Source organism: Otolemur garnettii, unplaced genomic scaffold (genome assembly GCF_000181295.1).
Source record: "Otolemur garnettii isolate 467f Iridium unplaced genomic scaffold, OtoGar3 scaffold00007, whole genome shotgun sequence".
Classification (NCBI taxonomy): domain Eukaryota; kingdom Metazoa; phylum Chordata; class Mammalia; order Primates; family Galagidae; genus Otolemur; species Otolemur garnettii.
This window is the reverse complement of record NW_003852402.1, coordinates 18,622,024-18,766,202: the sequence shown is the minus strand read 5'-3', so window position 1 is coordinate 18,766,202 and position 144,179 is coordinate 18,622,024. Positions and strand designations below refer to the sequence as shown.

The window sequence follows — 144,179 nt, the reverse complement described above, 5'->3', positions numbered from 1 at the left end:
CTCCTGAACTCAAGCAATCCAGCTGTCTTAGCCTCCTGGAGTGCTAGGATTATAGACGTGAACCACCGTGCCTGGCCTACAAATGAAATTATTGTTTACCCTTGAGCTTAATCAAAGCCAACTTTAAATTTAGTTGGTATGTGACTCACTTATTCTTTTCTTTGTCCAAAAAGAGACTATCTGTTTAGTTTGTGGTTTAAAGCATGAAAGCATAGTAGATACTTCTCAAGTAATTCCTTAAGACCTGGGGCTTCTGTGTTTGAAGGGATCTTGAGGCCGATACAGGGGTGACAGTGTAGGCAGTATCCCTGTACCATTTTAAAACTCTTCTTACATAGTAAGAGATGTTTTCTGAGATGGACAAGCTAAATGGATTTTATGTAATAAAAATGAATATAAAATTCTATTTAGCCTATGGGAAGAGTTTGGAGAGACTCCTCTTCCCAATGAAAGGTGTAACATAAACTTAAAACATAATATAATATTGAATGAAATAAGAATATACACATTATGGCTCAATTTCTAAAGTATTTTTTAAAACAAAATGCGACTACTGTTTAGGAACTCTTGGTTGGTAAAACTATGATGAAAAATGCATGGAAAGGAACACAAAATACAGACTAGAGCTTACTCTGGGGAAGGGAAAGAAGGCCTCAAAGAGGACATGTGTATGGAGGCTTCTAAGCCACTTTAAAATTCAGTGGTGAATACAGAGATGGTCATTTTTACTCTAGTTCTTTAAGCTGTATATATGTTTTCTATACTCTTTTGGAATTATACACTATTTTATATATAAAGAGGACATGTGTATGGAGGCTTCTAAGCCACTTTAAAATTTAGTGGTGAATACAGAGATGTTCATTTTTACTCTAGTTCTTTAAGCTGTATATATGTTTTCTATACTCTTTTGGAATTATACACTATTTTATATATAATTTAGTAGGTGATAGTAAGTTAAATATAAATTGGTGATGTTATATGGCTCACTCAAAGGAGTTATTTCCTCCTGTACGTGATATTATAAGAAGTTTGTACTTAAGAAATACACTTTTGTCTTGTTCCAAACATGGAGCTAGACCTATTCTAGAACTTCTCATGAATGGTCTGAGTATTGTGCCATCTCTGTAGGAGATAAATACAAGGCAGAGATAGAGAGGTTGTTGGGTCTGAGGTGCTGGGGAGATAGCATCAGTCTCTTTATCAAGGTTTTCTGGGTGTGGAATAACCTAGTATATTAGTCAGGATAGGTCTGGGTGATGCCTCTATGAGAAAGGACCCCCAAACCTTGGAGGCTTACATCCTCAGATGTTTATTTTTCCTTATACCACATACTTCCCCTGTCTCTTTTTCTCCCATTCCCCAAGAGGCTTTACTTTCTTGTATTGTTGATAATTTCTCTGAGTCATAACCTTCTTCTTGCTAAAGGGGGAATTTCTGAAGTGTTAAAAATCAGTGAATAAGGACATTGGTTTAATATTTTCAAAACATTGGCCCCATTAAATATGTAATAAAGCTGAAATGTCATATAAGTATGAAAACTATTAGAAAAGTGTTGATGAATTGGATATAGAAAGAGAAATAAAGCCTGACTGCTGCGTTGTGGCCTAACTTAATTGGTGGATGATAATGCCATTCAATAAGATGGGTATGGCTGGAAGTGAGGAGAAGGTTTTGAGGGAGAAAGTCAAAAGTTTTGTGAATTTCTGCTAGCTTAGGAAGGTATAATTATGAGTGATTTTTTTTTCTTTTTCTCTCCTCCTTTTTTTTTTGGTCCTACATTTTTCTTAAAAGATGCTTTGATAATAAAAATAATTTAATGACCAAAGAAAAAATTCCAAAGTCTGGTTCTGGGATATTCTAGTCTGGGTTGGGCCTGCTCTGAGAATGAGGAATGTTGCTGAAGGAGCCTGGGATGAGCTTCCCATGCTTTCTTAGATGATTCTTCCTGGGCAGACAGAGCACAGCATAGGGCCCAGCTTGCCAAGGTGGTGCTAAATGCCTCCATTTGGTGCAGAGTGGTTTGATGGATACTTTTGATTTTTTTAAAAATACTTTTCAGCTTGAAAACACTTCCAATTTCCATCTTTTTCATGCGAATTTATTGAACATAAGTAAGTCAAATGTCAAATGTTTTTCTCATTAACTAGAAGACTCAATCATGTAGCATGACAAAGGAAAGAAAGACAAAAAATTCAGAATTCCCAAGAATGGGCAGTTCCTTCCTTAAAGGGGTGGATCCTTCAGTGAAACTGTTCGTTGGTCCTGGGTTTTCTCTAAGTTTACTGTCCTCACTTTGGCCCAGTTCAGACTCTGAGTGTCTCTGATTACTTTCCTCAACCCCATCACTCTTTCTAAGGCTTGTGGTCTGAATACACGACTACCCAAGGGTCTTGTGAGGCCTTAGGCAAATAAGTACCCTTTACTTTCAACTCTCTTTCAGAAAGGCAAAAATGAAGTCTTGTACATGGCAACCTATGTGCAATGTAGGATAATCCAGTTAACCCAGGTTATGGTGATTCATGCTTTTTCTTTTAACTATTGCTGTTGAGAGCTCTTACAGAAGAATTTAATTATTTCTTACTTTATTTTATTTACTTATTTATTTAAGTAGATTTACTTATTCTATGGCAAATGAGAATGTAGCAGTACTTCAGAATCATAGGACATAGACAAGATATGTTTTGAATTGTTTCTTCCATTATAATATATAAATGTAAGCTGTTTATTCCTTAGTGCATGTTATATATTGGTTTTCTAGTGGGTGCTCAGAATTAGTGAAGTGCCTGTGCACTGCATGATCTAGAAGACTTCTTAGAAGAAAAAGAATTGGAGTTGGCATCTGAAATCTAGATTAGCAGAGGGGGCAGTGGGCAGGGCATTTTCGGGAAGGAAAGAAACAAAGGCAAAGAGATAAAAAAGTGAAGTACATGTTTGGGTGGGGCAAGGCAGTGATAGCAATGAGTAGATTATTTTGTTTGGCATAGAAACTTTCTTATCTGCACTATTAATCCTGTTAACTGAGGTTTCATTTAGTTGTTACGGTAAAGCCTCAGTCCCTTTCTTAACCTTTTGAGGTTTTCTTATTTATAAAATAAGATGAAACAGTAAAGCCTCAATCCCTTTCTTAACCTTTTGAACTTTTCTTATTTATAAAATAAGATTAAAAATATATATCAGCCATAGATTAAGTTATTAATTGATTAAATGAGGTATGATGCTAAAAGAAAGGTATTGAGCAGTTTGCCAACTTTATCATCTCTCTTCACTCATTTCCTTGTATTCAGTTTAATTCTGGAGGCTGAGCAGTCTGAGGTTGAGGAGCCACATCTGGTGAGAGCCTTCTTGCTGTTGGGGACTCTAAAGAGTCCCAAGGCAGTGTGGAGTAGCACATAGCAAGGATGCTGAGCAGACTAACACTGAACTCTGGTTTCTGTTCCTCTTCTTATAAAGCCAGCAGTTCTCCTCCCATTATATCCCATTAATCCACTGATCTATTATTAATCCTTGAATGGATTAGAGGGCAGACCCATCATGACCCAGCCACCTCCTAATGGCCCCCCACCTTAATACTGCAACCCTGGAGATTAAATTTCAAGGTAAATTTTAGAGGGGACAAATATTAAAACTATAAAAAAAGGGTACTTTTCTTTTTGTAATTATGTCAACATCTTTCATGACATAAATTTCACTGTAAACAATAGCCAAAATGAGTGACATTGCTCCAAGGGATGCAATCAAGAACTAACTGCTATTGCATCTAATCTACAGAAGAAGGTGACTCAGGTCTGGGAAGGAGTACTGCATTATGTCTAACTCCCATGCCAGGTTAGAATATTTATGTCAGCTTGAATTGTTGTGATGGGGTCGTCTGCACCATTTGGTTCTTGTCCTTGTGACTCACTGCTTCTGCTGCAGAGTTAAACTCCCTGCAGTGGGAAAGGGAGGAGTTACTTGCCAGACCATATGGAGTAGAAAACAGCAGATTGACGTAGGTTTTGTGGAAGCTGAAAGCACATAAACTTAAGCCTCCCAGAGCATAATCTTGGAAAATTCTTTTAAATCGCATCGTCATAGAGGTATTTACTTTTCAGGGTCTATCTTGAAACCTTAAGATTTCAAAATTAATTTGTGGGAAATGGGTGAGAGAGGACAGATTGTACAAGGTATGCAATTTCACTGCCTCTGCTTACGTTTCCAGGATGAAGAAGGTGGAGAAAAGAATGCCTTCCTTTCTTTTGCTGTAATTCTGCCTAGGCTAGGGAGTATGACTACGTCTACGGGTGTGTAGGAGAGTCTTGCACTTTAATTTCGTAAACTGCGTTTCTATAATCCTATGCTGGGCAGAGAATTCACTTAAGGTAATGTCAAGGAGTATGGATGAGCCAAAAAACCCAGGAAAGCTGAAAATACACGTGTGTGTTTATAAGTAATATTGGAAAAGGCCTCTCCTGGCACATAAAACTAAAAATTCATAGATTTATAGATTAATAGTGGCTTTATCTCTATAGTATACCTGTGTAACTACTGTGTACCAGGCATGTGTTCATGCCAAAGGTATAAAGATGTACAGGACATAATCCTGTGGGAATTATAGTCTAACAGAGAGAGGAGTGTGTAAACCAGTGGTTCTCAACCTTCCTAATGCTACAACCCTTTAATACACTTCCTGTGGGTCATGACCCACAGGTTGGGAACTGCTGGTATAAACAGTCTCAGAACAATGTGATAAGTGTTATAATCAAGGAATCTGTAATATGCTGTGATAGCAAAGAGGCCAAAGCATTCAAATTTATTTACGAGTGGAAGGACAAGTCAGAGGCGGCTCTGTAGAAAAGCTGACAGGTCTGGTAGGATGGGTAGGAGAAGGCAAGCACTATAGACACGGAAGAAGCATAGCCTTTTGGGGAAGGGCTGGGGAGGGAAACTATACAAGTTAGATTATTAAATAGATTAGCTTTCACTTCTTTTAATTCCTGTGGAATAAATGACCCAATAAAGCAGAAATACCATTAGATTATCATCAAATAAAGCTCTTAATTAATTATCTGAGAGAGAAAGAAGATAAAAGGAATGGGAAAGTAGAAATAGACTTTAATTTAGAACAAGGGAAGAGGGATGCTGTCAAGAAACGTGGCAAACTTAGAAGAACTGATTTGTGAAGAGGCTATATCAGGGACATGCTAAGGAAACCAATAAAGGATGGTGAGGAACCCAGGGGTTAACAACAGCATGAAGCTATTGGTATTCTTGGTCCTGAAGGGACAAGGGCAGGAAATGCTACTATTAAGCCCAGGGAGTGCTAGAGTCAGGAGGAGGGGAAATAGTTGATTAGAAGCTATGACTGTAGCAGAACACAGCTTGTGTCAGAACTATAAACAAGCAGAAAAGAAGCAGGGAACAGAAGTCCTAAATTCATCTTGTTCTACCCTCTGATATTGGACAAATCCATTGAAACCAGAAGACAAAGGAGCTCAGATAATGAATTCTGTAGAGATTAGCCCTTAGATTGCTTTCCAGCCTCCAATACCATTTTTTTTAAATTTCACAATATTATGGGAGTACAAATGTTTTTGCTTACATGTATTGTTTTTTTTTTTTTATGCTTAAGTCAGGGTATAAGTGTGCCCATCACCCAGATAATATTCACTGTATCCATTAGGTAGGTTTTCACCCATCCCCTCCTCACCCTTCTCCTGCTTGATTTCCACTGAGGTTTATTTCTCTCTATGCACTTGTGTCTTCATCAGTTAGTTCCAGTTTTAATAGTGAGTACATGTTTGTTTTTCCATTCCTTAGATATTTTGCTGAGGATAATGGTTCCCACTTCCATACAAATTGTTGCAAAAGGATTTAATTCATCCTTATTTGTGGCTGAGCAGTATTCCATAGTATACATATACCATATTTTATTAATCCACTCATGAATTGATGGGCACTTGGTTTGGTTACACATCTTTACATTTGTGAATTGTGCTGCAATAAACATTTGAGTGCAGGTGTCTTTTTGATAAAATGACTCCTTTTCCTTTGGGTAAATATACAGTAGTTGGATTGCTAGATCAAATGGTCTACTTTTAGTTCTTTGAGGAATTTCCATACTGTTTTCTACAGAGGTTGTACTAATTTGCAGTTGAAACAATCGTGTTTAAGTATCCCTTTCTCTCTGCATGCATGCCAGCATCTATTATTTCTGGACCTTTTAAGAAAAATCATTCTTACTGGGGTAAGATAATATCTCATTGTGGTTTCTAATTTGCATTTCCCTGATGATTAGTGATCTTGAGAATTTTCTCATAAATTCATGGCCATTTATCATCTTCTTTTGAAAAGCTTCTGTTCATGTCTTTTGCCTACTTTTTAATGCTTATGGATTTGCTTGAGTTCTTATAGATTGTATTTATTAGTCCTTAATCAGATGTATAGCTTGTGAGTATTTTCCACCATTTTGTAGGTTGTCTATTTGCTCTGTCGGTCATTTCCTTGGTTGTGTAAATTTTTAATTTATTCAAGTCCCACTTATTTCTTTTAGTTGTTGCTGTGATTGCCTTTGGAGTCTTTTTCATAAATGCTTTGCTTAGGCTGATATCTGGAAGAGTTTTTCCAACATTTTCTTCCAGAATTCTTATGGTTTTGTGTCTTTATTTAAGTCTTTTATCCATCTTGAATTAATGTTTGTGAGTGGCCAATTTTCCCAGTACCATTTATTGAATAGGCCACATTTCCCCCAGTGTATATTGTTGTCTGCTTTGTCAAAGGTCAAGTTGGCTGTATATAGAAGGTTTTATATCTGGATTCTCTATTCTGTTCCATTGATCTCTATTTTGTGCCAATATCATGCTGTTTTGTTTATTGTAGCCTTGTAGTATAATTTGAAGTCTGGTAAAGTGATGCCTCCAGATTTGTTTCTTTTACTTAAGATTGCTTTGGCTATTTAGGCTATTTTCTGGTTCTAAACAAAGAGTAGAATTATTTTTGCTAGAGCTGTGACATATGATGTTGGTATTTTGATAGGGATTGCATTGAAACTGTAAATCACTTTGGGTAGTAACAATGTTGATTCTACTGATCCATAAGCATGATGTGTTTTCCTATTTGTGTATGTCATCTCTGACTTCTTTCCTCAGTGTTTTGTAGTTCTCTTTCTAGAGATCTTTCACCTTGGTGTTAAGTATATTCCTAGGTATTTTATTTTCTTTGTTGCTATTGTGAATGATACTGAGTCTATGCTTTGACTCTCAGCTTGACTTTTATTAGTGTATAGGAATGATACTGATTTGTGTACATTGATTTTGTGACCTGAGACTTTGCTGAATTTAATTCTAGGAGTCACTTAGTGGAGTCTCTGGCATTTTCTAGATATAAGATCATATTATTGGCAAACAGTGATAGTTGACTTCCTCTTTCCCAATTTGGATATCCTTTATTTCTTTCCCTTGTCTGATATCATTGGCTGGGACTTTGGGCATTATGTTCAATAGACATGGTGGCAGTGGGCACTCTTGTCTTGTTACAATTCTTAGTGGGAATGTTTTCAACTGTCTCACATTTGAGTATAATGTTAGCTGTGGATTTGTTATATATGGCTTTTATTATCTTGAGATGATATGTGACTTCTATACTTAGTTTGTTGATGGTTTTAATCATGAAAGACTGCTAAATTTTGTTGAATGCTTTTTCTGTATCTATTGAGATGATCATTTGGCCTTTATTTTTGTTTTTGTTAATGTAGTGAATCACATTTATTGATGTCCATATGCTGAACCATTCTTTCATCCCTAGAATGAAGCCCACTTGATCATGTTGCATTATTTTTTGATGTGATGTTGAATTAGATTGGCTAGTATTTTATTGAGGCTTTTTGCATCTACAATAATAAGGGATATTGTCCTACAGTTTTCTTTTCCTGTTGGGTCCTTTTCTGGCTTTGATATCAAGCTGATACTGGCTTCATAGAATGAGTTGGTGATGATTCTCTCCTTGAAGTTATAGAATAATTTCTGAACTATTGGGATAAGCCCTTCTTTGTAGATCTGGTAAAATTTGGCTGTGAATTCATTTGTTCCAGGGCTATTTTGCTAGAAGATTTTTTGTTATTGGTTCAATCTCATTGCTTGTTATTAGTCTGTATAGGAGTTCTATTTCTTCCTGATTGAGTTGTGGTAAGTTGTGTGTTTCTAGGAATTTATCCATTTCCTCTACATTTTCAAGTTGTTGTGCATAGAGAATTTTATAGTACCATAGATAATATTTTGTATTCCTATGATTATTTCCTTTTTCATTTCTGATTGAGCTTATTTGAGTCCTTTCTATTCTATTTCTCATTAGTCTAGCAAGAGGTCTATTAATTTTATCTATCTTTTCAAAGAACCAACTTATTGTTTCATCGATCCTTTGTATTGTTTTTGTTTGTTTTCCATTGTGTTTAGTTCTCCTCTGACCTTAGTTATTTCTTTTCTGCTGCTGGTTTTATGTTTGGTTTGTGTTTCTAATTCTCGTCTGGAGACATGCTATTAAATTGTTAATTTGTGATCTTTCTGTCTTTTTTGAGACAGAGCCTCAAGCTGCCTCCCAAGTAGCTGGGACTACAGGTACCTGTCACAATGCCCTGCTATTTTTTGGTTTCAGCCATCATTGTTGTTTGGCAGGCCCAGGCTGGATTTGAACCCACCAGCTCAGGTGTATGTGGCTGGTGCCCTAACCACTTAAGCCATAGGTGCTAAACCAATCTTTCTGTCTTTTTGATGTAGGCATAATTTAAGGCTATGAATTTTCTCATAGGACTGCTTTTGCTGAATTCCATAGATTTTGGTAGCATATGTCTCCCCTACTTGTCAATTCAAGGAATGTTTTGATTTCCATCTTAATTTTCTTAATAATTATTTTATTTAATTGTTATTTATTTAATTGTTAATTTTATTAATAATAATTGTTCAGCAAGATGTTTAATTTCTGGCACGGCACCTGTGCCTCAAGTGGCTAAGGCGCCAGCCACATACACCTAAGGTGGCGGGTTCAAATCCAGCCCGGGGCCCGCCAAACAACAATGATGGCTGCAACCAAAAAATAGCCAGGCGTTGTGGCAGGCACCTGTGGTCCCAGCTACTTGGGAGGTGGAGGCAGGAGACTCGCTTGAGCCCAGGCATTGGAGGTTGCTGTGAGCTGTGATGCCACAGCACTCTACCCAGGGGGACAGCTTGAAGCTCTGTCTCAAGAAAAAAAAAAAAGATGTTTAATTTCTATGACTTTGTGTAGAATTGAGTGTTTCTCTTGGAGTTGATTACTAGTTTTGTTCCACTGTGGTCTGAGAAGATACATGGTATGATTGCTATTTTTTTTAATTTGTTGAGACATGTTTTTTGGCTTAAAAGATGATCAATCTTAAAGAATGTTCCGTATGCTTATGCAAAGAATGTTTATTCAATAGTTTTTTGGTAAAATGTTCTGCAAATGTCTGGTAGGTCCATTTGTTCTAGAGTCAGTGTTTCTGTCTTTATTTTCTACTTGAATGATCTATCCATTTCTCTTGGGGGTGGGGAGTGTTTAACCCTTGATAATTACGATGTTACTGTCTATCTCTTTGTTCATTTGTAATAACATTTGCTTTATTAATACAGATGCTGTTGTGTTCAGAGCATAAATATTTAGAATTTTTATTTCTTTTTGCTGAATTGTTCCCTTTACTACTATATAATAATCATCTTTATCTTTTTTACTATTGTTGATTTAAAGTCAGTTTTATTTGATATGAGAATGACTACACCTGCTTTCTTTTGGCTTCCATTTACATAAATATATTTTTCCATACTGTCACTTTGAGTTGGCATGAGTCCTTGTGGGTTTGATGTGTTTCCTAGAGACAACAGATGTTTGGCTTGTATTTTTTCATTCATTAATCTAGGCTATGTCCCTTGAGTGGGACATTTACACTGTTCAGAATGATTGATAGAACTGATATGTGAAATGTTCTGTTTATCCTGTTGGGCAGTAACTTTTTCTTTGTTTTATCTATTGTACGGTTGTTTAGTGTGAGTTCTGAAGTTTAGCTTTTGGATGTTTTACACTGGTGGATGTATACTGTAATGATCCATGGATAATGTAGTTCTAAGTATTTCCGTGGAGCAGGTCTGGTCTTGACAAATTCTCTCAGTGTTTGCTTGTCTGAAAAAGTATTATTTCTCCTTCATATATGAAAGTTAGTTTTGCAGGATACAAAATTCTAGGTTGGCAGTTATTCTGTTTCGTAAGATTAAAGATGGGACCTCAATCCCTTCTGGCTTATGAGGTCTCAGTTGAGAAGTCTGTAGTTAACTTGATGGATATTCTTTTGTAAATTTATGTTTTTACTTCACAGATGGCAAGAGTTCCTCCTTCTTTTTGACTTTTGGCCAGTCTGATGACTATGTGTCTTGGTGTTTGCCTCTTTGCAATTAATCTTCCTTGTGTTCATTGAGCTTCTTGTAAGTGGATATCTAAATCTCTAGCAAGACCAGGGATATTTTCCCCAAAGAGGTTTTCCACCCCTTATAAATTTTCTTCATCATCCCCAGTGGGTACCTGTGAGTCTTATATTTGGATGTTTTACATAAGTTCATATTTCTTGTAGGCTTTGTTCATTCTCTGTTCATTCTCTTAATTCTCTGTTTTTTATTTTGGACTGATTGAGTTAATTTGAAAGAGATGTCTTCAAACTCTGAAATTCTTTCTTCTGTCTAGTCTAGTCTATTTTTAAAACTTTCCACTGTGTTTTGTATTTCCTTAAATGAATTTTTCATCTCCAGGAGTTCCACTTGGGTTTTTAAAAAAAAAATATGTTGATCTCTTTAGTGAATTTTTTATTCATTTCCTGAATTTTTTTTCTGGTTTCTTTGAGTTGGTTTTACATTTTCTTTTGGATTTCATTAAGCCTCCTGATGGTCCATATTTAGAATTCTTTATCTATCATTTAAATATTTTCATTTTGGTTGCTATCCATTATGAGAAAGCCAGTGTTTCCATTTAGGTATGAACCCTGATTTTTTATACTTCCAGAATTCTTTTGCTGGTTCCTTCTCATCTTAGGCAGCTGTCACTTTTTATTTTTGGATCCTTAGTGTGGTGGCTTTCTCAGTTGCTAGTTGTTTGTAGGCTATAGCAGTGGTGAGCTATATCCTCAAATACCACTTTGTGTGTTAATTTATATAATGATATATAATAATAAAGTTTTCCCCAGTGAAAACTCCAGTGGGTCCCCTTCTTCATTGATAGAACTAAGATAGACTATATTCTGGATCATAAAAGAAGAAAGTTAAAGGATTGAATCAGAGAAAGTATGTTCTCTGGGTTACAGAAAATTAAAATAATAAAAGATCTAAAAATTCTCTAGTTCACTGGGGAAACTCTGAAAACATAGACTGGTGATAGGCAGTGAGTTGCTTCACCTAAACTCATTCTGAAGGCAGTGAGCCTCAGACAGGGCATCCTGTGTACACCTGTGCCAAAGTGTGTGTACTTGATGACAGTGTTGTGATCAGGCTTTGTTTGCAATCCCAAAGAACCCAGAAAAGTTAATTTTAATAGTCTTGATTTGGACAGAAAAATCATCTTCGAAATATATAATTGTTTTCTTTATTATTATTTCTCATTAAGGAAAGAAGAATCATGCATTCCTAGCCTAATCTGAGCATGTTAGAATCTACTTCTTTATGAGATACTTTCCTAATAATCACCAATATTTTTCAGTATAGTGCAAGTTGCAAATGCTTTCACATGGATTATCTCATTTTTATCACCTCCAGATGTGGAAACTAAGCTCAGAAATGACTTATCTGAGGACATACAGCTACTGTATATCAAAGTTGAGACTCAAACTCTGGTCTTTTTTTTTTTCATCATACATGTGTAAAATTATGGACCATTCTTCAGAATAGGGGATAAGAATTTGCAATGAAAGCAATATTAAAATTGGATTAATATGTCATTCTATCTTTTATCACTCTTAAGCATGATTGGATAATCTTGTTAAAGGTCTTATATTCTCATCTGATTCAGTCCTACTGATCAAATGCTGTTTTACTTAGTTTTTATATCCTATTCAATATAACACCAAAAACATCATGGAAATATAATGAACTGGTATGATTAGACGATCCTTCACTCAGTCCATGCATGTATACACACACACAAGTACAACCCTAGGTATTTGTTTAGAACTGTATACAATAATTGATTCAAGAAACAAATATTTACTTATTGTATTATAAGTAAATTACTTTTGAATACTCCAGTAAAAATTGTACACTATAAATTATCCTTAATCCAAACTGTAGGGGTGGTTAGTTACAGTAATATGCTTAAAAATTTTTAACAACCAGCTCTGGGGAGGAGTGAAGTCCTGATTTGTAGCATTTCCTGATTTCTATTGTATTAATATTCTCCCTATTCTCACTGCAGCTGCTTTCTTTTTTTTACTTTCTTCTTTTTTAATTTAATCATAGTTGTGTACATTAATGCAATTGTGGGATACAATTTGCTGGTTTTATATATAATTTGAAATACTTTCATCAAACTGGTTAATATAGCCTTCACCGCATTTTCTTAGTTATTGTGTTAAGATATTTATATTCTACCCTTAGTAGATTTAACAACTGCAGCTGCTTTTAAGCAGCCAGTGTGAAGTCACCTAATGCAGAGTTTGAAAGACATGTGCATGATTGACTCACAAGCCAGCACAAGCCAGCTATAGCATACCCACCCCTGTGACCCCCGTAACATTCGACTTAGGGATCCAGACTCCAGAGCACTTCACATGGTGCTATTTAAATATGTTCTAGAGGGTTCATTGATGAGTGTAAGGGATATTTGGGATAATTTGGGAGAGCAAATAAAGGGTGTGCAAGATACATATCTGGCTGAAAAAAAGATTATACAAAGATTACATCTTTGTCCTTGGAGGAAAAAAGTTGAAGGACATGACAAGCCCAGAAGCCTAATATCTTCAGAGTATCCCTTATGTCTGGAACTTTGGTTCTACACTTCCCTTTTTAATCGAGACTTTCATCCAATGAGAAGCTTTGCTGATTCTTCTATTAGAGTATCATAAAGTTTGTGGAAGTTCCTGAAAGAGAGCAAGGACTTCCTCAAGCCATGGGAATAGCTTGTATGACTATTTTGGAGCTTGCATGCTAATAAGAATTTCTGTGTGGCAGAACATGGTCTGAGATTTCCTTTCACTACACTTACCACCTAATAACAAGGTAGGGAGAACAGACACATTGTCCACTTATCTTTTACATTATTACCAAACATTGAGGTGATGAATATTTACCAAAAAATTCTGACAATTATCTAGGGCCAACTTGGTTTATTATATCATTTTGTAGTATCACTAAATGCCTACTAAGGTTGGGGCATAATAACATAAAACTTTCCGGTCTATGGAGAGCTTTTAGGTTGATCTCAAAATGCAATGTTTCTGTTTCTATTTATAAAGTATGAAAACAAATTAGATGCCAAATTACCTGTGCCAGCAGAGAATGGTTTTGTTTACAACTCGGGTTGTAGTCAAGGTGAATATGATATTCTTTACTTTCTAGTCAGAGAGCAAGGGCTTAAAGAGAAACAACAAAAGCATTCAGTTAATTTTGAACTGAAGTGATTGTGTGACATCCTTGTATAATGACTTCAAAATATGACCTCAAATTTAAAACTTCTTCTTTCTAGAGGCGGTAGTGGGGTAGTCTATTTCCCTTCCCTTTAAATCTGGATCTCCTTATATCTAATTGACCAATAGTACATGGCAGAAGTGTTGTTGTGCCAGTTTCTTAAGCTATGGATCTGGAAACTGGTACTGGTTCTGGTAAGATCCAGAACCACATCTCAAGAAACCAGCTATTTCTACTTTTCATTCCTTAGAATTCTGGCTCTTATAACCCATGCTCCACACAGTAAGAAAGCCCACGTTATCCCTCAGAGAGGCCCATATTGAGAAGTAGTAGGTGGCATCAGTTTACCAGCTATGTAAGAAAGCTATCTTGGAGGTGGATCATTCAACCCTAGGTGGGGTACCTGGAATAGAGATGAACTATTTCTGCTGAGACATGCTCAAGTTGTAGATTCTTAGGCCAAGAAAATTATTGTTAACAACAAGTTTTGGGATAGCTTGTTATGCAGGAATAGAAACCTGGAACATCTGGTAATCTATCTATGAGGAGAGGCTATTAGGTATTTCTCAGAACTATTTTTCCTGTTATTTGGTAAATTGTTCCTTTGCAAAGTATATAGATTGGTATTTGCTCTCCCCTGGGAAAATTCCTTGCCCAGTGCCTAACTCCTATTGGCAGAAATTTGTACCAGACAAAACCCAAGCTAAAGCAGGAGTTGGGTGCAAGCAAGTTTAACCCATGGACATTTGCACACCCTGACAGAAAGGTATCAACAGGGGTGTGTTTGGTAAGTGAGATGCAAATATGTTGTATTGCATAATTCTTTTTTTTTCCTGTTTCGGCATCAGTGAGTCTTCTGACTGCTAATTCTTTATGCCTGGACTTCTCTTCCAGCTCTATGAATCTCCCTTAAGGGCTATAGTCCTGAAATGAGAATATGGAGACACAAATTTTTACTCTGCCACCAACTATGTGAGCTCAATCAAACTATTGACATTTCTGGGAGCACAGCAGGATTCAGATACTGAGCAGAGATAAGCTTTGAACATAATAAAAGTAAATATAACAAAATTCTGATATCCACTGAGATGACTAGTTGATGCTTTTAAAAAAATTACCAAATGTCAAATTTGTTAATTTTTGTTCTTTTGGTGTTCCTAATTTGTCTACTTGTTAAGTAATCATTTTCTAGCCCTTAATTGCCTCATCCATAAAATATGTAAGTAGAAGGGTTGATCTCCTTAAATTCTTTTAGATCTAAATTTTGATCCTACAACTGATTATATTTTCTTTCCTTTGTTTGCTATTTTTTTCTCTAGCTATAACTTCATTGAGGTATAATTGACAAAGAATAAATCAAACAAATTTTGACATACTTATATACCCATGACCATTGCCATAATCAAAATTCTGAATATATTCATAGTCCCTACAAATTTCCTTATGTTCTTTGCTAAACCTTTCTTCACCCTTTCCTACCCCAGCCACCCAGCTGCTTTCTGTCATTATATATTAGTTTGCATTTTTCTAGAAGTTTACATAAATGGAATACATAAAATACATATACATAAAAAATGTATTTTTTTTTTAATCTGGTATCTTTCACTTGACACAGTTATTTTGAGATGCAGGCATGTTACATGTATTAATAGTTTATTTTATTTTATTTTTTTAGTTGCCAAGCAGTATTCTGTTGGATAGTTGTACCACAATTCATTTAACCATTCACCTGTCAATAGATATTTATTTCTAGTTTTGGGCTATGATGGAAAAAGCAAAATTCATGTGTGAATACTTGGGTAGGTATATGATGTCATTTTTCTTGAGTAAAGACCTAGAAGTAGAATGGCTGGATCACATGGTATATATATGGTTAGTTTTTCAAAAATCTATTAAATTGTTTCCCAAAATGGTTGAACCATTTTATTCTCCCACTGATAATCTGTGAGAATTCTAGTTCCTCTATATACTCACCAATATTTTTGAATGGTCATTTTAAAAATTTTAGCCATTCTTGTAAACACATAGTGGTACATAGTATCTAGTGTTTTAAATTTGCATTTTTTTCTAATCTTTAAATGTTAAAGATTTTAAAATGTTAAAATGCTAAAAATGTTAAAAATCTTTTCATGTGCTTATTTGCCATCTGTATATCTTCTTTGTTGAAATATCTGTTCAAATCTTTTGTCTCTTTTTTAAAATATTGAGTTTTGAGAGTTTTAAAATATATATATTCTGAATAGAAATTTTTATAAGATTTTCTTACAAAGTATGACTACTTCTTTTATTCTGTTAATATTTTCTATGTTCTTAAAGGGAAAGAACGTTTTAACATGTTAATTTTTTTTTTTGAGAGAGAGAGAGAGTCTCACTTTGTTAACCTGTGTAGAGTGCTGTGGCAACTCAGCTCACAGCAACCTCAAACTTTTGGACTTAAGTGATCATCTTGCCTCAGCCTCTCAAATAGCTGGGACTACTGGTGCCTGCCACAATGCCCAGTTAGTTTTAGAGATGGGGTCTCACTCTTCTTCCTCAGTTTGGTCTCAAATTCGTGAGCTCAGGAAATACACCCACCTAAGCCTCCCAAAGTGCTAGGATTACAGGTGTGAACCACTGTGCCCGGCCCTACATGTGAAATATTTTACAAATTCTTTTAAGTTCAAAGAAGAGCATCAGTGGACATGGGAAGAAAAAAGTATTAGCAAACCATTCAATGGATTGACATTGAATGCCTTTTTTTGTAATATTTTTTAATTGAGTCATTTATTGAGTAACTTTTATGTATAAGGAGTTGTACTATAATTAAGGTTTGTGTTAAATAAACCATGAAGTAAAGTTGAATTTTGAACTTTAAGCAAACATTTTAGAACAGCCACCACTTTGGAGACTCATGGTTCCTCACATTATAATGCCTGGTATATAAATAGTCTAAGCTAAACTACTCATGTATCGTATTTCTGTATCTATACCTATATATGAGAATCATCATTTACATCAATCTATTTCTGTTTCAATATAGGTATGTATAACTTGCAAATAATATCAAACTTGCATTCATATTCAACTGCATCTTTGGTCAAATATAACCAGTGGGAAGACAGTTGAGAACTCAGGTAAACTAAATGATAATATGAAAATACATATCACAAAACCCATGCATTTTACTCCACAGAAGAAACAAGGCTCTGTCCTCAGTCACTTATCCAGACAATTATTTATAAAGCAAGATACATTATAAGCAGTGAGGCCACACTGATAGCATGTGGAATAACAGTTTACAATGGCGAGAGGAGAGAGAGAAAATACAGATCCCCAATCTACAGTGTATAAAAGTCTGGATTTAGTTTATATCACTATAGAAAGCCTTATAAGCATGAATTCCCCAAAGGGCATTGAGTCATCAAGAAGTTTATAATAATTTATCTTAGAAATGGTTAGAATAAATTATAAGTTCTTAAAGGGAATAAGGTTTAGAGGAATGTATAATTAACTCCTTAATAATATAAGAGAATTTATACCATGATCTGAGGCCATAAAAAGTAAAAGACTTGCAAAAGAAGGAAGTCATAGTGCTGAATGGAGTTAAGGTTGAGAGTTTATCTTGACAATGCTTCTGCATTTCTGAATATAGAATAGAAAGATACAGTTTATGGTCAGTGAGAGAGAAAGAAATGGGTATTGAACGGATTTCTGTACTATGAAAGTAATTGAAAAGGAAATTCCCAAACAACCAATTGTTAAATCTCCTAATGTTAAAAATCATCTAAAATGATCTACATTATTTCCTCTCATAGTGCTTATGAGTATGGAACTCAGAAACAGCCCAACCTGGATTTGAGTTCCAACACTATCAATGGAGTAGATTCCATAAACTCCAGTTTTCTTTTCTGCAGAATGGAGCTAAAAATCCCCATCTCATGGCTTAGTAGGGAGGGATACATGAGATTCAGGTAAAGTACTTCATACAAGACCTGACTTGAAGTTTTAAATGCTCAATAAATACTAACTGTTATAATTATCATTATTATTTCTTCTAGGCAAAAATCTGAAGGAGAAGTATTGAAAAATTCAAGTAAGAACATCAGCTGTCATTATACCATAATTTGGGATTGAGGATTGAAATCAGGTTTTATTTTCATCTGTTTTTGTTTCTCTGATTTTGATTAAAAAATAAAAAGTTGAGGGAGCCTACAGAAATAACTGACAGCTTAGGAGGGTATCTCTTGGTGCTTTGCGTGCTCCATCTGGGTCGCAGACATTATTCTACCTACACGACAGATGGCGAGGTCATGGAAGCTAAGTGTTCTTTACTGTGGCACCCAGGTTGAAGACAGATTTAAAGTACATCCCAGGTCATATAACTCATTCTCTGTTCAAGAATCTTCCCTAATTCCTGGTGCCATTTGGGAACTGTTTCAAAGGCATTCCAACTGCAGAATCATGCCAATGCCCTGGTTATCAATTATTTTGTTGATCCTTTAGCAAATACCCAAACTGATTTTTCTGCTCTCCTGAAACACAAATCACAAAGCTGGTCTTAGCCGCTTTGGCATTCCGTCCAGTCCGAAGGCACACAGAAGAGCAGGGCAGGACTGGTGATGGATTGTTTTCCCACACAGGTCACGCTTGAGCCCAGGCAGATAGAGAAGATCTGTCTTTAATGAGAGAAATGCACCATTACTTGGTCATAAATTCAACTTAATGGTAATTTTAGTACGGCAGCTTGCCCAGGACTTGTAGAAACACAAATCAAAAAATCCAACATTCCAGGCATATCCTCTTAGAAACTCTTTTGGCAATTCCATTCCATTTTCTTTATAAGGAAATCACTTTTCCTAGATATGGTCTTTAGTTGTTCCGGGTAGATTTGCACAGAGTCTAGAGTCACTGTGGCAGCAGAGAAGGGAGTGGGTGGCATGCTGCTCAAATTATTTTGCCAAGCAGTAGGCCTGGACTTCAGTTGTCAAGGAGGCACAAGTGAACTGACACACAGATTCGGTATACAGCCCAGCAAAAGCAGTTCGTGGTGAGAATATTCAGATGATTCTGTCTATGGAAAAGTTTTATTTTTTCAGATCTTCATGTCCTCGGCCAATTCCAACTGATGAACATAACACAAGTTCTTAATCCTCCAAGAGTTGACTTAGTTTAAGTTGGGTTAGAAGTATGTATATAGTGTATTCAGACACAGTGCTACCAGATACCCTCTTCCTACCCCATACTCTTAAAAGTAGACTAGAATGCATTATCTTGTATGTGTCCATATCCTGTGCTCATTTCAGTCATAGAAACTAGCAAACCGTATTGTGCTTAATTATTCACATGTGCCTTGTCTTCTAATAGTTATGGTCTTCTACCTAGTGTCTACCTTCTACCTTCTGCTCTGTGTGCTCCCCAGTATTATGTCCTAATCTGTTGTTCCAGCTTCTAGTTCAGTGACTGGCATGTGACAGATGCAGAGTTAACGTTGTTGACTGAACAGAAGTGTGAATGAAGAAAGTTTATGCCTCTCTAGTAAGGTCTAGTAATTTTAAGTCGGGGAGCCTGGTAAGTAGCCATTACTTTCTGTTTTGGGGATGATATACCTGACCAGGTGAAGACAATGGAGAGAAACAGAACTGAAGATAACTGCCTCCCATATGTATGGTAACTTAAGTCTATTAAAAATATTGCTTCATTTATTTGAGCAAATATGTACAGAGTGCCAATACACTCAGAGCATAGTGCCAGGTACTGAAGAACGTTCAACTAGATCTAAGATCCAATGTATAATGCTGCTCTAAATTCTCTTTTTCAATATCATAGCTCTAGCTAGAGAAGAGACATGAAAAATTTTTGCTCTCCTCTGTTTTGTAGATGGGTCTACCTATAATCCTCCCCTCATATGTAGAGTGGGGTTTGGCTGGCAGTTTATTTCTGTTTCTATTCACACATTTGGTGTATGGAAAGGCTGCAATTAGAGCCAAAAACGGAGGCCTAGAATACCCAGGTGATGGCATGTTTGGACTCTTAACAATTCTCTTATATCAAGAGTGATATAATTCTCTATATTCAAAGCAGTGGCTTTCCATCTTGGGTGAGCATCAGAATTTCCTGGAGGACTTATTAAAACACAGGTTGCTAGTTCCTACCTGCAGAGTTCCTGAGTCAGTAGGTCTGGGGTGGGATTTTAGAAGTTTATTTCTAAGAACTTCCCTCAGATGCAGATACTGCTGGACTAGGACCACCAGAAGCCCTAATACTTACTTTTCAAATCTAATTCTCCCTTTCGCTGGTGTAACCCTACAGAGTGACTCCATTTGTATGGTTTTTGTCAGAGTAGCCTTGGACTGGAGGGAAAGAATCAGTTTGAATTATTTACTTTGTAGCCATTTCTTAGTGATCTGGGGCAATTTTTTTTTTTTATGCCTTTTGTTCTTTAATCCATACTCTTCCTTTTGTTGTTTAACCTATGGGCTGCCTCTCTTCCTATAGTTGGGAATGAAAACAATGATAGTGTTAGTGGAAACAACCTGGTTTTAACCATCATTAACATAAGGATGCATTGGCCTTGTGTGGATAACTGTGTAAAACCATGCATTTAATGTTAGCCTTTGGCTCGGCGCCTGTCAGTGGCTAGGGTGCCAGCCACATGCACTGGAGCTGGTTCAAATCTAGCCCAGGCCTGCCAGACAACAATGACAACTACAACCAAAAAATAGCTGGGCGTTGTGGCAGGCGCCTGTTGTCTCAGCTACTTGGGAGGCTGAGGCAAGAGACTTGCTTAAGCCCAAGAGTTTGAGGTTGCTGTAAGCTGTGATGCCACAGTACTCTACTGAGGGCAACATAGTGAGACTCTGTCTCAAAAAAAAAATAATAATGATGTTAGCCTTTGGATTCTTTATTCCTCATCTGCTCTGACTAGGAAATTGTAGTGTCAGTCTAAATGGGAAAATATCAGCCAGGTCTTTCTGTCTTCTAGATATCTCCTATAGTCCAGCCAAGCTATCTAGCTTTCTGATTAGACCACATTTATAAAGAGAAAAAAAAAATTTTTTTTTCTCAAGAACGATTTTTAGTTATTTTCCCCTCTCATGATTAAAGGCTATTCTAAGTAGCCCAAGATTCATTCAGGATTCTTCCCCATTCCTTGTTGCCACCCATCCTTCCCTGACCCCACTCACCCTCAGACAGTCAGGGAATTAAAAATATGCTGGAAGACTGTAATGGTGTCTGCAGAACAGAATTACATTCCTCTGCGTAGCATTTGGCCACCAAGCAGACAGATAGCACAGTCTGTCTAGCTCTTTGGTAATTGGTTTCATGATATTTTCATTGTGGCATGGCTTAATCACTGGCTGCGCACAGATTAGGACACATAGTTAAAATAATTGTAGGGATTTGATAAAATAATGCTGTGAATTCATATAATGCTTCTTTTCTAATGGCTCCACAACTCTTCAGAGAAGAGAGAGCAAAGCAGGACAGCCAACTGATGCCAGCATTAGTCATTTTCTGCATCTCGTTAGGGCTGGCCAGTGTATTATACATATATTCTTTTATTTTAGGTCATTTTCCACCTGCCAAAGAAGGTATTTTATCCAGTACTCACTGATTCTGATGATAGTGTGAAATGAAACACTCCCCGTTTAGATCCCTTTGCCAGCTAATACTTAATATAGGCTTCACAACTGGTAACCCAGGCAGGCCTGCGTGGACACATCAACTCTAAATCTGGTGGTTCATCTATATAGCCAATTGCTACCATCTCCACTAGCAGCTCTTTAGTTTTAGAAGAGTGTCATCTGATCATAAATATTTTTTTCACACACTTATAAAAAATGTTAATCTTACCTTAATCTATTTTACATTTTTTAAAGGCCAATATGATGTGGTCTTTACCTAAAACATAAATCTTTGTTAGAATGATGGTGATGACTAATTTCATGTTTCAATTTCACTGCCCTAAGGATGCCCAGATAGCCAGTAAAATATTATTTCTGGGTGTGTCTATGAAGGTGTTTCTGGAAGAAATTAGCATTTGAGTCAGTACACCAGTGCAAATGGACATCATCCAATCCTGTCGGGGGCAAATAAAAAGGCCAGGGAAAGGTAGATTCAATCTTTCTTCCTGAGTTGGGACATCTATCTTCTCCTGCCCTCAGATATCAGAGGCCCTGGTTCTTCAGCCTTTGGACTAAGAGTCTTAACACCAGTGCTCTTACTTCCCACAAGACTCTCAGGCCTGTGGCCTCAGACTGGAAGTTATACTGCTATCTTCCCTTGTCCTCAAGCTTATGAACTTGGACTGACCTGTACTCCCAGCTCCTGTGGGTCTCCAGCTTACAGATGGCATGTTGTGAGACTCCTCAGCCTCGCAATTGCATGAGGCAATTCCTGTAATAAATCTCCTATATCTGTATCTAGATCTCCTATTGGTTCTGCTTTTCTGAAGAACCCTCACCACACAATTTATATGGTTTATTGAATACTCATTCATTCAGCAAATATTTTTCTTGTGCCTACTTGTGCCAAGTGCTGTTTTAAAGTCTAGCAGCAAACAAAGCAAAATTCCCACTCTTATGGTACTAACATTCTAGATAAATTGGAGATTGGCGATAAACAAACAATGAAATAATGATTTCAAATATGGTAAGTCTTGCAAGTAAAATAAAACAGCATTAAGGAATAGAGAATTACTTGTGTGGGGAAATTTTAGGTCACAAAATGTCTTTTTAAGAAGACGACATGTGAACAAAATCCTGATAATGAGAAGGAATCAGACGTGAAGATTTGGGGGAAGGGAATTCTAGAAAGGAAGAGAAAGTGTAAAAGGCTGGGTCTGTGATAAACTTAGTGGTTCTGGCCACAGTGGAAGGGAAGTGGGGATTAGAGCACAGCAGGTAAGAACTAGAGTTGTTGGAGCTGAAGAGGGGGCAGAGGCCAGGGCAGATTACATTTTAAAGTGTGGGAGCTTTCGGTTTTGGAGGAGGCCCTGGTGCAACTTTCTTTAGTCATTCCGAATCCAGGTTCATCTGACACCAGCTGCCTCCACCATGCTGCCTAAGTTTGACCCCAGTGAGATCAAAGTCATGTACCTAAGATGCACCAGTGACAGTGTCATGTCTGCCCTGGCCCACAAGATCAGCGCCCTGGGTTTTCCAAAAAAGGTTGGTGATGACATTGCCAAGGCAACTGGTAACTGGAAGGGTCTGAGTATTATGGTGAAACTGACTATCCAGAACAGACAGGCCCAGATTGAAATGGTACCTTCTGCCTCTGCCCTCAAGAAACCACCGAGAGACATAAAGAAACAGAAAAACATTAAACACAACGGAAATATCACTTTTGATGAGATTGTCAACATTGCCAGACAGATGCAGCACTGATCTTTAGCCAGATAACTCTCTGGAACCATTAAAGAGGTTCTGGGGATGGCCCAGTCCTTGGGCTGCAATATTGATAGCCACCATCATGACATAGATGACATCAATAATGGTGCTTGTGGAATGCCCTGCTAGTTAAAAAGTACAAGGGAAAATGTTTCAATAAAGGATCATTTGGCCTCCCCAAAATAAAAAAGTTCTGGGATGTCTTAGAGAGTTAACATTGCCTGATTGACATTTTCAAGAGATCAGTCTGGTTGATGATATTTGTATAGGCAAGAATGGAAGCAGGAAAGCCAGTGAGGAAGCTATTGTGCTGGCCCAAGTATTCTCAACTTGGATTAGGATGAGAATAGCAGAGAGATAGGAGTAGTAGAAGATTAAAAAATATTTTGGAACTGGTCTACAGGACTTGCTGATAAATAGGGTCTGGGGATTAAAGGAATGAATGGAATCAAAGCTGATGCCTAGATTTCTGGCTTAAGCAACTGGTGGATGATGGAACCATTAACTAAGATGGAGAAGACTAGGGAATTCAAGGCATTTTTTCTTTCTTTTTTTTTTTTTTTTTAGGTATTTTGAGTTTGAGATATGTATTACACATTTAAAAATCCAGAGCTCAGAGGATAGGCCAGAGTTGGAGAAGTATATGTGGGAATCCTTACTGTACAAATGTGGTATTTTTTTTTTTTTTTTTTGCCTAAATATATTTATTGCCTCTGCTAGATCTCAGGGAGTGAATTGAAGTGATGAAGTATGTATGACTGTCCTCTCCAACTGGAGCGTATACTTTTAAGATGTTATGTTTTTTATGATGATCTTAATGAATGATAAAAGGTAAAATAGTATGATTTTAATGTAAGTTTTTGTTCATTCATTTGTTTAATGGCATATAAACCCAAAATTTAGATATTCAAATAAGTCCTCTTTCAAAGTAGCCAATTGGCCCAAGAATTGTTTAGAACTTTCGTGGAGTGGGTGGGATTCCTTTTTAGATTTGCTCATGCCACAGAAGCAAGATAGTCTAACTTTTTCATAACATTAAATCTCATTTTTGATTAGAAAATAGGACAATCTCAGGGGCAGAGTCTGTGGTTCAAGGAGTAGGGTGTTGGCCCCATATATCAGAGGTGGTGGGTTCAAACCCAGCCCCAGCTAAAAACTGCAAAAAAAAAGGACAATCTTGAAAATTTACCTGCTATTGGACTTGTAACAATAGCAGCAGCAGCAACAACAATAACACAGCAAGACAAAACTAAATACATCACTATGAGGAGATAACTTGGCACCACTGATGATTTTAAATTGACTTTGTCACTTTAGAAGTTCTCAGAATAATGCCTGGATACGTTTTGAGCAATAAGGGTACAACTGGAGTTAAGTACACAGTCTCTCCTATGGTAAGTTTAAAGGAAATGTTGTTTATTTAGTTTTGGAGCTTCGGTTTTATTTATTCATTTATTTATTGATTCATGAAAAAATATTTATTACCTCCCATGAGTCTGGTTGCTTTTCAGGCAGTTACAATAGGTGAGAAGAATAAGATGTGCCAGGCCTGGTGGCACACTCTGTAATCCTAGCACTCTGAGAAGCCAAATGGGAGTCTCCTTTGAGCTCAGAAGTTTGAGACCAACCTGAGCAAAAGCAAGACATGGTCTTCTCCTAAAAATAGAAAAAGTTAGCCGGGCATTATGGCTGGCACTGTAAGTCCTAGCTACTCAAAAGTTAAAGGCAGGAAAATAGCTTGAACCCAGGAGTTTGAGGTTACGAGCCACGGCAATCTAGCCCAGGCAACAGAGGGATACTCTATCTCAAAAATAAATAAATAAATAAGACAGAAAAAAGAATAAGATAAGACAATGCTAATTTTCTTCATCTTTGGCCTGAAATGTTAGTGTCTCTTAGCCTTAAAAAACTCCATTTATTTGCAAATGACTCAATAAATTTACTGAGACAAACAAAACATTCAAATGAAGGAATAATTTTTTTTACCTTTTCTTCCCCATCTGTTTTCCTTTTTCTATTACATTCATGGAAACCTAACTCCCAACCTCTGATTTTTATGTCTCCTCTGTTCCTTCATTCTGTAAAATCTGCCTTAGACATGAAACACCCTTTTATTTTTCTTTCTTCCCCATTTTGCTACTAGGAGGTGTTGACACATCTCTCGAATAGGATTCTAATGTACTAATTAATTCATAGTAAGGTATAAAAATGATTTGATGCTGATTTACCATGGCCTGAGTTTTTATTTTAACAACAGAATAAGACTTAGATCAAAGAGATACATCCCTAATGAAGGAAATGAAGGCATTTGCAAGTAGTAAAATGATACATTTCTTGGCTGAGAGCCTCCTCCATGTCTCTGAAATCACAGCCTATACAATTTACTTAAATTGCCAATCATAATCTCGAGGAACAGACAACTTTCAGTTTCTCCTTAATGGTCCTATTTCTTTTTCTGTTTAGGAGATGTTCTGCAGTGCTCCCATGCCATGTAACATATTAGTAAGTGATCTTTCTAGTTGTGCTGGAGCAATGGGCCAAATTTTGCCTTGGCTTTGCTTAGTAGGGTGGTACCTATACACTGTACTGGGGCTCTCCACCACTATAGCTCCTTTAGTCTTGTGCAACATATTATTACAATCAGCTTCACTTGTTTCCCGTTCTTTCAGCATCTGTAGTGGCAGCTGGTGCATCTCCCACTTCATCAGGAAGTGCATTCAAGGGTATCCGGCTAGAAAGTTCCTCCAGCAAGCATTTCTTCATGTTGAAAAATGTTAGGAGCAAGGTTTCAGTTGGAGGTATTCATATCTGGGGTCAAGTAAGGTAGAGTAAAGTCAGGGGGAATCTTCTATCATCAAATGTCTTCAGCATGGGTAAGGCCAGTAAAATATCCCCATTCTTTTTTCTAGTAGACCGGCATTCCTTTGATCCTGGTTTTAATCAGAAAAGGAATGAGTAGAATTATGCGATTGGCACTGCCCTTGTTTGTTTTCTAAATTCTCAAAGGGAATTGCTCTCATACCATGGGTTTCCCTCAAGATCTACAATTCTGATTACCAAGGTTCACTTTTATGTGGGGTTTCCTGCATTTTGCCTTGGGACAGCCATGCTTGTCTTTCTGGCAGTTACTAGGAAAATTCCATTGTGCCAATTGTGATTTTGCTTTTTCTTCCTGAGGAAACAACCTCTATTGTCTTCTATCCACCTTTCCCTCCAGAATTCTGTACAAATGTGTAATTGCATGACAAAGAGGGTGGTGATGATGACCGGCACATGTTAAAAGTTTTTGAAAACTGTCCTAGTTAATTAGAAAGAGCCATGCTTTAGGAAGTTCTGCTTGTGTAAAAATAACTATGGTCCAGAGAATTAATTTCTCTTCAACATTTTCTCTCTAGGGAAGAGCTTTGGGACATCCCCCAGGGTCATTCATTTTTGTCTTTATAATTCATAATATGTCACGTGTCTGGTAATCAGTATTACAGACAGAAGGGTTCCTAGACTTCAGCAATTTTTGGCTACTATTGAGATGTATGTGTTTCTCGTAGAAAGGTGAATTGGAATTAATTAGAATTAACCTGAAATGTCTGAGAAAGCTAACAATTATTGAGTGCTTATTTTATGCCAGAAAATATGCTAGGAATTTCTACATATGTGATCTTATGTCAAAGTCTCAATTTTTTCACTTGGTATTTGGAACATAAAATCTTGCTTTTATTAATGTGGTCTGAAATGTCACCTAGGTAGTTTTGTACTTGGAGGAGGTATAGTTAGTGTTCTAAAAGAGTCACAGAGGTAGGAAATAATTTGAAATTAGATTTATTCATGAAGTTCACAAACATGAACAAATTCCTACTACAGAGGTCATCCACATGACCAGAGTCAAGTTGAGTTCACAAGAAAATTTTATGAATTTGGCATTGAGGTAGGCATTAGAACTATTCAGGTATTTCCAGACTTCCTCTTCCTGCAGCATTCTGTGACATATAACATATTAGCAAGTGATCCTCATAGTTAGATTGCATTTTCCCATGTCTTTGAAATTAGATATGGCCCCATAACTTGCTTTGACCAATGAAATGTGGGCAGAATCAATAAGCATCATCTTTAGGTGGAAGCCTTTAGGTCTAGTACGTGAGTCACCATCTTCCCTTCCACTAGTCATGGTGACCAAGAGCATTCCAGAGGGTGGAAGTCTGCCAGCCTGAGTCCTGAGTGAGGCTAATGTGAAGCCAAACTCATTACCAATCCAATATGACATAAGTGAGAATAAACCTTAGTGACTGTGTGTCATAGAGATTTGGGGAGTGTTTGTTAAGGTGCCACAACCTAAATTATTCCAACTAATATAAGCACCATTCATCCAGAAAGCAGAAACTCAAAAGTCCTTACTAAATGTATCTGTTTTTTTTATCTGAGCAGTTTAACCAGAAGTTTGAATCGATCAGGCTCTTGTGATGGTTAGTTTGCTGGTTGAGAGGTCTTGAGAGCTCTTGCAAAGTCAGGCTGCTTCCATATGAAACTCTAGCTAGCTCTGCTGCTTTCCACCTGAAACTCTAATGAGTTACTTAATTTATCAGAGTCTCTGTTTCCTCATCTGGAAAATGGGGATGATAGTAATACCTACTATAGAGCTATTATGAGATGAAATAAAATGATGTACAAAAAAGCACTTAGCCTGGAGGATGTCACCTTGTAAATTTTCTACAATACACAGCTGTCACTGTAATATCCAGTACAGATACTGTTTTTATGCAGCCCATCTTACTGCAGTCTGTTTGTATAACTGATCTTTAAAATTCCTTCCTGCTCTAAAACTCTGTTTCCCTGAAATATTTTATTCTCTAGTAGCTCAATTTCCTGAGAGTCACTTTAGGTTATGGTTTAAATTTTACAGTGCACGTGGGAACTGATTCTAGCTGAGTTTCTCTGACTTAACAAGAAACCCATTTACAAAAGTCAGTTTACCCTGCCTCCACTTTCTCTCACTTGGCCCACTACATCATTCCTTGAAGTTTTCCAGAACTCTGCATGACTTTGTAGTTACTTGCTTCTTTCTCATTCTGAAAAACATTTTTTCATTTTGGCTTTTGACACTGATTAACATAAATTTTTCTTTTAATGGACTTGCCCGTGTATGTACCAGTAAAATTTTCCCAAGCGATTGTGCAGGTTTGTGGTAGTGTTTTAAGATCTGGAGACACCAAAGAGGAGAGGCAAGAAACGTGTTCTTGGGTATATACTAGCTAAGATGACACCAAAACATTTTATATGCATGTATTTTCTGGAATAGTTCTGATTTCCTGTGGGTATTTGCCAGTGTTCTCTTTAGGAAAGAATGCATGGAGCCCTGAAAAAGCAGTGATTGGCTAAAAATGTTTTGTTGAAATATAGAAGTGTCATCAAGTACTTTACTAGTGTGGTAGGAATCAATAACTGTTGTTTTCACATGCAGACGAGTACTGTAAAGCTAGGAACAGGATTGTTAAGGAAAATGGCTTTGTCTAGGTAGGGGGAGGAGGTCAGGACCCACAGCTGTGTCATGTGTGAGCAGTGAATGCCAAGTTTCTTTGTATAAAATACAGCCAGTGATGAGTTGAATTCCTGGGTCAATAACCTGAGAGAGGAGGGAACAGGAGTGAATAGAGAGCAGGAAAAGCAAGCCTAGGGGCTGAGGGGAGGGGAGAAAACCTGAGGCAGGAAGAAGGACAAGATCAGAGAGGATGCAGAATACAGCAGGATCACAGTCAAATCCCTGAGGACGAAAAGTCAGAGACAATCCCAGTTTATTTAGTCCAGAGACAGGAAAAAGGACATCCTCTAAAAGGACCTAGGTTATAGGCTGGAGGGAGAAGATAGATAACAGGAAAGAACCCAAAGTGCAAGGCCTCTCCCTGCCGCCCCCCCCCCCCCATTATCTTTGCCCTAACCCTTCTCAGATAACAATAGTTTAGCCTGGGGCCAGAAGGTAGAAATGGAACAAATTAAAAAGAGATAAAACCTCAGTGTCCCCAAGCCAGGGGACTAACACTCAAGGCCTTGCTGGAAGGCCAGCAGACTGAGGGGACCAGCAGTGACAAGCCATGCCAGGAAGGGATTGTCTCATGCTTTGCAAATGTTATTTTATCTAGAAAGTGAGGATGTGCTGAGCTTACCTGCAGTGTAGCAGTCCACTCAACTCTGGAAAGCTGGACCCTGAAATGTCCTCACAGGAGCCTTGCCCAGAGTTAGTGTCTAGTGACACTGTGTGAGAGAGACCACTCTAGAGGAAGCTGAGTCAAGTGTCAGTGGGGTGGGAGAAGGGGCAGGAGAAATATACTGTGCTGGAAAGCAACTTGGGAGTGGGAACGATTCCCTCCTCTCCTTCCTCCAACCCTCAGATGAGGTGAGTCATAGGAAACACTAATTGGTAAATCCATCATCCTAAGTAGGCTGCTTTCATGTGATGGCATTGTGTAATTTGCCATAATGTTTCCATTGTTTAGGCTACATCGAAGGGTCACTGATAATCCAGAGCATATACAGGAAAAGTTTGGAAGACAAAAAAGGCTACACGAGGCTCCATAAGCCTCTGTCAACTCAGTGTCATGAATCCCTATCTATTTTTCCCTTGCAATCTTTATGAATCCCATAGAATCAGATCAGATTCAGCCTTCAGGTACTTTGATTCTCCCAATTTAGATCACTAGACCCCAAGACTTCCTTGACTTGCCTCTTACCTTCTACTGAAGGAGGCTTCCCAAATGTTTTCTAGGAGATGGTCTTGGGTGATGTTACCTCAAACTTGGGTTCTCCATTTACCTAACATCTTTTTTGTGCTGTCATAAAAGAATACCAAAGATGAGGTGATTTATAATAAACAGAAATTTATTTGGCTCATGGTTCTGGAAGCTGGGAAGTCCAAGACTGAGAGGCTGCATCTGGTGAGGACCTTCTTGCTGTGCCATAACATGACAGAAGGCATCATGTAGGAAAGGTGAAGGGAGTGATGCCAAACTCATCTCTTCTTAAGGAATCTACTACCTTTATATGGCATTAATCCATTCCTGAGGGCAGAGCCTTCATGACCTAACCATCTCTTAGAAGTTCCATGTCTCAACACTGTTGTACTGGGAGATAAGTTTCCAACACATAAATTTTGGGGAAAAAATTCAAACCAAAGAACCACTCGTTACTTATATATCCTTAGGAAATTGCCTTAGTTATCTGATGTTCATCTGTAATGGGGTACCACCCTCTACCTCAGAGAGAAGTGGTATAAACTGATGACAAAGTATATTTGAGAAGTGACAAGGCTACATCTTGCATAGGAAAGCCCTCCAATAAATGTTTCCCTTCTCTCCGAATGCTGAGTGCTTAGGATGTCTTCTTTATCCACGTATTCCTTGGGGAGATTCCCCTAGAAGAAAGCAAACCAGTTGCATGCGAGAATCTGAAGGACCCTGCTCCAGAGACAGGGTTTCTTCTAAAAAGCCAACTAGCATGTGCAATGGATTGTTCATTGTTTCTTTCATCTCCTAGCTTCAGACATCTTCTTAGAACTCTGGCTGCCTGAAGGGTTAAGCCACTAACACTGCATTTGTCCAGCAGAAGACTGGGTATGAGAATTGATGAAGTTATACCCTACTAAGGTCAACTTTAAGGAAACAAGTCTCACTAAAGGCTAGGGGTGATATAAAATAGGGGGCGTTTGCTGAGTGTGCATTCTTAGGACCCATAATTCCTACCGGAAGACACACTTAGGTGCCTCTGTGATCCTATACCTTAATACCCCAGGACCCAATGTGGTAACTTCATGATTATAGCAGCATCCATTGATGTTTTAGCCACAGTTTATAAAATAACCACTAGTCACACATGTGTGACTCTATAATGATGACTCATATTCCAGCCACAAGGCCCGGGAGAGAATGCATACTTCCAGCCTGGTACTGGTGCTGAAGCCTGCTGTGAATCAGAAGGTCAAGCTCAACAGTTTCTATTATGTGGACTCTGTGTCTTCTGCTAGACCCTTTGAAGAGCTCATGCCAGCTGTATTGCAGGGACCGAATTTCCCATGTTCCATTGCCAACTGGTTTTCAAGTCAGTTTGGTTAACAGGAGGCCCTGGAGAGCAGGATGAACTAGAGTATTCCTCCTTTTTGCCTCAAGTGAGGATTCTAGCAATGGCTACTTTTTGTTTGTTCATGCAATTTCAGCTCCTATTGGGCAACACAATCCTTTGTGTTTTAACTCCTGTAAAGTGGCTCTTGCTATGGTTGTAACTCTGAACAAACTGCTTTAGTTTTAGGTCGTGGCAATGCAATATTCTTTCCATGTCCCTTCAGCCCTAGGATTGGTGGCAGATTTCTGGTCTTGCTAATGTTTGAGTTGCTTTGCCATCTTTTGTTTGGCCTTTTAGCTGTTTTATCTTCTCTGTAAACAATTCCCTGTATTAAATTGTTTCTGTTTGAAATGCCTCAGATGCTGTCTGCTTTTATGACTAGACTCTCATTACTACATGTCCTTCAGTTGTTGCTAGATTATCTTCATGCTGGACCTACATTTTCCATGCAAAATATCCCCTCAAGCTACACACTTGGGAAACCAGGTAATAGTTAGGTTTCCCTGACTATACCATGAGTTGCTTTCTCTGGCTTCTTTGGGGTTTTGGCCCTATGAGGGATACAGTGTACTTACCCTCTCTCAGTGACCTCTACCTTTTATAAATACCAGTCAAGATTCTTGAGATTCTCCCATGCACTGGTAATTTTGGAATACCAGTTCATCATTTGTTTTCCTCTTTTCTTTGGTTTATGCGCAGGGGTCCTCAAACTTTTTAAACAGGGGGCCAGTTCACTGTCCCTCAGACTGTTGGAGGGCCAGACTGCAGCCCTGGGACAAGTCGGCTGCTAAGCAGGACAGGCAGCGATGGCAAAAACACCCGGCGGGCTGGATAAATGTCCTAGGCGGGCCACATTTGGCCTGCGGGCTGTAGTTTGAGGACTCCTGGTTTATGGTATGAGCTCTATGTTATATTTCTGACTTTGCTATTAGAAAAAAAAGTCTTTTCATAAAACAAATAAACACAATAGCAAACTAGGGATAGATGCAGAACATCAAATGTCAACTCGTCAATGATGAGTGGCAGCAATAGCAGATACCTTTGATTGCAAGGGACAACAGTGGCTGCATGTCTATCTGCAATTCCCGGAGCTGGAGTGTGGCTCCTTTAGAGTTAGTGTCGTCACCAGTGGGGCTTCTATAGCATGGTTTTGAGCACGATTCCTTAATGTGTAGGATCTGAATCTGGTCTACTGACTTTCCTAGAGATTTTTGAGCTACCCAATTTGATTTTTTGCTAAATTGTTAAAAATCTTTCTGATATCTAAAACTAAACAATAATTACAAAAATTAAAATTCTGAACAGGTTTTTCTGACATATAAAACCAGACAATCAGATATGCCCAGGTTTATTTCAATCTGATATGTTTCTCGTAATGGGTATACAATATTTGAGTTCTGTGTCATCCTAGTATTTACCAAAAGGCCTCCCATGGCTCTTAGGTGATTAGTATGATCTGCCCCTTGAGTGTCACTCAGTAAACCTCTGTCCTCAGCTATGCCAGTGGTGGTCAGTGGACTTATCAGTTAAATGGCCATGGTGGCAGTAACTGACACACTTGCTTAATTATATGAATGGCCTTTAGCCTAGGCTTTCTTGGCATGACCAGTCTGCCAGCTCTTGTGGCCAATTCTGACACTCCTATCTAATATCATTCCAAGAAGTCTGGCCATTTACATGGTGACAGGTTAACCACATTTGACTCCTTCCTTTGGGGAAGGGCAAGGAGTATGTCCTCACTAAGATGGACACTGTGGATTTGGATTTACTTCCTTCACCTCCCATCCATGCTTTTGCAAATTCTGTCATCTGTAAATATTCTAGACATTTTATTTACTATCACAGTATCCCATCCAATGTTGCTTTGCAAGAAACTCACTTTCTTAGGAGAGAAAGCTAAGTTAACACTTATCAAAATTCAAGGTCTCATCTATCTTTACAAAACAGTGGAATGGCTGAGGTAAGACTTAGGGTACCAAGTTGAAGTCAAAATCTTGAAATGTTGGAGCCATCTTAGAGGTAAGGCATAGGTTTACCTGCGTTTGATATATGGTTCAGGCTCTGGCAGAAAATATGAATGTATGTACAAAGGTGAGGAAATAGGAGTCTCATTTGTTATAATTACACTTAATATTGTACCCATGATCGTGGGCAACACTTGTGTAGACGTTTTAATATTCGGAGAAGAAATGCTTTCACCAGAGGGAATACCAGCAATTGGCACCCTGCTATTTCAGGGTTCTTTTATCACCTGGCAGAGAAAATATGGGCCACAGTCTTGGGTGGGGTGAATATGTTATCAAACATTCTGATACATATTTTAATAAATAGTGGGATCAGAGAACAATATGAATGAAATCCATAGGAACCTCCTAGAATATCCCTGACCAATATCAAGTTAAAGGAATAGTATAGATATTCTCTACAGCCATGAACCACTGAAAACTCAGATCCTTCAGGAGTAAAGTTTTGTATCACTTCACCCTAGCAACCCTGGCCATCTGAAGAGACAGTTAAAGGAATGTAGATAGGATGAGTAGTGGAGGGTGGAAATAATAAATATTCACTCTAATCCCTTTACCAGGGAAGTGATGGTTTGAGATCAGACATGGAAAGAGTAGGAAATATTTACATTTAACCAGTTCTGACCACATAAGGTCATAAAGGAAATCCTCCAAAAGATTTTCTTCTGTACCCATAATAAAATCAAAACTATTCTGGTGCATGAAAGACCACGTAAACTGGCATGTGCCCACCTTTATTACTTTATTTCATTCCACTCATTCCATTGCCTGTCATTTTTAAACATATAGGTAAGACTGATTCTGGCCTTAAGGATTTGTACCAGCTGTTCCTCTAGCCTGGAATCTTCCTCCACCCACCACATAGTCACATGGTTCAATCTCTCACTTCATTTGGATCTCTGCTCAAATGTACCCTGTTAGTGAAACTTCCATGCCCACCAGTATAAGCAGTATCACCCCATTCTCTATCTCTCCCCTTATCAATGCTTTAGTTTCCATCACAGAACTGGCAACTATATTACATAGTAGATACTCGACGTATATGTGTTTCTCTTCTGTTCCTTACCAGTAGAATATAATCTTCATGGAGAGAGAATCTTTTTATTTGGTGAATCTTCTAAGACAAGAATAGTGGAGGAGGTCAAACATTTGTTGAGTAAACGATTTTAAATATTGATTAGTGGCAGGGGAAGGATTTGTTAACAGATCATGAAAAGCTTTGGAAATCAGACTAAGATGTTTGAATCCTTCAAAATTCAAATAGCTGTATAAGGGTAGGTGTTTTAGGGAGTTTGAAATTGTTTAGGGACCTTTGCCATCTTCCAAGTCCTGCAGTCATTCAGAATTGTGCCAATGGCTTGTTCTGCTCCTAGAATGCTTTTATGGTGATACCTCCTCTCAGGAAGTGCCCCTAAACCTCTCTTCTGATCACTTTTCTTTCTTTTTCCAGCTAACAGCTGTCTCTCTCTCTCATCTCTATCTCTATTTCATGTAACATATTCTTCTCCACGTGATATATTTTGATTATCCAGCAACTGCTTCATAAAGATGGTAGGAAAAGGCCTAATATCTTTGTTATTGCCCGGCATCCCAGCATCCTGATGAATGAATGTGTCATTTGCCTCAACATATCAGTTTCTGAATGCCATCCTAAAGCTTTGGCTTGGTACTTTTCTTTCTTTTTTTGGAAACAGAGTCTCACTTTGTCACCCTGGGTAGAGTTCCATGGTGTCACAGCTCACAGCAACCTCCAGCTCTTGGACTTAAGCAATTCTCTTGCATCAACTTCCCAAGTAGCTGGGACTATAGGCACCTGCCATGATGCTCAGCTATTTTTAGAGATGGGGTCTTACTCTTGCTCTGCTGGTCTCAAACTCCTGAGCTCAGGCGATTTACCTGCCTCGGCCTTCCAGAGTGCTAGGATTGCAGATGTGAGCCACTGTGTCTGGCCCTGGTGCTTTCATTATCAGGATGTACACACTATTGCTCAGATGGCTGGTTCTAGATACAGCATTAATACTTTACTGTCCAGAAGGATAGTTGAGGTGGCCTGTTTTTCCTACTGTTCTGTCCAAATACCCTGCTTCAAATCATTGCTACTTTATGATTTCTCCAGAAACTCTTCATGTTTTCTCAGGCTTTACTGGTCTTCCCTTTCAGCACATTTCACTTGTGTAGTTTGTATCTCACTTTTAAGCCCTTAATTATATACTGCTAGGCACGTTATTCCAGCAGGGTTCCAAACTCTTTTCTGCTTCCACATAGTTCTAAGTTTACACATACTCATCCCCCACGTCTCTCTTCATGGGTCATTATCCTTATTAGTGAGTTTGACATGCTCTGTTATATTTCATTGGAAAATTGCCTATTTCATCTATCTGAATTATTTTCCACAATTAGATTATAATTTCTGGGATCTTTGACTGTATTTCATGTTTCTGTAGTATTCCCACAGATAGTGGCTTAATCCCTGGAATAGTACTGGTGCTCTTTTCAACCCAAAAGCAATTGATTGATAGATTTTTTAAAACATTGAGTCCTAATTGAGTTATTTACTAAAATATAGGTGAGTCATGTTATATGTATTTGAATGTCTTTATTTCCATCCCAAACTCTCAGTAAGGCTATATTAGTTTACTCTGTTCTCCAACTGACCCTGTAACTATACAGTATGGGTGAAGGCCCTATTGTGCCATGGAAAACCCAGTGGTGATTCTGTAAGCATTAAAAGCATTAACTCTATTCAAAGGGTGGCAAAGGTTAGGCATATCTGCCCTGTTCTCCCTCAAGCCTCCTCCAGCCCAACCTCCAACCTTCAAGAAAGAGGAAATGCAGCTGGAGCGGGAATTCAATCATGACAGCAATTAATAAAGCAATTAGCCTATGTAATAAAGCCTCAATAAGAACTCTGAATGCTGAGTCCCTTATTGGTAATACTCCGTATTGTTATACCTTAATACTGGAAGTGTAATGCATCCTGAGGACAACCGAACCTTTCTTTACATTTCCTTCTAAACTGTTCTGTGTGTTTTTCCCGTTGGCTAATTCTAATCCTTTCCTTGTAATAGCTGTGACTGTGAATATAATAGCTTTTAGTGGGTTCTGTGGATTTTTCTAGTGAATTGTCAAATGTGAGGGTGGTTTGGGGACTCCCCCCAAACTTGCAGGTAATGTCAGACGTGAGAGAAGTCTGGGGGATTGCACCCTAAGAATTTGCAGTTTGACTGACTCCAGGTAATAACACACATTCCCCTCCCTTCCTGGAGTTCAAAACTTTACTGGAACCACAGCTTTTATCTTGGTGTAGTTTGGGAGAGACAGGGTTGACTGTTGCTCATGTTCTGATTATTTTTCCACCCTGTTAGTGCTAGTTTCATTTCCTCAGCCTCTCAGCCTTTGCTCCCTCTCTCCCCAATGTTCCTCACCTTGTGCTCACCCCTGCCTCATCTCCAAGATGCATGGGGGTAGAATAGATAGAAAAGTGCAATCTGCTAACCCCAAGCTCACTATTGAGGTTCTCTAAAAGTCAGATGTAGTCTTTTGAGACTCAGAGAAAACATTGGCCACTATCCCACAAATGTAAAGCTTCTAATGAAAAGTGGGCTTTTGAATTTCCAGGGCAGGCCATCAGGGCCCAAGGATGATGGGTTTCCTCTCCATTTAAAACCTTTTCTACCCTCTCTAGGCACTTCTGAAGTTGGCTGAGCCCTGTACTCTGCAAACTTGACTGATCATAAGAATCACTTGGGACTCTTGTTCAATATTCAAATTCTCAGTGTATATCTCATGGAGATTTTGATTTTTGGTTTGGCTTTTGGCTCAGGAGTTTGGTTTAATTTAAATAACCAGGGCCCCATTTATTCTTATAATCATATACCACATCCATGTGTCTGGAGTTCTACTTCGTATGTATTTCTAAGTTTCAATTACCATCTTGCATATTTTTCTTGTTTCTGCTGGTGTTAGGAAACAAACCTGAGTCTGTTTTGTTAGAGGAGTGGTGCCCTAGCCCTGGTGCTAGGGCTGGCAGCTCTCCGACCCTCCTCTCTGGCACTACAATCTTTCCTGTGCCCCATCCCAGTGTCTGTACTCTTGCCACACACAGATGGATACCTGATACGATGACAGACTCCACAAACAACTTCATTTAATTCAATAAACATTTACCGACTTGAGTTACGTCCCAGGCACTGTGCTAGGTGCTGGCGAGATGAAAAAAGGAAAATAGAGTTTAAAGGGTGTGAGAGACACATAAAGAAACAACCATAATACTGTGTGATGAATGCTTTAGCAGAGGCATGTACAAAGTGCTATGGAAACTCAGACGGGAGAGTGATTAATTCCTCCAGGGAAGGGTCAGGAAAAGTCACAGAGGAGAGTTTACATTTGGAAGGTGATCAAAAGTTCTCTCAGAGGTCAGAGGAGAGGGGAGGGCATTCCAGGCGGAGAGCAAAGCCGAAACAAATCCAAGGAGAAGGAGAGCGTTCCATCTAATCCAGCACTTGGGCTGAGTAGCCTGGTGGGGCAAGAGCAGTGCTTCTACCAAGTGAGGTCCTCGGGCATCTGCATCAAAATTCCTCAGGGAGCCCACTGGAAATGTACATTTTAAGATCCCCACCTCATACTCACTGATTTGTAATCTCAGGGATGGGGCCTGGGAACCTTGATTCTTTACAAGCCCTCTCAGTAATTCTTAAACCAAAAATAAAGCAGTTCTTCTCTCCCTGGGTTCATTATAATCACCAAGGGCTTTAGGAAATACTGACGCTGGATTCCCACCCCCCAGAGATTCTCTTGTAGTGACTTTAAAGTGTAGCCTGGGCATCTGGGTTTTTAAAGCTTCCCTGGTCATTCTAGTGCCCAGAGCCATTCCACATAAAGTTGAGAACCACAGTACTAGAGCCTCAAGTTCAGGAACTCAAAGCAGACACACAGGGACCTGCTATGAATTATGATGCCACTCTCAGAAGTTCCTGAAGGGATTTCCATGCCACATTTGGGAGTTCGGTTTTGACTTTCAGGTGGTTGAGAGACAAAGGGGTAAAAGTTCAGATATCTATTTGGGTGTCATTAAATGGTGGTGTCAGGAAACAAGCCTGAATCTGGTTTGCACACTGTTTGAGCTGGGAGAGGAGATGCTTTGCTACATCTCCCTGAAATGGGCTCAGCTATGCCCTCAGAATATCTGCTTCCCTGGTAACTGGGTTCTGAATACTACCGTTGCTTCCTTCAGAGACACAGTTAAGAAATCCTCATCTGTATCCCAGGCAAATCCTGAGCTGGGCAAAGCTACAAGGAAGCCAGATTGAAGGGAATTGGTGGTGAGGGTTATACATTTACATAGTCTACATTAGGTTTAGGGATTGGGGGTATAGACTTTAACCAAGTCCTTGAGGTTCAGGAACAGAAGGAAATGTGTTATGTGGATTACAGTGCCTTCAGAACACAAAGGAGAACTTTTGAGATGAACACAATGGCATAGAAGAGAGAGAGGTGAGAGGTGACCGAGAACTCACAAACAGCCAGTCACCATCCCGGAGTGAGATCCTGGGACTTCAGTGGCTCAAGGTTAAAGCACATACGTGGTGGGAACAGATGTGAAGTAGAAGGAAATATATATTTTAGCATCTCTTTTTCAAAAAAATACCAGGAATTTGGACTTAGGAGAGACTTTGAAGGTCAGTTATCGCAACCACAACTTGCTCAAGGCAGAGCTTGATTATTAAAAAAAGTAGAGATTTGACAACTTCATGGTTTGTGTAATAGTGAAAGTCAGCCAAAAATAGTAATTCATGTTAAAAATCATTTGAGGGCCTGAATTATTCTCTTTTGATTACTATCTAGCGTGTTAATGAGGAATAGTTAAATCCCTATTTTGCTTTGATTTTCTTTCCTTCCTACTGGTGTATAATGTACATATGGTAAAACACACATCTTATATGTGCAGCTCGATGAATTTTTATATGTGTATCCACATGTGTAATCTCACAAATCAAGATATAGAATACTTCGACAACTAGCAAAAGTTCCCTCACACCTTTTCCTAGTCGCTAACCTCTCCTGAGGGATATATCTAATTACTGCCATTATATTGTACCTAGTTTTGAAGTTTACACGAATGGATCCACACAGTATATGTGTATACGCCTTGTGTGTATATGTGTTATACATATATATGTGTATGTGTTTGACATTTTCCCTCAACATTGTGTCTGAGATTTATCCATGCTGTTGCATCAGCCAGTAGGTTTTTTTTTCTTATTGCTATATGTGATTTGCAGAACTATTATAACAAGAATATCAGCCCAGAATATTAGCTATTCCTTTGGAGAAAAAGTCAGAAGATTGGGGTTCTAATCTTTATTTTATCATTAAGTAGCTATGTGAATTTTTCTCTTGGCTCATTTTACTCATCTGTGAAAGAGGAGGTTGGGTTAAAGAATCACTGGCAATTTTTCTAACTCTCAGGGCCAACAACTGGTATATGAATCACAGACCCCACAAGAAGCTGGAAGATAGTCACAAATCATATATCTGACAAAGAACTCATACCAATAATGACTAAGTGACCCTTACAAATCAATAAGCAAAAAAAAAAAGAAAAAATCAATTAAAAATGGGAAACATGCTTTGTGTGCATGTGGGTGTGTATTTGTTGCCGTTGTTAAAACGGAGAAGAAATTGTTGAGTGGGAAATCTTGGGGTCATTATTATGACCATGCAACAAATACTCAGAGATGTCTGAAAAAGCTTACATGCTGCAGAAGCTGATTTTTGTGAAAGGATCACTTTGTTTTATTTTCTGTAAGGGAGGTACCATGTTTAATTTTAATGAATGCATGAAATGCACATAAAAGGGCTTCATAAACTGTAAAGCTCTCTGCAAATGAAAAGCATTATTATTCTTCCAGATACAATATGAATGCAGCTGACATCAGCTACCATTCATCCCAGTTGCAGGTGTAGCAACCAGCAAGAGTATTTTCCTTTGTTCCTTTGCCATGGCTGTGGGAGAGCGTCTGAACCCAATACATAAATAACAGCTGTGATTTTAATTGAGACTTTTGAGTGGATAAGCAAGGTGTACACTGAACGCATAGCAACAGATAGGTTTTCATTTGGGCAGCCACATTATTTCCTTAGACTTTGAAAAGGGAAAGTTTTTACAGGCCTCTTGGAAGTGACCCTTGTTTTCCCCCCCACCTGTTCGCAGTTACTGTCACAGAATGCGTCATCTCTCTCCCACGCGCACAGTGGGAAAACAACTTTGCCATCCAGAGCAAAGGAAGTTTTGTGCTGTGTCAGGGATGCAAGAGTCTGCATATGGTTCATTGTCTCTTTCCGAATTAGGCTCCCTCCCTGGATGCTGGAGTTTCCTCCCCAGAGAGCCTGCCTGGGATCCTTATCATTTTGGCAGAAATAAGTTCAGCATGAGAAGCTGCTGCAAACCAGATTTTTGCCAGTATGCTGTGGTCTCTGCTTCACCCTTTTTTTTTGTTGAGATTTTGCAACTCTGGTCTTGTCTTAACAGGGTGAGGAATTGTACCATCAACATAATTAACTCTGATTGATGAACCCAAGGGAGTTTGCTTGTTCGCTCAGATTTATTTGCTTTGCGTATCTTCTTGAACAATGATATCCCCATAGTTCTGCTCTTTGACTGAGGTGACTAACTAGTGGGTGTTCCCTTTCCAGTTTTGTGCATAGATGTGTTTCAGGCTTTGTATTTGCCCTTTAAAGTTGCCCTTATAATAGATATAGCAGCTCTGCAGTAACACAGGCACATACACACACACACACACACACACACACACACGCAAAAAGTGATCTAAATACTATATAAGTGAAGAGTGGAAAGAGTTCTAAAACCCAGCAAATCTGAATTTATCACTACACCTTTGTGATAAGCCTTGGCTACTTTATCTGTAAAACAGAGACAAAAATGTTTCCTTTGCTCTGAGGATTGTCATAGGGTCAAGAGAGGCAATGCATATATACCTTCCCTGAGAGGGTCAGGCCTACAGCAATTGCCTCATAGATAGGGAATGGGATAATTGTTCCATAGGTTGCATGGCTGGGAAAGATCACTCAGTGTGGGGAAATGGCTAGCCGAAGTTTTGCAGCAAGTTAATGGCAGATGTAGGACAAGAGCTAAGGTCCAGACCTCTTTTTCTACTCTGGGGCAAAGGAGGTCATATCTAAGAATTGTTTCCATGGGTATGGAGACGGGGTAGCAAGACAAAACAAGAAAATGAAACAAAACACTCCAAGGTGAATGATAATGCTTTGGTGATTTCTTACAACGAGTGGCTTAGAGTTGTGTTAAAGGGAGGTTTTTGGATTTGTTTTAGAAATATTAATCTCTGCTTGTATTTATAGCATTTCTTTCTTCCCTGTTCAGCCAAGGGCATCTATATTGCCTTGAGGAAAGTTAGCATTGTTAGAGTAAGGCAGCAAAAAGATACCAACAAAATAGATTCTTCCACTCCATAGCAGAAGCATAGATTTGAAAACTAAAGCTTTGATTTGGAAGACCCAGGTTTTGTTGAGCGAGGGAAAAGCTCTTATGAATCCAAAGGGAAGGTCTTTAAGGAAGCAGGTTGTAGAGTCTATGACGTAAAGTTTGGACACAAAAAGAATAGGGGAAGGTCCAGATTATCTTGCCTCCCTGTTGGAGCTAGAGAGTAAGTGGTGGTCACCTGATTAAAGAGGGAGAAGAGAAGTGGTGGGTTGAGGGTTGAGAGAAGGAGGACAGACCTGAGGGCCCATGTGTAGGGGAGCAGGCAAGTGTAGAGGGATGGTGTGCCCTGCAGACCTTGCATTATCATTTAGGGGAGAACTGTGTTAACTGTTTCTCTCAGCCTTGTCTGTTGAGAACCTTTCATAAACATCTGCCTACATGTCAATCCATGGATTTTAAGAAGTGATACCCTACAATGTTCCTGTATTTTGTTAAGCAATTACACATTTGAATATCTCTTTTTCAGTGGTCAAGGACACTAATAAACACCATGAAATATAGGCATGGTTCCCAGAAGACAGTTAACGTAGACAGGGTAAGCTCTCCACATTTGTACTGGGTGCACCAGCCTTCCTCATTACTTACAGTTCATTATAGAAGTCAATACATCGTGATAGAGAGCGTGATCTCTGGAGCCAGGCTGACTGCTTCTATCCTGGTTCTCTCCCGGTATTGGCTGAGAAATTTTGAGGAAGTTTATGAAACTCTCAGAGTCTTGGCTTCTTTGTCTTCCAGATCGCACAATCATGACTTCTGCCACATAAGCTTCGCAGTGATTAAATGAATTCATACACATGACAGACTTAGAACAGTGCCTGGTCTGTGGTAGAGTTCAGTGATTATTAATTGTAGTTCTTCCTCTGCTCAGCCAATTCAGGACAAATGTGTGTGCGTGTGGGGGGTGGGGGGGGAGTACAGAGTGGACAAAATCGGACTCTGACAGTTTTTGTTTTTTTAGTAATAATTAAGAGTTAAGTTACCTTTTTACTATCTCCACTTTTTGGGGCTGTTCATTTGATTTTCTATTCATTCATTTGTATATACTTTTAAGCAATATTAACTTAGCCCTTTCTATGTGCCTCCCAGGTACTGAGCTAAGTGCTAAGATAAAATGGCATATAGGGTATGCATATCCCTGCTCTCACATAGTTTGTAACCCCAACTAGTCTATTTCAACAACTCCTTCCCCTTTATCTGACTTGGGGGCCTGGGCCAATCTCCTGAGCACATTTCCTAGTGCTGGCAATCTGGGGTGCTGCAGCAGTCCATAAAATGCATGGTATATGGGTTTAATAATGTCAAGGGAAATTTTCAGTTAATCCCTTGGACTGTGGGTACACCCAGGATTCAAAGGCCAGACCAAAATGGCACGAAGAGAAACAGAAAACTGGTAATTATCTGGTGAATTTGGGTCATGTGGAAAGCCAAACCAAATTACTTTCGCCAAGGAAAAAATGATTTTTTTTCTCTTCAAAAGAATTAGTTTTGGTAAGATTTTTCTGGGGTCTTCCTTTCCCTTCTTTGCTTTATTTGACTAGGTATTTCCTAGAAACCAGCACATCACATTAATCACAAGTAAGATTAATGACAAGAAGTTTGATGGAAGTGAAAACGGCCCATCCACGAGTATTTAGGAGGCCTAGTCTTATTTCCAGTATATAACACAGATAATATATGTGAAAAATTTAAAGCTAAATTGGTGAGGCTATCATAAATCCAATCAGCTCTTAGGTGTTCTAATTTGAACTAAATCTGACAGCTTCTGTTTGTGAAACAAATGTTTTGAGTTTAGTGTTTTCTTACATCTTTTTAGGTTGTAAATTTTAATATATTATGAATTCATATTTCTAAGGCAAAAGCAAATTAAGGGTACATGCTTAAATTTTGTGTTATGAGTCATTTATTATACTTTTAATAGAGGATTTCAATGTATTCCCCATCCCAAAAATGGTAATGGAAATTGCCTACTTCAACATGTAATCTATAAAATCTTGTTAAGTAGTGTAATGAGAATTTGTCACTTTGTCACCTAGCTGACCTTTTACAACCCTGAAACTCAAAGTGAAGTGACAACTCCCTCAATTCAGACGAAAAGGCTGCCTATTATACTGTGCTCTCACCAAGAAACTCCTTCAGCCAAAATTTCAGCTAGTCCAAGTCAATTTTTAAGCAAAGTGCATAACCAGAAATTGGCACAAACATTTGTGTATCATCCTTTCCATAGTCAAAAGCTGTCTGAGACTCATTTGATTAAGCATAAAAATAACTCTGCGAATGTCATTAGAAAGGCTGCTAAACATTCCATGTTTGGTCCCTTGAATCTGTATTCTGGGGCTGCCTTATTAAGTCACTGCTAAGTCGTTTCTCTTGTAGGAACCTGATCATGCTCTCTAGAGTCTGAAAATATTATTTTCATATTGAGTTTAGAAGGTTTAGTTTTTCTATTTCCATTCAACAGAAAGGAAACAGCTGGTAAGTTAGAAAAGGCCATTACAGTTTATTTGGCTACTGTAATCTACACTGGCCTCTTCGGTTAATAGATCATCTTTATTCCAACCAAGGCCCCCTCCCTGCCAAATCTCCTCATTAAACTATGTTGTGATTAGAAAAGAATAAATGCCACTTTATTTTATATGTGGTTCCTTCCAAGCTTCCATATCCTCCTTTAAGTTTTCCTCTTACACAACTTTTCCTTGGCCTGGGGCGTTTCTTCTCCTTGGCAGCCCTTCCACACAGGATGTGTAAAGTTCTCGACACGTCTTGTAGACTACTACTGAATGAAGCACCTCCTCACTCGTTCCTGTGGGCTCAGCTGTTCTCCATGTATTTATTCATTCCGCAAATAATTCTTATACACAAAATGGCCTGTGTGCTTTACGCTCAAGGGGTCGTCTCTGAGAATAACATAATGGTTAAAAAATAAAAACCCCCTTTCACTTCCTCCCCAGATTTGTTTTTCTGTTAAATGGGGAACTTCTTTCCAAAGTCAGGGAAGGCCAAAACTCATGCTGCACATGGTACAGTAATTTCCAGATGTGGACAGAGGTCGACTCAAAAGGTGCCAATGGGGAACTTCTTGAAGATGGACGTTTTAGGGTCTCCATTTCCAGAAGTTCTGAGCCAGTTTAGGTGGGGCTCAGAGTTGTCTTAAGTGTGTCTGGATGTGGTTCCACTGATGTGCAGGACTAGAGTGACAGCAGTGGATATAGGTACCTACAGCAGGTGGTGGGGAGAGAAGAGAAAAAGATAATTGGTGTATACATATTCTTTCTTAGTTCATTTCTAAGAACAAAAATATTACTGTTCATTTTAGTGATGGGGAAGTTCTTAGCATAGTTTTAATGAAGAAATACCAAAAACTATTCCTCAAGTAATCCTTTTGTTTCAAAAACTGAATGCCAAATAGAGGGTATACGTTTGATTGATTGTAAGGAGTTTACTGAAGGTTAAAAAAAAGTATAACTTCATGCCACATTTATCAAAGACTTTGACCTTTCTCCTTGGTACATTCAAGCTGTGGCCATAGTGACAAATGGTCACACTCATATCAGTATACATTTGTAATCCTCAACTTCAAAAGGACATTCTCTGTTCATCCATTTTTTCTATGAAGGTTGTACTACCCACTGCAATGAATGTTTTTTAAACTCCCATTTCAAACTTCTACATCCCCAGAACCCCTCCCGTTGTCCTTGTTTTTGTCCTTGAATCCTCCTTCACAGAGAATATATGCATTACCAGATAGGCACACCCCAATTTTCTGCCAAATCTATAGACCTACTTGCAGCCACATTTCTTCTTTTTCTTCTTCCTTTCTGTCATCATTGAGAAAGCAGGCCTTCTCCTATCAAAGACCAATTTTTTTTTCTTTAAGAGTCTGGGTCTTAAACCTTCTAATCTACTTTTATCAAGCTTTCTTTTTTCTCTCTTTTTCACTTTTAACCTCCACATTTTTCTCTAAATCATTTATTGTTAGTGTACACACCTTTCCTAGCATTTCCCATTAAAAACAAAATAAGTCTCTCACACCCATATTGCTGTTTCTCTGACTCCTTTTTTGATCAATATCTTTTAAAAAGGTTTTCTACCTTTTTTTTTTTTGCATTTCCTCACTTCTTACTCATTCTTTACTTTAGCCTCAATGCGATGTTAGTTCTCCCCAATCCACCAAAACTATTCAAGAATAGCACCCATGTCTTTTATGTTGAAAAAACACTTTACTGAATGGAACGTTTTATCACTTTATAATGTAGTAGAATGCTGACTGTCTCCCTATGACACTTGGTTATCCTAACATTAATTTGGGGAAATTCTCAAGTCTTTTTTATTGCCAATATTTCTTCTGTTTCTTTCTTTTCTTCTTCTACTTGTCCTATTATACATATGTTACATCTTTTGTAGTTGTCCTACAGTTTGGGGATATTCCATACTGGTTTTTTCCCTAGTCTTTGCTCTTCACTTTTTGCAAGTTTTTACTGGCATATCCTCAAACTCAGAGATTCTTTCCATAGCTATATCCAGTCTACTGATAAGCTGCATAAAAGGCATTCTTCATTTCTGTTACACTGTTTTTTAGCTCCAGCATTTGTTTTTGGTCCTTTCTTGGGACTTTCATTTCTCTGTTTACATTGCCCATCTGTTCTTGCATTGTGTCTTCTTTATCCGTTAGAGCCTTTGACATCTTAATCATAGTTGTTATCAATTCCTGATCTAATCATGCCAACATCCTTGCCATGTCAGGTTCTCATGATCTCTCTGTAACTTCAGATTGTATTTTTTGCCTTTTGTGATGCCTCGTAATTTTTTAATAGTTAGACATGATGCATCAGGTAAAAGGAACTGCTATAAGTAGGCTATTTAGTAGTGTGGTAGTAAGGTGTATGGTGTGGGGAGCAAGCTACAGTCCTGTGCTTGGGTCTCAGTCTTTTGGTGAGCTTATGCTTTTAAACAGTGAGCTTCACAGGTGTTTCTCATTTATTTCTCCCTGCTTAGATGACACAGAATGGCTAGAGAGGGCTGAAGTTGGGTATTTTCCCTTCCATCAGGTCAGTTAGGTTCTGATAATACCCCAGCAAGGTGAGGCTCTGGTTAACTAGTTTTTCCCAAGGGCAGACCTTATGAGGAAGAACAGAGTGATCTGGCATACTTCAGAATGGTTTCCTATACCCTCATCCTGCTGGAAGCATGAGGGGATCTTTCTCTGGATGTTTACTGTGGAAATCTAAGGGAGGGAATGTTTCTCCAGATGTTTGCTGTAGGCATCTGGTTGAGCTTCTGGAGGTAAATCTTACAATATTGTGGGAGTCTCCTATGACTGGGACTCATGAGTATTTAACTGTGTGACTTATCAGACCTGTGTCTCTAGTAATTCATCAATTACAGTACAGGTTTTCCTACCTGGCACTGGTTCCTTGGTGGTTTCTACTCATGAGTCTCTGTTTGGTGAGCCATGGTTCTATATTCACTTGTCTGTCTCTTCAATCTTGGGGGCAGCAATTTGCTTTGGGTCTTCTCCTTTCTAATAGATCTAAGAAGAAGTGTTGATTTTTCAGTCTTTTCAGTGTTTCACTTGTTGTTAGAATGGAATTTCAACTTCTAAACTCCTTACATGCAGAACTAAAACTGGAAGTTCCTGTGTTAAGAAGAAACTGTGGAAGGTGACAGGACAGTTTTAGTTTCCTGTCTATAACAGAAATCTATAACAAATTACCACAAAGTGTGTAGCTTAAAATAACAGAAATTTTTCTCCCTCGCAGTTTTGGAGGCCCTAAGTAGAGCATGAAGGTGTCAGTAGGGCCATTCTCTTTCTGAAGGCTATAGTGAAGAATCCTTTCTCATTTTTTCCAGCTCTGGTGGCTTCTGGCATTCCGTGGCATAACTCCATTCTCTTTATCCTCACATGGCCTTCTTCCCTGTGTCTGTTTCTTTGTGTCTGAATATCCCTCTTTTTGCTCTTGTAAAGATACCATTTGTTGGATCTAGGGCCCATCTTAGATCTAGGACAATTTAAGTGTAAGATTCTTTTTTTGTTTGTTTGTTTGTTTGTTTTTTGAGACATAGCCTCGAGCTATCCACCTGGGTAGAGTGCAGTGGCATCACAGCTTACAGCAACCTGCAGCTCCTGGGCTCAAGCGAGTCTTTTGCCTCTGCCTTCCAAGTAGCTTGGACCACAGACACCTGCCACAACGCCTGGCTATTTTTTCATTGCAGCTGTCATTGTTGTTTGGCGGGTCCGGGCTGGATTCGAACCCACCACCTTAGGTGTATGTGGCTGGCGCCTTAGCCACTTGAGCCACAGGCGCCCAGACAAGTGTAAGATTCTTAATCACATCTGCAAAGACTTTATTTCCAAATAAGGTCACATTCATGGGTAGGGGGGAGTGATTAGAACTTGAACATAGTTTTTGAAGGATAGACTTCAGCCTACTACAGCAGTAAGGAAACAAATTACATATTTAAGTGAGTAGTGGAAGGGCCTGCAATGAGGGTATATGTGTGAAGATTGTGGAAAGTTGGACTTGGAATATATTTTTGAGAGAGAAGTTATGGAAATTGATGATGGATTCAATTTGTAGTGTGACAGACATCTAAAGTGACTCAGAATTTTGACCTGCCACTTTGAATAGTGGTACTATTTACCAATCTAGAGATATGTAAGTTTTGGGGGGAGAAAATCATTAAGATTTTCCCCCTAATCACTTTACTTTAATGATATAGTATAGAATTTAAGAGGAAGTTTTCTTGAGTCAAATAGACCTGAGTTCACAAATAATGTTGTGCTTCGGGCATATTAATCTCATTTGGTTTTGGGATCCCTATTTGCAAAATTGGTATAATAATAATATCTCCTTTATAACACTGTTGGGATGATTAAATGTGATTATGCATGTGAGATACTTAATAGTCAGTGGCAAACAGGCAGTAGGAAAGGATCTTACAAGAATTCTCAAGATCTCTTCAATGTAGTATTCTTTCATTTTAGAATCAATGTGGTGGATTAAGAAGACTGATACAGCAGTAGAATATAGGTTAGACTAGAATGGGGAGAGAATGAGGAAGGAAGCCTGCTCAGTTGTCTCTTGAGAGATGTCAAAGTCAGTAGCATGAGAATAGAGGCAAGGGAGAAAATAGAGAGGATGCTATAGAGGAAACTGCAAAGAACTTGGCAAAAGAGGCACTGTAGAAAAAAATAAAGATGTCTGACTACCGAACTCTGGAAAGCTGGCATAGAGTCATTGATGGAAATGAGAAAGGGCACGTTCAGTTTGGATTTACCAAACTCAACTATTGGCAGTATGAAAAGTTAGGCACCAAGGAGAATCATGGCATGCAGTAAGCACTCAATATCTGAATGGTTGATAGATTTCCTCAGTCAGCATTACTCAGCAGAATAGAAATATGAGAGCCTCAAAAGTAAGCCATGTGTAATTTAATGTTTTCTGGTGACCACGTTAAAAAAAAAGTAAAAGGTGGGTGGTGCCTTTGGCTCAAAGGAGTAGGGCGCTGACCCCATATGCCTGAGGTGGCGGGTTCAAGCCCAGCCCCAGCCAAAAACTGCAACAAAAATAAAAATAAAAAAAATGAAACTAATTTTAATAACTTTAACCAAAATATTCTCATATGTAATTAAAGTAAGATATTGATTACATTATATTCTTTTTTCATGTGAAGTCTTTGAAATTCGATATTTTATTCCTGATGCACATCCTAATCTATACTTGCCGTATTTTGAATGCCCAATAGCTTTGTATTGGACCGTACAATTCTAGGTGGAGATTATTGTTAGGTAGGGAATTATAATAGCTGAATTTCAAACTGGAGATACCAGTCTAGCATCACCTGCACTGAAGAGGAAGCCAGAAAATAGGGTGAAATTCGTAAGAGGGAGAATGGTAGACGAGAGAGGAATCCAAGACAGAAGGAAAACAGTTCATTCTGAAAAGTTTGGCTTCACGGTTAGACTGCCCAACCCCAGAAAAGAGGTAATTTAGTAGTAGTGAGTCAATTCATGTTTTAACACAGTGACCTCTTGTTTTCTTCATTCTGCTATGTGCAAGTACCTTTTCATGTCCTTGCTTATTGTCTGTCTATTCATCACTATACTGTAAATCTGTTTTGCTCATGGCTGTATTCCCAGAATAATATCTCCCATGCATTAGAACTCAGTTAATGCCCATGAAATAAAAGCTAAATCCCTGCTTTCAGAGAATTTACAATATGATTGGTAGAGAAGTGTTACTCAAAGGAAAACAAACTAATGATAGATTAGCAGATAATTGGGTCCCTAATGACTAAATTGCTGATGCAGGATCTAGGAGTCCAATAGAGAGAAAGATCCATTACATTCAAAGTGGCTTTGAAATACAGAATTGGAACCTGATCTATGTTTTAAGTGATTATTAGCCTTTAAATATTTGGAGAAGAAGGAGATGCTTTCCAGGCAGTGTTAATGACTTATGTAAAAGTGGTATGCATGTGAATCGTTCAGTTGTTTTTAGAAATTTTTAAATTTTCTTCTTAATCACTTCATTGGCCTATTGGTCATTCAGGAGCATATTATTAAATTTCTATGTGTTCATATATTTTCCAATATTCCTTTTATTATTGATTTCTAGTTTTATTCCACTGTGCTCAGAGATAATACTTGGTATAATTTCAATTTTTTTGAAAATTTTAAAACATTTTTGTGGATTGGCATATGTTCTGTCCTTGAGAATGATCCATGAGATGAGGAGAATTTGAATTCTGCAGTTGTTAGATGGAACGTTCTGTAAATATCTATTAGGACCATTGGTCTATAGTACAGATTAAGTTCAATTGTTTCTTTGTTGATTTTCTGTCTGGACAATCTGTCCAATGTTGGAAGTGGAGTATGAGGTCTCCAACAATATTGTATTGGGGTCTATCTTTTTACATCTGATAATATTTGCTTTATAGTTCTGGGTAGTCCAGTATTAGGTGCTTATATATTTAGGACTGCAGTATTGAATTGACTCGTTTAACATTATATATTGACATTTTTTACCTCTTTTTGCAGTTTTTGTCTTGAAATATATTTTATCTAATAGCAGTATTGCAACTTCTGCTCTTTTTTGGTTTCCATTTGCATGGAATATCTTTTTCTATCCCTTTTAGTCTATGTCTTTATAGGTGAAGTGGGTTCTTACAGACAACATATAGTTAGCTCTTGTTCTTTTATCCATTCAGCCACTTTGTCTTTTGATTAGAGAGTTTAGACCATCCACATTCACTGTTATTACTGGTAGCAAAGGACTTACTCCTGCCATGTTGCTATTTGACTTCTGGTTGTTTTGTAGTCTTTTCTTTCTGTCTTACTTCCTGTCTTCCTTTGTTAAGAGTGATTTTGTCACAATGCAAGGGTATACAGCACGTCCCCTGGGTGAAAAGCTCAACTACAACTTGAATTTTACCTAACAAATGCAAACAGTGTAACCAAATCATGTGTACCTTCATATGAATATGAAATTTTTAAAGAGTTATTTTGCCTGATAGTATATTTTAATTTCTTGCTTTTTATTTTCTGTGCATATGTTGTAGGCTTCTTGATTTGAGCTTACCATAAAGCTTGCAAAAAACATTTTATAGCCAATTATTTTAAACATATGATGGCTCTGCTTATAAACAAACAAACAGAAATCTAACAGAAAGTCTATCTTCTAACTTCATCCTTCCCTACTTTTTAACTTTGTTAATTCTATTCATATCTTTTTATGCCATCTGTCTCTCAAAAAGTTGAAGTTATGTTTAATAGGTTTGTGTTTTAGTCTTCCTACTCAAGATTTAAGTGGTTTATGCACTGCAGTTATAGGAATAGAGTATTCTATATTTGTGTCCTTACTGTTATCAGTGATTTGTATACCTTTAGAGGATTTCTTATTTTTTGTTAATGTCCTTTTCTTAGGGATTGAATAATTCCTGTTAATATTTCTAATATATGTATCAGCTTTTGTTCATCTGTAGAAATCTTAACTTTTTCGTGTTTGTAGGGTATTTTTGCAAGATTTAATATTCTAGAGTTAAGGTTATTTTCCTTCAGCTTTGAATATGTCATTCCACTCTCTCCTGGCCTGTAAGGTTTCCACTGAGAAGTCTGCTACCAGATACTGGCTCTCCTTTGTATGTTATTTTTTTTTCTTTTCTTTTGCTTACCTTAGGACATTCAAGGTAGTAACATTTGGCTTAAATCTGTTTAGTGTTCTATGATCTTCTTGTACCTGAATATTAATGTCTTTCTCCAGGCTTGAAAAGTTCTCTGTTGTTATTTCTTTGAATAAGCTTTCTGCCCCAATCTCTCTCTCTCTCCCTCTTCCTTAAGGTGAATAACTCTTAGATTTGCCCTTTTAAGGCTATTTTCTAGATTTTTGTAGGTGTGTTTCTTTCTTTTTTATTATTTTTTTTCTTTTTTCTCTTCTGATTGTGTATTTTCAAATAGCCTGTCTTCAAGGTCACTAATTCTTTCTTCTCCTTGGTCAGTTCTGGGGTTGAGAGACTCTGATACATTTCTCAGTTGGTCAATTGAATTCTTTAGTTTCAGAATGTCTTCTGGAGTTTTAAAATTATTTCAATCTCATCTCTTTGTTAAATTTCTCTTGTAAGCTTCTGATTCCTTCTCTGTGTTGTATTGAAATTCATTGAGCTTCTTCAGGATAGCTATTTTGGATTCTTTGTCTGAAAGGTCACATATCTTCATCACTCTGGGATTAATCACTGGTACTTTATTTAGTTCAGTTGGTGAGATCATTTTTTCCTGGAAGTTCTTGAAGCTTGTGGGTATTTGTTGATGGTCTGGGCATTGAAGATTTAGGTATTTATTTTACTGTTCACAGTTTGGGCTTAGATGAAGTATCTTTTTTGAGACGGCTTTCCAAATATTCCAAGGGAATTCTGTGTTGTAATCTAACTTGCCACTGCAGCTGTATCAGGACTGGGGTTACCCCAAGCCCAGTATTGCTATGACTCTTGCAGATTCCTGGTGGTACTGCTTTGGTGGACTTGGGTAAGATACATGAAAATTCCCTGGGTTACCAAGCAAAGTCTCTAACTCTCTTCTTTCACTCTATGTGCTGGAGTTGAGGGAAGGGTGACATAGATACTACCTTGTGGCTACCAGCATCAGGTCACACCTGATGCTATCCTAGTCTCACCCAAAGCCTGTGGTGACTGCTGCCTAACTAATGCTTACCCTTAGCAACACATTTGATGTTTATTTAAAGCCCAAGGGCTTTTTAGCCAGCCGTTTGTGAATCTTGCCAGGACTGGGTCCTTCCCTTCAGAGAAGCTTGTTTCCTTCTGGTCCAAGGTGGGTCCAGAAATGCCTTCCAGGAATTAAGACCTGGACTCAGGAGCTTCAGGGTTCTGCATTATTTTACCACAGGTGAGCTTGATACCCAAGTTGCAGTATAAAATTCTCTGAATTCTTTCCTTTCTTTTCTTAAGTGGAAGAAGACTCACCTTGATTTTTGGTTCTTCGTTATATGCTTGCTTGCATGGATAGTTGTTGAAATTGCTGTTCATGCAGAGGCATGATAACTGGAATATTATCTTTAGCCATCTTGCTTTGGCCTCCTGCTGAATAGTTTATTTGTACTAGATACTGGGGAAAAGTAAGATATCAAGTTAGAATGGGAGCCATTGAAGTTTTTGATAAGGTATGCTAAGCATAATTTTAAGAATGATGTGTAAAATGGATTGAAAGGAAGAACTGGTAGGCATTTATTGCAACTTTCCAGAAGGCAATTGAGATTGGACTGAGGTGATGCCTTTGGGGATAGGCAGAAGGAGAGAGATATGAGGGATTTGAATAATGGCCTCAGTGGATTTTGTTCTGGACTAAATGTGCATTGAATGGCTGAATGTATTGCTAAGGACAACTCCAAGGTTCTGAACTTGGTTGACTGAATTATGGTGCCATAGACCAAAAGTTCCAAACAGTAAATTGCTTTTAGAGGTGGAGACTGAGAGAGGAAAATGGGTTGAAGTCAAAGTGTTGGATGCTATCCATGTGGAAATTTCCAGTAAGCTTCAAATGACTAAGAGATTCAGACAACACAAGCTCTTTCCAAATCTTCTGTTCTTTTTGCCCATATAGAAAGTGTTTATGTTATGTATTTCCCTGTGGCTCTGTTGATTACATTTTTATGTGTGGTTTGAAGCTCCTCTGGCTTCAGACCTGTATTTGTTTTGGGCATAGTTGGAGTGGAGTGCTAACGAGCCCAAGGTCATGGGTTTGATCCCCAGAAGGGCCAGTTAGTTTCATGGAGGGATCCTGTCTGCTTGTCTCTAAACTATGTAGCATTAGTCCTGAGGGGCCTTAGTGAGAAAGTGTGAGCAGTTGTGTGTCCAATCCATTTAAACTATTGGAAGAATAGCTCCAAGTAGATTTATCTGGGTTGTTTGTTGAGGAAGCTTTGTTTGCCTTCCTCTCTCAGTTTTTGGGACAAAGATCATATTTTCAGAGACAACACTGAATAAATGCACATAAAGCTATCATGTTCATGTCTGCCCACATTTTCCTTCTTACATTCATTTACTTCTCAAGTAAAAGGCAGTGTGATGATTCAGGAATGTGTGGTTCTTTGGTGCAAGTGTCTACTTATAAGTGTTGGAATATTATCAGTTTGACTTGAGAATTAACTTTCTAATGTTGTTCAAATAAACCCTGCAGAGCATAAATGCACCCAGAAGACTCTCTAAGCAAACCTTTGACTGATAGATTTTTCTTATCAGTCTGCTTTAGCTTATTGTGTACTCTTGCCAGGAAACACAAGTTGACACAGAAATCTTGTAAAGTGTTGTACAAGGATATAGCATAGAATATGTAGTGTTTTTAAAAAGGATTACACGATCCAAAGAACAGCCTTAGACAAACCCATAGAAGGCATCTTCCTCATAAGTACAGTCACCAGTACTTGCTGGGATAGCATCTAAGGTCTGTTCCTGTGGATACTGCATTTTTGGAAATCAATCCTAGATGTTCTCAAATTGCTCTTCCGGTTGACTGATACACCCTCGGTCCTACTAGAGTGACCATGAACAGGATTTGTAATAATGTTACACACATACTGAAAGAGTCAAAATAAATCCCTGTAGCTTAAGAAGGATTTGAAAATAGGTTCACTTTTCTTTCAGGGAATTGGAGTTTGCCACACCAGGGATATTTCTATTAAATATTGTTTGACATTATGGAAAATTAAAAAGGAGGAATAATAAGAGACTAGACCATCAAATACTATGGAGTAGATTGCTAAGAATAAAAGTGACATGTTAGAAGAATATGCTATGAAATAAATGTGATTAAAAGTAACAGGCAGTATAACAAAAATTATATGTTGATGAATCCAGTAAAACTGGTTGAAAAATTATGGGGGTTTTATGGTTTGTGTAGAATGACAAGCAACTGACTTATATGCATTGTTCCTTTGATTGATTGCATTGATGTGCAGTTATTTTGGTATTATATAGGGATGGCCTGAAAACATCAAATAAGTTAAAAGTCATTATATGAAAAGTTTATAGCTCTGCTGGCTGGATGTCATGCAATAAAGAAAGAGAACAACTTATAAATGCACAGCAAGAAAATGCTATACTTGCAGCTTTATATCTGCTTTGCATTGTGAGGATTTACCTCAATACTTATCACCTGATTTTGTCAAGTCAGAATCAAATTAGGGGGAAAGACGGTCACTTGGTCAGTGGCAGAAAAGTTGAGACTGAGTCTGAGTATCTATGGAAAAGGGCGTGATGAAGGCAATGGAGAGAATTCCACCGGGAGTATCTTAGACCCTTAATTAAAACTTTCACTCTTAATAATAATGACAGAAATAGTGGTAATGTAAGTAATAGTAAAAATGCCAGAAACTGTGCAAAAGCTGATGAGCAGACAAGTGGTGTGGATTGTGCTAGTGGTTTTACCTACCCCATAGAAAAGTTAAAAAGATTTAAAAAATTAAAAGTATATGATGAGTTTTCTATAAAGCTTACTTTATTTAAGGAACTGCCATTTATTCTTAGATGATATTCAAACTATGTTTTTAAAACGTTTATTCCTTTTTAATGACACAATGGTAATGATAGGTGTTTTTTATTTAATGTTCTTGTTTTAGACAAAGATTTTGCTGCCTTTTGTCAATTTTTCTCAATTTCCCTTTTATGTTTGGAAATTCACTATTTTGAGAAATGTAGAAGTTTAGAAAATATTATATGATGATGTTTAATCCTCAAGTACTAATAAGAGGGAGATATTACTGTTGTTATCATTTTTATAAGAGAGGAAGCTGAACCCCACAGAAGTTGTTTTAATTTGTCCAGCATACCCAGCTAGAAGCATCAGAGCCATGGCACAATGCACATCCACTTGATCTGAGCACTTATGTCTCTCATCACTGTGTTACTCCAGTTTGTATTAGTTAGAATCTACTGAGAAGTGCAGACACCATCCTAGGTATTTTAAACAGAGAGGATTAAATATAGATGATGAAAGAAATGAGTACTCAAATAAGGGAGGGAAGTCAACCCACAGATTAACAACATCAGAAGTCACTGCCATTCCTAGGCCTAGAGACACAGAGAGAGGGTAGAAAAACCATTTGGATGGATCTAGATCCATTGGGAGGACAGGGTTCTGCTTGTGCTAGAAGACAGGGACCACGGAGGGAAGAGCTTTAGCTGTTGCAGAAGATTCTGTTCAGAAAAGGAGGAAATACCCTGGCTTCTTCCTTCTATCCTCCACATTTTGCTAGTGCCTCCTATTGGCCAAACTTATCCAGAACCCAGAAAGCGTAGGTGTTGAGAAAGGTAGTTCCTTGTGAAGTTGGGAAGACCAAGGGAATGTTGGGCAATGGAGATGAGAGCAAGCAAGTGAACAACCAGCACATTCTAGCACAAATCTGTATTAAATTATTCCAGTGTACCTTTTAATATAGCAATGAGGTCTGAAGGTACCAGAAGAGATTTTTTAATATTAACAGTCTAAGAAAACCTATTTGGCTATAGAAGAGGGATGGTAGAGAGGGGCAGAAGAATAAGGAGAGAAATTTGGTTCAAGGATAGCCTTAGCATTGAGTGCTTTAGTTCATACAAAGGTAGCTAAATTAGAAGTTTTGCACCAAATAAGATGGGGAAGTAAAATCCTGTGTAATGTTTCTTTCTCTCTTACTGTTGTGTCTTTCCCTCTCTCTGGGAGCTATCACCCTCTCTCCAATCTCTCTTTTACCTCTTAGAGATATGGGATTGGGAAAAACAGTTCTGTATGTATGGAGTGGGGTGGTAGGTTCAGTCAGAGAACTTAGATAGAAAAGTTGCCATGAATGGAGCCTACGACCCCCTAAATTTCTAGTTGGAGTGGAAGACCATCTTCATTGTCTCCTCCGAAGCTTCTCTGGGGGCTATGCATGATTCACTGAATTAAATAAGTAGGGTTAGGAAATTGCAGGACAGTTACTCAATCTTTAACATTCTTCTATTTAACCTAAAACAGAAACTTCCCTGCTAGACCACACTTCCAACCTTACTTGAAGTCCAAGGTCAAATTTTACTTCTGATATGCTATTGCAATTGTGTCAAATCCAATTTACATCTGTTTCTGTTTTTAGTGATTGCTTTCTTCTTTTCCAAGTTATGTCATCCCATCACAGGGTGAAGAAAAAAACATTTAGAAACCAGATGTTGCATTAACCATAACCATTATCTTTTATGGGATCCCAAAGAGGTTTAATCTTTATCCATAAACAGGTAAGGAGGAGACAAGCTTTCCACTCAGCTTTGCCCTTAGGATGCCTCACTGAGAAGAGGATAAAGGCTCTGCCATCTATGTGCCATTATGACCCAGGGAGGATCGTGATTGATATGGATAGCTTAATAGTTCAACTCTATCAGACCCACAGTTATCTTATGATGTATCTAGTAATGTCCCCAAATGAAATTCATTGACACAACTTCAGCAAAAATTAAATGATACCTAGACTATAATATGAAGGAGAAATAAAAGAAGAAAGTTTATAATAAAATAACATGCATTACAAGATAGAATGCTCAACTCTACTAGAAAATATAATGAAGCAGTCAGATGTTTACACCTAAGTGGAGAATCACAAATGTGACAGTTGAATGTGCAGACTAATACAGGTGCAAAGCAGAGAGATTCAAGTAGCACAATTAGGACTGCCATTGATGATGTAATATTCTAAAACAGTAGACAACACTTGGTAAAGTTCTAAATAAAAGAAAGTACGACCTTACATGGTAATTACATTCCTGAAAATATTTGGTTTATATGAAATCATGCAAAAATGCTTCTGAGTTTATAAATATATTAGAATTGTTTTCTAGACCTAAGTGATTATAAACAGGGTTATCCCTTACGTGAAATGTCTAGAGACCTGGCTCTGCCCAATCAATGCCAGAAACACTTTCCCCAATCCTTGTGACAATTCCACAGGTCCCCACATGTTTCCAAAATGCCATTGAGGGCTGGTACTATAATCACTGGGAACCCCTAGGGTAGGCTGATTGAGCCCATTTTGTAGGTCATGCAGTTTGATACATGAATGATACATGAAATTCTAGGCTATGTGTCCACATTTTTTCTCTGGAAGCCCAGATTCTACCATGTCCCTTGAAACCACACTGATTTTGATAAGCTGTCAAGAGAAAAATTAGGTGGATTGTTGCCAGGGCTCTTGGTAAGATTCTTTATGCTCAGCTTCCAGTTTAACTTAGTGGAAATGGTTTATTTCTAGACTGTCTCAGGGCTAAGACATAACCTTCCTTACTGAGGTATCCTGAGGTTGATTTACCCTGGGACATTACATATACAGTGTGAAGCACTATCTGGAACTGGCGTTGAATATGAAGGTGAATGAGGAGAGGAATGGCGGTAAGTTAACGATAAGTTACCTATATTGGTTACTGTGCAGAAATGGTTGTTTATCTCAATAATGTCATGCCAAAAAATAGTTGATCACTCAGAATTGCAATTAGCTCTGTCTCTGTCTGCAGAACATAAAACCAAATCTGAATGCAAAGGTATTAGTCAGATTCTAAACTGTCTTTATGTCTGGATTGGGTATGAATGTTGAAGTAGTCAAAGCACAAGTTCTGATATCCTTATACCCCAATTTAAGCCTCCTCAGCCTGTCTGTGACCTTCAGTAAATTAAATAATGCCTGAGTTTCCATTTTCTCATCTGAAAAATAGTGTTTGTCATAGTGCCTGATGCATGAGATTTTCATAAGAATGGATGAGATATATAGTTTAACCCCTTTTCATAATGACTGACCCCCACACAGTAAGAGCTTAGCAAATATAAACCATCATTATTGTTGGAGTGGTGATAATTATCACCGCTAAAGATCTTATAGAAAGAAAAAATATTTTTAAAAGAGGCTGCGATTCAATGTAGATGATTTTGCAGGAAGATAGAATTCTTCCTAAGGATAGAATTGCTCTTTGTTTAAAAACGAACACCTTTTGGACATATTCAATAATAAAAGGTGAACCAGCTCTGCCCCCACCTCCACCATGGACAAAGCTATGACGGAGGAAGATGGTTCTGCACACAAACAAAATAGAATTTTCTTGCAAGTTCTTCCTAAAGGAAAGGATAAAGAGTTGGATAGAAAATAGTTCCCAGGAGAGTTTGCAGAAGAGAGGAATGGATATTACCACAAGAAGCAGAGGGACATGAGTAGCCAGAAATTCCACAGTGACTTTGGGATGATAGTGATGCTTGGCATTGAATTGGAAGCCTTTTCCTTCTCTGTGCTTAATTACCTCTCACTTTATTATCTAAGAACCTTTGGTGAAAGGGAATAGTTAGATTAGCCTAGTGTGAATGAAGGCAGAAAAGGATTATTCTGGGTAGAGAGAGTGAAGAGAAAGTAATACAGAAGACCATGGCCACAGGATGCAAAATGTTGAGAGAATGAACAGAAAATTTGGAGGAAGAAGGGGCCTGAAGGATGTTAGTCCCAGGGAGATCCATGGAAATTTTAAGGGAGCAGGTTTGGGTGTGAAGGTGAGCTTGGCTACCAATGGCATGTAGGAAAGTATTAAAGAAAACATCAGCATTATTTCCTTAAAATCAAGTATAAAACTTGTGAGCCTTTTTAATATTTGGGTTACTTTCCAAATAGTTAATGATAGATTAAGAAAAAAAAAAAAGAAAAATGGAATGAGATAGTTTTAAACAACAAGAGGGAAATTACTAATCTTTATGCCTTATACTTCTACAAATGCTGTCTTGAGTTTGATATTCACAGTATTCAGTAAAAGAATTAGGAAAATTTCTTGAAACAAAAACTCAATGCTGAGCGATCCTATTCTCAATATGGGAGTGTACTAAATCTCCCTTATATATTATGTGCCCTATATTATTTGTATATTTGGATTTTTTGGCAAGAAAATCTTTTCCCAAACACTTTGCATCATGGAACTCATTGTGAGCGTACCGTGAGTAGGGTCAGTTACTTTAACCTGCTTTATTGTTAATTATATAGTGTACAATTCACAGATCTCTTACATAGTTTGTGCAAGTCCTTTGAAACATTTATTTGTAAATATAATCTGTAAATTCTATAAGATAGCTCCATTTGGGTGTATGATAAGTTTTATTCTTCTGAGTATGCTTTCATGTTTATTTGGTACAATGACCTTAATAAAACGGCTATATAATAGTAGAATTCTTAAGAAATGACACATTACACCAACATTATCCAAAAGAACTAATTAATCAAACATGATTAATTTTAATGTAATTACTAAAGAAAGATATACCATTTTATTATGACACTCTAGCCATACATTTTCAAAATATGCTTATTAAACAGTAAATGTAAGATAATGATTCAGTTAGTTACATTTTTAGAAGTCATTAGGATTGATATTCCTCTGCCATAAGTGAATTGAATAATAATTTCAAATACAATCAGAATTAATTTCATAAAAAATGTTTTTCAACTAAGACAGATATAATGAATGACCAATCATTAATTCTGGTTTCAAAATAGCAGGGAAAATTAATTCAGTGTCTGTAAGTTTACTTATCACACTTGACCTATAAGTGTGATAGAAATTCATGAGGCAAAATACATGATGTAATCCCAATTCTCATAGTTCATTAACTCTCTTAGCAAAAAGAGATCTGACATGATATTTGGGGCCTTTGTGTAAACTGAATATAAGCTGCATGATGTTTGAAAGTTTTTGATATTTTGAACAGACATTTTAATGATACACAGACACAGATAAGAGATGTGAGTAGACAGCTTGAGGTTTCAGAGTCCCTCCTGCAGTGTGTTAGCAGCAGGTACAAGATAAATATCCAAACAAAATCAGATTAAGGGATTAACAGGAGTAACTTTGCTATGAGTCAGTAAGTGGGGTCAATGGTGGCTTGAAAGGGATTTTAGAATTCTGTTTTCATTTTTCCTACTTTACATCAGTGCATTTTGGGCAAAAGAAGATGAGTAATGTTTACTTTCAAGCCTGGGCAATTTGACAAAAGGCAGATTCTAAGGACTGTGAAAAGTCACAGGTGATTCAGCTTGAGTTATTAAGTAGGAGAAGTCTATCTCCATTTTAGCTCATATTTCAGATGGGCAGTAACATTTGGATTTTTGTGTCCTCTCCCTCCTTTTCTCTCTCTCTTTTTTATTAAATAAAAAGAAGTGTTGTTTTTTCCTTTTCTTGAAACACTATAACAATCACAGTTGAAAAATGGGGAGAGAGAAGGACCATATTTAAGATTAATGCAATCATACATTAAAAGGGAATATGTAAAATTTATGTCTTTAATGAGGTTCCTTTAATTCTAAGGTTTCAGCTTACTCAGCTCTCTATAAAATTTTGAGGCAGATACTAAAATAATAAGGACTGGGAGGAATAAAGACAATTTCACAAATCCCCTGGACCTCTGTCTCATCTGTGAGAGATTTCTTTAAAAAAAGAAAAAAAACTATTGCTGTAGATAGGACATGGTTATTTAAATTGTTATCTTTATCCTGTACCATATTCACTTAAAGCTTCAGTCTTCTTGTCTTCTTTTTTTTAAATAGAAATTACACACATAAAAATCTATGTATCACTTTCTAATAACTAAAGGAAAGTCTTACAGAATATTACAAGAGAAATAAGCAAATATGTACTACGGGAATAAACGCTAGCATTGAAAATGAAACAAAAACAGAGAATCAACATTTTCCTTTTGTTGTTGTCCCCTCAGATTCTGGCCGTTATGATCTTTGCAAGGGAGGGGCATAAAGACTCATAATTTTTATGTTTTGAAATAAAGGATGCCATAACACAAATCAGATTTATCTTTTGAAAACATTGATGGGAAGCCCACACAATTTGAATGGGAACGCTCTTTCTTATAAGGAGAGCCAAACAGGTTCTGAGCTAATAAGTTAGTACAATCTTTTTAAGATTAAAAATAGCAAAACATTTTAAATAGTCTGATTATAGTTTCAACAAGTCAAACATACATTTCTATCTAGCCTATAGTTTTAAAGTCTATGTGGATTTAATATTATCATTCCTCATTCCAATATAAAAAAAAAGAAAAGGACCAAGTCATTTTGAACATTAAGATATTCATAAAGACTGTATAGAGTAAAAAGAAAAAAAACCCAAAAAACAAAACAAAACAGAAAAAAAAAAAACTTCACAGATTGTTAGCCATCTCTTTCAACGATTTCTCATAAATTCTTCTCTTTGTCAGTAGATAACCCTCATCTCATAAGGAAATACTTCCCAACATTTCCCAGTGAGATCAGTAATTGCTTTTTATGAGAGCTAGTGCTCTCTGAGATGTTTGGATGGATGTTTGGGTGAAGGAAGAATATCTTCTATAAACCAGTAAATGCCAAAAAATACCCAAGGGGGATGTGGCAGAAGTGATTTTTATCAGGTAAATATCTGTATTTTTTCTCTTTTTGTTTTTATTTTCTCCACTTGCTGAATATCTGTTTTAGAACAGAGAGCACAAAAATCAATGAGTAACCGACTCATCTTTTTAGTTCTGCCCTTTGCCTATTAAGATCTTTTTTCTTGTTTTCCATTCATACTCCATGCTCTTGATCAAGGTGTTCGGATTAGATAATATATTGCTAATTTTGCTAAGTTTGAGAGCCAGCAAAATAATGCAGCCTCCTAGCTTTTAAGAGTTTCCATCTCCTGCCCCTGCACCCCCAAATTCACAATTTGGTGAACTGTATACTACTTGCAAGTGATAAAAAGTTGAAAGGTGGTGGTGGCTAGACCTAATGCTATTTTATTAAGCCATCTATCTATAGAATTGTTGTTTTCATACTTTAAAAAAATATGTCTATGCTTTCTTTTTTTATCGTTTTATCTTTTTTTTTTTTTTTTTTTTTTTTTTAGTCAAGTACTTTCTTAAAGAAACAATAGCACCACGTTGGCATAGCTGGCCAAACAATAAATGGGAAAGCAAAATGTGCTACGTCTTTCATGCTAAGCCTTCTCCCAAGGGTAGAAACTAGTTACAGAAACCCTGGAGCCACAGTACCAGTGATGGTTTCATCTACACAAACATTGACATTCCAAGAAGGGGAAGGATTCTCAAGGGAGACCAGGAGTTTTGTTTTTTATTTTTAATAAGAATTTTAAGGAAGTGATTTATTCTCAGTATTACATTAGATTCTTAGCATGAATATTTGTGTGTGTGTGTGTGTGTGTGTGTGTGTAGAGATTTTCTTGTCCCTAGAAGAGCAGATTCTGATGAAGAGATGCATAAACCTTTTCAGTGCAGCCTCATCTTAAACTGTTCAAATAACATTTTATTCTATTTAGGGAAGTGGGAACAGAAATTTGACCTAGTTATTGAGTATTGTTGATTGTCAGTTAAATTGGAAATAAGCTCATAAGTTGAAAGCTCATGTTTACCAACATTTACAGTTCTTTTGTAAACATCTTGAAATTGGTCTGTTTTAAAATAAAGCCATGTAATTCATAAGCAAAGCCTGTACAGGTTGAGCGGTGAAATTTTGGTGCTCTTTCAAGGCAAGCTTGGATTACTCTGCTGTAGTACATAGCCATCAACTGACTTTTAGAGTTATCTATTTATCTTCTAGCTTAAATCATTTAAAAATAAAATAGTGGAATTAACATCATCAGTTATTTTTAATTAGTTGATTTATAACCAGTTGTAGAGGATTGCCCGGAGGAAAAAGTTAAAAAAGATAAGATGGCATCACATATTTAAGCGTTCCTCATGGGGAGATTTTTGACTGTGAATAGAATTAAATGAATAAAATAAATCACAGATACTCTTAGAGTTACAGTATCCAATTACGTCAGAAAACCTCTAAGTCTGTGGAAGACTGCCTGTAAGGTTTCGCTGAGGGCTGGTCATTTTAAAAAGAACACACTGGGAACAAAAAATAAAAATCTGAAGTGCTGTTTACAGGCGGAGGGCTAAAATGACATCTAGTTTCCTTTTCATCTGTCTGCAGTGATCAGGACGCTGCCCAGCATGACCCTGGGGGGCCTCAATTCAAGTGTAATAAGGCTGGACTGAGAGTTTAAATGCATGTTGACTGAGCAGGAGTGCTCCACTAAATAGGCCCTTCTTTTTGCATACATTCAGAAATCCAGGAAGTCTTTTTGTTTGTTTATTTTCTGGCCTCTGAATCTTGAGATGACCCAGTAGGAGGAAAACTGAAGATGTTGTTTTTGTTCTTCATTTATATTTTCCAAGAATATGAAGGTTAATATTTGCATGTAATAATCAAGCCTGGGTGCTTTTTACCAAAATGTTCTAAGGTAATGACATGCTAGACAATTCCTTATTCTAACCACTTTCTAGGTTACAATGGGCCCATCCTCACCCTGGGATTTTCTTGATACTAATTTTCAGTTGAATGGATAAGACACATCCACAGAGAGCTCTGTGCTATCCTTCCAAGAAGACATAAGGGGAAATTTCTAACTGTGAAGGAAATTTTTACCACTCAGCTAGCAACTCTAGACAACCATATTTTAACAAAAAACAAATGTGTATAAGTATATTCAGTTAAGAATAAGAGTAAAGTCCATTAAAAAAAGCAATTTTGTGACTTTTTATTAGATGTTATTTCAATATTTAAAATCTTGGATCATTTTTCTTATATTGCCTAGAAAGAAGGAATAAATGTTTTTTTTTGTTTGTTTGTTTGTTTTTTTGAGACAGAGCCTCAAGCTGTCCCCCTGGGTAGAGTGCCATAGCATCAAAGCTCACAGCAACCTCCAACTCCTGGGCTCAAGCGAGTCTCCTGCCTTAGCCTCCCAAGTAGCTGGGACCACAGGCGCCCGCCACAGCACCTGGCTATTTTTTGGTTGCAGCCATCATTGTTGTTTGGTGGGCCCAGGCTGGATTTGAACCCACCACCTTAGGTGTATGTGGCTGGCGCCTTAGCTGCTCAAGCCACAGGTGCCGAACCTGTTTTTTAAAATTAATAGAGCATTACTTATAATATTAAAAGAGGTTTTATTAGATATTTAGCAAACTGCTTGGAAGAGTCAGTGAGTGCCAAGAATTGAGAAGTAATTAATTTCCTTTTCACTGATGTAGAAATCTCATTTTTCTCCTTTTTTTGTTTCTTTTCTCTCTTCCACTTATCCTTATATTCATAAATCTAAATGCAGCATCCAAAATCAAATTCTAAACCAAATATTTCTAACTTATTTTTTAAAAAGTATTTTAAAAGAGATTGAGCTTTTAACAACAGGTCAGTTGGGCAGTTTAAATGGATAGCTTCACAGACAAGAGTTTGGATGTCAGGATTAATTTCTAATTATGCGGTGAATGGGTTGTTTATAGAATTCCATCCCAGCAATGCAAGGGCTCTGATGTTGTACCCTCATAGCAACCCAGGGTAAAAATCTTAAGCTTTATCATTTTAATCCTCATACCACCCCTTTGAGGTAGGTAGATGATGTATTGCCCCCATTTTGCAGATGAGGAAACTGAGGCACAGAGAGGTGAAGTGACTTGCCCAAGGTCACACAGTGGTGAATCCATGGCAGAGCTGGCAGATGTTTGTGTCTTCAGTGAGAAAAAGAAACCAGGACTATTAGAATTCCTAGCCCTCTGCATTTCCCATTCCAAGGCTTCCTCTCTGGACTTGCCAATCAAATTTGTACTAGTAGACTTTTGTGTCTTAAGTTCCTGTTGGAAGGTATAATTGGGGGGGGGGCTTTCCTTGCCTTCCCCTATAGATGGATCTGTCAGTCCTCTTTCTCTGTGTTTTCTCTTTGGCTCCAGGCTTCCTTCTGTTTTGCTTTCACCTTTTACCGTTTTAGCCAGACTCTTTCATATAACAAACTACAAAATAGCACCATTGTACTAAAAAACAGAGTTTTACATACTGTTTGATATATCCTGTATTACTGATATGCTAAATTTACATAGTGCTCTATATGGAAAAAGTAAAAAGGGAAAAGTTATTAATCGGTTTGCACACTAAGTCATCATTCGAGGGAACCGTTTAGAGTTTAAGAGACTTTCTACGTTTAAAACATATGCCTAAAAATGATTGGCCTCAAAGTTGCAATAATTTGCATTACTTTTGTAAGCATGATGTGGAAAAATAAAGCTTTGTGTCTAAAATAAGTGCATCCAACTTATATTTGGTACAAATGCCACAGATGGAATCTGGCAGGTTAAAAATTTATGTGCTACTTGACTACATGCTGCTGCTTTGAGGAGGCCAAATTCGGCAAATATAAAGGTTATGAAAAGAGGTGATGGGGACAGATAAACGAGATTATCAGACACTGTAAAACAAACCGCCTGTGTTGTGTAGAAAGAAGTGCAAATAAGGAAACAATTCATAAACCACTTAGACAAGGTTGCTGAAGGAATGGCTCCAGCAGCCAAGATTTAGAGAGGAATTTAGTGCAACTGGATCTATACAACACCCATGCATTTGTGGCTCTTGAGAGGCAGGGACTAAGATATATATATATATATATATATATATATATATATATATATTTGATATGTGTATATATATATTCTTTGAAACTAACACATACTTTTTTTTTTTTTCTCCAGGACCATTTTTGCAAGGTGCAAAGCTTTAACAATCACTCCTAAAGACAATGTTGGAATGTTTACTTGTATATTTCATTGGGGGAATGCCCATCTTTTAAATGTTATCAAACTTCTTTTTTTGGTAGGTGTTCCAATGTTCAACAGGTAACTCGTGCAGAGCAAAGGATCTTGTGGTGACTTGTCATTCTTCACTCCTCATCCTGAGGGTCTCCTACATCCTGTAGTTCTTATTTCCTGCACTCCCTCGACTTGCGTTCTTCAAATGTACTTCCTGTAAATAAGGGAGAAAAAGTGGCATTAACTTGATGAGGCTTTATGTACCCATTGCTAATAGAGAACTTGAGTCTTGGGTTTTTTTTTGAAAGGACCATATACTAGGTATAGTGGACAGGCCTTTAATACTTGGCCAAACCTCACTCAGGCTTTTTTTTTTTTTTTTGAGACAGAATCTTATTTTGTGGCCCTTAATAGAGCGCTGTAGCATCATAGCTCACAGCAACCTCAAACTTTGGGGCTTAAGTGATCCTTTTGCCCAGTTTTTTCATTTTTAGTAGAGACAGGGTCTCACTCTTGCTCAGGCTGATCCCAAACTCCTGAGCTCAAGCAATCCACCTGCCTCGGCCTCCCACAGTGCTAGGATTATAGGCATGAGCCGCCATGCCCAGCCACTCACGTTTTTTTTGTATGTACCCTGGTGATATGAATACCACAGATTGTTTTATAATCATACACAGATGCATTTCTATCTATCTGCCTATATCACAGATTTATTGACCAGAAGAGGATCCTGAAAAATCCTGCTTTCTGGCCTATACCTCTTTTCCTAACCATTGCCACCACCACCAAAAGAAAAATCAATCACCTTTTGGAGTTATCCTCTGTTGTTTGTTGCAATTTGTTCGGTTTTAATCTTTATAAAAAAGATATTTTCCTTTTTTTCCTTTAGAGAAAGGTAGAGTTTTAGAAGTAGGAGGCTGAGAAGTTTTGTAATTAATTTTGAATCTGTAAATTCACAGACATACTAAGCTTAGCTCAAATCCTAGCTCTTCCTTTTTCTAGCTATGTGAACTTGTGCAAGTGACAATCTCTTGTGTCTCAGTTTCTTCATCCATAGAACAGAACAGCAATAGTATCTATATCATAGGATTCAAGATTAATAAATTGAAAATCACTTACAATAAGCCTGGCGTACCGTAAATGCTATGCAAGCATTAGCTGCTGTGATTAATTACTCATTGTGTATCTTCCCTTTATTAGCATCTTTATTGAGAAGTAACCATTCTAGGAGTGGAAATCCTGGGTCCTTTGGTTTGGTGCTACCATTCACTCATCATAGGTAATGCTGTTATTTAAGGAATATTGAGTGTTGTTTTAGAATATAAGCCCTTTGGGAGCAGGAACTTGTCTGTTCGTTGTCATAGTCCTAGTATCTGGGACAGTGCCCAGGATACTGCAGGTGCTTGATAAATATCTGCACATGAATTGAATGAATGAATGTGAGGTACCCACCTCATTATGTGCAGAACCAAGTCATTATACTTTACCTGTAAGTATTATTTTATTTGAATTGAATATGAATATGAATATGAATATTTGAATTGAATTGAATATGTTTGAATAGCAAAGAATTTACATTAGGATTTTTGAAAAAATAGAGAAGGAAATGGCATTTACATGAGTAAACTTAAGGTACTTCTTTTCTTGGTGTTACTTTTGCTGGAGGGTCCTCTATAGGAAGATGTAATGGGAAATTATTGATATAAAATGAAGTTTAAGGAGCCACCATATCCCTTTTCTGTACAATATGTTTCCAGCAGGACCAAAAACAAGAGTTCTCACCATGAGGTCTGGAATTGCCAAACCATTCCTTCTGCCTAAGGTAACAAATGCCCACCAGATCACATTTGTTAGGAGCTAAGGCACCTTAGAGATCACTCAGACCTGAGATTTGGAGAGGATGAGAGGTTTCAGTACTGAGACTGGGAAAATAACACCCATTGGCTAAGGCCCATGGGGACTTGGCAATTCTTTTCACACATTCTTCAGCTCTATTTGGAACATCAGAGTTATCACCAAATCCTTCATAAAAAGTCTCAGCACTTTGTGAGTTGATGGTCAATATCCTGTACTGACCGAGTAGAAAGGAGATGGCATAATAGTGTAAAAATATTTATCAAACTAGCTAGTTCAGTGGCCACTGCAAAGAAAGCTGGTGGGAAGAATCAGGCCATTTGTATAAAGTAGCTTGAAATGCCACCTATACATTTTAATATCCTGGCATTTTTTCTTCAAGTACATACAAATCCATTTAACATGCGTTTATTGCAGTCCAAAGCATCTACCGTTAAGCTACTGATACACTTACGTTCCTTATCAAGCATCTTACACTACTTTCTTAAAGGAGTTCTCTAGAAAAATAAAGGAAAGACAAATGAGACCACAGAGTAGCATCACTTATGTTCCCAAACAGCTATTGTTAAGGATACCATCTCTCTGCCACAGTAGTTATCAAATTAATTGATAGGCAGAGAGACACACTAATTTGAATTTTACCTCTTTTTTCTTTTTCTGTCTTAGGAGGTTTACCAGCTTTTACAAAAAGATGATTTATAAGAATCTGCAATGCCCAAACTCAGAAAACACTCAAGAATGAAATGATAAAGAAAGTCTCATGAAGACTTTAATCTCCTCTCAAGTTGAGTTAATTCCAAATTTTTAGAAGAAAATAGTAAGGTATTTTTTGTGCTTCACTCTTCAAATTAATAGGGGCTGTAGCAAAAAGAATTGAAGTTAAATTGGCGAGCCATATAGATCTTATCTTTTGTCCCCAAGCTAGAGATTCTTTTTCTTTTGCCTCAAAAGGTATAAAGTGCTAAGTCTGAGCAGAGGGACTCTCTGGCCTATTTCTTCTTCTTAGCATCACAGCAAAGCCATGGGCTGAAACTCACTTGAGTAAAGTGGATGCTGCTCCAAGTAGCATGGTTCCCATGCACACTCACAAACGGTGAAGGCCATTCAAACCAGCTGGGATGCTGTCTGGTTTGCATTTGGCTCTTTTCCCAGGCTCTCACATGTGACTTCTTTGTTGCAGACAATGACAGTGACAAAACAAAAGCACTCAGGGACTTGGTCTCAGTTGCATCTGTTGTTTTGCTCATTGTCTTAACTTAATTACTCTGGCCACCCTTGACAATGGATGGCAAGTGGGTGCAGTTAGAAGCAGCCTTCGTTGTTGGAGCTGGCACCCACCTTCCGTGCACTTCTTGAAGGGTTATGAAACTGTCCCACATTCCGCCAAGCAAAAACTTCTCACTTCAACAGTTTGTCCAAGACAAACAAACCAGCTGAAACTGTTTCTAGTATGCAACTAGACAGATTTTTGAAAGGAAAACAGTAGTGAGTAAATACTGTTTCCTATTGACACCAGGGAAGGTAAGACCATTAAAAAAAATTTTTTTTGACCCTTCAGCTTACCGAGGTCGATTAAAGAAACATATCCTTCTGAAGGAAGGGTTAACCAACTCATTAGAAACTAAGTTTGAGAAGAGCTTAATTTGTGATATACATTATTACACATTGTGTACATACACAGATACTTAGGAAGCTAGAAGAGGCCCTGAAGAGACCATTTGCATTCTCTCCTTATCACCTGCCTCTTATCCTAGCTCTTTCCTCTTATCCAGAAGAAAGCAATCCATAAACTTTTCAATTAAGAAAATAACTGAGGGCTAATAATTATAGCAATAATAATGATGATGATGATAATAATCTTGCTTAACATTTGCAGAAGCTTTACAGTTTGCAGAATATTTGCAGAATAATCTCACTGAATCCTCACAACCACCTCATGAGGGGATGTGATGTTGTTCACATCAGTTCCACTTAAAAGCTGAGGCTGGCTAAGAATTAGTAACATGCTTTAGTTCACATTGGAACAAACCAATAGACCTAGGACTGAAATAACAGTTCCCATTGCTTGAACATTTTATTATGTGCTGGGCACTATATTATGCAGATTAATTGTATACATTTTCTTATTTAGTTATAATTCTTTCCGAGATGAGTGCTGGCATCTTGACCACTTTACCTTTAAGGACTCTGAAGCTTGGAAAGGGTGAATGACTTGCCTGATTTCTTACAGTGAAGACATATGTGACTGTGGTTGGGATTCGCACCAGTTCCTTCTGACTCTAGAGCTCCCCAGTTGGCCACTCTGCTATCTCGCCTCCCGAAGAGGTAAAACATCTGGTGCCTCAGAGTCCAAATCTCTTTCCAACAGCAATAGTTGATGAGCTGCTTATGATCCCAGATGGTGGTAGATGACGCTGGTTTAGAGGGTAAGGCAGTGCCTTGGGGCAGAGTACTTTTAACTAGGAGGATGGGTGCCCTTCCCTTACCATAAGTGGAAGCTGGGCCTTACTGAATGGTTATTTATAGAGGACTAGTTCATGGTATTCAGTTAGCAGAAGCTCACCCTCTGGGTATTATAATGCCTTCTTTTCTCCCTGCCTATCTTTATGAGACTTTTCCTGAGAGAGAGAAGCTAAAAGAAAGATGATAATAGTCTCTTTACATTTTAGGGAGGAAGCAGTGATGTTTTCAATAGACTTTGTTTCCATCTCCACCCACTCCAAACAAGTTAAGTATTGTATGACATAAAATCTAAGAAAAGCCTGGCACTATAAAAAATATTGGGAAAATACTGTCCAGCATGGAATATTAGCAGTGCTATGCACAGCATAAAAATACTAACTTGGCATTGACCCTTTCCCCAAAAGGGTAAGATGGGAAAGAAAGAGCAGTGGATGACTGGAGACATGGTTGTGTTATCAGCTCTTTACCTGTTGAAAAGGATGTGCTGTAGCAATTTTGCTAGCTTGGCCTGGGGATATATGAAATTTTGGAAGGTGACTTAGACATCTTGGTATCAACTTTAATATCTCTTTACTTCAAAGAATCACAAATTCAAATTCCAGGAGAGTTGGGTCAGCCTTTCATCTCTGGGAGCCAACCAGATTGTCATGACATCTACTCCGTGCTTTGGGATATGACTTTAGAACCCAAGGACAAGGTGTACATTCTGAGACCTGAACTCTATGTTCATGTGGCTGCCTCTTTAAGAAAGAGTGAGAGGTGTGTACTTACTGGACACCATGTTGGTTTGCCCAGCCTCATGTTTCTTTCCGGAAACCTCATCTTACTTTTTATGTGACTATGGTGGGAATGGCCTTTTCCCCCCAATATGACCTCCTTCTTTGGCAGGCCCCTCCCGTATGCCAATGACTGAGTGTGATGGGGACACCAAGGCACAATTGTTCCTGGGAAATGCAGGATACTTTTATTGGCCAGTGTTGGCTGAAAGATTCCTTGCTGGCTTTGCTGAACTTTCCTTTCTGCAGCAGGTGAGGATATGTCCACCCAATCTTCTCTCCCTTCCTCCTTCACTTGAGGTCAGACTTGCTTTCACACAGGGATTCCTCATCATAAAAGCCTGGTCTCATCTTTTATTTCTTGGAGACCCTGGGCTTACACACCTGCTTTGGAGTTGTGTGACCTTCGATAATCACTGTGTTGTTCTCTCCTCAGTTTCCTATTCTGTAAAATGAACAGGTAGGATAAGAACACCTACCCCATAGTGTTGCTATACCTGAGTATGATAACACTTACACATTAACTGAGCATAGGGGATAGTTGTGTGCAAGGGAGCCTACTATTTCAAGGACACTTGATTTAGATCCATTATGTGAACTTGATTGTTAGCAGTATTCTACCTTTGTCAGAGCATTGATGTGCTACAGGGCAAATCCTGCATGTTTGTCTTGCCACTCAAAGGTAAGCTCCTTGAGAACAGGTAAGCCTAGTTCCTTCACCTCTCTATCCTCCTCAAATGCAAGTATGGTGCTTTAAGCAAAGTGACAAACTGAGAAGTGTTTGTTAATTGATTTAGATTTGCTGCAGGAGTGAAGGAAGAGTGTTCAAGTCAACAGCAAACATTGTATGGCTGCTTATTTCCTGTTGTGTTTTACAGGGGGAGATAGCACAGAGACTCTTCTTGTCTCAGAACTTAGGAGTACCAGGCTATGATATAGTAAGTATCAATTAGGAAATGAAGGAGATAGATTAGTGCATGGTTAGCACACTGGAGTCCATCTCGAGCTTAGGTTCTGATTTGGGCACTTGTTAATGCAAGACTTTGGCAAGACATTTAGCCATACTCAGCCTGAGTTTTCCTATCTGTACAGCAGAGATAAATATAGTACTCCCCCATTGGCTTATGGTGCAATCAAATGGGGTGATTTGCTGTAGGACTTACCCCAGGGGATGTGCCTAATCAATATCAGCTATTATTGTGATTAATTATTTGTTACTATTTTCAAAGCACTTTTCATGCTAGGGTGCTGCTTCCCTTTGTCTGGCTGAATCTGGGGAAAGAGTAGTTACTACTCGGGTTTCCAGAGCTCCCTTGAATGCTGGGGTAGCAGACTTATAGCTCTTTTTTTTTTTCTAGTGGCAGGTGCATCACTAGAAATGCCCAGGAATCAGGATGTTTCCTATTGTTATTCCAAGATTGTCCTGACTTAGCAACCTTCTTTCTCTTTAAAGGACACACCTGATTCTATCTGATATAGCTCTGCTTGTGATGTAAGAAATCTCTACCAAGATGGTTTAAAAGCTTGGAAGAAAAAAAAAAGAAAGAAAGAAAAGAAAGGAAAAAAGGCCAAAGCAGTACTTTGTCTTGCTGGCAAGAGGTATTTATGTTGCCTTTAATAGTCTTGAAGGATGTTGTAAAATACTTCAGGCTTCAGGGCTGCTCAGATTGTTGATTTTATGGGTAGCTTGTTTAGTTAGCTGTTTGTGTTTGTGTCACATTTTTAAATTTAAAAAAAATTTAGGCACTATCTTTCTCAGAGGGAGATGATTTTGGAATTGCTGAAAGGTTCAAATGTGGTATTTTATAAAGTGAAACACCAGATTCTAGCAATTTTACTGATATGTGCTAAAGATTCAGGACATTCTTACCTAAAAATTGGATTTGATTATTCTTTTTCTCTTAGGCCTCCAAAATGCCATTGTTTCATTCTATGTACAACTTAAGTTAGAGTTAATTAAACTAGCATATGCAGGAATTTTTATATCACAGTGTCCTTGGGAGATGTGAGGCCCAGGGTTTTACCTTTTGCTGTCATTTCAATGCAACAGTGATGAGTTCACAGGGTTATTAGGAAAGGGTGTTACCCTCTTCCACGCATTCTTTGTGTGTGTGACAAATCTGGGGAGAACATTCCAATGCTGTGTTCCGAATTTTCCTTCTCACTGAATTGAGAGAAATTTTGGAAGTTTGGACAGCCTTCCTGAACTTTTAGGATGAACAAAATAACACTATGACAAGTTAAAGTGATTTGCATCTGTTTGAGGTTGATGGGCGCCTTCAGCATATAAAAGTAAACACTCAGAGTGCCAGCCAGAGCTATTCCAAGGCAGAAAATGGCGCAAGAACAATTCATGCCTGCATACACTTTGAAAAAACTCAAAATTGTTATGTTGTGCCAAAAACACCTCTACCTCCATCCTAGCATTCTTTTGAAGAAAGGAACAAATATCATAGTTTACAGAGAGACAAACCAGAGCATTCAATAGCGACCTGGGTCAACCAATACTGACAAAATAACAACGATACCATCGATTTATTGACTCAGTTAAACTCTTTATTTCTGCTAGTCTTCTAATGCCTCATGAGCTAGTCAAGATGCCAGGAGGCACATTTGCACCATGACATATGCACATTCTCTAGTCTACAATTGTCAACTGCTTAAGCATCTTTATTCAAATCCTCAACTCGCTATGGTCTCCCTCCTAGTCTTTTGGCATTTTTTGTCTTGCCATAATTGTTACCCAAAGCTGTGAAAATAGGACATTGCATTTTCCCAGGTGGCAGAACTAGTTGGTCTTTGATTATTTAACCTCTTGGTGTTGGTTAGACAGAAAGCCCCATGTGAATGTTTATAACTTTACGCAGAATTTTTGTAGAAAGTTTTGCCGTAAATCCCAGCTTGGAAACCTACGCCATTTGGCTAGTTTGGGTTAGGTGTAACATTTCTTGGTCTTTCACTGGCTATTTTATCTGAAACAGGAGTTGCCATTATGCTCAGCTTTTCATAGATTTTGCTCTTAACATCCCATCTTCTTATGGGCATTCTGACAACAATGCCAAGGAGAACAGTGTAACCCATTGCCACCCTTTTTCCCAGAGTGACAACAACATGAACCTACTAAAATAAATGTACATTCCCTTATCTGACCCAATCGACTGAAAGCATATACCAAGGTGAAGAGTGGAAGTAAGAGGTTATGGTTAAGAAAAGGGAAAGTAGTTGAAGAGGCACTGAATAAGTGTTGCCAATAATCCCAGTCTCTAACAGAAGTAGGGGAGGGAGATGACGACAGTAAGATTGTCTGGACGCACTGAGCTTTAACTGTAAAGATTCAAGAATTAGATCTGGAAGTTTCAGAAGTTGCAAACTGGTTTATGGGAAAGTTAGCAAGACCCAAAATGAGATGGATCTATGGAGTCCCCCTCTGTAGATCATATGGACAGTGGTTGAAGTCCTTGGTTTCTTAGAAGATACAATAGAAAGAAGAGCAACTTCTTTCTGCTCCTCCAGGAATGTTCCCTTTATTTCCAGAATAATATTTAATTTAGGACTAGAACCTTATGGCCTTTGGGAAGACAAAGTAATCCTGCAGTTTTTGGTGAGTGATGATTAGTTTTTTCCAGAGGAATTTACCTTCATTGAAAGAAAAGCCAGGAAACCATAATTACCTGTAATTTTGGAAAATCATTTACTCCAAATCACCTCTGAATACAACAGTACTAGGACACAAAGCTACACATATGCACAGCCACAAACACAGTAGAGAAAATAATCCCCTTCCCCATAGAACTGTTTGCTGTAGTTAATTACAGATACAAGGACACTTAGACTTAAAACCATTTGGCTGTGTCTTTAGCGTTCTGATTTCTAACCAATGAATTTCTACTTTTTTAAAGAGTTAGTTTCTTGACCAATTGATCTTAAAACTATAACCATAGTAAGTTAATAAAATAAAGATGAGAATTTTCCAAAATGTTTTCTGACTCCTGTTACTCATCTACCAAGAGCCCATCTAATCTATAATTGAGTTCCTGGTGTTTTAAGAACTTTCTTAATGGCTCTTTAGACACATCAGACCGGGACTCATAGACCTACTTACTATTCCATGCCTCTCATGATTTTCCTGCTGTTTTAAATTTCCATTTCTCTCTCCTGGAGTTTAATCATAAGTTTGTATTTATAAATCATCTCTTTTGGTTGCTAGATACAAGTGGAGTAGTTCTCAAGGCATCAGGAAGTCTAATTAAGGAAGGCCCCCAAATATGTGAGCATCAGGGAAAAGTTCTGATCTCAGGCCCTTGAAGATGCAAAAGCTGATCTGGAAGTTTGGTAGCTCCTGAAGAACCTTTGCTAACCTCAGCTATTCCTTTAAAAGTAGATCTACCTTGCTTAGGTCAAATGAATTGGTAACTGGGCTTTAAATACACAAGCTGAGAATTCCACAGCAGTTATTCCAAACCTTGCACTGTGTAAAATAGGATTCTGTTTCATCTAACGCTATTAATCTTTTCGCTGCTACCAAAGTCTTCCACTTTATCTGGAGGCTATCGACTCTGCCCTAGGATTAAAAATCAACTACTCGTTATATAGGAAATATTGCAAAAATCCTTATTCCATCACATGGGAAAGTAAAGAGAATAACCCCCATTTTCTACTATGGATGCTAAAATGGATTTGAGAAATTGCAAAATTTATTACCTAAGAAAACATTGCTTCCCTCTAGTGAAAGGGAAGTGGGCAGGGGATAAAGAAGAGGGTAGGGGAATTAGTTTGGGGGAACTCATTTCTTTGCTTCCTTTTCCACCCTTACATCCTCACAGTGTACACATTAGAAGCTGTATGAAGTTTTGTTTGTTTTCAAGAGATGTTCGAGAGCAGATCAAATGCTTATGAAAAGTATTGCATCGGTGGTGGTGGCCTTAGAAACTGAAGTGTCCTGGAAGTTGTGTGAGCCCGGAAATATCCCACATTTCTATTTATTTTGGCAATTTTACTTAAAAATAGCTAGAGCTAGAGTTCATGCTACAATTAAATTTCCCCAGGCACCATGAAATGAAAATACTAGTTTGATTTTAACTAGTTGAGAAAAATGGTGGTTTTCTGAAAGTTCATTGTATGACCCTAAAATAAAAGTTAACAGTTCTTCATGTGGGAGAACTATCCTACTATTTAAGTGGGAATTATTTATAGAATCAGGGGTTTTCTGGGTTGGAAGAAGTCTTAGGTCACTGAATTCTCTTCTTTTATCACATTTTTGAAACTCTGTTACCACATAGGAAAGTGTTGGCAGGCTTGGACTTGAAGTTTTGGTGGCACAAGACTGACTTCCACTTCAAGATACCAACTTTTTTTTTTTCATATGGCTCTAATTTTCAGAAGGAAGTAAACGAACTAAAACTTTAGTAGTCCTTACTATGTGTCAGACATCATTTTAAGCACTGTAATATATATGTTTGTGAAGTACATCCCTCCAAAGAGACGCATACATACTCTATATGTATAATATCAACATACCCTCACAACAACTCTATGAGCTAGATTCAAGTGTTACCCCTATTTGACAGATTAGAAAACTGAGGCACACGTAAGTTAGGTGATTTGTCCAAAGCCACACAGCTAGGAATTGAATCAGGATCTAAACCCTCTAAACCTAGGCAATATGACTCTACATTCTGTACTCTTTTATTTATTTATTTATTTTTATTTTTTAAGACAGAGCCTCACTTTGTTGCCCTTGGTAGAGTGCCATGGCATCATAGCCCATAGCAACCTCAACTCTTGGGCTCAAGAGATCCTCTTGCCTCCCTTTTTCATTTTTAGTAGAGATGGGACACTCTTACTCAGGCTGGTCTTGAACTAGTGAGCTCAAGCAATCCACTTGCCTCGGCCTCCCAGAGTGCTAGGATTGTAGGCATGAGCCACTGAGCCTGGCCATTCTGTACTCTTGATGATTATATTTCAGCCTCTCTGATGGGTCTAACTTCCCTTTATGCCTAGTATGGAAATTTGCATGTTGTAGATGCTTAATAAAAATATGTTTAACCAATTTTATTTCAGGATCATGATTCTATACAAATTCCAAGTGGTTTTACATACAATCATCAAATTGCCTTAATAAATACAGTTGAAACAGTAGAATTTTAAATTATGATTTATAGTCTGCCTACTTCAAGAAAACATGAGGGAAGTAACAGGTATACAACCCTGACTATAAAGTTCTTCATTAGTGCCTATAGCAGTAGGTCCTTGAACCATTTGGGGCCATAGAAGGAAATTCCAAACATGCAAGAGCTATAGAAGCATAGCACCTATGTAAGGTAACAGAATTATTAAATCTTACCAGTACAACTTATTTTTATGGTCTTTCTACCACTATTCATTAGCCTATGTCACTAATTTGTGTGTCCATCCATCCATCCATCCATCCATCTTTTTATCCAGTATTTTATGTCATGTATTACTTGGTACTTCAATATTGACATTAGAAAGGAATACATGGAAAGATAATAATAGATTTTCCCTGTTTTCTTAATTCATATTATTTGGTAAACACAAGTAGGCATTTAAGATAGTTGCTTTAGCATTGATAGAAGTCATTCCAAAAAGAAGTATGTTTTAATGCAGAATTGAAGCATTAAGCATTCTTTAACCAGAAAAGTTGTTTTTTTCTTTTTCCTCTCTCCCTCCCTACTTCCTTCCTTCCTTCTCTACTTACTTTTTTTCTTTTCTATTTTTTTTTTTTACTTAAAAAAAGGAATTTACAATAGGATTTGGGCATCTGGATGATTGGAGGGGGGCCTAAATGATTCCCTTGCCTCAACCTCCCCAATAGCCAGGACTACAGGTATGTGATACCACATCCAGCTGTTTGGTTTTTTTTTTTTTTTTTCTTTTTTTGTGCAGTAGGATATTGTTATATTGACCAGGCTGGTCTTGAAATCCTGGGCTCAAGCTATCCTCCTACCTCGGTCTCAGCCTCCCAAAGGGCTTAATTCCTCTTGAAGGAGGTTCATCATTGGATGTAATGATAGTTTACCCAAACCTTTCCATAGGATATGGATTCTTAAATTCTTCTTCTGAGTCAATGGTCCTTGAGGAGTCCTTTGTATTTGAAAAACACTCTAAAGTAATGGTTGCAAGATACTAGAGTGTGCCTGAGGCTGGTTCCAAAGCATGAACATCTTAGGAGGAGAACTTAGTATTGCCTAAATAAGGTACTTGCCACATGGGTTCAGTCACTGCTCTGATAAGCCACAATCTACTTCATGACCACAGCCACAGTGGCTTAATTTCCATCTGGGGCTTTGGCAAGCTTCTGATTGGACCTTTTCCTCCCAGATTGAGCCTTAGGCATCTCCTTCAAAGTCAAGTGATCCTGAGTTTTCAGTGAACATGGAGAATGGGTGATCCTGGAGTAGAAAGCACGAGGGGCACAAAGGACCAGATAAAAAGGAGATTCCTTTATACTATGGCATCTTCAAAGCAGGCAACTTGAGTTCATCTCTTAATTTAATTATCATCTTACCCCATGAAGTGTTATCATTTGCTTGGTAGAGCACTTCTCTCTTGTACCCACTCTCAGCTCTTATGCTTCACAATTTGGAGGATCTTGAGACTTTTTGCTTTATTACCTATGAGCACCTTAATTCCACTGATTTAACCAAGGGAACTAAGACCTGAATTCTGTGATTCTACTTATCTTTTCTTCACCCTCAAGGAAATCCAGTGCTCTTGCTCTCATTTACTCCCTTCCTTCTGGTGGAATAAAAATAGTGGGAGACTGCAGGTGGCCATTTCTGCCTCCTCCTTTTCCTTTTAGAATTCTTTCTCAATTGACTCACTTTGTCTATGTGCTATTATCTCCTGACCAGGAGGAAAGCAGCTTAGAACCCAAATACATCTTTATTTCTGGATCTCCTATCTTTAAGATGAGGGATTGAACCAAACAATTTCTGAGCCTCTTCCAGCTCTTCACATAACAAGGTCCTAGGGTTTTCATGAAGCAGAAATTCATAGGATTTTACATTTTAAAATCTAGATCTATGTGTATGTGTAGGGTGGGGTAGGGAAGAGTTTCAAAGGTAGATATAATCAAAAGGCAGTAGTCAGACATCAGAAATCCTTTGTTATGGGCTGAATTGTGTCCCCACCCCAATTCAAATGCTGAAGTTTTAATTTCCAGTACGCCAAAATATGACTGGTCTTGTCTACAGCCATACCACCCTGAATGTGCCTAGTCTCATCTTGGAAGCTAAGCAGGGTCAGACCTGGCTTGTACTTGGATGGGAGATATGGTTTTTACAAACATAATTATGTTAAAACAAGTGAATAGGGTAGGCCCTAATCCAATCTGACTGGTGTCCTTACAAAGAGGATATTTGGACACGGAGATAAAGACACAAGGAGAGAAGAAGGAGGCCATTTATAAGCCAAGGAGAGCAGCCTGGGCTAGGCCTCCCTCTCAAGGCCTTAAAAGGACTGATACCTTGATTTTGGGCTTCTTTTTTCTTTTTTTGTAAAGACAGAGTCTCACTTTGTTACCCTTGGTAGAGTACCATGGCCTCACAGTTCACACCAACCTCCAACTCCTGGCTTTAGGTGATTCTCTTGCCTCAGCCTCCGGAGTAGCTGGGACTACAGAAGCCCACCATAACGCCCAGCTATTTTTGTTGTTGTTGTTGTTGTTGTCATAGTTTGGCCAGGGCCAGGTTTGAACCTGCCACCCTCCATATATGGGGCCGGCACCCTACCCACTGAGCCACAGGCGCTGCCCAGATTTTGGGCTTTCAACCTACAGAAGTGAGAAAATAAATTTCTGTGGGTTATGCCATCCAGTCTATGGTACTTTGTCATGGCAGACTAAGCAAACTAATACATCTTTTATATCTGATTCCAAACTGCACACACACAAAAAGTTCAGTGACCTCCTCTCAAAGGTTACCTCATAGGCCTCATAGGTGTTTAGGCAAATACTGAATGCCCTTTGGTACGAACTGTGGACTTGACTAAGAAATATAGCCTTCAATCACAGCAGGAAGTGGAATCTGGGAACTTGTATGACACAATTCTGTCTTGCTGAGAATTGGGGGCTAATATTTAACTCTGAATTGACATAGGCAATTCTTCTGTAACAGATTAATACAGAATTTTAAAATGCACATGAAACTCTTGATTTTTACCTAGATATCTGAAATCTTTTACTCTTTTTTAAATTGCTTTTTGGGGGGCTGAGAAATGGTATGTCTTATTTGCTGCTTCTTTGATTTTTATTCTTTTTTTCATTCTTGCCACTGTCTTTCTTTGGGCTTTCTTGGGCTTTATATTTTTCTTTTCTATTTTCTCCATGTTCTTTTTAGCCACATTCCTACAACAGGTTATTTCTTCTTCCATCATGCCTTCATCCAGCTCCAGTAGGCCTCCTTCTCTTCATTCCCTCTATTACATCTCCTGCTTTTCTTTCTTGCTGTCTGTTCCTCTCTCACCATCCTCACCACTGTTTGCTTAGTTCTCCTCTCCTCCAGTTTTCTTTATTTTTACCTCTGCATTCAGCATTTCTACTTCCAATTTCCTCCTCTGCTCTTTCTTCCTTGCTCTGATCTGTTGACTTGCTTCTTTCCCCTCCTCCTCCTTCTGTTCCCCTTCTAGGCATTTCTTTGGCCCACCTTTCCTTCTCCTCTGAGATTTCATGTTCTTATTGGTGGATGAGAGCTGATACTATAAACATCACAAAAATAACTACATTGAGAACAGGTGGTTCTTTCAGTGTCCTCCAAGACAGAGCCTTGGGTCAGCCCAGAATGCCTGGGCTCCATACGATGCAGGAGACAGCATTGGTGTTGGAGAGGGCTCTGTATCTCAGTCACAAGACCATCATTCTAGAACTTTAGGACTCCTCACTGACACCTAATCCCGCCCCAGCAAAAAATTAAGAGGCACTGGGTGACCTGGAAAAAGAAAGAATGAACCTGCCTTTACCCCTCCAAACCTATGTTCCTGCCAAATTTCTTCTGTGGTCCTTGCTCCCTGATTCACTATTGAGCTCCTGTGCACTAGGTCCTGCCCAGTCCCCATCCTTCCCTACGGGTGGCACCCTGAGTCACATCCTTGCTAAGCCTTCCCAGTCCTCCCCCAGCCTCAGGTGCAATTTAGCGTAAGGAAGCAGCAAAACTGTCATTGTAAAATTGGTCTCTCATCTTGTGCCTTCTGCACAACATTAGCTCCAAATATTCAGACCACACCTTGGCATTTATTTTTCAACAAAGTTCCCAAGGAGACCCAAATGAGAGCTTTTTCTTTCCTTACTCATCTTTCTCACTTTCTTTTTCCTCTTTTACTATTTCTTTAGTTCTTTCTTTTTACTTAATGACTCAAGTTTTAGTTAATCCCTTCCATTCATTTGTTCATTTGTTCATTCTCTCATTCAACAAAAATCTATGAAGTGACTACAAGTGCACCAGATCCTTTATGCACTTGCAGTGGCACAGATGGTACTTCTAACATTTGTTTATGGTCTAGCTCTTAGAAAAAGACACCTGCAAATTTTGATCACTAGAAATTTCTAGGCGTTCTTATGGCAAAACAGAAATTTCTATTTTTAATGCATTTTTTCTTTAATTGTGCTTACACTGAATATGAATTCCAAATAGTTTCCATTAGTCTTTTTATCTCCTTTGCACAATTGCAGAGTCCCAGAACTTGAAAGGTTATATGGTTTATTATTAATTATAATTTTGACAGACATTACCACTGGTCTAATAGGTACTTTGTACAGGCAGGTGAGAAGCATCTTATAAAGTATATGCATTCATTTTCTTAATTTTGACAGCAACCTAATGTGGTAGATATTACTGTTATCCCATTTTACTGATAAAACTGAGTTTTGAATAGGTTATACTTTTTGGCCAAGGGCTTTTACTTGGTGAGTAGGATGGTTAGGACTTCAGTTTTGCCTGATACCAAAGCCTCTGTTTCTTTAGTCACTGTTTTCTAATCCTCAAATAATCCATAGTAGTGGAAGGGGAGATTTGCCATGCTGAATAACCATAGGAACGGTCATGTAATCCATCACTTTGGCTGGAATGGAGCTTTTCCGACCCATAAGTCAGGAGGCTATGGGGCAGAATATCTGTTTGGCCTACCCACATGTGTGGCATAGGTCACTGGAGGATGGCAGGATCCCAACCAGGTGGGCTTACCTTCTGTGTCTTGGGCATGTCAGTATGGCGTTGGGCACGGACAGAACGAGCAGACTTGGCAGGCTTGAGGGGTGCACAGTACATCTCCAGCCTCCTCAGATCACAGCTCCGGAAGCAGCACTCGTCCACAATGCCTGTCTGAGGCGCCCTTCGACTGCTGGAGCCATACCCCGTGGGCTTGTCTGTGAATCAAGCAGAGAAGCCTTGTCTTAGGGGACAATTTGCTAACATCACAGTCTTCCACACTATTCCTGATGCCTCTCCTCTCCCCACATCTCGTCAGCCTACCGTTCTCCAATGTCTCAACCTTTACTTGAACCTTCCCCAACAATTCCTGATCCCATGGCTCCTCCTGGATGTGTGTGTCTCCTGGAGTCAGTGCCATGCTCATTAACACTCACTCACTCAGCACACTTTTGTGTTAATTCTTCCTGAGTTTTCAGCAGCCTGCTGTCCTGGATCTTATCTATACTCAACTCTAGTCTTTCATCATATATTGCCTTACCTTTCATAGGATGGTAGGAATATTAACTAAAGGGAGATACATGCACTGTTTTGTTCATCACTTTAGCAAACCTGAATAGTATTTACATACAGGATAGTTCACATGTTTGGTTTTTTGCTTGACTGTACAGTCAGGTTGAACAACAAAGAAGTTTAAGTCTGGAAAAGCCTCCTGAGTTTACTGATGTGAAAACTGAGACTTGGGGTTGGGAATGACTTGCTTCAAGGTCATTCGGGCAGCAAGTTGTGGAGTCAGGATTCAGACTCAGATCTACTTGCTACAAAGCCCATGTGCCTCATTGACTGCAGGGCACCCATTAAATGGCCCCTTGACAAGTCACTTAAGTCTCTGGGCCTCAGGTTTGCTCATTTGTATAATGGAGTTAACAATATTTTTCTCTTAAGAATTGTTTGAGAATTACATGAGGTAATATATGAATAGTGATTGGCACAGCTCTTGACCCAGAATGGGCCCTCAATAAATATTGGTTTGCTTCCTCTGAGTAGCCTTTCCCAGGTCTTCGATGCTTTGTGGAGAAGCAGGGTCACTATTGACTGCATGTAGAAGCCCTGGGCCTTGAAACTGATAACAATGCCAAGGTGATAGGACTCCTTCTCCCAACACTTCCTGAGACCAAAACAATCAATTCTGTTTTCTTATCCAGACTGAGACAATGAACTAACTGTCTACCTTTCCTGTGATTCTGATTGCCCAGAGGGAATGCTATGAAGAACAATTCTTTTGATATTTACAAATCAATGAGATCTTTTTACTTGGCAAGTATGTTTTGGTTTGGTTTGATTTTGTTTTGGTTTGGCTTGGGCTTTTCCTGGCTCTAGATTTAAAAGAGAGGGCAAAACAAGTTTATATGGAACTTAAAATGTACCTGAGTTATTTGTAAACTTTTTGTCATAGCAGACATTTTGTTAAACCATATCTTATTTATGTATCAGTGTATGAAACAGACAAAAGTGAATCTGCTCTGGCTCAGGCAAGGGCAGAAGGCTTGGATCTTGGCCTTCTTTTCTCTTCCCTTATCTCCTTTGGTGGTGGTGGTGGGGGTGGGGTGGGGAGGGCTGTGTCTTCTCCACTGATGTCTAGGCTTTGTGGAAGAAAATTTGTAAACCACTACTACAGAAGAATCCAATCTGATGCATATTCAATCTTAATTCCAGACAGAAGAAAGCATTATATTTTAAATAGAAAGTCTTGCGTTTGCATAATAGTGACACCATATTTGAGGATGGGGTTATGAAAGTCAAAATCCTCATGTATTTTGAACTCCTTCAATGGGGGAGATCAGGCCCTTGGTAATGGCCTGCTACCAAACTAGTTTGGCCGCCTCACTGCTGGAAGGGCCAGCCGTCCATGGCATCCTCTAAGAGCTCAAATGTTTTCCTGATGCTTGGCACAGGAGCCTGGTGGCTGCTTCCTCCTGTGATGCAGGTTTATTGTCATTCTTAGGGCAGCTGGAGGTAGTAACTCAGGGTTCATTTGTGGTCTCTCTGGGCGGGATCTGCTGCTCTCTCACGGAGCAAACCCTGTGGGCTCCTCATGGTTGTGAGGCTTGGGAGGGACCCGCCCTGGCAAACCAGGAGTCAGCTGGTCCCCTGAGCAATGTAAACAATGTTTTTTGTTTTTTTGTTTTTATATCTTTCCTGGAACTATAAACTAGAGGAAAGATACAAATGGGCTTACAAGGTTCTTTGTAATCCACAGAGGACCTTTACATACTATTTGCTAAGTGGTTAGCCAGTGAAGTGTAGCTGATATACTTTGGTTTTTCTCCTGGGATGGGAAGGAAGCAGAAGGTGACTTGGCCTGTTTTGTGTTAACTGTCCCTGTAATCTGTCTGCCACAGGTAATGATTGCTGTCCATTGAAACTATAAATTTCTTAATGGGATGTAATTGGAATTCATGTGTTGATTGTGAAAGAGTAATTTGATGTTTAGGGGTAGGAATTGTTCCAGAAGCTTTCAAACTTAGCCAACTCAGAATCAACTGATTTCAAAATTCATGCTTTTGGATTGAACATGGAAAGGGGTAGGCTTTGGGATTCCAGAACCCATTAAGAATTTCCATTTTAAGCACTTCTAACTTAATCCTGCATCTGAGATCTCATAGGTGGTGGAGCTCCCTGCCTGCTACAGGAGACAGACACCAGCTTTCATCTCGGGACAGCAAAGAACATTTCTGTGAATTGCATATTCCCTTGTTGGCAACTATCGACATCCATGAAACTCACCCCAGATTTATTTCCTCTTTTAAAATAGAAAGTGGCTGGATGCCTTTAGTTCAAATGGCTAAGGAGTTAGCCACATATACCAGAGCCGGCGGGTTTGAATCCAGCCTGAGCCTGCCAAACAATAATGATAACTACAACCAAAAATAGCCAGGTGTTGTGGTGGGCACCTGTACTCCCAGCTACTTGGGAGGCTGAGGGAAGAGAATCCCTTAAGCCCAGGAGTTGGAGGTTGCTGTGGGCTGTGATGGCACAGCACTCTACCCAGGGGAACAGCTTGAGGCGCTGTCTCAAAAAAAAAAAAAAATTATAAAATAGAAAGTAATCATCATCACAGATAAAATAACAGCACACACCAGGCATCTGGTTTCTCATCTTTCTTAGATGAGCTCAGAGTAAGATATGGCTCAGCCAATAAAATAGCTATAGCTTTTTAACCTATAGATTGATGGATATAAGAACAGAGAATTTTAGAACTTTTCAGCAATGTTCCTTATGAAAGTTTATCTTATGCCTCTATCTGTTTCTTTGAAAGTGTAGTACACAGACTTAGATTTTGCCTTAAACATTATTACCAGTTATCTCTGGCTCCCACAATCCTGGAGAGATGTTTTCCTTTGTCTAAAAATGGACTCTTTATAGTTAACTGGGAATATTTGAATATAAGAAATCTTTACCTCTTGCTTTTTAAAGTTTAGTTCATTCTTAGTATAGTGCCCTTTAAGGCTTGATTTCTGGTTCTACATAAAGATATTAACAATCATCATTTTTCAACAATTAAGAGATTATAGTTGAGGGCCAAAGTTTTCTCCTGTATCTTCAAATACTGTACATTGTTTCTTTTTCCAGGACCATAGCAAAAGTATTTGCTACCTTTATTAAAGTTCTAAAACTAGAAGCCTCTAATGTGATTGATTAGAAAGGCAATTAAACAATTTTCTCCAGTATTTGAGATTTTCTTACTTGAGAAAAAAATCAATTATTGTCATTTTGACTAGTTTTTAAATGAGATGAAACAAATTGTTCCAGCCTTGCCTTTGGAAACTCTTCCTCAGGCACCAAGTAATTCTGCTTCAGTGGGAGATCAGAATTGGTAGGGGAAATATTAGCTTAACATAAGAACATATTTCAAACATTTTAAACTTAAAAGCGTTAAAGACTTATTTGAAAAGTAATGTACTCCCCATTGTAGGAAGTAAAAGCTGTATGAACACCTGTCAGAGATCCTCGGAACAGATTCCAATATTGAACATGGTGGATGACTGCTATGGTCTTTTCTGTTCCAAAGATTCCATGACAGGTGAAGAGATGAAGGAGCAAATTTATTTGAGCCAAACATTCAGTATGGTTAGAAGCCACTTACATTTTCTTCTAGAAAGAGTTTAAAATATTATTTAATTTAAAAGGTGAAAATTTGTTTCTTTTAAGTTTCCCCAGATACTCAAAATGTTTTATATTGCCCTTACTCAATGCTACAGAAAAGGACAGGTAACTAGGATAGTCCCTTCTACAACGAGGTACAGTCCCAAAGTTGTTGTATTGGCATTATAAAATGTCTGTGTATTCACTCAACTGTTAAAGTGAAAAGGAATGTGTAACATTCCACAGAATTTTTTCTTATGGACAAAGTCTTAACTTTGAAAATTGATATATTTATGTATTTATTTTGTCAATAGTTTTGTTTGAGAGGTTTCATAGAATGTGGACAACTTGGTCACCACCAAACCTAGACTTTGACTCCCCTATGAGTAGACACAATGTTTAGTCACAATGTACTGCTGTATCTTGAAAGTTGGCCAACAGAATTCCAATGGTTAAACAGTTGGCTTCTATAAGAATAGCACTTCCTTTTAAATAATGCATGGTCAGTGGAGTAATTCAATAATCTTCAGGGCAAACTTGCTAGTTATAAGGGTTTGGGGCAGAATTGTGGCATCATCAAAACCACACCAATTAGCTGAGTCTCACATTTTGTCATGGATGCAAACAACTCTTTCCCCTACCTCTCTGAAGGGAAATGTGTAATGCTGAGATTTAACTGGGGTCATCACTTCTAGAACAAAGAACTCTGGTCATTCATCACTGATAAAAATGGGACTACCTCTACTGGTATGGCATGTACGCTTAAGTTTCTTATGGGTTTCTGTATATCCAGCTGAGATATTATATTTGATTACTTGACTTTAATTTCCTTTGAAAATTTTGTTCTTGCTTACTGAGAATAACATAGTTAAGGCTCTGCTTTAATATGTTAACTCTATTATTGAAAAGGGAAGACACTGGTTTGAAGAATTGGTATTTAAATAATAAAAAATACAAACATTTTCCAAGTAGGAATACATCTACTTCTGAAAACATACATTGATACATGTTACTTTTTGGGTCCCAAGGGAAAGAACTATTCCCTAGAAATTTGCTAACACCAAGAAGTTTTGAAGTGAATCAGTTTTTTCAAAAGTAAGAAAAAAAAGTAAGCTAATTCAAGTTGAATTTTAAGGGTTATTTCTAGAAAATATTCAATCATGTGCTTGATAGAAAACACAAATAGGATTATTAGCAAATAAGAAACTAATTTGCACTTAACTTTGATCAACTAAAGATTGATTATTCAGTCAAATATCTTAATTTCTTATTATTCTGTCCCTTAAGAAGCCATAAAATTAGTTTTTATAGCAATTATTTCTTTTAGATCTCTACACACATTGAAAATTTGGAATAACCTGTAAGGGTTTGCTTGTTAGGGCAGTATTGTTCTGTTGGACATCTTATCTAATATAAATTCATCTAGTTGACATAATTTTGTGTGGGATGCTAGTAGGAAAGTTGGGTAAGATGTGAGTAATCTTAAAGTAGTCTTCAAGCATTTTAATTGCTATTTTCATTCACGGACAAGGGAGAATCACTTTCTGATCTTTCCTACACAGCCAATATCTTTATAAGGAAAACTAGATTCCTTTTATAAATTCCTAATATAAATAAAATTGTGGTTAGACTATTATCCAGATCCAAAATGTAATACATTGACTGGTTGCTAATTCCTGAATTCATAGAATTTGCATTTGATTTAAATCCTTTTGAGAGTCAGTATTTTACCTTTTAAAAATTTTCTAAAGAAATTACACTTGAATTGAAGAAATTATTGGTTTATATGTAGTCATGTGCTTAGTTAAGACCATATGGAAGAAAGCTTTTATTGCTGTCAACTGGCCACAACTATATGCATATGGAATGGCATTAAGTATGTCCACACACAAACTCAAACACATATTGAAGAGTTAAGGGAATTATTGTTAGTATCAAAGCTGATGTCAAACATTTTGAAATTAAGGCTTTTTTTCATAGTTTTTCTAGAATATACTTATTGCCTACCTTATACTTTGCTAGTGGACCCTGTACATTTCTGATTTTCTGTGGAAGAATATTTCCAAGAAAGATGACCTTTGGCATTTATAAAAGTGAACACTGAGAAAATGTTCTCTTTTTCTATGAACTGCATGTCATAAACTTTTCTTGAAAACCTATCAAATTTAGGCATTGATTTCACTTTTGGCCTGTGTTAATTTTTAATTGCCAGTGTTTGCTGGTCCCACTACCTTTCAATTGGACGAGGTCATCTTTTCTAGGAATCATGGCTCTGTAATACCTGCCCCCATCCTAACCACACAGCAACTCTTTCTTGGCTACCAAATTTCCATAACCCAAAAGACCAAAGTCTTCCTGTTAACTTCCCAATCAAGTTCATGTTTGTATATGTCTATGTTTAAGAGGATTGAAGCAGAATTATATGGAGCTGCTCCTTTCTTGAGAGCCTCCTTTCTTTTGGAAGTCCAACTCAAAAGCAGGTGTGAAAAGAGTGCTTTTCAGCCCACCTTGCTTTCCAAGGCCAGGGAGCTAAAGTGCAAGGCCTAGGGGTAATAACAACTAGAGACTCAAAGCAGAAACATTACTGTTTTAGGACTCTTTGGAGAAATGGGCCGACAGAGTGGGAAGCAACGTGATGTATTACTTTAGCCTGATATAATGCCCTAGGGGATGAGCATCTTGCCAGGACAGCACAATTTACTAGCTTAGGTCTGATTCCAGGGCTTGGAAGAGATAGATGTAGCCAAAAGAATTATACTTTGGCTACAGAAATGCTTTGCTGAACAGAAATTGTCCTAAGGGAATAGTTTGGTTTATCAACTCTAAGGTAAAAGATAATCAAATGCCAAGGGGTCATTTTTATGTTTGAATTATTTCAGTAGGGCCTGCTGTATAAGTTAGCTACCATTTTCTAGTTACATAGTTTTTATTATTTAGAACATATTACAAGATTTGAGTATGATCTGCCTTTGACATCTATTAGCTAGTAAGAGAGACAATGCGTAGAGTGATAAAAAGCACAAGTCTGGATTCTGCCACTTATTTACTATTGACCTATGACTTGGCAAGGTACCAAATCTTCTTAGACTCAGATCCTTTCATGTAACAAAATAAATGGATATAATAAGAGTAGCTACCAAGATTGGGCATGAAGATGAAAGGAGAATGCGTGTAAAGTATTTTCTATAGTATCTGGTATGTGGTAAACTATGTAAACATCATTACTATTATAGAGTTGAGTTGGTTAACACAGTAAGCTGGGTAGGTATTCTTTTGCTCCTTTACTCTTAAAAATGCATCGTTTAGAAAATTTGGTTAAAGCAGATGGCCTTTCCAGGTAAAGGAGGACTGTTATTTATTAAAATAAATGAATAACTGTTCCCTTGAAAGGATATCCAAACTTTATAAAACCATATATTGTATAGTTTTAATCTAGAGTAGACATTCTATGAGAATGGATCTTCCAATCAAGACAATAAGGCAAGTCATATGGGTTTATCTCAATAACACCTTGTTGCTGTGATTTATCCCAAATAATCTACAATTAAAATCATTGTCTCTTCACGCTAGGTAGATTACAATCACAACTGTAATTCTAGCACCAAGGTGGGGAGATCATTTGAGCTCAGGAGTTTGAGACCAGCCTGAATAAAAGAAAAAAACAATTAGCTGGATAGGTGCAAGCCTATATTTGTATCTACCTGGGAGGCTGAGGCAGGAGAATCATCTGAGCCCAGGAGTTTGAGGTTGCTGTGACCTATGATGAAGCCACTGCACTCTACCCAGGGTGACAGAGAGAGAGGGAGACTGTCTGACGGCATTTCAGTGTTAATATCCATCCATCTTGTTTCAAAACAATGCTGCATAGCATAGAATGAGCGTGGTGAAATACGTGCTCGAAGTGGTTTTCAATCACTTTTAACTTGTGTGTGGGTTTCTTTCCTCTTTCTCTACTTTAGGTCTCATCTCTTTTCACTTCTTTTCCTCTTTCCTCCCCTCTCCTGCTATTGCCAACCATTGATATTCTTTTTACTCACTGAGAAACTTTAGGGCCAAAAAAACTTGTGTTATTGCAGAGTTTTGGGGAGGCAAGAAATTAGTTTAGTTTCCTCCCTGTAATAAATGAAAATGAGGGCTCCCTCTCCTGTCAGCCATGCTTTGGGAATAAGCAATCACCAAGTACACAATGTCATCAGGCCCACTTAAGCACTACTCCATTTGGACCCATGCCTGAATGAAATGAAAATAGACAATAAGAAAAAGAATAAGAAGGGATGTTGAGGAATCACACATATGGGTGTGGGTTATCTTTTTTTTTTTTTTTGGAGAAAGACTGTGACGAAAATTGAAAGCTGAGTCTGGCTCCAACCTGGAGATTGTAGCCATGCCACCAGCATTATCTCCCATACTTACTCTGTTATTGTTAATTCACTCTTTCAGATGTGGGAAGAGAGGCCTCGTAGGCAAAACACAAGGCGTTAGTGAATAGAGGGCAACGCCCCTCTTTCTGGTGCCACAGAAAAATGAGTCAGCCAAAGGGGTATTAAAACACATTCTCTTTATTTTTAGTTTCACTCCAAAGTCTATCATTTCTCTTTTCTTTGCAACTTGGCACTTGCCCTGCATTTTCAGGGGCCTCACTCCCTGTCAGTCTCCTCATGCAAGCCTCTGTTTGCACTGCCTGGGGCACATCTGGACATTGTCCCAGGGGTGGGAATGACACAGTCATAATGGCAGGTGAAGAGGTGGTGGTTGCCAGAGAAGGCTGGCATGTCTGGAGGGGGAGTGTTGGGAGGTGGAGGCCCAGGAAAGAGAGGCACCGGGCATGCATCAGGAAGTAAACTGCTGGAAGACAGCCCCCATGGCAGCAGAGACAGCCCCTGGCACTGTTGCAGCAAAGGCAGCAGGGAAGGAGGGAGGGCGGGGGGGAGGAGATGGTTTGGTGTTACATGATTGATATAAATAACTGCATGGTGTACACTTGAGTGCCAGTTGGGTTGTGTGTGATATCCCTTTCATGCTGGTGTGTCAACAGTGTTGTTCTTGGATTGAGAGGTCCTGGGGAGTGTTTCTATAGCACCTAGCATAGTGCCATATGCAGCCAGGGAATAAAAAGCAGGCAATATGGTATGTTGAAAACAACACTGGATTCCAGCCCCACAAGTCACCCAAACTCCCTGAGACTCAGTTTTCTCACGTAGACAACCAAAGTACTGGATAATATCAAGCACTCCTTCTAAAAATGTGACTGTAAGTATTATCTGGATGGTGATGCTACTCTCTAGTCTATAATGTATATATATGGCATTACCAGTGTCCTTCTCCCTGATAACAGGGGAATATGGTAGCGAAGTGAAGTTTGATGAGAGAACCAGGAGTTCCCTCTTTGTCAGGATTAATTCTGGATATAAACAAGATTTGTAAGCGGAATTTAAGGAAAACAGAGATCAGTGATGAAAGGAAATAGGGAAAATCTCCAACTGGGAGTTGGGCTCAAGTAAGAGAAGGAGAGAAGACCTCTCCAATCTATGGAGATGGCAGAAGCCAGCACAATGCAGGATACAAGTGGAAATCTAAGGGAGGACAAGAGAGAGCCTTCAAGATAAAAGTCATTTTCTGGAGCTTTGAAACATTAGACAAAGTCAAACTACATTTTGAAAACCAGAGTCGCTACGGAAGAGGGATGGTCCTCACTTCTGTGGACACTTGGAAATAAGAATCAGTATGAGAAGAGTCTTTCTAGAAATCACTGGGCATGGCCTTTTTTTGCTATTACCCTTTGCAAAGCTGTATCTTCAAAAGGTAAGTGACTCTCTCTACCCGAGGAGGGTTGTTAACACTGTCGACCACATCGTTTAACTTCTAGTGTTCAGCATAGGCTGCTGGTCTGCTTTGCTAATTTCCTCAGTGTCTGTCAATGTTGTATGAAGCCTCTGTGTCATATTTTTTTCCTTTCACATGGACAGATGCACAGTTTCCCTGGAAATTTCCAGCTACAATTACTTTTTATCTCATCTCTGACAATGTGAATGAGCTTCCAGACAGACCACCATCTATGCTTTTGGAAGCCAACACTTGCCCAGAACACAAAATCAGAAGGTAAAGATTATGAACATGGTTTTTCCAATGCTGCTCCTTTCTTAAATAAAACAAATGACAGCTAAGATTAGTAAAATTTAAAAACCTGTGCAGACAGCTCAAGCAAGTCATAGAAGTGCTCATCAAAACAACAAGCAAGTATGCAGACTGAGGCTGAATGGTTCATTTTGAGTGTGATTATATTATTTTGGGAAATTTCAGATAACATTTCAACTCATCAGACCATTCCATTCTTTTTTTTCTTTCTGTGAAATTTTTCTGCTATAATTTTTCTCCCTTTTCCTCTTAAAATCTGATTGGTTAAACATGACCAAGAGGCTTTAAGTGTTTTCCTCCAATTACTGTATTTTAGAATTTCATCTATTTTTGGATATTACAGTGAACTCAAGGTCAACTAAAGTGGTTTCCTGGTAATCTTCTGGTAATCATTGAGCCTGCTAGCTTTTAACCCCTCCTAATATATTACCTCCTGAAAATTATTATTATTATTAGTTTTTATTAAATAATAGCTGTGTACATTAATGCAGTCATGGGGTACAACGTGCTGGTTTTATATACAATTTGAAATATTTTCATCAAACTGGTTAACATAGCCTTCATGGCATTTTCTTAGTTATTGTGTTAAGACATTTATATTCTACATTTAGTAAGTTTCACATGTGGGACCATATCTATGGTGCATCTTACAAGGGTACATGTGAAACTTATTATTTTTCTTAATTGAAGAAGTAAACTATGAATAAGGAGAAAGGGAAAGACAGAGAGGTGTGATTAAGTTGTAGCTTGTGTCCAAGCTAAAGCATGTTCTCATCTTTACTTCTTCTGGGGCCAACATCATACCTACATTCCCAACCCTTGTCAATGCTTTTGAGCAAATACAATTATCCATCAAGAAAAATCTCTGATTCTCTTATTTATTTTATTAAATTCAACAAAGAAAAAAATTTTCAATTTGTGATATTGGCTGGAGAAATCACAGTCTTTTTTTATTTTTATTTTTTTCTTACGCACACAGACATACTGCAAATGGCCACATCACTCTGTTCTGGGACCTGCTCTGAGGCAATAGACTCCTGGACTTCTGGCCAGTCATTTACTTCTGTGAATTTCCTTTCTGAGAACTAGAGACTGTTGCCCCAGAAGTCATTTTCCAATTTATCACAGAACCTATCCATGGTTGCAGAATTAGTTGGCCTCATTGAGAATAAGCAATACAAGGCCTAATGGGACACACAGCTGGGGAGGCTCCTTTGGTGCAGTGACATTGGGCCAGGATGACTGTGGGCCGTGTTATTTCCCCTGACACTTGCTTTCTTTCTGCTCTTTTTGGCTCAGGTCTGGGTTTGAGAAAGCTGTGTGAAGGCATTGCATATGCTAACACTTAGGCGTAAATAGTTCTGCCCAGCTCTAGCAAGGGTAAGTTCAGGGGCTAAATACTCTTCTGACACAGAGTTTTTTAGCAGGGCAGCCTCCATTCTCTCATCCTATCCTTCTGGTTAATACCTGCTTCCTTATAACCCCACATAAAGCTTCTCACCCTTGGGAGAAGGGAGAATATCAAATCCATTGATCTCTTGATGGGTATGGCCTCCCTAATATCCACTAAGTCAGCTAGATGCCTATTTGTTTGTAAAACTTCTTAAAAGACCTTTAGGTTGATGAAAGAAATGACCCTCAAGATTTTTCAGCAGCTACCACATAATAGGGATAGGAAGAGAGAAGTGGAGCTGTGGATTCTGAGTAATAGGTTAAGAGAGTGTGGAGAGAACTACACAGATCTTCATTCCTGAACACTAAGTTTAGCCATTAAAGATGACTTAAAGAAGAGAATTTTAGGAAAAAAGGGGTTGTTGGTTCAAGAACATTTTAATCTACTTCTAAAGACTTGCTAATTTATTTTTCTTCTCAAGAAATTTCTCCTTCTTGTCCTCATCCTTCTTCATTCTAGTTCAAGAAGATACTCTGGTAAAGGTCACTGGTGAAGTCCTAGCCTCCTCTTATCTTCTCATCGAACCAGCACTCCCACAGTCCACAGAGATTTGTGTTGGCAAGCATGTCTCTCAGTTGGAATATGAAACATCATAAATTCCTTGCATTTTCTGAACATCTGTGCCTTCTTTTGCCACATCTTTTTTTCCTGGTACTTAACAGGCCACAAATCACCCTGTATTTCTCTTTCCAGGTTGTTGATATCTTAATATCCTCTTCTCAAACCTCTCTTGTCTCTGACTATAGCTCATGGCTTTCCAGCTTCCTCAACTCCCCCATCTGGGTTAGTCAAATGTGGCATCACCATCAGGGTCTTAGCTTTCTATCTGGCCTGAACTTCTTCATTTCTCTAAATGTCAGAGTTACAGTGCAAACCATGCCAACTGGCTTGAAGCATAGTTAAACTCCCCAGCATGATTTAAACACAGTAGTGCAGACAATACCCCTGCACAAGCAAGAGCTTTGAAAAGACTCAAACCTAGAGGATACCAATTAGCTCGTCAGAGAGAAGGCATTATAATAAGACTCAAAATTATAAGCAAATGAAATTGGAAACTATTCCATTAAACACAAGCTTCTCTTTGATGTTTAGAAAAATTGAGACCTTTGAAGTGACACACTACCAGTAATTTCCCCATTTATTGAGTGCTTCCTATTAAGCTAGTGTGGGAAATATTTTTCATGTCTTATCTCACATCCTATAGCTTCTACATTCAGCAGGAATCATTTTATATATTAGGAGGCTGAGGCTTGGCAAAGTTATGTAACTTGACCCAAATCATACATCTAGTAAGTTGTGGAGCCAGGTCACCTTAAGTGGGGACAAATTTAAAAGAAGGAAAATTCTCTGGTGATGAAAAACTCTGAAGCTGATACCATTACTGGGATTCTCAAGGGCACATGATGTTAATATCCATGAAAAATATGGGCGAGGTCATCAAAATTATTGGTCAGCCCACCAATCCCAGAATTTGAGCAAATCATGGAGACAGAGATTTATCCTAGGCATTCTAGGGAATGCCAGAAGGAGGCCATGTATGGCTTTTGCCTTTGAGAGAGAAGTCTGTACTTGTGCATGCTAAGTACTAAATATGCATGGCTGGATATTGGATGCTTACATCTCACCCAGTACACTGTGACTCTTTCAGTTTCAGATGGATAGAAACCCTGTCACGTAGCCAGATCATCCTGTTTTCAGTCCCCTTGAGTTGCACAAAGTTCTAACAACTTTAGCTGACACTGAAATAGAGTTTTACTCATAATCTTGACTTCTCAAGAAATCACATTATCTTCATTTTAAAAATTTCTTCTAGTTCTCATCCAGATACTTATATTACTTCAACATAGCTATAGTCATAGCCTAAATTTAATGTAACATTGTATCTCCCCTCACTTAACATTATATTGTGAGCATTTCCCCTATGGCCACACAGCCTTCATAATTATAATTTTAAGACTGCAGAACATTTTATTGAGTAGACTTGCCATCCTTTGTTTATTTAATCTTTTTCCTATTACTAGACATCCTAGGCTATTTTCAGTTTTATCATTATTTAAACTAATGCAGCAATAAGTGTCTTTGTTCATATAACATTCTCCTCATAGATCATTTATAAGAATAAACTCCCAAGAATGGAACTGAGTCAAAGGGTATTATCAGACAATCCTGTTTTGATGAAAGCCCACAATTTTGTGTAATGACCAGAAGGAATTTAATCAACAAAGCAGTGAATTATATCCAGATTTTCTCCCAGGATTAGGAAAGAGACAGCCAAGGTGGAGGACAAACAGGAATCTTACCTGCATCCCATGAAGTAGAATAAACGAACTGATTTCTGTTTTCAATTACTAGTGCAGTTTCTTTTGAAGGAAACATGGGTGTAACCAAGACTTGAGCTTGGCATCCAAAGGTTTTTTAAGTGGAAGAAAAACCAAGGAAAATGAAATTGATGACAAGAGACCCTGGTTCTCAACTTTCAAAATCACCAAGTACCTCAGAGGTTTCTTCTCCAGGGTGAGGATAGGGGGTTTAAGGAACTCAGATACCAAGACAACACCACACCTTAGTATACAAAGTGGGAGAGTTTGCATCATAAGTAACAAAGGCTCTGCTCCCATTTTCCTTCTGAACCTACATCCTATCTGGAGAACCTGGCTCCTGCCCAACCTGGTGTCTTCCATCCTCCTTTTTGGGGGTGATATCTCTGACAACCTGCCTTCCCATCCAACCCAATTATCTGGCCAAACACATCTGTCCTCCTTTTACCATGTTATTCCTCTACTTAGGATCACAAATGTTTATGGAGCAACTGTGTAGATGCTGTTGTCAGCACTGAGAATAAGAAGCTAACAAAATAGACACAAATGGGACAACTGGTCACCATCCTTTATAACCCTGATTACTGTGACAGCCTTAAAGGAAACCGCATGGCAAAGATGGTAAACTCAATAGGTCAATGACAATTGCACAAGCAACTGTTAAAGTCTCAGTCTAGCAAGAGATAGCACCCTCCCCATGAAAATTCTTGTCTATTTTATTCCCATAACCTCTCTGAATGTGTATGATGATTATTTTGTGCACTGTAACTTAGCACTTCACTGCATAGTAGCCTTTATATTCTGTTTTATCAAAATCAGCCCATTTTTCCAACTTTGTTTTAAGCATCTTAAAGGCAGAAACTTCAGTCTCTTGCCTGTATGTCTAGAAGCACAACACTGGGCAGTTACGCACCTTGCAAGTGATCACTGGTTAGTGAATTAACAAATTGGGTGCATAAACAGTACCCAGAGAAAAGCAATATAAAGACATTTATACTTTAGAAGAAGAAACCTACCATCAGGACTAGCTTTGCATCTCTATTCCTTCTCTTCTTAATAGGGAGTGATAATAGTATTTATAGGGTTGTTGTGAGTAAGACACAAACAGAGCTTGGAACAGGTTGTGGGACAGAATAAACACTCCCCAAACGTCATCTCACATCACCTTCCTTCTCGTCACCATTATGGCTTGATTGTGAGATTGTGAGGAGAATTGGTTAGAACAATGGAGCCCATTTGCCTGAATTCAAATGCTGGCTTCTCCATTTTTAAGTCTGTGACTTAACCTCTCAGATCTTATCTGAAAGGGGGAAAATACCCACTTGCTCATAAGGTGCTTATGATGAAAGCATGACTCTTATTTGACACAGGGTCAGTGAATGGCCATTATGTGGCTGGAATCAGCACTCAGAATACAGTAGAAGATAAAAAATACCCAGGGAACCTGAGGTCCACAATGCATCTCAGCATTATTGATCCATATAGCTCACACTGGAGAATGCCCAGCAGTTCATAAATCACTTTCACACATGTTCTGTGCTTCAGTCAAGTCAGATGAGAAAACTAAGAGTGACTTATGAATCCGGAAGTTCCTTTGATTTCAAATGGCAGGACTTCTCCACCCATATGCCTGTCCCCAAGCCACATGAAAGGATGAATTTCAGGTTTATGTCTGTGGGGGTTTCTGAAGCAGCCAGTGCCCACTATGACCAGCACACCACTGGGTGGGTGAATACACAATGATAGATGCCAGTGGTTTTCAAACTGAAGCCTACATTGGCATCACCTGGAAGGCTTGTTCAAATGCAGGTGGAGGGACCCCACCCTCAGAATTGCTGCTTCAATAGTTCTGGGGGTGGTGCCCTGGAATCTGCATTTTCAAGGAATTCTCATGTGGTGCCAATGCCTCTTGTGATATCAACTTCTAATATGTGTATATGTGATCAAGTCTTAAGAGCTCAAGGGAGAAGGGAAGAGCTAATAAAGACTGCAATCCTGGAAAGACTTCATACTCTTTAAAAACCGCAGAAAGTCTTATCTCTTGTGATAATTGCCTAATAAAGGTATCCATATGTTAGTCTGGTAGCAGAACCAGTTTTATTGCAAAACAAAGAAAAAAAATCATAACCCTCCAGAATAAGAAACTAAGATGAAACAAAAAACACATGTTGACCTTTTTCCCTTCCCCATATTTTTTATTTGCCACAGTCTGTGTCATTCTAAATTCCAGCTATAGCACCTGAACACAACAAGCCAGCTCTCAGGGAAGGAAATTAGAGCCTTAACAAATTCTCCAGCCAAATGGAAAGCTAGGAATACAGGGACGTCCTCTGATATTAAAAGCTGCTTTTTTTCTAAGTACCAAGTTCAATTTATTTTTTAAGCTTTCAAAATTGTCAGGTGGGTATTCAAGCCAATCTGCTCAATTGTAAAACTTAGCTCAGGAAACAGACTTCCCAAGGACACAAATCTATCTTTTCTATGATTTCATGCTTTCTAACCTTCTGGGAGGTAATTCAAGGGAAGCCAAAAAAGGTGAGGTGGGTTTGGGGCACACCTTCAGGATCATAATGTCAAAATATCCTTTCATGGATCCTTCAACATTCATGGCAAAGGAGAGCAAAAGGGAAACACACCACCAGTGATTGCCTGCAGAACCAAGGTGGTAATACAAACCAGAGGACATTCAATTTTGCCAAAAGAAAAATTACGATATGTTATTTGTCAGGCTACACATAAGCATCACAATTTCTTCAGCAAGGAGATGATCTCGCCAGAAAAGGAGGGTTAATTAATCCAGGAAAACAGGGTTAATTAATCCAACTGATTCCATACAGAAGTGGCAGGAAGAGTGCAAATGACATTGTTTCTTTTCTGAGCCCTTCTAATGAAAGTGTGTGTGAAGCTTTCACAGGTTTAAATCAAACAGTGCCTCAAAGGCAGGAAATCCGTCTTGGTAGCACTGGGAGGGAAGTCAAGGGCTACTGCCAGCTTGGCAATTATGTCCTTCCTCTAGGTCCTCATTTCATTTCCCTTTAAAGAAGCTGGGGCCAGGGTGTGGTGGCTCACGCCTTAATCCTTACATTCTGGGAGGCCAAGGCGGGTGGATTGTCTGAGCTTAGAAGTTTAAGACCAGCCTGAGCAAGAGCAAGACCCCATGACTACTAAAAAAAATAGAAAAACTAGCGAGGTGTAGTTGTACACACCTGTATGTGGTCCCTGTTTCTTGGGAGGCTAAGGCAAGAGGATTGCTCAAGCCCAAGTGTTTGAGGTTGCTATAAACTATGATGATGCCAGGGCTCTCTACCCAGGGTGACAGAGTGAGACTCTGTCTCAAAAAAATAAAGAAGAAATTGGGTTTTTAATGATTTTATTTTTAGTCACTTCCTTCCCACCTTGCTGGGTCATTTTAGCACATGCCTTCTTCACAAATCTAGTTCTGGAAGAGATCAGAGTTAAAAATAATCTCATTCACTCATGGAGAAGTCTACTGGGTATCCCCCAGGTTGATGGGCACTCTTGTGCTGAAGGGTCTCCCTGGCTTCCCTAGCTATTTCTCATGGAGTGGGCCCCTCAGGACCCTCTGGGAAGGAGTTTGCTATAGGCATAGAAATATGTATTAGCCTTCCAAGTGTACCATGCATTCTACCAAGGCCGAAGGAAGGTAAACCACTTGGTCTGGTCCCAAGGAGCCCACAGGAATTAGTCAAAACATGGACCTAGATTATCTTTCCACTCTGTTGATTGTTTCCTTAGCTGTGCAGAAGCTTTTCAATTTGACGTAATGACGTTTGTCTGTTTTTGCTTTTGTTGCCTGTGCTTTTGTGATGTTTTCCAAAAAAATCCCTACCCAGAACCAGTGTCAAAAGACAAATACGGCATGATCTCGTATGTGAAATCTGTAAAGAAGTCAATGTTATGGAAGTAGAAAATAGTGGCTGCTAAAGGCTGGGGTAAGGAGGAGTGGGATAGGGAGAGACTGGTTAACAGGTACAAAGTTCCAGTTAGTGAAGAGGAATAAATTCTGGTGTTCTGCACAGTAGGGTGACTATGGTTAGCAATATTGTATATTTCAAAATAGCCAGAAGAGAGGATACTGAATGCTCTTACCATAAAGAAATGACAAATGTATAAGGTGATAGTCTGATGAGACTTCTGCACAGTATACATACGTATCAAAATATCACATTGTACCCCATGAGCATGTACAATTATCTCTCATTTAAAGACATGCAAACCTAAAAAAAAAAAAAATGACCAAGAGGTCTACATGATCTTGAGCAGAAACTTATTTGAACTTTAGCCCCACACAGGTCCTCAAAAATCCTCCAATCTGTGAATACATTTTGGTAGAAGGCTTGTGAACCCTCTGCATGTGTATAATTTGTGTGTGTGTGTGTGTATGTGTGGATTTTTCTGGAAAGAAGCAATTTAGACACTCAGAAGATTCCTTGAAGTCTCCATGGTCTGAGGAAACTGAAGAAGCACAGGCCTGGGCTTGCAGGGAGGCTGAGGCACGTGGTTCCTCAGTTAAGTATTTACCTTGTCTGCCCTGCCATCTTCTCTCTACTGTGCCCTGCAAAGACAGCTTGGTATGGGCTGCACATTTACTGCTTGTGATTTGGAATCACATCCCAAATATCAAATCCATGTCAAAGGGTACCAAGGATCCAAAATATCTTCTCAGTGCGGTTTTCACCTATTCACCAAAGAGTATCCTTCGAAAGGCTCCATGCAATGAACTTAGGAACTTGCTGCAAACGTTACCTTATTTGGGGAAGTCTTAAAAGTTCACCAGCCTATTCAAGGTTATCAGAAGAGCTTATTCAGGTTCTGCAGTGAAGAAATATATCTGGTGGTACCAAAGTCCACTCTCCTCACTCTTAATAGACCACTGAATTCCTGTTTTTTGGGAATGTCTATTAACTTTCTGAGGAACTAAGGCACCTGAATCCTGAAATTCCTTCTGCTTATCACTTCTTTTGATTAAAGAACATGGAAGAGTCCTTTGGGAATGTAAATAATTAACTGAGGAACCATGCATTATCAACCATAAACAACCCTGCAAAAGTTGGTTCTGGGTTGGGAGGACAGAACCTGAGGAAGAGGGGTTTGCTATACGAGATTGGTTCAGAACAACAGAGCTCTGCTAAACTGAAAGGTCTTCAGGGACTCCTCCTCAGGGAGGGGTCTCCTGTCTACTCCATCTAAGGCGACACCACCCTCAGGCCTATCATCCTATTGTTTCTTTTAAAACATTTATCAAGATCTGACAGAGTCCTGTTTATTTATTGGTTGACCTGTACTTTGTCTCCTTCCTCCTTCACCCCCATTGGAATGTGGGAATCAGTGAAGCTAAGAGACTTTTATTCTCTCTTCCCTGCTGTAATCACAATACCCACAACAGCTCTGGATATCAGTGCTTAAGAAATATATTTTGTATAAGCGTATGAACCTAGTAGTGAATAGAGAGAGAAATGGTGATTTGTTCATTGCCACATTCCCAGTGCTGATCATTGGTGCTCACTAAATACCAAATAAACCCATGGAAAGAGGGGGGCCTGCATTGTTTTCTCATGCTCAAGCCATATTGGGAAGAATGAATGCTATCCAGACCTTTCTAGGACTCATATAGATAGAAATTCCTTCCTCAACGATGAATAATAGAATAGAATGTTTTTCAGGTTTTACTAAATCAGGAAAAGAAATATTAGAAGGTAGGATTAGAAGTTACAGACCTTTAGCAATTTAGTAAGGGGGAGTCATTAAAAACAGAAAGATGTTTACAATAGACAAAAATGGGCTCCATCTGGCTGAGACAAGTACTGTAGCAAAATAGCTGTGGGCCCAGAGTGAGTGAGAAAGTACTACAACAAATTGTAATATGAGGCGGGCGTATGTAGAGAATTATGAAATGAAAGAAAGCCTAGAGAGTAATCTTTCCACAAAACTTGGCATTGCTGAGGTTTTAATTAGAGTGGGAACTCAGATTTCATCCTCCTGTTTTAAGACTCATTTGGAGAAGCTGGAAAGGATCCAGCAGGAGTAAAAAAAAAAAAAAAAAGATTAACTGGGTGGAAAATGAAGTTAAGACCTAGCTCAAAAAAGAAAGGGCTAAGAAGTGACTTAATCACGAGCACCAGGTATAAGAAGGGTTATTATTACACAGAAGATTCTTCCTTATTTCCACAGAGGATCTGACAAAGGAAAAGAGCCGTGAGCTACATTGGAAGCATTTCCACTTGAACATCAGAAAGAATTTCTTGATTACAAGGGGGAAACATGCTGACCCAGGGTGCTGTGGGAAGCTGAGCAATTGCTACCCTGGAGATCTTTAAACGCAGGATGACAACCATCTGCCTTGGAAGTCTTAGATAGAGGCGGGGGACTGGACCTAAGGACCTCTTGGCTTTCCTTCTATCTTTGATTCTATGTTCAGAATCACAGCCACTAAGCCTCCCTAGTCTACAGGAATCCTCCATTCCTGTCATAAGACAGACCCCACACTGTCAAAATCCGAATGGCTTCCCCTGGGAGGAGCTGGATTGTTCTCTTCGGAATGGGAAGGAAACTGATCATGTTGCCTCAGCTGCTTCCGTTCTCCAGCCCCCACAGTGAGAGGCCAGCTTTGGTTCTGATGGGCCTCCCCCCAAACTGGGATGGGCCTGCTTCTCCACCTCGTGTGGGACTGAAAGATTTGGATCCACCAGAGGCAGCCAATTCCTCCAAGAATCACAAAATGCCAGAGCTGCAAGGCATTTCAGAGTTAATCCAGACCCATCCCCTTACTATTCAAATGAAGAAACTAGGAATTTGTTAGATTAAATGACGCTCTCCAGGTCACACAGCTGCTGCTTTTTACATGGGACTAAAATCCAGGCCCTGTGGCTCCTTATTCTGTCTCTTGTTACCTGTGTTTGTACTTCAGTTAGAAGAAACATTTTCAACACAAATAGAATGTCTAAAAATCGTATCAACAGTAGCTGGGCTGCAGGTAAAGAAATGAGCAAGAAAAAGCAGAATTTCTGGCAGTGTTACTTAGTTTGAAAGAGCAAGGGTAAATCACCCAGACTTTGTAGCAGGTCAGTTTCTCCATACTTAGGTGAGGCATTTGGGCCAGCAACATTTGAAGCTTATACCAATGGCAGTATGTTGTGATTCTGTGATTTGAAATTTTAGCTACAAAAATAAAAATGAATTTTTATTCAGCCCACTCAGCTGCTGGGCTAAAGGAATGAGTTTTGGGGAGATCATTTGTGATATAATTGGATGGTGCTCACTCATTTTGAGGTTCTAAAATGGCAATTTTCTTTCTTTCTATTTTTAAAAATAATTTGCAAATTTAATATGGGGGGAGGAGCATGCTTCAGGTATCATCTGGACAAGGAAACTTTCAGTTTCTTTGTGCTGCCCTCTCTGTGAGTTTTGGACTAGCACCCTTAAAACCCATCATAATTATCTCCTGAATGCTTCATTATAATTTAGTATCTCTAAAACTAAAGTCAACATCTTTTCCAATGACCAAAGTCAACATCAATCAAGATCAAGTCAACTAAATTCAAATCCTCCTTTGCATTATTATTTTCTTGCTCACCCAGACTCAAAATCTTACAATTATCTTTGTTTTGACTACTTTCTACTGTTTTCCCCTATCTGAGTAGGCAACATATTACATGAAGTCTTTTATTATCATAGGTCTCTGGTCCCCCTCTTACTGCTCCCATAAAATTTGAGGTATTTACAACTCTTCTGCTTCCAGCTTTTTCCTACTCTTTAAACAGAGCTGGGAAAAAGGTAAAAGGTGATAGGGAATGGTGATTTCAGGAGTCAAGAGTGACAAGTATGAGTGGGCAATACTGGGGAGTGGGCTACAGAGTGGACTCACTTGGGAGAAGCATGATGCCTAGGGTGACCAGATGTCCCACTTTTGGCGGGACAGTCCCACTTTTCAACAATTTGTCCTGTGTCCCACAGAGTTTTAAAAAGTCCCAATTTTTGGAAAAAATGCACGAACGGGAGGGAGAACAAGAAGGGAATATATGGTTTTCAGTTGCCATGTGGTTATTTCGCCAGAATATGAGTTTTATATTATTTTTGTTAATTTTATAATGTTAAACTGTAATAATAACAAATAATTGCTGAGAAGTGATTATTGAGAACTGCTTATCAAAGTTTGCATTGTTGTCAGGCCCTGCCCTGCCCCATCCCCTGCCCGACTCCCCGCCATGTTGTCCCGCCTTACTGATGTTAAAATCTGGTCACCCTAATGATGCCCCAAACCTTCAGAGCTTTTGGGCAGATGACAGACTTCTGGAATGTGAAAGGGGTCATAACATCTTTATGAAGATGTTACAGAAAAATGTGACCCATAGAGACTGGAAAACCTGGGGACATCTGGTTTACTACCTCATTTAGATGTTACAATAGTCCTATGAGATGGACACTGTTATTATCTTTTCGTTGAAAATACTGAGCCATAGAAAAATATATTAATTTGTCTCTAGGTCACCTGCTTATTCAGTAGCCAAGCTAGGATTCAAACTCAGGACCTACTGAACACTATGTCATTCAACTCTACTGCTTCTTACCTTGAGTAGAAACCGCTTGCCTAGACAATGGGAATAAGCTTAATGCATCTCAAAGGATCGTGACACAATGGGAAATAAAACTCAGTACATTTTTTTAACTCATTTACCTGATAGGCCAAACTGGATGTTGCAAAATAGGTACATTTTTCTTTACCTTTCCCACAGTGACTTCCTGCATTAGTTTGCTTTGCCTGGCAAATGGGGTGAAGTGAAAAATGCATGCTTTTTGTACTTTAAAAAGCCCACATCCCCAGACCTCATCATTTTAGGCTTCTTTTGGAGCTCTGCTGATCCTAATTGTCATCTCATATGGTGCTGAGAAGTTTATTAATTGTTCGACACCATCCAACAAAGGCAGGAAAAAAAAGGGCAACTGAGGATAAAGGCAGTCTCTTGAACAGCCGCTCATTTGCTCTAATGCATCTGGCTAATGGATAGGGTGTGAAATTGCTCAAGAAACTTGGCCGCCAGGAGCTTTGTTAATGTTTTTGCACCCAAGTTGATCAGCCTGGAGCACAGATAGTCTTATATGGAGACAGGATGATAATAATAATAGATGTTGACTGAACATCTACTATATGCCAGGCACCCTGGGTCATCTTTTACATGTTTCATCCTATGGGATGGTGTCATTGCTGTTTTTAACAGCATGGGAAATGGTTTGGAGATCACGTCAGAATTGATGTCTACAACAGGCTGACACTAGACCTCTGAATTTGCAGTGCCTTGATTTTGGCCACCTCAGTGACAAGATTTAAAGAGCGCAGTGACACTTCTGACAGAGATTCCTAGTGATAGATCAATATTTATTCTCCCTTCTTCTGCAATAATAGAGACCCTAATTTTCAGCTGACTATATATTTCTAGCCTCCCTTACATTTGTATGTGGTTTCGTGCTCAAGTTCTAGGCAATGGAAACAAAATGAAAGTGTCACATGACAGCTTCTGGGATCCTTCCTTAAAGAACAATCACACATCCTTTTTTTGTGTGTTTTTGTTTTTAATCTTCCCACTGGCTGGAGCATGGATATAATGTTGGACCTCCAGCAACCATCTTGGGCCATGTGGACAATGGCCACAATGCAAGGATAGTAAAACAAAACATTTAGAAAGAACTAGATCCTTTAGGATTTTGTGGAGGAGAGCTGCTCTGGTGCAGCAGATAGTTCAGCAGCCCTGAATTATGTATTTTGGGATTACTACAGGAAAGAGAAATAAATTTCCATCTTACTTAAGCCAGTGTAATGCTGGAACTTTGTTACTCACAGAGTATTTTCATGATAACCTCTTCTTGAATGAACAAAATAATAGGTCACTGTCTGGTTACTGATGCCTTAAATGTCTCCATTACAGATTTGTTCCACTGAATGAGGTTATATTTATACAGAATTTCTGGTAAGGAAGGTAACAGATCACTGAGGGTACATGAATAGAGAAGGAGTAGGCAGAAAATTGGCAAGTTTGAGGTGCTTATAATTCTGCAGCACCTAGAATTCTGATGCAGCCATTGGGGTAAGGGGCCAAGATGGAAGGGGAAGAATAGAGTTAGAGCTTCCTTGTTCTTGATATTGTGAAAAGAAGAGACCCTGCTTATATTTTTTTCTACTTAACAGTTTTTCCAGAGCTGTTCTCTTCTAGGAAATTTACCCCAGATCTGTGATTACACAGAGCCAGAGTTCAGATTACATCAGTACTGGATTGACAATGATGATGACACCTTTGTATCAGCAATACTGGACTAGAACAGGAGAGTTAGGGGCAGATGAATAAAGCATTCTCCCAAACCTCCCTCAGCTTTACAGGGGAAAAGGGGACTACCCTCCATCAGTAGTCATTCCTTGATTTATTTACTTGTAAATTCATTCAACAAATTTATTTACTATCTACTATGCACAAGGCATACTTTTGTGGATTAAATATTAAGGACATTTAAGTCCATGGTAACAAAACTATTTTTCATTTAGGTAGCCTTCTTGCAGAACTAAGGTGCAAATCCATTTAAAAACAACTCACTTTAAGAAGCAAACAAAGCTATTGATTATCTGGTGTTTTAAAGCATTGCTCTAAGTGCTTTGTAATGTGTGAAAATAGATAAGAGAAAGCTGTGACTTTCAAGAAGTTTGTGATCCATCAGGGAACAGAGATAACCCATAAAAAATTACACCCCACAGCAGAATAAGGATAAGTGCTTTAGCAGGTACAAGGTTCAAGGAAGGTTCGGAGGCATGTCTGCCACTCAGGAGAGGGATGATCATCTCATAGATTAGTATGACACCCCTTTGCTTTGCTTTTCTGTTTGCAGAATGGGGGAGGCAGTAGAGTTGGTTTTTGTCCTCGCCCCTGGAGGAATTTCAGCACAGGCCTCTGTCAGGAGGTCAGTGAAGGGACTGTTTTCTCAGCAGAGATACTGTATGAATTTAAAAGTCTTTCCCAACCCTACAATTCGGTGGTCCTTCTACCTCTGTTCTTGACACAAATTCTTGCCCTCTGGATTACCTGGGGTTTCTAAGTCTTGTCACGTTATGTTGAAACCACTTGGCAAAAGTGAAGCACAGATGTGCACAGGTAAAGAGACTTCCAAGGAGCCCCATCTCAAGGGCTCATCTAGTTCAGTATAGAGAGAGGGCACATACCCAAGAAGGGAGTGCTCAACCATGTCCAATGTGAGGTCACAGGAGGAAGACTTAAGAAGTGTCTTATTAGGGGCGGCACCTGTGGCTCAAAGGAGTAGGGCACCAGCCCCATATACTGGAGGTGGCAGGTTCAAACCCAGCCCCAGCCAAAAACTGCACAAAAAAAAAAAAAAAAGTGTCTTATTAAAGTGATGAATTTCTTCCAAATGTAGAAAATCCATCTAGGGTACATTTGTTTTATTAGTTGTGAATTTTCACATAGTAGAGTCTCTAGAGGGGAATTGCTCTTCTCCAGAGCTTTTCTGTTATTTCTCTGTTTCTGTTTCCTTACTAAATTGCATGCTTTTCTTGCTCAGTTCACTCATGTACTGCCCCAAACTGAAACTCACCTTACTTTTACACAACTATCCTAGGAACTTTGAAAAAGAGCAAGAGAGCAGCCCAAAGAGCAAAGAGAACTCTTTTGGATGTAACAGTAACTATACTTGCCTTTTGGCGCTGCCTTCTCCTTGTCTTTGTGAAGCCTCCCTTGCTCTGTTGGCACCTTCATTCATCTATGAATGAAGACACAGCCACCATATAATGGCTCCCAATCACTTTGTTTGTAAATTAAACTGATAAAATACTGCTTTTCTGGACTTCTTTTCAGCCTCCATTTGAAAGCTAAGGTCATGCGTCATCCAACTTGGAGATTGTGGTTGTTGCTCCCTTTGCGTTGAACAAATATAGATAAAGGGCAGGTTTGCACTTCCTTCTTTCTAATCCCTTGGTACACTTAAAAAACTTCTCTTACTATTTTAAAATTCCTTATTCTTGGTATCTCTAGGTTGTTTGTTCATATGACAGACTTCCACCTATGCATCTAATTTTCTAATTCTAGTAAGATTTCAGTAATATCTTGGGTGGATTTTCAGAAGAAAGGTTTTGGGTTATTCATTTTTACCAAACCTCTGTTAATTAGAGTCAGGATTGGGGTCCAAGGATATAGCATCACAAAGAGTCAGCATTGAGAGAGATTTGAGAGGATTTTGTTATGGTAGGTTTGTCCAATGGTGTCAGTGCACAGTAGGGAGAAGGATTTTGGAAAACAGAAAAGCTACTGGTGAGAAAATAAATTTCAAAACATATACTTTAATGTTATATCAAGTGAGTCACACAGTTTTGATGACTGGCTACTATACCTAGGCTATCTCATTTATCCCCAGCTCTACTCTATTAGGTAGACCAGTTGACTCCTGGATATGAGTTCAGTCCATCAGTGAAGTTGTATCAAAACCTGTAACTTCTTTTTGCACTTCATCTTCAAGGGTCAGAGACTCCCAGTGCTCCACAGAGCATTTCAGTACATCTCAAACAAATAGTGTGAAAACTCCTGAATGTTTCTATCATTCTCTATTTTGTTTGTTTACCCAGAGTGGGTAATAAACTTCCAGGAAGTCGGTGTTTCCAGAAGCTTGAGTTTAGGGAATAGACATATGCCTATGCACAGTGAGGCCTTCCTGCCACAATGAATCTAATTCCACTTGTTTTAACTGTGGGCGTGCAACAACCATGCTGTAGAGAAGTGATTTTCAACCAGTATGGCACAAGAGGATCATTAATTAAATTATTTTCTAAAGAAGTTCAAAGCACTTCTTTAAAAAGAGTGTTTTTTTACTCTTTAAAAAAAAATCATCATTGTAATTTAAGTGTGCATGGAAGTTTAACTAGGGTTCAAGTGTGCCATGAGATAACAAAAAAGATGGAAAAATACCACTGTAGAGGATGAAAGGAAGAAAACATGAAAAGAAGAAGGTAAAATATTGATGAGAAAGATATTCCAACGGTTGGGAAGGAAATAAAGCTTGAAGAATAGACTATAGCTCTTCTTTCAGGTGTTTCCATGTACAGTGTGTCTCTTCTCCTTGTTCTTCCTCAGCACTGGCCATCTGCACCTTCCTGGCTGATGCGTAAACACCTAGGGCAGGAACCCCATCAGTTTGATGTTTAGCATTATATCCCCAGCACTTGCTACAGAGCCTGTCATATAATAGATGCTCAGTAAATATCTGTGCACTTTCCAATCTTACCCTGGCACTCAACTTTGTAGATCTATAATACTCCATCTGTGTTAGGGTGCTTGCCAATTAGATAAATGTAGCCCATTCAACCTGCTTGTTTGACATATTTCCAGAAGGCACAGTGGTGTTCTCACTGCTGTCATTAACTCTATGGGTTTGGAGATAACTAATAACAAATATTAAAAGTGTACTTCTTTAAAAGATAAGGCATTCTCTTCTTTTTGGCTAACCTTACCTATGGGAGAAAGAAATTTTCTTAGCCAGAAAAAAGTTGGGTGAAAGAAGAAGAGCTTGGGCCGGAATCTGCCAGAGAAATTTGGCCCTTAGAGACATCTAAGCAGCAAAGCAATTTAAGGACATGGGCCCTAAAAAGAAAACAGCACCTGCTTTGCTGAGCACTCTTGTCTGGAAATTGCTGGGTTAGCAACACGTTGCACCCTGTGAAAACTTGTGACTTCAGTGTTTTAAAGAAAGGCTTTAATTAAATTGAATGTTTTTGAATCTCTCTCAGGGAGTTAGGGTTTGGGGGATTGAGGAGCTGAAAACTTTATTAGGATGAAAAGAGCCCTCTCAGAAATCCTGGAACCCCACAGTTCATAGCCATCATCCATGTGTGGCCGTGTTTTTGCCTTTAGAAGCCCTGTTACCATTCACATTCTTTTGCAGCCAAGCAAGGCTAAACCTGGAATAGTGTGCTTGGTACGTGGCCTGGGATAGTCCACACTGTGCTTTTCCAAACCTTTTTTATGGGTCATAGGTTTGCAGGAGTGGGAAATTTCCCCATAAGGCTCAGCATTTTTTAGGTTTATTGTTTTATTTTGTTTTGAGTTTGAAAAGATGGTTTTAAAGAGATGTGGTAGGATTAAGGGACATTTCTTCAGACCTCAGCCAGGGGCGGCTTGTATTTAATTCAATTCAGACAATATTAATTGAGCACTTTCTATATGCAAATCACTGTCCAAGATTCTGAGGATATAAAGAGGGATGTGATGTCAATTCTGGACTGAAGAAGTTTACAGATGAACACAGACTTTAATAAGTAAATCTGGGACAATTACTCTATGTACAAGCGAATAGGAGCCTGGAATAGGGAATGATAAATTCTTGCTGATGGAGTTGGAAGATGCCTCACTAAGAAAGAAATAGAAGAGCTTGGCCTTAGAGGCTACTCAGCATTTTCACAGCTAGGGATGAGAGGACAGAAGAAAAAGCAAAGAATAAAAACTTGCTATGCACAGTATGCTGTCAAGGTTACCAGACACCTACACCTTGGTGTTTAGGTCAGCTGCCTGAGTTAAAACCCTTTAGTTTTTCCCATTTAGAAGCAACATATCTGTGGCCTTACTTATCAAGTAAGGCTAAGGATAGTGCCTATTTCACAGATTTGTCTGAGGATTGAATGAGTTAATACATATACACATTTAGAATAGTGCCAAGCGTATAATAAGAGCTTAGAAAGTACTAGCTATTCTTATTCTAGAACATTCAATATAAATGTTATGCCAATATCTTTTTCAGCTTATCTTGCACTATTCTATGTCAGCATAAGACTCAAACAACTGATGTACCCACAAACATACTACTTACTTTACTGTCTATGTGCTTTTCTACTCAGTGGGTTCTCTGCCCTATGTTTCTCCATCTGTCAAAAATCCTACCTAATCCAGACCTACCTTAAATACCAGCTATGACTTCCAGACACATATGAGTAACCTCATTGCACTCTGCAGGCATTGTGGCAAGTTTTTGGAAGCTCCCCTTCTGAAACTTGCCATTAACCAAGGCTACTACCAATCCTCGAGAGTGACTCATGAGGTCTGGAGAATGACAGGGTTTTCCCTTCCTTCTCCCTAGAAGAAAGTGCATGCAGGGGAAAGGATGGATTCATTTTACTGCTATTCCTAGATTTCCATGAAAGATGATAGCAACACAGAAGGAACAAGATAAACACTAACATCTGACAGTCACCTGCATGTGCCAATGTTTACTTCACTGAGTCTGAAGGCCATTGCCACCTTTGTGAATAAACCAAGACTTGAGGCTCTTCATGATGCTCCCCAGAACATTCTAGGCCAAGCTATTTGAGAATGGAAAAGGTCCTTATTTCTTCAGTTTTGAAAATTGTTCACAGATTGAGCCAGAGGAGTTTTTAAACCTGGATGGAAGATTCCCCATGAAGCGATCGACTATGTCAGAAGCCAACATAGGACATACAGCGAGGCTGTTGGGTAGAAACCCAAAAATTTGATTGGGAATACAGGGATGAGTGGGAAGAAAAATCTGTTCCTATTTGCTGTTTGCTACCAGTCAGGGAACAAATTGGTGATCTCAGGCTCATGCCGCCACCTGCCACTGTGTTAGAGTCCACTGTTAATGCAGTGCTTGGCAGAGAGGGTCAGGGCTAAACACACAGAACTGGAGCTGCTTTTCCACTTCAGCTCTCTCAGGCCTGGAGAATCTTGGCTAAGAATGTGGGGGAAGGGAGGACATGGCCCCAGCCACCCACCATGCCATTCCTGGGTTTTGATTAAAGAGGAAAATATTGGCTCTGACATTCTCGATTTGCAAGATCCAAATGTATTTTGACTTTTTAGAAGAAATAAGAGCTCAAGTTTCACGGGAATGATCCTGCTTAGAACTTCTGACTCAAACTTAAAGCCGTCTGGCTTCTCAGTAGTTGAATGCACAGCAAGTGCAGTTAGCAAAGTGACATTGCTATGGCTGCGGGTTGCACAACAGCACAATGTCAGCCTTTTGATGGGGGTTGGGCTGTTGAGCAATGCTGCTTGGAAGAGAGAGGTCACACATGGAAACCTGTCCAGTGGTTCTAACAATTTTATATCTTTATAAATATTCAATATATTTCTTTACATGTTGAGACTCAGGCTTTCCAAACTCCTGATGTGTATTTCTTCCAGAAATCTCAGGTCAGGCAGTGAATTTCCAGTCGACAAATAAAGTTCATTCTAAAATATCTCCAGTGAAACCAGAATATGGTATTTCAAGTGTGGGAAGGAGCTTCTTAGAGGGGTCCCTGCTCACTGCATCTGTCCTCTCCTGCCAGCCACTTACCCACACACAGCCCCTTCCTTAGTGCTGAGTTTGGGATAGGTAAATCAAAAGCCCCCATGAGGCAAGGTGGGTAGACTCAGGAAGGATATCCCATCTCTTCCTCCAAGCAGGGAGGAGACATGCATTCCAGTGTGCCTAGAACAGGACGGAGGCACCTGCGCTATCTCGTCCCAGGATGAACCTAGCAGAAAGGGTGGATAGGAAGCTGCTACTCCTCTCCCTGGCCCTAGGAAGAGATGAGTCATGAACACAAGAGGAGGATAAAGAGTCGGCTAACCAGACATAACGAGGTCCCTCTAGGCATTGCCCACCCCAGAATGAAAGAAAAATGGCTCCACAGCTGACAAGGACTCAATAGCAACAGGCTACGGGGTGTGGTCTTTCCCTCCTGATCTTCCCTGTATCCCATTGGTCATTACGCTAAGGAGTGCTTATTACTAAGAATGTACATGTATGTAGTAATTTGGTAAAGAGCCTCCTTCATGGAAACGAGAACTTTTGTAAGAGGACACAGTGGCTACCTAAACAGCATCTGAAAAGAAAGTTTTGCCTCCTTTTGAATTCCTAACACTGACATTCAATTTATTCATTTTTTTTAGTTAAAGAAAGATGTGTGTGTATGTGTGTGTGTGGGGTCTAATCTAGCAGGTAAGAAAAGATCTTGAGGAGCTTTATGAAGAAATGTACTTCAAAAACTAAAGTGGATTCTAAGCACAAATGAGAAGAAATTTTTCATTTAGGGAAAATCAGGGAGGAAAAGGTATCAAATCTAACCGTTAGCATGTAATAATATTTTGTCAGGAGTTTTTCCCTCATTTCTGTTAAACTGCAGAGTTTCAGCTAGCATTAATCTTCTAATCAAAAGGGAACAAATCTATTTATAATTGACACAAATGATAAGCCTATTTATAGTTCTCTTCGGCGTTCCACGTTTCTCTGTGGGAGATTTTCCCTGAAACAAAAGCCTACTTTTTGAAGCAACTGTGTTCCAGGGGCAGCCTTGATCATTTCTGCTGCCCGAGAGATATATTTAATTAGCCTCTCATCCCTACTCATGGGAAGGTGAAATGTGGAAAGTACTGACCAATAATATAGCAATTTCTACTTTGCCCTTGTAATTCCAACCCACAGAAATCATACATGACCCCAAAATAAATGGCAGTCCCCAAGCCCCACAGGAAAAGGGCATGAATGCCGTCTTGGCTAACCCACTTTCAACTTCAGACTGTACTCAGGCCCAGCTCTCTTCAATTCCAGCAACAGGAATTATCTCTAAAAACCAGTAGCAGGCCTTAAAGCTCTGAGAATTTTGCGATGATTTCATAGGCATAATTTCACCTGATACACACAAAAAACTCTTTTGGTAGGCAGGCAGTGCTGATTGTACACATTTTACAAAGGAGGGAATTATAAGCCAGCTATTTCAGGGCCCTTCAGAGGTTCCAGGTTTCCTCACCTCACATTCAGAACTCTTTTTGATGCTCAAAGTTGTCTTTCTGATAGCAAAATAAATATTATTCAGCTATACTCACAGTTGGGTTTCTGCTTAATTCAGAAAAATTTATGTTTTAGGGTATTTTTGTATTCAAAGGAAAGTAAGCAGTGGTGCTTGTGTTCTCTGCATCAGATCCTATCTGGGCTGGGCAATACAGAGGATTAGGTGAGAGGCTAACCTCACAATTCTAGGTAGAGTGTGGATGTGTCATTGAGCTGGAGTCAGAAAGATTGGCCTGGCAGGGTCACAAAGGGAGGTTTCTCATGACTTAAAGTCAAAAGTAGCTTTTTTCTGGCCTCTCAGGCTGCAGTGCATGAAGGTGGCAAATTCTACTTTTTATTTCTTTATTATTATTATTATTTTTTGCAGAGACAGAGTCTTACTTTGTTGCCTTTAGTAGAGTGCCGTGGCATCACAGAGCTCCCAGCAACCTCCAACTCCTGGGCTTAGGCGATTCTCTCGCCTCAGCCTCCCAAGTAGCTGGGACTACAGACGCTGCCACAATGCCCAGCTACTTTTTGTTGCAGGTCATCTGGGGTTGGGTTTGAACCCGCCACCCTTGGTATATGGGGCCAGCGTTCTACCCACTGAGCCATAGGTGCCGCCCACAAATTCTACTTTTTAAACATTAGTGGGAGACCTCAAAAGACTATATGTAGAGAGAAGAGAATGAAAATTCTTTGTATTCATTTAGAATTTTTATTTTTTTATTTTTTTGAGGAAGAGCCTCACTCTTGCCTGGCTAGAGTGCAGTGGCATCCTGACAACTTATTGCAACCCCAAACTCCTGGGCTCGAGGAGTCCTCCAGTTTCAGCTTCCATAGCAGCTGAGACTACAGGCATGTCCCACCACTCTGGCTAATTTTTTTCTATTTTTGGTTGTGTGTGTGTGGGGGGCTGGGGTGGTAGTTCTTGCTATGTTGCCCAGGCTGGACTGGAACTCCTGGACTCATGCAATTCTCATGTCTTAGCCTCCCAAATTGCAAGGATTAAAGGCCCAAGCTACCTTGCCCAGGTTCATTTGGAAATTCAGTAAACATGTTTTGAGATCTGCCATGTGCAAGAAGAATAGGAAAAAAATCCCCATTTTTATATATTTACTTTAATGCTATAGATTTATGATGCCTTTTCCTGTGTATGGGTAAGGGTTGTTTTCCTAACCATGTTGAAGGCAACCTTAAGGTCGACTTTCACATAACTTTTTGGGAACATGCTCGTTAATATTAGTTGTCTCCTGTCTTTCTTGTCTTAGCTTTCCCTTGGTTTCTAGCACTACGTTAGGTACATGGTAGTCCACAAAACATTGCTGAATTTAATTACATTAAAGAAGAGTGACTTTCTTCTTTTTGGTCAATATTTTATTACTGATCATTCCTATTAAAATTCACTAAGCTGGATCCATTTCTGAAGTCTGAGATTTGACTCTATAACCTTGGGGCTTGATGGTCCTTCAACAGGGCAAACAGAAATGAGAGCCCCAGTCTAGGTACTCAGAAACTTTAGAAGTTGGCACCTTCGAATATAGCATGCAGAGCTATTTTGTTTCGTTCCCCCACCGTATTTGTGCTCTATCTGGCATTGGCTCAATCCATTGTTTCAGCTGGGCTCCCAGGAATAGACAAACCTCTATAATTCTAACACACAAGTTGAGCATACTAAAAGATTTGCTGATGCTCCTTACAGTGTTTTAATCTGGAAATCACAGCCAGCTTCCAACAAAAAGGATCATGTTCTGTTTACCTAAATTCCCTCAGTAATTTTCTTTAGATACAGCATTTCTCACTCCCTACTTGAAAATGCCTAAAAGTCCATGGAGGCCTTCCGACTCAGCCATGTCTGCATTTCAGATGAGTTACTGCCTTCTTATGGGCACACATAACTAATCTAGGCCTGTAGGCTAAAGAAAAATGGACAACTTAATTAATTCCATGCAAACACTGACTGCATTGTATATAAGGGAGTAAATGGGATCTCTTAGACATTAAAAATACATAGCCCTCACCTTTGAGGGGCTTACAGTTAAGCAGATGGAATAAGACATGAATACTTATCAGAAAACACAAAATAAAACAGATTATAAGTTCGGTAAGAGTAGTAGTATTGCTTTCTTCTTTTGAAGGGAAGAGAGCTGACATCTGGTAGAAGATTTTACAGAGGAGGTGACATTTGAGAGAAGAACAGAAGGAAAGTCCAGGAAAATAAAACATGCAGTAATAAATCATCTAGGTTGGATGTTGGACTATGTAGGGGGCATTTGTAAGCTCAATGAGTCAACTGAGTCAATGTCTCAATGACTAAAGCAAGTCATGTGAACTGAGAGTGAAGTGTGCCAGCACAAGGCAATGGGGAGTGGTGGGGCTTGGGGTAAGCCAGAAAGCATGTGTCAATATGAAGGGGAGACTCATTTAGTAAATACTGGCAGATAATTCAGATTTTTGTAAAAATATTATATTTGCCTAACAAAATAGTTATGAAGACTGCATACAACTTAAGACTGTCAGTTTGTAGTCCTCTGCTGTAAAGAAACGTTCAGAAATGCAATTGGAAAGTCAAATGGAGGCCTTATATAAAATGCCTTACTGTCTAATTAGGGAATTTGGACTAAATTTACTTAGCCATGGATGATCACTGGAAGTTGTTTAGAAAAGGGATCAAGTGATTAAAAGTGTGCTTTAGAAAGATTAATCTCATGGGTAGGATAGCTGGTGTCAAAAGAGTGAAGTGAACACAGAGTGATCATTGAGGAGGTTGTTGTAATAGTTTTAATGAGTAATATGGACCTAAATGTTGGGTCTGTATTCCAGTGAACGGGGAGCAGCTGTTGTGGATTTGATGCAGAGCAAACTATAATACTACAACTTGCTTTGTCTGAAGAGTTGCATTTGATGGTCTTCACTATCCTAGACACTCCGGGTGATTACACAACTTGTCTATTGCTTTGTCTGGGAACTGGCCTTTCCTGCTTCAGAAGATCACTGGCCCCAAACCCCACTTGCTCTTGAAGAAATATCCCTTTGGTAATGTCCATATTATTTAATGTTCATTTTTTTTTTTTGGATCTGTATTCTTCCTTCACTAGGATGACTTGATTGTCTTTTATATTCTGACTGAACTCTTACTATGTTTGAGGAAAGCAATAGAATTTGCTAAAGATCAAATTGTTTCTTATTCATACAAACTGGGGGTGGTTATCCTGATGACTGGCTGAAAATGCAAAGGCAGTAAGTACATATTTAATTGAGTGGTGTATGGTTGATAGCCAGAGAGATCTTGCGTATATCTGGAGCAGGAGCGGCATGGGGTAATGTATGCTGAGGCCAGATGGTATGATGGATAAAGTGAGCCTGAAAGGCACTGTGGTCAGCCAGAGGGGCACACACCCCACATAAAAGGCTCAGGCCAAAAGCTCCCACCCAGAAATGCAGGCCCAGCTATGCTGGATCACTCATTTTAAGAGAAGTTGTTAATTTTTGTTTTTACATAAAATCTCTTGATTTTTTATAATTCCAAAATTTAAGCAATATATTGGGTGGATCAAACAAAACATGTCTGTGGGATAGATTCAGGTGGGGTGAGAGTGAGGACTAAGGACAGCCCCTATTTTTTGACATCTGCTTTAAAATATCAACTCCAGGAGCACAGGACTATGCTTTCCTCATTTCCCTCATTGGCAGTGTTTGGCTTAATAGGTGGTGTGGATTGGGATATTCCCATGTGACTTAAGCTTGGGGTTTTCTGATTTCTATTTCATGGGTCCTTGTACACTAGAGTGAAACCTCTTTGAAGGCATGGCTTTATTTTGCCTTGGGTATTGCTAAGCCGCTTATTCTATAATTAAATTGGTTAGTGCTATGATTTTACTTCCATACATTTTACTAAAGCACTGAGCAAATGTAACAAGCAAAGCGGGCTAACAATAGAATAAACAGTAAGCTCCATATCTAGTCAGATTTCTTAAAGGCTTTTAGAGATTTCCACGAACAACAGGAAAAGTTTGTTCTGGAAAAAGTCTTAGAGATTATCTTTTCAGCATTCATTCAGTGAGTAGAGTGCCAAAGAATTAGGGATCCCATTGTATTAAAATAATGTGGATTAACTCTACACAAATCAAATGGATGATTTTGGACTTTACCTCTTACATGTTTACATGGATGGAACTGAAACATGTTCTTCTTAGCAAAGTATCTCAAGAATGGAAGAAAAAGTATCCAACGTACTCAGTCTTACTATGAAAATAATAGAAAGCTTTCATAAGAAAGCTACAACCCAATTATAGCCCAAGAAGAAGGGGAAAGAGGAGAGGGAGTGAAGGGGAGGATGGATGGAAAGAGAGTAATTGGTGGGACCACACCTACGGTGCATCTTATAAGGGTACATGTGAAATTTACTAGGTGGAGAATATAAATGTCTTAACACAATAACTAAGAAAATCCTGTGAAGGCTATGTTGACCAGTTTGATGAAAATATTTCAAATTGTATATAAAACCAGCACATTGTACCCCATGATTGTATTAATGTACACACAGCTATGATTTAATTAAACAAACAAAACCCCAAAGTTTTCAAATGATTTTGGTCTAAGTCCAGTACCACCTTATCCTACCCAAGAATATAGTCAAGAGGTAGCATGTACTTAAAGTTCAAAGAAAATACATGTAAAAAAATGTGCAAACTATGTGGATGACATTTATTTTCCTGTAAAATTTGGGAAAAGAGATCACAGTTATCCCATTTTAGGGGTTAAATGTCTTGGTTCATTTTAATGTCATTGTCCCAATGGCAACAGGTTTTGAGACCCAGAGGACTCATCATCACATTTACCATGTTATTCAGTGGCAGATTTCTGAGTAAATCCAAGATTTTCTAACTTCCCAATCCAAAGCCCTCCTTTTTCTTTTTTATTTCTAGTGTCATTTAAAGCAACAGACTGGCCATCTCTTGCTTCTATCTGCTGTGCTGTGGGGCAACACCTTTCTCAAGAAGCCTGTCCTTCCTAAGGTACGTAAACTTTCATTATGTGCTCAGGCTGGGGAGTTGAGTTCCAGAATGGGCTTGGGAAAGGCTGGAAGCCAGCTGTGTCTCTCTGAAAAGCAGTGTTCAAGTTTACCCTTCATCTTCCAATAGGTGACAGAAATATGCTTTTCTCGTTTTAAAACCATTTCTCTAAAATCTCAGTGGGAGCCCTAATGGAACTAATCAACTTGAACTCCCAAGAAATAATATTAGAACCTGGCTGAGCATGAAAAAGACAGCAATTTGATATGAGTAAAACACACAGTTGTCCACTCAATGCAATTAGAAATATATTTTTCTGAAGCACTCTTATTTGGCTGTTCTTGAAAAATGTAACTATTGAAAAAGAAACTGGCACGATCTTAAGGACTGGAGCTCGGTTCCTGGCCCCAGTGATGGGCTTGGAAATTGCAGCCACAGCAATTAGGAGTTCCAATTTCCAGTTCATAGAAGGTCAGGCAATGGGGTTATCCTTGGAGCAGTTCTGTAATTCCTTGGAGGACAGACTCTACCAACTTGAAGGAATCAGAACTTGATACAGGTGAATCAGCAAATATATTGTTAATGACCAAATGCAGGTTTGGCCCCAGCATCATTTTTCAATTCTTCTATGAGAGCTGAGCTCTATTTTGTATTCTCTCACTTATCAGACCAGAGCCACCAAATATCAAGTACTTGTTATTTTCTACTATTCTCAAACCCTAATGCACATCCTAATCCCTTGAGTATCTGGTAAAAATGTAGATTTTGATTTAATTGGTTTGGTATCAGGGCCCCGACTCTACTTTTCTAACAAGCTCTTAGGTTACTTTGTGTACAAAGGCTCTAGAATAGATCTTCACATACTAAGCTTTATTTTTACTCAGCCACATTGACAGTCCCCCTTAGATCACTGGTGAATCAAACCAAATTTATCCATTATAAATGAGAGATTGTTTATTGCCATAAAACACGTCCCATAGCCATCAATCAAATCTGGTTTCTTCTAAAAGATAGACTTATCTGTTCTTTATTATTACTGCCATTTGTTATGTGTATGAGGAACATGGATATCATTCATGTTGATTGAAATAAATCACCACTGAATGACTTTAAGCCATGAAGTGGCCAGTGCCTACTTCAGAACCCACCAGAAGAGAGTCTTTCTGAGTCTTTCGCTTGTACATCACGATGCTTTCATACAATGTTACTGAACCCTTTTCTGACTTATCTGGCCAGAGATTTCCATAATTGCATGCAAAGCACTAATAATCTACAGAAATGCCCGTCAGATTTGTGGCACTAATACCTTTCACAAGTCTTATGATTCATATGACTCATGGCCCACAGACTGTCTAACTTAAGGGAAGCCTGAAATGATGCCTATTGTATATGTGTCATTGATTTTCTCAGAGTTTATCCCCACATATCTGTTCCATACTAGGAGGCAAGAATCAGCAGAAAAGAAGGAATCATTAGAGAGCCAAAAACATCTCTACACCAAATTGAGGGAGTGGAATTATAAGGTGAATGCAATTAACTGGCAGTTGCATCTATGCTGAAAGCATAGTCATCCCTTTAATAGGGAACATTTGCTGCGCTTGACAAACTCACAGCGAAATGGTTGGATCCATAGGAAGGAACATGCTGAAAATGGTTTCAGTATGATCCTGTTTTTTCACTCAATAGCCATTGATTGAGGCTGTCCAGCCAAAAACAATGAAAAAATGAGCCAACAATAGTCTTACCCTTTGACCATATTAGATATAGTTGCAGCTGAAATTTGTTATGTGTTTCGGGAATAACAAAGCATCCATATGGAACATATATTTGGCACTGTGGCAGCTGATGAAACCAGGAAAAATTAGACAAATTATCAATCGCTTGCTCCCAAATTACCCCAAAAAGAAATTAGATCCATTTTCAGTAGCTTTGCCTTCACATTTCTTCATTCCATGAGTCACCACTACCTTCTGCCAAACTAAATATGTCTATGAACGGCTGGAAAGTTTAATGGAAAGAAACATAAAACTCCAAATACGTAGGAAAATTTAAGCTTCTTCATGGAAGACCTTCATGGAAGACTAGCAAGTCAGAAATCTGAGGAGACAGAGACAACACATGGACAATACCTTTTGAGTAGCCCCTGAGTTAACAAGGCTTACAAAATACATAAGCAACCAGATGATGTGACTTCAAATTAAAATTAGCTCTAAAAAAAATTAGCACTTTACTTTTGTTTTTTTTTAAGCCTCCAATTCACCAAACGACTAGGGTTGATGAAGATTCATAGCCAAGTTGATCAGATTTGGGACAAAGAGAATTGATAATGTTGTCCAATGGGTAGTAGAAATTGGGGGAAAAATCTTTTTATGAATGGTTAAGAGCTTGAATTTTCAATGACTGTTCTGATGTGTTCCATCAGAAGAAAATGTCCTAGCAGTTTACTCTGAGTTTATGGACTGTGGCTATGAGGATACCTTCATGTGAGTTTAAAGAGTCCAGCTGTGCAAAGAGCTCTGGCCTGAGCATGAGGGGACTGAATTTTAGTCCTGGCTTTCCTACCAGTATGCTTTGCAACTTCATGCACATCATGTTTTTTCTGGACCTTTATTCCGTCATCTGAGAAGTGAAAGTGCTAGACCAGATTGAGTCTATATGGTTCTTCCTAGCTCTCCAATTCCTCAATTCTGCTTTGGCAAATAGAAACCACTTGTAGAGTTCTGGAGGGCTGCTGTTCCAGCTGTTACACAAACCTCAGGGCTGATTGGTTAGGATGTACCTTTTGTTGCATGCCTTCTCTTGCCTCCCATTGTTCCTTTTAAATAAGTAAATAGAGCAGGATTTCTGTTCTCAAAACTTTTTCCAGGGGTGGAACCTATCTATGAGGGTCTTCTAGTCCAGTGGTTCTCAATCTTCCTAATGCCTCCTAATGCTGCAACCCTTTAATATAGTCCCTCATGTTGCGGTGACCCCTAACCATAAAATTATTTTCGTTGCTACTTCATAACTGCAATTTTGCTACTGTTATGAATGGAAATGTAAATATCTGATATGCAGGATGTATTTTCACTGTTACAAAGGGGTTGTGACCCACAGGTTGAAAACCGCTGTTCTAGTAGCTTTTGAAAATGCCCTGTTGACTAGAATTAGCTGACACCTGAGCTAAGGCTTTTCAGGATGGCAGCAGTGAAGGGGTGGCACCTCAACTAGACTTTTTAACTTTTTTCTTCTATACCTTTAGTCTCAGATCCACAGATCCACAAAGACAGCAGCAGCAGCAAATTGGAAGTGTTGGGATATATTCTGGGGACTGGATGAAGGAAATAGATTTGGAATTACTTTTTCAATATCAGATCAAGGAGTTTTAAGTAACCCACTCTGAATGATGTGTGGGACATAAAAAAAAAAAACTATTAAAACATATTCTATGTTTTCCTGAAAGAGCTCAAAATAAAATAGAGAGAATGAAAATTACCAGCAGCAGCAGTAACCAGTATTTGATTGTGTGGTTCAAAAGTGTCATTACTGCATCAAATGTTCTTTCTCTCTCTGGAAGTCATTGGATGTGAAGTGCTTGGGATAAGAGGGTCCCTGGTCCCTAAGGTGGATAATAAAACTCAATAATTTTGATTTTATCCAAGCTATGCTCAAACAAAAAAAGTCAATTCCCCTAAGTCAGCTTGTGATAAGGAAACAGTGTAGATGTGCAACTTGAGAGTGCAAGATGCTTTTCTGATTAGTGAGTACATTCCCTCTGCTGAGCACTGCTTTTTTTGAGGCTAAGCAGAAATCACCAATAGCTGACTTGCGAGAAAAGAAATCTTTTGCCTGTGTGGGATACCTCAGTGACTACCTCACCACCTCATGGGGAACAAACTCTTTAAGCAAGCTCTACTGGGGGTAAAATGATAGGCTCCATCTCCTTTCTGCTTCTTCCAATGAGAAGAAATAAAAAGTGATACTGAGTGAGCATTCTGAAGACCCATTAATTAACTCTTGGGTGGTCTAAATGTCAAGTGATATGTGAACAGGAGATACCAACATGCTCTTCTTTTTAATTAATAAGGTTGAGTAGTTATACTGCCAAATATTTTTTTTCTAGATTATAATTATTGCATAAAGTTTTACAGAAGTCACACCACGGACATAATTGTGGGTCACTATTAAGGAGATAAGGCAAAAAGCATCCAATTTCGTCCACTAACAGTGACATGTTTGGATAGCCCTCTCAGTTTCCAAAGCCCTTCTATAGTGGAGCCTCAGAACAGCTCTGCAGGACAATACTTTTATTCCCCTTTTATGATGAGGAATGTAAGCCTCAAAGACATTAAACGACTTCTCTAAGGTCACTGGACTGTTCCACTGGGTAGCCAGGCCAGGCACACATGTGGAATTCCAAAGTGTTTTGGGGCAATCAAATGACCATGATAATATTCAGATAGGAAAGTCATAAGAAAAATGGAGGAAAATCATGGCCATTGCCTTTAAACCAGTTTCCCCCCACTTATGAGGAATTGAGAGTTTATTATGTAACTGAGAGGGGAACAGCCACAAATGCTCAGGTCAATGATGACCAACTTCTTTTTCATTTCCTCTAGCTGGTCATGATAAAACTTCTAAGCCCACAGGTTTGCTCTGGGGACCAATTCTGCCAGCCCTTATTTGTTTTACTAAAATAAATGAGTTCTATAGCTATAGGGCAAAAGTGAAGTTCTCAAAATACCTTTTAAAAAGTCAATAGGGCCTGTGCCTGTGGCTCAAAGGAGAAGGGCGCCAGCCCCATATGCCAGAGGTGGTGGTTTCAAACCCAGCCCTGGCCAAAAAAAAAAAAAAAAAAAATTCAATAGGATGAGTTCTTAATTTTCAGAGAAAACCTTTCAAAGTTATAATGACTCTTCTCATTGTTCACTATGGACAATGGACCACAGACTCTCGATTAACCAGTGACTGATGGTTTGTGTATTACTTTCACTCATGGTTTGCTAAGTTGTTCCTCTCCTGAAGACTTGTCTAGTTCAAGTGGAGGTGATTTCACTCCCCAGGGGACATTTGGCAATGTCTAGAGACATTTTTGATGTCATGACTGGGAAGAGAGGACTACTGGCATCTAGTGGGTAGAGGCCAAGTTTGTTGCCGGGTATCCCACAATGCACAAAACAGCCAAATCTGACCAAAAATGTCAATAGTGCCAAGGTTAAAAAACCTTGTTGCTAATGGCACTGTTGGGGAAAGCTGAGTGGGGAGTATAAGAATAAACCAGAGTTTAAAAATGCATCACTTGGTCTCACAAAGGTATGGTGAGTGAGGAGGGAGAAATCTATAGTGTCTTTAAATCCCATTTAATCCACAATTCTAGCTCTTGTGCTCCTTTCCCCAGTTTCACAGATAATCAGGAATTGGCTGCATGTGAGTTGGCTCAGCACAGACTTTCTAAATCACTTGCCTCTGATGAAAGACCCATTTCATCAGGGTAAATGGCACAGAGGTAGTACCATCTTCCCAGCAATAGTTACTGAATTGCTTCTATGTATGACAAATTTTCAAAGTTTAAAAAGTCCCCTCAAAGAGCTGTTTAGTACCTCATAAAGACCACAGATGAAAGCAGAAAATCAGAAGAGATTCATAGGGTATGCTTGGAAGTCTGCGAAAAAAATCAGGTGTAAATTTCTTTTGGCCTAGGACTGGCAGAGAAATCTCCCTCCCCCCAACGCACACATACAAGAAAAGAAGAAGAAGAAAAAAAAGCTGATCCAACAACTGGTCAGACTGTTTCAGATTTTCCAGGAGCACAGCTTTGCTAAGTCATTCCAAAGCAGTTCTACCAAAGTTGACATTGGAGAGAGTGCCCAAAGAGTCAGAATAATATAATATACAATAATAGTCTAAATAATGACCTTGAGTGGACTTGGAATGCCCAAAGCTCATCTGATGGCTTTGCACACTATACAGGAGACAGGCGGGGAATCACTTTTTGTCTGTACAAATTTCTGCAGCAAGTGAACAAAAGTACTAACCTAAGTCTCAGGAGAGTTTATGGGAATGAAGGAACCTGGCAGTTCTGTGTTCATTTGATGAACTTGGTTGGAAACTTCTTCTGGCCATTTTAATTTACGAGGTAAATTTGACATAGGCATAGTTAGTTGCTGCTAAATGGAGGAATGTTGCATGGGGGTCAGAAATCAACAGTATTTTCTTCTACCTCTGCCACTAATTAGTTGTGTGACCTTGGACATGTCACTTCTGTCTGGGTTTTAAGCTTAGTGATGGACTAGGTTATTTTTCATGGGTTTCCAATGAAATTATTTCCTTTGAACAATCAGGTAGTTTTAAGAGGGGGCTGTTAGAGACATGTATATTTCATTAATAATCATGCTCTTGGGTATCTTCCCTGGGGTTTCAGCATGGTTTTTTTGTTGTTTTTATTGTTTTTTTTTTTTTTTTTTTTTTTTTTTTTTTTGGCATGGAAGCCCTTATCCCTGCAGATGGAACGCCTGAACGTTTAATGCAAAAGGTTTTAATTTAAAAGACTGTGTGGTCTCTGCTGGTTGCACAATTTTTCTTTGTGTCTTTACTGCTGCTCATCAAATATTGCAAAGCCATTAATTACCTTAGGACAAATGCAGAGGGCCACCTGCAAAGGTTCTGGCCAATTGCATAAAGCAATATGCCAGATGTAAAGTAAGTGAAGGGTTTTTCTTGGTATTTAAGGTTCAGTGAAAAAGTAAGAGGGGCAGCTATGCCAAGAATGAAAAGCCAGAGCTTGCCAAGTGCTTCTTTAAGTGACTTTAGCCAATGTGAGACTAAACAATGCATTAAATAGGCATACAACTTACTGAAGTGAGGGGATTGCATGTCAAATAACACCTCTTTGCTATGTTTTAAACATGATCTCACATGTAGATAAAGACAAACAAATGCTGTGTTGTCATCTCCTTAGTCCAACAGTTAATAAGGCCTGGGGGTTTGATCTTCCCAAACAACCAAAAGTAATTCTTTGGGATGTAAGAGCCAGCTGATGTTCTATGGAGAGGTGTAGAACGGGACTCTGCCAGGGCAGCAGCTCAGGGCAAAAATGACTTTTTGCCACCATGGACTGTCAAAGATGTCTGGCTATAGAAAAGAGCAACAAAGTCTTTGCAGCCTGTTATGGAGAACAAATAGACATTCTCCTTGGGAGAGGACTTCTGTCCATTTCACTGAGCCTGAATCTTTGGTGTGGGCTGTGAAATCAGAAGGAAGGCTGCTAGAGAGATAAAGTGGGCTTTGCTGGCAGCCTCAAGCAATGCTAGCATGGCACAGGATGTCTGGACAAAGGGGCCTACTGAATTTGCAGAATGCCAAAACTTTCTCTTCAATCCAAAATGTATACCCTACAAGTCACTCATGATGTGAAGCATTCCAACATGAGTGATCTTCAAACAACTGGTTGGGTCTTCTGTGGCTGCTCCCACAGCTCCTTACATGGTTAGGTTGGGGACATTTCTTCCTGCCTTGATCATTCTTTGCATTATGGTATCTTGTAACCACCTCCCCGCTTTATCATCACTCTTATAGCACCCCACAAAAATTCCTGGTCCAGCTAAACAGCCTTTCTTCAGTAGGCCTTTGAGGAAAACCAGTGAAATTAACAAATGCAAGAAATGAAGCACTTGGGGTTTGCTGGCAGAGGAAGAACACTTGAACCTGGCCAGAGGAGAGGCACTGCCAGACCATATTGCATATCTAGTACTCACAGGTGAGTGGTAATATTCTGTCTGGGTGGGGATAAGAATCCAGCCTAGGGAGGCTCTTAGACAACAGCAGCCTCTAATCAAAGAGGACTTTTCTGAGCACCCTGAAGAGATTCTCTTAGGATTTCCTTAATTTTTCCCAGAATTAAAATTCCGGGACATTACATGGGTATCCCTTTCCTGCCTTTCTGAAAGGAAGTGTTCAAAATCAATGGAGTCACCCTAGGATCCCTGTTCCTTATCCCTCAGAAAAGATTTGGGATTTGGGAAGCATCTCCCTATGCTACACCACTTTGGGTCTTTAAACAATGCAAATAACTGAATAGACACGTTTCTTAGAGACAGAAGAGCTTGGCTTTGGTTCTGGACCCATCCAGTGAGGTAAGTCACAGAGTCTCTGTGTCTCACGTTTCTCTGACGAAGCAATGGCCCTTGCCCTTCAAGACTGGGGTAAAGAGACAAAGTGAGAGAGCCAATACAATTGGGTTTTTAAAAACTAAATATACTAGACAAACATTAGGTGTTCTTGTTACTCTACTAATGCTACCACCTAATTGTTACTGCAGCTACATAACAGGCTTTATCAGCTGCCTCTAAGGATAGAAGATGATAGAAGATGAGCATATAATGAATTGGGCTGTTCAGATATCTCAACCTTTGCAAGAGATTCTGTAACTGATCTCAGAAAATAATAAATACATGTAGTAGCTAAGAAGTGTAAGATGCTTACTATGTGTCAGGCAATATTCTAAGTTAATATACACTAACTTAATCCTTACACCAACTCTACAAGGCAGGCATTACATTTTACAGATGAGAAAATTGATTAGCAAAGAGGTTAAGGAACTTGCTCAAGGCCACCCACAAAGTTAAGTTGCAGAGCTGGGGTCCAAACCTGGATGCTTGGCAACAGAGGCCATGCTCTTGGCCTTGAACCCTTCTCTTTCCTGCTTGTAATTCTGCATCAGGGAGGAGACAGTCTTGAAGAGCATTAACATGTCACAAAAATGTAAATTATTTTCTAATTTTTCACAGAAGCCATCATTTCCTTAGTGGTGACTTAGTTGTATAGACTGGTCCTCTGGGCATATTTAAAGAGTAGTAGTAGCAAGCATTTGGAATCAATATAAAAACTCATTGCTTTTTTAATTTCAAACAATATCTGTGGCCTATTAGCTTAGTGGTACTAATGATGCCAGGGTCATAAGATCAAACCCCACATGTACCAATTATTTTCAAAGAGAAATGCTTTTCCCTTAGCTAGTAACTATGAGGCTAACTTTGACCAGCTGTGGCACAGGCACATGCTGGCGGTCTAAGGAGGATCCAGCAGAGGAATGCAAGTGGCACAGCTCAAACCCAGCCTGCCTCGAAACAATGCTAATGGCAGGTAAGTGTGTCTCTGTCCCAAACTGCACACTCTCTTCTTTAATTGAAAAGCCAACATTGGCTCAGCACCTGTAGCTCAGTGGTAAGGGCGCTGGCCACATATACTGGGGCTGGCGGGTTTGAACCCAGTCCGGGCTTACTAAACAACAATGACAACAACAACAACAACAAAAAACTAGCTGGGAGTTGTGGTGGGCACCGGTAGTCCCGGCTACTTGGGAGGCTGAGGCAAGAGAATCGCCTAAGCCCAAGAGTTTGAGGTTACTGTGAGCTGTGATGCCATAGCACTCTATTGGGGGTGACAAAGTGAGACTCTGGCTCAAAATAAAAAAAAGAAAAGAAAAAGAAAATATTGGCTAGTATGAACAGACTGAAAGAAGGCTTTTGGTGAAGGTTTAGAAACTCTACATTCTTATTTGTCAACTTGAATTTACCCTCCTTTATTTAGGGCAACTAAGAGCAAACCTGTTCACTTGTCCTCACAGCCAAGACAATTAGAAAATGTAAAGATGAGAACTGTCAGCTGGCCCTTCCTAGCCAAAAAACAAACAAAAAAAATGATGGTCCATTTGCACAAGGCGTGTGCTCCTTTGGTTCCTTTCGTCCAAATGACCTGCATGTGTTTGGTCGTATCTGAGCTTCTAGCCATCCCTGAGGAGTTGAAATCCAGCTTTAAACAAAACAAAACAGAGGAGCTGGCTCCTCTTTCTTTAAGTGGGTGGAATCTCCTATCTTTGGGGACCAAGAGAAACTATGTAAATAAGATAAAGGAGACTAAATGTTCTTTGGTCACTACTTAAGTCCAAGGTTCTCCTTTCTTCAATAGTACCAAAGCCTTGTTAATTATAACCTAGACTACAAGTCTGTTAAACTTAGAAGAGGTCATTTACTTTAACAAAATCCCCTTGTTTTATAGACAAGGACATTTCAGCCCAGGAAGTTTAAATGTCTGGCAAAGTCATACAGCTAATGAATGACAGGTCTGGGAGCAGTTTTCTGAGCATTATATATCAAACGAAAGAAGCTTAATAATAATACCTTAGATCTAGGAAGGTTGTTGTGATCAATAACAATGAAAGTTAATTGCAAAATTTCACTTCAACTCTTTACAAAACAGCACATTTTAACACATGAAGAATGCCATTTGTTTATCCAGACCTGTTCTTAATAACTATACATTAGAAGTATGTTTTACAAAAGCTATAAATCTGGACTAGCTGAAAGGGCATCCAACTTTCTTTTCTAATTGATTTACTTCTCCTTTTCCCCAGATCGCTGAGGTAAAGCATATACAGTTTATTTAAGGGACTGTGTATACACTATTAAAACTAAAAAAGACCTCAGAAACTCTCTTTCTTTGGGTTGTTCTTAATTGAAACCATCCAAGATGGTTGGTTGTCCGTCAACTTTTAAAGTATCTCCAAGGAGAGAAATTCCACATAAAAGCATGTTTTAAAATGGTTAATCACCATGGTTGTCAAAAATTATATCTATGGCAAGCTTAACTTCTCTTTCACCTGAAGCTCTTTTCCTCTTGCTGTGTTTCATGCAAAGCAAGGTTATAAGGAGCTACCCTAAAGGAGGGCTCCATCGATCTGCTGGGATAATAGCTGGCTTTTTCCTTGATGGGCTTTCACCTCTACTATGCCACCATTTTCCTCCCAGGATAATGAGAGCACAAGGCTGCTTGATAGACTCTCTTACTCTGATGTATAGGGAAGAATCAGTAATTAGCTCTTCACTGAAGCTTTTATTTCATAAGATGTCTGAGGAAGCTGCATTAATTATACTTGAACTGTTCCACTTATGCTGAGAAGATGTTTGTGAAACAGATAATCTAGGAAAGGTTGCTTCCACTGTGCCCTGGTAGAATTTGGGCTCGAAAGGAAAGAGGAGCTCATTCACAACATTGAGTCAATCCACACAAAATAAGCAATGAAGTAATTTTTATTTGGAAAAATTCTAATAGAATTAAAAAACTCTCTTTGTTAAATATTCTTTGTTGACAGAGAGAGGCAGTTTTTAAAGATGTTTGAGATTAAAACTAAGATCAGAAACTACTCTCCAAGATGAAATTGAAGCAGCTTAAAATAAAAGGCACAGCCACACTAAAACTTTGAAACTAAGGGTAAAACAATAGTAAGAGGGAAATGACAGAGGATAGAGGTGGGGAAAAAGGTTTCCCTCTGAAAAGTATTTCAAAGACTTTAAATACTTAAAGCTGACTTCTCCATACACAGTAAATCTCAGAGGACAAAAAAGGAACGCAATAAAATTTGTCGACAACAGTTAATGCTGCAAGAATAATTGGCTCAGACACAAAACAGGTCATCAGTGTAGCTTGGGGATAACCAAAATGCAGCTTCTAAGTCATTGTTAGTATCTGTTACATTCAGTTGAAAAAAAGAAAAACAGTTTTATCACATAACTGGGTAAACTCAAGGCAAGAAGCATTGTCCATAGCACTTGACCACCCTAATTCTTCATGGTTCTCAAGAATAAGATCCCAAACAAGCATTCAATTCAATCGAATGTAACTGGATTCAGTTCAATTCAATCTTGTCAGTTCAACAATCAAATATGAGCACTACTATATTAACCATTGAGCTAGACACTAGGATTCAGGGGTAAGTAAACATGCTTTGGCATCAAGGATCGAGAGGAATTATTCATGGGAGTGTGGAACCTGATAAGATAATGTCACAAATGAGACACAATAGTCAGGAAAAGCATAAAGGCTATAATCTATACTCCATGGTTATTTTTCTCTTATGACTTTTGACAATATTTATGTGTATTTTTTTTAACCACTTAACTGTGAGCTCCTTCAAGGGAAAGTCAATCACTCATTCATTTCTAGGCATTGTGCATCATACATAACAGGTACTCCATCAACATTGTGAATTAAAAGAATTCAAAGGAGTTAACTTCTTTTCAGGAAAGGATATGGTCCAATTGGTTGGAAAGTTAACAAGAACACTTGTGCAGGAGAATCTGTGTCAGACTTACGATTAACATAAGCCATGGAATTCTATAAGGCAGAATGTATGAAACGTACTCTCAATGACAATACTGACTGTAACATGTGGTTTATAAAACCACTCCACCTAAACATCAAGAGTTGCTATATATAATTTTTCCCTTCAAGTTTATTAAAATGGAATTTCTAAAAATTGGCTAAAATTTTAAGATTATAGTAACAGAATAAAAGTCCCATCATAGTTGTCCAATTCTCTTAAGTGTCTGCATGAACATACACAAGTATCATACAGCAACTTGGGACCAAATCATTCCTTCTGTCTTTTTTTCATTATCTAATGCAAATACTGCACACAAGGAAGGATCCAGTTTCTATGCACAGAGCATGGAAATGCTGAGGCATGTCATGCTGAACATCACAATTCAGCCTGGCACATTACAGAGAACACTCGTAGGCTTGGCAATTACCTAGTGAACTGGATCAAAGGAAATTGCACAGTGGATTATCGAGGCAAAAAAGAAAAAAAAATCCTCTTGGGCATAATAATAAGTGAGAACAACTCTTTTATTTTTTTAAAAAACATGGATCAGTAGCAGCAAATTATAGAATAATTACAACCCACTGTTGGGTCATGCGATGTCATGCAGTTACTGTCCACAGGAGGTTTTAAAGGGAAAACAAGTGTACTATTTATTGGAAAAGCACCCACCTGATGTGCTCGTTTATCTGCCTTGCAACAGAGAACTGGATAGAATTGCTTTATTGCCAGAAAAATAAATGAATTTCCTCAATTAAAGCACTGACTGGAAGCAGAGCATAGGCATTTGACTATCAAATAGGAGAATTCACTTCTGATTGTCACTAGTGATTTAAAAACTATTTGTTGCCAGATCCATTGCAGGATCACCCCCACAAAGTCTTCCTTCCTACCCTATTCATCTCCAGACTGGTATACAGAGAACGCCCTTGCCCCTCCCCAGTCATATACTAACAGACACACACGCACACACACACAATCTGCCTAGAGAAAGGCCGACATTTGGGAAGAAGATGAGAGAGACTTCCAATGTGTGAGTCATCACAGGAGCTATTCAGAGCTTAGTGGGTAACTGAGGTAAGCTGTCTACACTTGAATGATAGGAACCTTTAAGAATGATTCATCCTCAGTTTCCTGGAACTCTCTAAAATTCCAAAGAATTATACAGAATGAGCATCTGGCTTTAAATCTGTCACGGTCCTATAACATACAATGAGATAGATGCCTGTGAGGCACCTTTAAGTGATCAGTTCCCTCAGGTACCATTGATTTTGTTTATGTTTATTATTTGCAGACCTTGACTTGGCTGTCAACTTTCTAATTGCCTAAGACCTACTTATGCCATAAGTGACCCTGAGCTTGTCAGAAACTCTTCTCCAGATGGACATACAACTAAAGAGAATAACTATGCCAAAAGAGAGCAATAACAACAACAAAAAAAATCAAGGTCAATTCACACAGAGGGCAAGTTAGTGCAGCATTTCGGTTTGCATTTAGAGTCTGTGTCTCTCCAAACATGACCTGGAGTGAAGTTCACCTTCTGCCTGTCTGTTCATGGTGATTTCACATCGCATGGGGACAACTGGGGTGTACCCCCTTAATTCTTTCCCAATCCCACAGGACTGGAGAGTTCCTATTATTTTATTCCAAAATACATAGTATTAAAAACAGCCTTACATGTTTTCCATATGTTTATGTGTGCACTCAAAGGTCTTGAAAACAAAAACCCAAAACCCTAGGGTCATTTTGTCCCATCCTTTCATTGAAAGGAGTGGCATAGAGAGGGTAGATCATAATAGTTGAAGGGAGGCTCAGCAGGAAGTAGTTAAAGACCAACTGTTAAGGAGGAAAATTCCATCCTAAATCTGCAAACCCTGCCAAAGCTCCACTGAAACGCTATGCTTACTTTAAGGTGAGGAATCTTGGAGGCCTAGGACGGCTGCCAGCCACGGGCAGTCATTCAGTTATTCACACACTCCCTGCGGTTGTAAATCCACAGAGCCATATACTTCAGGCTATAGCAGCGCAGTGAGAGGGAGGGCTACTTACTGAAATAAAAGCCCCTGTCTCCGCACACAAACTGCAGAGCGTCCACCAGCTCAGCCCCGCACAGCGTCTCGGGTCCAGCTGCGGTGGAGCTGGTGAAGGTGAGTAAGCACAGGGCCAGGTAGAGGAGATGCGAGGAGGACGTGATGTGCATCTTTGCCTGTTGGAAAAACAGAAGAGGGTCAGCTTTCCCCTTGATCCTTGCAAGGGGCATGGGGGTGAGATGGGGTGCATTTAACCCCTAGAGTTCCCTTACTATCATTTACCAGAACTACCTGGCACAGAACAGCAGAACAGCAACAAAGTGCACGAGAGCCCAGGGGAGGGGGGAGGCGTGTATTGAACGCATCTTGGCATCAAACAACCTGTATTTAATCCCCTTGCTGCTGTGGACCCTTGGAGAAGTCCTCCCTGAAGCCCTTCTTTATGGGTTCTGTTTTAATTAAATAAGATAAAATATCTCAAAACATTGGCTATGTATACAAAGGATGCTATAAGGATAGTGCATACCACTCTGAGATCCAGGTGATACTTTCAAATTATCAAAGGTTAAACTGGGCTCAGTACAGATTTGGTGCCAAGTAAGTTTTTTTAATTTAAATTCTCTAAGAAAAAAAAATCGACTAGTCACAGATGGCATATGCATTCATTATTGACCAGAATATTAAATTAACCAGAACATCATTTCCTGGCTGCTGACTAAAAAGAATATACTGCAGCCAAAAAAGAAAAAAAAAAAAAAAGACTTGTAAAAATACTATGTATCCTTATAGGCTTTTTTTTTTCATTTAATGAAAGAGAGAGAGAGAGAGAGATTTCTTACTTGGGGTATATCAGCAGTTGACACAACCACAAATGGAAGGTAAAAACCGGGAACAAGAACAAATGTGAGAAATTAGGAATGAAATTGGCTCATGCTAAGTAGATACTACTCCTGCATTCTAAATCCCCTTGCCTGAAGTCCAATATCAAATCAACACATGTACGCAGAGTCCCTCCGTTGTACAAGGCACTGGGCTGAAAACCTACAAAAGCCTTTTTTTTTTTTTTCTTAAGTAGTCACAGGAATTCTGACTTCATCTCCTGGACTGAAGGGACTTATGTGTCACTCTATCCATTTTGCACCGAGGGACCCCTGGTTGGCATGACTTAGTCACAATAGACAGCCAAATGGCAGCCTTGCCAAAGCAGGATTCCTGTGGCTCAAGTCTCCGTCCTCACTCCAAGTAGTAGAAGCAACATGCTTAGGTGGTCATTAAGTTTTTTCATATTGCTACTTATGGCACAAAGATGTGGTTTCTTCTAGGAAGCCTCCCAAGGTGAGTAGCTTCACCTCTTTCAGCTGTATCTTTCAGCAGCATTGGAAGGGCCACCGACAGGATGTTACGTGAGGGACCCTATTAAAAGGGTCATGGAGTTATGCTGGGAGCTATAATTATAAAAAGAGGTTCTTTTGACCCTCCCAGTGGTGGCAGGTCCATTCAACCTCATCCCTTTTGGAGAAATAGACTCAGTTGTTTATTGTCTGACCACCCTCCTTGCCCTCCCTGAACTCTCAACATAATGGCTTAGCATCAGTGGCAGAAGTTTCTTCCATCATTCTAATTAAGATTTCCATTGTGGAGGCCAGACTTTCAGCCCAGCAATTGGGGGGGGGGGGCGGGGACCAAACCCCTGACTCTCGTTAACACAACGTAAATATTTAGTTAATGCTTGTAAAACAGCTGAACATGAAAAGCACCCTCTATTTGCAAATCATCATAAATAATGGACATAAAACAGAAGAGGTAAAAGCTCAACTGAACATTTTTTGCATATTCTCAAGAGGACCTCTGCATGGAAACCTTCCATCCCCACACAGCCAAAGACATTGGGACAGCTAGCAGCAAGTTATCATCCAGTCCTCATTTTTCTTAGTTATAAAAGAAGTAGCAGGGAGTTTCCCCTTTTAATATTTCCAGTGGAAACCTCAACAAATCCAACCCAACTGGACTTCATGGCCCTTTTCAAAAGAATAAACCCATAATTGATCTTACACATCACACCCGTACACTCTGGCAATGGGCCAGTTCTGGAAAACATAATATTCAACAATCCTATTTCTTCACCCCTCCCTTCTTTGTTGAGTTTACAGTATTGCTGAGGACTAAGCACCTGCCATTATAGATGCCTTTAAGTTCTTCAGTTTTTGTGAAATCTGGCAAGGGTTGGGGGGTGGTGCTCCACTTATAGCCTTAATGAATTCAAATGTCATTGGATGTCAAAACTACATTTTTAATAGTTATTCCTGGTATCATACATTTAAGTCCAGCAATACATATACAACACTAGCATTTAAGAACTTCAAAATTTTTAAATAGGTTTTTCTTTTTCTTCTCTTTTTCTCTCTTTTCTGAGTTAGATGTCAGATAAATACCAGTACTTATAGTTCTAGGACAAGATAGAACCTCTAGCACATTTCCCTTTAGATTAGGGAACAGTCCAGTACGCCCACAGAGAACCAGAGAATTTATCACATTATGTTCCCCCAAAAGAAAACAATAACAAACTTGCTTAGGAGTTAAAAGTGTGAAACAAGTGGCCCCATATGCTCATCATTTCCTTGGCCTTTCATTTTGCCAAACACAAAAGAAATGAACACAGAGAAAGGAAAGATGTGATAGAAAAGAAGGAAGAATCAGAAAGAGAAAAGAGGAAAAAAAAATTCAGAACACTTCCATAAAAATCATTCACAAATCCCAATTTTAAAAGACCTTGCTTTTTATCTTAAATAAATGGAATATCAATTGATTCCAGATGTCTGGGCTACAATGAAAATGCCCAGTAAAATTTGAGGGCAGGAGTCATAAGAAAATACTCACTGTAGGTGTAATCATTTTTGTTTGTTCCAGGTCTTTTACGGCAGGTCAGGGTGGGTATTATGAGGCTGATGTGGATGGAACACTGAGGACTTAAAAACATGTGCTCCTTTGTGGGTGGGGTTTGTGAAAGCATCTAGTTACATTTGGACACCCAGGCAGGTATTCTATGAGCCTTGGTAAACTGCCTTTTGTCCATTCAAACAATGAACAAATTGCACAGCTGGGATTTAAATCAAGCTTCCCCCCCCCCACCAATGAAACCACTAACTTCCATTGTGTGCCTATTAAAGCTGCCCAGAAGAGTGACCCAAGCACTAGTGGGCTCCTTTTCTCTGTTTCTCCACCCCCCACTCTCTTGGAAATACCTTGAGACTCAAAGTACAAGCAGGTTGGGAGTTCTGCCTCTAGGCAGGACACCTTTATTTGCTGGTACATTTGAAAGACCACACAGCTCCCTCCACTCATCCTGATTGAAGCCAGGAGAAAGTACCAACTTAGTACTAGCTCCACTTCCGAAGTGTTCAGCATACACACACAGCATGAAAAGTGAATGAGGAGACAATTTTCTAAACCTGTAATTAATGCAGAAATAATACTCCACAGTCTCTTTTATGATTATCTAAGTCGGGAGACAAAAACCCCAGCTGCCAGACCACACAGTACACATACGCATACTGACATCATCTCTTTTAAAGCAAGGCGGCCAGCATGTGTTGGCATCTCAGAAACAGCAGCCTCAGGTGCCTGACAAGGGGCTCTCCTTAACTCCTAAGCCACTTCCTTGACTAAGAAAAGTCCTAGCACAGAAGTGTTTGAAAGCAGCGAAATGAATGCTGCCCTAAGTGGCTGAGACTGGAGACGGTTTATGAATTGAGAGCCCTCGGGCAATTGCATCCCTGGAGCCAGTGACAGTGGCTTAAAAGTGTGTGCAAATTGAAAGAAACACAAAAGTCTTCAAGGATATAATTCTGCTGAGAACGGAAACTAGAACTTGAGCCAGTGATCGGAAACAGAAGTCGGTGCATTGACAACAGCAGCCAAATTTACCTAAGGAGGCTTTACAACCCAGGGTATAAAACCAGAGTTTTACAACACAAAACCCTCAGTCCAAACTTCGCCCGTGAAAGCCCTCTTCAAAAGAGAAAAGTTGGGCAAGCAGCTGCTAGAAAGTTTCTGCTTTCCCTATACAGTATGCATTTGTTTAAATTACTCGAATATGCAGGTCAGCAGGAATTGTCAAGAAGTTCTTTTTTGGAAGAACAGATTAAACTTCACTCTAACTCTCTGGGCATAAGCACAGGGTTCCAGGACCTTAGCTCCAAAGATCATATTTAAAAGCTTTAATATCGTCTAAAATGTAACTCTTCGTATGGGGCATGCCTTATAAATAAAATCCTGACAAGTTACACACACACGGACACACACACACACTCATGCACATGAACATGGTCTCAAAAATAAAACATCTGCACCTGCAAAAGGAAAAAAATATCCCCAAGTTCATATGCATGCTCTATATCCTTTAGCCATAGACAGGATTTAAAGGAATCTTCTATAATAACACCACGGAAGCCCTGCAGAAGTGGAGGATTTAGCATAAGTACCTTGCAACAGTTTCTACTCAGACAGATATCTGTGCAAATGCATCCTTCTCCCCAGATATGTTTTTTAGATCCCACAGAACTGCATATTCAGCAATTTATAAATAACTCCCAGTGCCGAAACAATGAAAAATTTAAAGTGAATAACAGTTCAGACAGAAGCAAACAGTACACAGTTTAAATAAAATTCCCCAATGACTTCAAAGAGTAAGAAATATTTACCTTCAAGAAATCACACAAGCAGCACTTAAATAATTGGGTTGGAAGACTGCTGATTTTTCCCATTGCTTCTGAAGTACAAAGTCTGGAAATGAATTGGTTAGCAGGAATAATGAAGCAAAAAGAAATCCAGAGAGATGGGAGATGTTGAGAGCAATGTCACATTTCAATTTTGAGGACTTTATTCCATTGCGCAGGCTCTATCTGCTCTGAATTTAGCAGTGACAGTGAGATTTAGCAAACAGAAGAGGGATTTAGAGAAAATCCTCACATTTATCTACAAAACACAGACACTGTAGACAGGAAACAGCTGGGGGAACATTTGCCTTCTCTCTCTCTCCCTCTTCTGGCAAAGTTATCGAGTAAGGACTTTTTTGGGCATGGTGACAAATAACATCATACCTTTGCATTTTAAAACTAGAGCACAGAAGCATTTTTTTCCCTTAAAAGAATGTGTGTTAGTGACAGGGTTAGGAGACATTAAAATACTTATGCTGCCACAGAAAATAAGGATCTGTTCCCTGATTAACTTTCTCCTGGGCATAAAGACACACATGCCTGCTAATACACCTTACCAGGATAAAAGTAATACACATGGGGGATGGGTGGGCAATCATACATTCTAGAGAAAATGTAAAATAAAAAAAAAGAAGAAGCAAGGAAGAAAAGAGCATTTCCCACAAACCCGACAATTTTAACCCTAAAGTGACTGGGGTAAAGTGGATCGGAAGACAGTGCCCGGGTGACCCCTTGCCCTAGTTGCTGAGTGAGGGGAGTGATGTCATTTCCTAGAACCTACAGAAAGGGCAGGCAGTATTGTACAGGCTCCTGTCAGGACACTGTCTCATACTTCTTTGCCTGCGAGGAGGCAAAGACTATGCTGAGCTGTAAAACCAATTGAAAAATAAAATCTTTCTTCTTCGTTCTTCTACTGGGCTACCTATCACCATCCCCCACTCCCATCCCCCCTTGGGGAAGGGCATCTGAGGGGCCAACTATTTTCCCTTTGTTTGTATTTTTCTGCAAAACTTGAACCTGTGCGTGTGTGTGTTTTCACGTGTGTGTTTGTGAGAGAGAGTGTGTTTTCTTTTTCTAATTTGTGTGTATTCTAAATAACACCAGCTGGCTAGCAATACCCTCTCGAGGGTTGTGATGTCATTCAAATCCCTCAGCTGGGTGAGTGGCCGGCAACATGGTCCAAGCCAGCTGTTTTGCTATTTATAATGTACACTTGCCTTTCCCATTGAGAATTAAGTTCTGATCTTTTGTTGATATAATTTGTACCTATTTCTCTTTGGTTTTGTGGAGCGGTAGATAAGAAAGTGGATTATGAAATAAGGTTGCAAGAGCCCGGAGCAGATATACCACTTTCCCTAGATCTCTCTCCAAGTTTGCTTTCCCAGGAATGGTGGAAATAACCTGGTCCTTGCTTTTTTTTTTTTTTTTTTTTTCCTCGTGATTCTCAGGGGACTGATGCACAAACTTAAAGTAGCGGTCTGCTGGGAACCCTCTTCTGGCTCTTCTTTATGATACCTTATGGCCTGGAATTTGTAGAGGTGAAACAGAAGAAAACCTGTTTGGTGTTGAAAGGGGGTTGGGTGTGGTCAAGTCTTCTGTGGGGTTAATACATCATAGTAATGTCTGCCTTCCAGGAATAAGTCTGGGGTTGTGTGGTCTCAGTGGTGCACTCTAGTCAGCATCATTTCATGAGCTCCACTATGTGCCCAACACCTACATCCCTAGAGAAGCAAAGAGGAGTAAGACAATCCACCCCCTCCCCTCAGCCAGGGCCTTTTAGCGGAGCAGCAGAGACAGTGAGGAAGAATGTCACTGTCATATCTGGGGATGTGCTCTTTTAAAAATGCGAAGAGTGAGCAGTGGGAGGGCGCAACAAAGTCTTTGAGAAGACATGGAAGTGAAACCCTTTTGAAAATCTAGAACAGGGAGACAGACTGGGCCAGGGGAAGCTTTGGGGTGCACGGTTGGGGAGTTTCAGCGGCTGAGATTTGACCTGAAGGGTATAAAAAGAACTGGCCCTGTGGGCATCTGCACATGTGTGGGTCACCCCGCATTCAAGAATAATCCATGGTTTCCTCTAACAAACTATCTTGCTCACTTGATTTATGACTTGATTTACCAAAAAATCTTTTTTTCCCCCTGCAGCTTTTACAGGTCATACTTCTTTGAAAAACAAAGTACACACTCCTCTAAGGGACGTCAATGACGCAAGTTGTATGGAACCAAAGAGTTGATCTCACCTGTCTCCCAGATGAGAAAGAAGCTTCTCTTCCAAAACTGGAGAGTCAGGTACTAGATGGAGTCTTGGTACGAATTCCTCGTTCCACCACTGGACACCTTCCTGGGTGAAGGTAGGACTTTGTCCTACTCCATCCCCATCGCAGTTTTAACCTATTTTAATTGTTATGAAATGTCCTAAGAGCTAACTATATTTCTCCAAGTCGCTCGCTCAGTCCGAGGCACTCTCTTGGCATGCCCGGGTGCACAGATTACTTTGTCCAAAACCATTTCATATGAAAGGCTGCTTTGGGGACAGAACACATACCATTCCACCAGGCGCTGCACTCCTGTGATACCAGCACACTGACTCAGTCTCTAAGTTTTATAACCCCAATTACCCTTAAAGGATAATTAGGTTTTAATTTATGTCCCAGTTTTTATGTCACAATCAAAGAAAACTGAAATTTCAGTGAATCATAATTGTCATCAGCTGTGCCATGGAAACATTCTGATGAGAGCTATCAGTTTCCAATGGGGGAAGCAATTTCCTGAAGTGATTAATGTACATTTCAATTTGGAGAACGGTCTATATTTCTGGGGAGCCCACAACAGAGCAGGGCAATAATTTCTAGAGAAATGGCCATTTTCTTTGCCAGTTCCAGGAGTCAATATGAAAATGAAAGGGCAATAAATGTGCCACAGGATTACTTTTTAATGACTGAGTTCTGTACCTATTTAAGAGAAAAAGAAACAAAGGCACCTATTACTAGAGAGTCAAGGTCGTAGTAAATCTAATGCCCAGAATAAGTTCAGGTCATGAAGTCCCGTTGGAAATAAACATCCAAGGGCACTCGAAAATTAATGAATGATTTTGTCGTCTCTCGCCTGGAAAAATCTGACAGTGGGATATGGGAAATATGTGTCACCAAAATAGCTAACTGCAAGATGTGCTCATCCTGAGAACATCCACTCCTGGAAATCCAGACATTCACAGTTTCACCTTTTGCATGTGTAATGCCTGTGGGATATAAATAACTCTTCCCCTAAAGCCTTCTTGAGTAGTGTATTTGCATAAAGCACACTTCTGACACTTTCATTAAAAAAAACAAAAGTTGTTCATTTCCTTACAGGGTGGGCTGACTGAGGTTCATAGAAAGGGGTGTGGGGTGGGCAAAGCCCTGTCCTTTCTCCTTTTTGCTCAAACCACGTTCCCATTTTTCCTGTGTCAACTGGAGAGGAGCTCATCCAAAAAGTAATTTTATATTCATGTAAAATAGGGCATATTGACAATTTATTTCATTAATGTCTAGCTGAGTCCCAAGAAAAGCTCCCAGAATGGATGTTTGGTGATAAGGCAACTTTGGAATCAAATAAGGGGTGATGCCTAAGGTTCTAGGGCAGTGGTTCTATTGCGACCCACACGAATTGTATTAAAGGGCTGTGGCATTAGGAAGGTTGAGAACCACTGTTCTAGGGCAACCCACCAGGCAAAGAAGTTGGGGAAACTTTTGGATGTTTCCCTTGGATCATGGTTTGTGGGGAGGGTTGGCCTGGGAGTGTATTCTCCAATGTTTGAGGTCAAAAGCTTGTCAACTCAGAATATGAAACTCAGAGGAAAAGACTGGCCCTCAAAAGCTCAACACACTGCAGGGCAAGAGGGCTAATGTCAGCTGCAAAAGATCTGCTCAGAAGGAGCCCGGGCAAATCTGTTATTCCCCAGGCATATCTTCTTTAGCTCAAAGGAAGGGCTCTAACTTCTTAAAGGACTGTTTTCCCCACAGCTAGAGAAAACAGTAACAGGGAAGAGAAAAGAAATCAATGCTTTCTTTTCCACATCAAACTTGGATCTTATTTCTTCTAAAATGTCAAAAGGACAAATGCTGGAAACAGAAACGAAACAGTTCTGGTTATGTGAAAAGAATAATTCTTCATTGTGGAAGGGGAGAAGGCACTGCATGGGGGTAAGGATGGGTTGGGGGAAGTGAGAGGACCCCAGGGCTCACCACACTTGCCCCACATTGAATGGAAAGTGGGGAAAGGAGAAGCCAACTCCAAACTTCACGGGTAATACCCACACTAAGCGCTTTCTTTGGGAACCAAAAATTGCGCGCGCCCTCTAGTGGGTTTCTGGGAAACTGCCACTGCACGGCCCTGTGGCTGTGCGGTACAGCTTGAGTTGGGGGAAGGGGGGGGGGATCTAACCTAATGTACATAATGCAATGATACATTTCTAAACTATTAAGAACAGAGTATAAATGTCTTACCACAATAAATAAGTAAGCGAGGAGATGGTTCTGTTAATCAGTTAGATGTAAGCATTCCACATTGTATATCAAATCAGCACATAGTATCTCATAAATGCATTAATGTACACAGTTATGATTGAATAAAGAATTAAAAAGAAAGACAGTCCTGGATTTAAGTATACTTTAAGCCGCACTTATCTTTAGTTTTCTTAAGTCTTTTGAAATAAATAAGATGAATATTCAACTCACTGTAGTTTAAATAGAAAAATAGTGCTAAGGGAGAAAGAAAGGTCGTAAACTTGGTGAAGCATGGATGGCTTCTTCATGGCCTTAGTCCCATGGCTTTGCTCATGGTATGGACTCCACACATTCTGTTTTGAATGAATGAATGTTTGGGAGGTAAAGAATGGTAGAGGGATACTATGAAAAATCACAAACTCTTTGAGAGTAAAATGTTCAGCTTTCTCATTTTACAAATAAGAAAAATGACACACTGGGAATTGGGTGGGTGTCTGGTGGATAGAAAAATGACTTGTCAAACAAAACACATTGAGGTGCTGGCAAATGGGGCTCAACCCCAGTCTCTTTGTGTGCTCTGCATGCTTTCCATCCCATCAGTTTTCAAAATATGGGCTAGAACTCCTGTGATCAAAGGCCAGGGATTAAAGACTCATTTAAGTGTAGAAGTGGGGCTGGGGTGGTGGTGCACACCTGTAGTCCCTGATACTTGGGAGGCTTGGAGGATTGCTTTAGCCCAGGAGTTCAAGGCCAGCCTAGGCAATATAGACAGACCCTTATTTTAGAAAAAAAGTATAGAAGTGATTCCATTTTCAATTCTCTTTCTATCCTGAATTTACCAAGGAGTAAGTCTCAGTTTAACACTAGTCTGTCTTCAG

The 144,179-nt window shown here is 39.0% G+C and overlaps 1 protein-coding gene and 1 pseudogene across 2 annotated transcripts; one reads left to right on the top strand and one right to left on the bottom strand.

Moving 5' to 3' along the window:
• Positions 1-22,675: 22,675 nt before the first annotated feature.
• On the top strand, positions 22,676-23,144 carry LOC100951404 (annotated as a pseudogene).
• A 43,634-nt stretch (positions 23,145-66,778) lies between these two features.
• IGF1 (insulin like growth factor 1) lies at positions 66,779-139,129 on the bottom strand. Of its 2 annotated transcripts, none has more exons than XM_003783298.2 (4): positions 138,803-139,129; positions 134,122-134,278; positions 83,077-83,258; positions 66,779-66,999 (listed from the first exon to the last, which is right to left on the bottom strand). In XM_003783298.2, exons 1-4 carry the CDS (start codon positions 138,863-138,865, stop codon positions 66,940-66,942), a joined length of 462 nt encoding a protein of 153 aa, XP_003783346.1. In that variant the 5' UTR covers positions 138,866-139,129; the 3' UTR covers positions 66,779-66,939. The 2 variants fall into 2 exon arrangements, with proteins under 2 accessions (XP_003783346.1, XP_012656735.1); XM_012801281.2 differs by lacking the exon at positions 138,803-139,129 and adding an exon at positions 136,980-137,188.
• Between the last annotated feature and the right edge of the window lie 5,050 nt (positions 139,130-144,179).

Bases quoted from the DNA above. Each gene is read 5' to 3' on its own strand.
- IGF1 (XM_003783298.2), bottom strand. From the start codon at position 138,865: ATGGGAAAAATCAGCAGTCTTCCAACCCAATTATTTAAGTGCTGCTTG. The intron at 134,279-138,802 runs GTAAATATTTCT...TTTTTCCAACAG, and splicing joins GCTTGTGTGATTTCTTGAAG to GCAAAGATGCACATCACGTC. The intron at 83,259-134,121 runs GTAAGTAGCCCT...CTTGATTCACAG, and splicing joins AGACAGGGGCTTTTATTTCA to ACAAGCCCACGGGGTATGGC.